The following is a 116,961-nucleotide window of genomic DNA, read 5'->3' as shown; positions in this document are numbered from 1 at the left end:
TTTTTTTCATGCCGAAAACCTGTTTACAACACCTCTTTGTAGATGGTTGTTTTGCTTGCAACTTAATTGGCTCATTTATGGGTGGACTTTTGTATTCACTTTTCAAATTTATTTTCATCGTGTGTTTTCCTTCATTTATATAAAATCATGTAATAAAATTCTATACAGTAAAATTACTCTGATACAGGTAACTATTTTCAAACGGCCTCATGAAGTAGCTATTCTTTTGTCGTCCAAAAGCTGCAGTATCATCCTAGTGAAATGAACCAGCCCTTGCAGAACCACATAAAGATATTTTTTATGGATAAAATCAACATGAAGGTATGTCAAAGTATCACTCCTCTCATAAGTGAAAATGGTTATGAAAACCGAGCTCAGCTGGTATTGGGAGTGGCAGTCTCCAATGCAAGCAAGATGTTTGTCATGAATAAAGAGCAGGAAAAGGATACCAGCTGTTGAGAGCAGAGTTACAGTACATACCCAGTGCTTTTCCACATTGTGGTAATACAGATGTTTCTGATCTGTTCTGCTTTGGTCAGTGAGGAGGTTTTTGCCTTTCTGAGAGGACAAGATGCAACTGAAGCTGTCCAACCACACTGCCATGCTACAGTCTGCAGCACTGCATTTTAACATCCAGCTAAGTTCAACTCACCAGGTTCTGACCTTGAAAACATTCTATCTATGATCATCCAAATAGGCTAACACATTCTATTTGCAGACAGATTTTGCAGCATGTGTGATGTCCCTTGCTCTGAGCTGCATGTGGCTGAACTGCCTAAGAAAAACCCCAGCTATTTCCACTCATGTTGTATTTCTCAGAGTGCCTTACCTAAAGTCTAAGAGAAATAGAGGGTTAGAATCCTTTGATGAATGCCAAACATACGTCTGAAGCATGTTTTTCAATTTCATGTTTTCCAAGAAAAACTTTGTTAAACAGCCATAAATCCTCTAACCTGGAAGTGGAAAGAATAAAGCTGATATGCAGGTGAAAATCAAGCATTTTTAGGGTTGGGTCTTTTGCTTGTTTTAGGAAGTTGTTTGTCCCTGTTCAATAGCATAATGGTCAAGGGACCAAAATCTGTTTAGGAGTAAAAGTAAAGGGCCAAACCACAACTTTAACTTTGATTTTGAATTTTTAAAAGTATTTTTCCCACCTCATTTTTTATTTAATCCAAAAAATTTTTAGATTAAAAAATCCCCCAAATATTCTGTGCTCTTAGATTCAATTTCCGTTGTTTCCTAAGATTTGTTTTTGTGGAAGAAAGAATACGATTTTCACAGAATGTATGACACTTTAACTGCAAAGTCTCATATGCAGCAATTTTCTACTGGTTCCCATTCTCATGACTTTTCTAAATGTACAGAGACAAAAGGTGTTCAGGAAGCACTTTGCTTGCTGCAAACTTGTCACAAGCTTGGGCCATCACATCTGCACCAAGGGTGCTGCATCATTTTGTCGATGAACTGCATTGCATAAAACAGGACATAAAACAGGATGGCTGCACTGACACAGCTGACTGCAGCTGGGAACTGATGCAGTCTCACTGTGGCAGACACGGCCCTCTACAGTATCTGTGCAACAACAGAAGTGACTAAAACAGCATAGAAGAGATGTAAATTATTCTATTTAAAAGGGTTCAAATACTTACTGTTGCCCTGTCTTTGTAGTACATGCCATACTGTAGCAAAACAGCCCCCCTATTCAGTATCTCAAATATATTTTTGTCCTGTCTTGTACACAGGCACTTTCACATGTGGTAGGAGTGACCAAACATGGACCTTAAAATGGATTTACTTGTATTTTAACAAAAAACAGCTTGTATAGTTAGTTTTCTGACAAGGGGTTTGGGTGTTAGTGAGAAGTAGTCTGTTGGAACTGCAAGCACATTAACGCTGATAGTTTTTTTTAATTTTTCTTTTTTCTGTGACTCTCTTTGTTAATTCAACTTTAAATTATTGGCAACCTCGCATCTGCAAGAGACACTTGAGAAACAGTGGGTTTGCTTGTGTGCTTGTGAAGCAACAAAGCCCAGCAGGTGGCAATATAAGCACTTCTGCTAATTTGAAATCGTTGACCTCTTGTAATCCAATAGCTTTATGATTTAGTCTTTCATAGGTCTGACTTGCATGGAAAACAAGCTTCAACACTGAAGGTGATTCTATTCACTAAAATAATGCAAATTCCTCGAGTCAGAGTCTGGCATTCTTTCCATTTCTGGATCCTTCTTGTGTCTTTGGAATTTACCAAGTACGGTTGCATTTGTCTCAGATTGAACAGTGTCTTGTAGCTATGACAGATTACATCTAGAAACACACCTCAGATATTTTATTTCTGTATGTTGAAAGAATGAGCTCTGACCAGAAATTTCTCCTAAAGTGCTGTTGTAAGCAGGTTTTACATATGAGTCAACATGAAGTACATATTCTCATATGGTTAAGGTTTCAAAAGGTTTCCTCTATCTGCAATTAATTAGCTTCCTTCAAAACCATGACCTCCTTCTGCAGTATGACTTCAAGATCATGTCTCCTGGTGGCTAACACTGATTTCCAGCTCTTCTTGTGCATGAATGTACTGTTTAAAGAGGAGTGAAATTACTTGAGATTGGACTAGAATGTTTTACTTCTAAAAAGACTCTAACACAGACTTTATGTGAAAAGGCATGCGAAGGGCACAAATGATATATTGGAAGATGTTTATAACCATAAACTACTCTCTTGAAGAGTGCTGATTATCTGTATAAGTGCAGAGAAGTATATTGAGAAAATGAGTTTTGGTGGACATCCAGTTCTCTTCCGGGCTTTTGGGGATTGATGTAACTGGAGAGTTCCCCAGGGTGAAGCTAAGAACCAAGAGTGCTGGAGAGCCACTAGGAACTCCACACAGACTGCTAAGGCATCTGACAGCCTCTAAGAAGAGTAATAGCTTGCACTAGCCCTGTGCCTTCTCTTCAGGCCTCTCTAAGTACCTTAAAACCAGCCCTCATTTCAGGCTTGGAGCCTTTGCCAGGCAAGGCTCGTTGCCACCACTCTGCAGCTGATGAAACTGATTGCTGGAGTGCAACATTACAGCTCAGCCCCGTTTTCCTCTGCCCACTCTAACCTCCAAGAAAGTGTTCACTCTAACCTGACGCAATGGTTTGCTAGGAACTTGAAGCTTGCTGGAAGCCTGATCTTCTGAACTGTAGCAGACAATGTAGAAGCTAAAATTAATACAAAATGTTGCAAACCAGTTCTAGAAGAAGTCAGATGCAGATAGACCAATATGACTGACTAAAATCTTCGTCATTTTCTGTAATGCTGATGAGAAACAGGTCTTTGCAAATGCATTCCCAGGCAGGGATTATGGAGAGCAGAACTGGTTGCTTCTGCTCATAGTAGTGCTGTTGCTTGAGAAATCTGTTGAGCAACCTGCTCAATCCCAAGTCTTTTATTCCTCATTAATATTTATCTAATACCTGCTACTCACACTTCTGTTACAGGTCCGGAGTGAAAGATGCACACACTACAGACCAGCAATGTGTGAAGGACCGTTCACTCCTGGCATTCCTCCTGACTCCCAGAGGCCCTGCTCAAGGAGGAATCCTTCAGTAACTTCTCACAGCACCATGTGCCAGGATTCTTACGCTGTATGAGAGCAATTCAGAGGATGCTATAAACACACTCACCTGACATGCTGCACAGTATTTTCTTCATATTTAGGAACTTAGCTTTCTGGTATATTGTTTGCACTTTTGGCTCTAATTATGTTTTTGGTTTTGTTTTCTATTTTACTCTTTTGTTTTCAAAAATAATAAAATAAGTAAATTTTTAAGAGGAAAAAATAAGGACATAAACCCTACAAAATATGCTCTCTCAGGCCCAGTCACAGTCCTAGTCACACACACTAGGGGCTCAGAGGAGATCACTGTCTGCCTTCTGAGCTGGCTGTACATCGAGAGGACTCATGATTTTTAAGTTTTTTCCCGGAGGCACCACCAGGAACCTCAGCAGGTTGCTTCTGCTGGCTGTGACAGGAGCTGAAGCACTGTCAGTGAGAGAGATGAGGACCATTTCCTCTCAAAGTCAGACTGTCTGACGGACTCCCACAAGGAGAGACCACAGTCTGACGAGCGAGTCTCAGCGCTGTGTCACAGTGCTGCTTGTGGTCTGTGACTCCCTAGCCTTGGGGCACAGCCTTCAGACACAGACCCATGTGGAAAAAAAGCACCAGGACTGAGGCACACCATCACCATCTGGGCTTGATGAAAACAACAACCCAGAGGCAAGGCCACCTGTCAGGCGCGGGGCTCTGGCACCCCCTCTCCCCAGGTATTGAGCATTGCATGGTGCCTCGTGCCCGGGAGGAGGCAACTTGCTTCATCCTGGGGAACGAGACGTGGGAGGTGGCTGGGAGCAGAAGCACATTTGGGAGTTGCTGGGTGGAACGTGGGAACAGTGAGCAGCTTCCAGCCCTTTCCCACATCACTGCTCCCTGCTGTGTGCCACCCACAGGCTGCACAGAGGAGCTCATTGGCTTAGTGGCAGCTTCCCATGCCCAGAATTGCCACCACGGTGTCACCCCCCTCACTGAGTAATGCACATGGTGACAGAAGTGATTTCCATTGCCTGATGGTCTCCCTGACAGCCCTGCCAGATGTCCACAGCCTGCTGCAGACCTGGCACACGTTGGAGAGTCACAGTGACCGGTCACAATGGACTGGATAACCATCTCTAAGAGATTTGGATTCCCAAGTTTTGAAAGATATTGAAGGATTGTAATGGTCCTTAGGTTACTTTTCCTACCAAGGGGAAGTACACATCGTGCTCATCAGTGGAGTGTCAAGAAGGCTCAAGTCTCCTGTTGCCCCAGCTACATTCGTTTAAAAACCTGGGTGTCAAAAATAAAAGACGTACTAGTCATGAAGGTGAAAAGGTGAGCCTTTTGGATTCTATCATTTTATTTTTTTAAAGCCCTTCTGTTTAATCTCTTTTTTTTCCCTCTCTCCTATTTAATTTATTGTCCATATATCTGACCAGGTCTATATTATCCTGCTTTAAGTTTCAGCAGATATACTTTACATGTTGCCAAATCTGGTGGGTTGAATTTCATTGTGTATGTCTGCATATGCCACAGACTCAAAATTTCTGTGGATCAGAAACTTGGTGGAATCGTATTTTGAAGAGGAAAAAAAAAGGAAAGAAACTGAAGCCTGAACTTCAGTCTTGTTTATATCAGAGAATGCAGTGAAATTGTTTTTGATTTCATGTGCATGTAATTGAGATCAGACTTTGGCTGAAGCCATGTATTTTGTCAAAGGCAGAAGACCACGGTCACCTTTGGGATATTGATTAATTATAACCACCAGGCTGTCTTTCCGGTGCAGGTGGTGCATTGTTATGTCATGTGTTTTTTCTCCCTGAGTATCTGACTTACTAGATCTGCAGACTTCCCAGCCTTTATGAAGTAACAAGGAAGAATTTAATGGTCAAAATCAGCAATGAGCCACAGAAGTCAAATCTAGACTGAATCACTGTAAGAGCTATGGCAGGGCTGGAAGGAATGGTTATAAGGTTTCATCTAATTACTTCGGAAAAGTAATGGGTTGAGGGAACGTGTTAGGCATCTGCCAATGCCTGCAGGTGCTCAGCACCCACCTAGGTAGGGCCCAGTGTGAGTACACACAAGTGTAAAAAGAAATTGGACTAGTTCCCACATGTGCATGTAGGATTACAGAGAACAGCAGGAATAGCATTTATAGAATCCTCCTGACCTTAAATTCACCTCATCCTTTTTCAGTACATAAACTACTGCAGATATCTGATGTGACATACTGCAGCTTGATGCAAGCCAGTACAAAAGTGCATTTAAAGAAGTACCTCCTCTTTAGCAACTGGGTAGAATCAAAGATGACCCAATTTCAGCTGTTTCTTCCATGCACTAAATATTTGCTTCTACAAGGTCTCAGTTCCTACTAGAAACACAGCACATTTTCTGCAGCAATGACAAAGAGAAAAGGCTTGTATTGTACAGAAGAGTACAGATTTTTATCCTGGTAATACAATACACCTACATACCTACAGGAAATCCCAAGCTGAGTATTGTTTTAAAGGGTGGTAAAAGCTACATTTAAAAGACAGCCTTCCTAATTTCTGCCCCACTTCCTTACTGATGAGAGGAGTGGAAGATGGGGTTCCTGTGGTGTATTAGAACAGGGTAGGGCAGTGAAGGTCCCCACAGATGCTGTTTCCTAGAATATAGACTCAGATTTCTTAAAATGCTGAGCATGTACAAAGAGAACCCCTGAACCTGGTTGTGGAGAAGACCATGCTAGATCCTGGATGATTACCTACATTGAAGAAGTAACTGCTAGATGGTATGTTAGCAGTGATTCGCAACAATCCCTCTGTATTCCCTTCCTCTGCAGTATCTCAGGACGCCAGGAGGAGCAGCTGCAGCTCCTGGAGGTGGATGTGGTAACCAACTCCACTTCTGAGATCCATCCCAGTTTTCAACAGCAAGAATGGCCAGCCTCTGTCTCGGTGCCAGGGCCTCCCATAGGGAGAGAATGTTTCCCTTGCTCACCAGGTCTCTGAAGAACTAACACCCTCCTTGATCTGCTGCATCCACCAGCACCTCAGTTCCAGCTGGGTTTCTTTCCTCACCAGGCTCTGCCAGGAACAATCTCCAGCAGTGACTCTCCGTGTGTTCTTGTGGTGGCCCAGCATGGGAACAGAGCCTTTAGGTCAGGCTGAGGGGTGGACACAAAAGAAAGGGCTATTAAATCTGAAAGTGATTTCATAAAAATGCATCCTTTTCCTCCAGAAGAATTAACTATACGTGACTTAATCAGTACAAAATACATTTGAAAACAAAACCTATCATCTAATGTGGAGAGGAATACTTCTAACTCAACTCATCAGAAGAATTTCTGAAGAAAATCACAGCTACAAATGTAAGGGGCAATGTCAGGGTTTTACAAGTGATAACCAGTTAAATATTTTGCAAAGGATCAAGTGAGAGGCAGACCGGATATTAAGAATCTGAATGATGGGTTAGCTTTTGCCAAACACTTGTCTTTTATCTTTGTTTATATCACAAGCTCTGAATTCCAATCTCTGTATCTATAAATTGTTCTAGGAACAATAATAAAAAAGCGCAAGTACTATGCATCACTTATGTAATGGATGCCTGACAAGTATATGGAAAAATTAACACTAAGTACTTTGAAATTCATGCAATTATTTTTTTCTGTTCTCTATAACAGGCCTGAAAAATATTTAAAATTTTTAGTTGTACAAATTTTTTAAAAATATTTATTTTTATTAGTTACCAAATATTTAAAGAGAAAAACAGCCAACTTCCAGAATTTATAGTTATATCTCTACAAACAAGCCAATATACAATAGTAGTGTGCCTCTGTGTGTCTGTGGAAAAAAATTAGGCAAAGAACAGGAAGAACTAAAGACTACTTCAGAAGTGATCTAAGGAGAAGAAATACATATGGAAGGCTTTTTTGTTTCAGCATGTCCAAGGCTGTTTGTTCTATAGCTAATTTACTGCATTTTCACAAAGTGTGAAATTAGTTCACAATTCTGAGTGCAATGCAAATGTGTCATTGTTTAAAAGTTGATTTAGAGTACCAGGAAACACCACAGGGATGGATTTTATCAAAAAACGGGCTGGGCGAACCTGGCAAGTTGAAAGGCATCCGTAGCCAAAAGATTATCATTCCCTGGTGGTTTCATTTTTACAATACCAGCTTCATTTTAGTTTTGCTCTGTTGGAACACGAGCCAAATGCCGTTGCTGGAAGAGGATACTCCGCTTTGGAAACGAGGACAAAATCTTGTGACAAGGAGCAGAAGACTGTTTGCTGCTGTCTGGAGCGCTGCAGAGGGTCTGATCTCAGCTCTATGCCATGCACAGCCATGGAGTGCTTCAGTTTCCAAGTGGGATGCTGCTACTTATCTTTCCCGGGATGCTGTTCCTCTGTCTCAGGCATACACTTCGATGAAGGGATTGCAGAAGCTCAGTTTACAGTGCCGCTGCTGTTAGTCACAAAGCATAACAAACTAAAGCCTAACTGCTTTCTGGTGCCACTGAAATGATCTTTTCCTTTCTTTAGGGCCTCGGATTTTATCTTTGCGTCTGCTGTGCCTTTGTGTAAATTTAGGTAAAGTCTTTGTAGCAAGAAGGTCCTAAAGCTAAAATCCTGACCCTGAAGCCTAAGCCAAAAAATTGCAATTGATTTTGGTGCAGGCAAAAGATTCTGGGACATTTACCTGACATAGTTCTTTAAATGAGTTGAAGTATATTAATTGATTATCGTCTGAATGGTAGAATATTCTGTCTTTTTATCAGAGAAGTAGCCATTATTTTCTCTGTGGCACAGAGTTGCAAAACAGTTTTGGCTCATTACACACGCAAAAAAAGTTATGATGTGTTAGCAATAAATGCTTAAGTGAAGCAACTCTAGATTTTCAAAACAATACCCATAATCTGGGTGGTTTTGAAAATTCTGCTTTTTCCTGTAGATCCAAATTTCTTAATATATCTTTTCAACCTCTTTAAAAATTGCTGTAGTTATCTGACCTCTAAAGACAATTTATTTAGATTGATGGATAGGTTGCTGTAATTTTTTTTAATCTAAGTGGATGATAAAAAGAAGTTAATAATTCATTCCTTTGAGCCATGATTTCAAATTTTAGCAGCATAAATTCACCTATACTTTTCACATCAAATCAAATCAAATTTCATGCTTTTTTCTTTATTAGAAAATGATGAGTTCCATTAATTATTCTCTGGCCTTTTATGCAAGACGTTTTTCAGTGCCTTTGATCATTCTTCATTTCTTCTCTTTATTGCCTAATGTATTTAATGTACATCAGTTTTCTCTCCTTCATGACAGAGGAATAAAACAACTGGTGATGCTGCACAGTTATAATCCCTTAAGTGCTTTGTAGGAAAACACAAAAAATGGAGTCACTGATGTGTGAAGTAAATGTAAAATACTGGTCTGTATAAAAATTGTTTTGTGGCACAATAAGATGGTTCAAAAAGAACATTCTTAAAAGGCAAAACAAGAAAAGAGGTGGTGAAAGATTATCTCATCATTCTCCTAGTGCACAAGTGCTCCACATAACTCATGCCAGCCTTTAAAATGGAGCTCTGATTTTATCCTTTTTATTGGGTTTTTTTATATTCCTATTTTGCCAGTGCATATAGGAACTGCTTTCATTAAAAGTTTGGAAAAGAAAAGATGCTTCTTCTTGTCTTCTTTTTATGCTTAAACAGTGTTTACACTGTCTTGGAATGTTTCTCCAAAGCATACTCGTTCCAATGGCACTAGGCCCTTCCCTCGGTGAAGTAGGCAAACTAAACAACATCATTTTTCTGGAAAGCAGCATCAACAAAAACAATACAAACATCATGTGGAAAGTACCCAATTTCACTCTTCAGTCCTCCTGACCGAATGTTCCCCCTGGTTTGAATTTGTGCCCACTGAGACCTCAGTTCTGCAGTCCTCTGCATGTGTTCCCACACCAGCAAACATCTCCATGGCAGAAGTCACAACATCCTTTTTCTCTATGTGTGGTATTGTTCACTTACACTAAAGTGTCACATTTTAAAAAATTTACAATGTATGAATAAAAGGTTTTGTAATTGCCACTAATGTCTGCATGTTGAAAACTTTCAATAAGAATGATATCAAAAATAATTCACAGAAATAAATTAAGGGTTTTTTCACCTTGACTTTGAAAGCAGTTCCAATACTGCTAGATGAGAATTTACATTATTGCTATGACCTCCATTAAGCTACAAAACGTAGGCAGCTACCTTTACCCCAGGTACTGGCTTCTCCTTGAGAAGCAATGCCATTTTCTGTGAACAGAATCTGGTTTACTGCATAAGACAGTAAAACCTGTCCTGCAGCTTCTGTCTATAAAAGTACAGACACAAAATACCTCTAAAGCTGCTATAGCTTATTAAAAAATTCTAGTTCAAAATAATAGTCAAGACTTGATAATCACAGCCTGTATACGCCTAAAATAAATAAAACTAAAAAGAGGACAAATATATATTGAGTTTTCTTGCAGTAAAACAAGCAAACAAAAACACCTTCATACTGGGCATTTAATATTTCAGAGCCTATTTCATGCTTAAAACCAAATCAGGGCATGCCAAAACTCACACTTGTCAGAAACAATGTACTTTCATTTTGGAGCACTTTTAAAAAATAATAAAACAGGAAAAGATATGACAGGCTGGGCAGGCTGACAGCAACCCTTTTTCATGGCAATTCAGTTATAAAAAAATACACCAAGACTTGCCAATTCCAGATTCAGTCACATTGCCTGCCTTTGGGGATGTTAACAGCCCCTTTAGTGTATTCCAGCCACCATGCAATCCAATACCTGGGAAGTCTGGAAATGGGCTTGTCAACTGTTTTGTTTTAAAGTCTTCCACTTTGTATAATGAACAAAATAGTTCTTGGAAGACACAAGTTTTTTCTCCCAAGAGAATGTCAAAGGCATTCATCGATACAAAGAGCATCTGCATCCTCCTCCACAAAAAAAAAAAAAAAAAAAGGCATTTCATGCAACATGAATAATCTCTCTTAGAAGTAGAGGAACTTTCTTGTTTGTCTAAACCTTCCTGAAGTGACCTGAAATTCAAATCTATTTGCAGCCTGAATAGTGTCGAGCTGAGCTTGTAAATCATTTCAGGATGAGCTCTATCATATTTGATGGAAAAGGATAGTACTGCTCACTTAATGCCACACCATTTAGATTGCCACACTGTAACCACTGATGAAATCTTCCAAGTTTGGCCTACTAGTCATTAACATCAGCAGGATGCTGGATGTTCATCAGCAGGGCAGCAAACGTTGGAAATGGGGAGTGAACAAAGGGTAGAAAAATACTTGGCTTTTTTTTGCCTTCTGATTTTGCATGAACTCAGACACAGTTGAAAATGTCTGTTTTTTCTTTTTAATTTTTATTACGAGATGTACACTGACCAGATAAAGTGGATGTTTAAAATATTAAGGTCTGACTTGTCTTTCACTTCCTGAGGCCAGTGCTTCAGTAGGTCTGACATAAGAGCCAGAACGTCAGCTTAGCGCTTCTTTCTCTCAACACAAAGGAAAATATTTAGGGTCCTGATTAAGGCCTGCCTGCCAGCCAGGCCCATCTGGGAGGCTGAATCACACCACAGTTCGTGGGACAGCTGAAGGCCCTGGTGACAGACACAGAGCACAGCACAGAGCTTCTGGGCAAGGCAGGAGCCAGCGCGTCAGAAAGAGCTGCGCGGTGCTGTTTTGCGGAGAAAAGAAGAAACCTCACAACTTTATAAAAGTTGCGAAACTCGGTATGTTTATTTACGCCGCCGGACACATGCGGAGAAAACTCTCCTCAAAAGGCACGTGTACCTCTGAGAACTTCAGGTCTCCTTTTATCCCCCTCTCAAATACATATGCATACAGTTTCACAATAGATTCATTCATACATATTCATTTTTATGGGTTTCATGTGACTTTTACCACTAGTTCCTTTTTATCAGAAAGAATTTCAAGGTCAGGCTGACTTGCCCTTACAGCAGTCCCTGTCTCTCTCTATCATCTTCTGCCTCCTCCCCTTTATCTCTGTCCTTCACTGAAGTAACTTCACTGAGCCTAGGCCTTGCAGTCTGGCTAAATAACTACGATTTCTAACCACAGGCTCAACTCAAAAATGTACATTTCACCTAAATTAAAATGGATTTCTATCCTGAAAAATTTTCACTTTGCTTCAGTGCATCCTGAGCCCTGATTGAGCTGGTGGGCCCAAGGAGCAGCTCCCACCCTTCCCTCCCTACCAGTAACAACAGCATCTGACAGAGCCAGAGAAGCCAGAACAAGTAATCCTTGTGGCCCCCTGTACCTCGTTTTGGGAAGTAAGGTATCTCAGGGCAAAGGAATGTCTCGGTGTACCAGCAGGAATTTGTTGCTGTTGTTGTGTGCTTCCCATACCATCTGATAAAAAGGGTAATTGATGTAGTTTTTCCTTAATTTTGAACACTGAATATACAGTAGAAAGAGACAACTCTTATTGTCCTTATTGTACACCTTCCAAAATCCAAAAGGATCAATTAAATCCATAGGAAGCAAACCCTCTGCCATTGACACTTGCCTGCAGTTTCTTTGAATCTGATACATTTGGATCTGACACATCTGTGGAGCCATTAACAGTGAGTGCCTTTTATGAGATTGCCTCTGATATTTTTATCATACTCCCCAGACATTATATCATGAGAGCACTCTCAGTGTGGGGCTCTGATACAGTATGACACGAAGTTTTTCCATAATGTAGCTGAAACTGTCACAAGAAATAGCTTAGCATGGGTGGTATGTGAGGGCATGCAGCTTGTGTGCTGGGGGAGTTGTTTAAAGTAGTGAAAAATATAATTTTGTAGTAAGAACCAAGGGACTTAGTCTGCATTTCTTTTATTGCTGCCAATGGCTGCTTCTTTTATCCAAAGAGATTAAAATATGCTCTTAAGTGCCTGCAAAGCCCTGGAATGTGTGGTTTACAGCAGTATTAAGAATTGACCTATAATTACAAATAGACATGGCACTAGTAATTTATTTGGTAAGCTTCTGAAAAGCTGACTGTTTCATTCCTTCTTATAGATTGAATTTAGGTTCTACAAAAGCAGGCAAAGCAGGAGGTCACGGTTTCCCCCCATGTTCCCTTTCTCCAGGAACTCAAACAAAGCATGTAATTTCTGCATGTAGTCTGGGTCTGAATGTTTTCTTTCCTTCAGAATCCATGGCACCAAAAAGCATCCATGGCTTTGAGTAACCCAAGCTGAAGATGGCCAGTTGTTTCTTATATGATACTCTAAGTGACAGGGGCTGTCCACTTTATAACCATGGTTTCTGCAGATAAAGCAGGAGGTCAAAAAGGAGACTTTACAGCAATTGGGAATAGCTTATGGACAGCACCTGGCTGTATAAACCCTATTGTAGAAAGCTTTGCCCCCTTTGCAAGCGTCAAAGTCCAGGCACGTGTTGCTTTCTCTGTGCCAAGTGAAAAGACTTTGGCAGGGACTAGTCAGCAGAAAATGGAGGCCTTTGTCTTTACAGTTCACTTGATATACTTGTTGTGTCACTCATGCAAGACTGAAATACACCCATCACCTATGACCAGAGGATCAGCCCTAAAAATATGGCTTAAAGAGTGAAACTGTGAATTCTGTCTTACATAGATGAACTAGCAACTGATTTTGTGGCTATTGTCCTAAGTCAGTTCTTCAACTTTTTAAAAGCAATCAGATTTTTGGTACTATACTGGACATTAGGAAATGAAATACACTGTTATATTCATCTTGTGCGTTGCCCTACTTATTTCAGCAATGACATGTTCTGAACTGAAATACCTGAAATTAAGTATTACAGCAATAGAAGAAAACTAAGCTAACAGTGCAGCCCTGTGTCAAGAAAGAATAATTTGAGAATTTCAGGTTTACGTATTAAATAAGAATTCTTAACATCACTCCTAAATAATGAAATTATTTCAGGATCAACATTTTGGAAAAAGTCAGCAATAGCTGGATCAGTTGCTTGCTCTTATGCTTTTCTGCCACTTCCTTCTTCATGGTCCTCATAATTAATGAAATTATATTAGCTGAAACTCTGACTCCTTCAAAATAAATTTGCTTTAAACATGAAAAAAATATCTTTAATGAATATTATGAACGGAAACACAGTAGTCAAACAGCATGATATGTTTTAAATATTGCTTGCTGTAAAGTAAGTGTTGTGATGCTGTACGCTAAAGAAGAATCTTCTAATGGTAGATGTCCCTAAAGCTTGCTGGGAGAGTGTCTTCCTTCACGGGTGCAAGTCCCACTGCCTGTTCCCACCTGGAAGTGACCTCAGTAGTGACAGTCAAATGCTGTAATTCAGTAGGACCTGCTGAGAGTTTTGCTGAAGTTTTGCTGAGTTTTGCTACACCAGGCCCACTGCAATGCCAAGGCATTGCACCTTCAGCCAGCCAAGAGCAGCCTCTCACACAGGCACGCTCTCAGAGTCACACTCAGAAACTGACCTCTCATTTTGCAGTTCTTTTGATATATTTAAGAAATTCCAACTTATTCCACCACAGATTTTTCCCATGTATGGTTTTTTAATGGGAAACTAACAGCAACAAAAAAGAGTTCAATTTGATGGTTATTTGTTATAAATAAATAATGGAGAGTATCCAACAGCAGCAGAAGACAAACTTCATAATCTTTTCTTCATGGATATAAAGGAGGTAGCATGACAATCTTTACAGGAAAAAAATCACATTAAATTTGCAGTTGTAAATGGGGAAGTAACACAAGAGATTTAACTTAAAAAGAAAACTTGTTGTCAAAGACTCCTAGAAGACAAAATATTTTGGTTCTGATATATGGAAAAGCTTTACTCATTCCAGTTACAGGCATTAAGCAGAGTGGTAGCAGAAAAAGAGAATAAATCTCCATGCCTCAGTTAAGACTTATTCCCCATGCCAGAGGGTAGCACAGAAACAGCAATGTGGATATTTTTATCTCCATACTGTCCAACTTTGATTCGAGTTCTTCTATAATGCATTTCTAATTTGGTATCTTTTCCTTCATTTTGCTCCCCATTTTGCCTGTGTCCTGCTTACTTTGGCTAGTTACCCCTTCAGTCTTCTCCACCATCCTGTGCACAGAGTCCATCTTCTCTAGTCAAAAATAATCTACTTGTTACTGCTTTGTCCATGGATTTCTCACTTTGAATCAAATTTCACCAAGAATATAGTGAAAGATATGAGTGACATTTTGGATAATGTTGCTGGATATTTATAATTTCAGAAAAGGTGAATGCAAAGGAGAGGTGAAATTTCCGTGGTATTTTCATGGTGGTTTTGTTTTCCTGAGGTAGACCAGTTTGCTGTGATTGTTACAGCTGACCGGAAAGTATGAAAATTCTGTGTTTGCAATCCCTGAGTGCACTGAGGCTATCAATGTTTCAGGAGGGAGCCTGGAAGAGCAAGTAAGTATCTTCCTTTTGCTGTTTGTAGTCACCCCCAGTAACAACATGTGCAATGCACTCAACCATTAGGGTCTCCAAATTTTCAGCTCATCATAGAGTGCAGGTGCTTGCATTTGTTCTTCTAATGTAAAAGCAAAAGCCATTGCAGTAAAGAGAAGATTGGTATGATGTATTGTCCTTTATTTACCACAAAAATTCCTTTTTAAAGCAAATGAATGTACTTGCGTGTTCAAACATGAGCTGATAGGTCTAACTCCTGCCCTACTTTTTAGACTGTTAATCTCCTTGACTGAAAATCTTACGTGATCAACTTTTCATGAATTAGACTTCAAGGATTATAACTGAGAAAAACACTGACTTATAAAGGTGTTCTTTCATGCATAAGGAGAAAGGTTTATCCAGCTTAATCCTCTCTTTGCACAGCTTCTACTATTACCATGGCATGGGTCCCTAATGCTTCTGTAGCTAAAAATCAGTCAGCATTTCTCCAACACTCATCTCATTGAACAGCACCCACCTATTCCTTTATGCCCTTTTAAATTTCATAAGGATATGTGTTTTAAATAATTTGCCTTGGCTAAACATGGCCCACAGGTATTTGTACCTCTAGTTGCGTGGGATTGTATGCCGCTTCATGTAGATGGAAAATATGCCCTAACGTCACAAACTTGAAAAAAATAAAACCAAAACCAAACCAACCACAAAACCAAAACCAAAGCCACACAAAAAAAAAACCAAACAAAAAACCCCCAGTGGTGATGAACTTATTTTTTGGTTTTTAATAATGACACATTGGTGGAATAAACATGTGTGTATTCCCATCAACTATCTGCATTTTTTTGTCACCAGCTGTCTGCATTTTTATGTCTTCCACATAATGTCCTCCATAAATTTAAAGGAAAATAAACAAGCCTAGGCTTATTCCACTCTGAAATAAAGCGCTGTTTTTAAGACTATCTGGATAGCAGAATTGAGAGACCTGATACTACCAGAGTAACCTGAAATCTAACCCCATTACTACAAACCTGAATGTATCTTATTGTAAACAGTGGCAAAAGCTTAATTTCAGAAGTATAGAACTTTATCAAATTAAACACCTTTTTTTTAGCAGGTTTTGCACACACTAAATCCCTCAAAAAGAGCAGCAGGGTCTGTTTCACAGGATATGCTAAAAGCAAGCATAGATTAAGGGCCAAATGAGTTGACTTTTGCAATATGGAAACATGACATCTTTCAAAATCCTGACCCCAGTGAAGCCAGTGGAAATTTTGGGTTTTTTTCTTTTCACTAGAGCCAGAATTACATACTGTGTTGCATCCTTCAACACTTCAACAAATTACTTTGAATCCTGTATGTCTTCTTAAAATATATTATATGAGAGAGAGAAGCCTGCTAAAAAGAATTATTTTAACTTAGTTAAGCCACTCCTCTTAATCATGGATTTACTGACAGTGTGCTGTTTACTCTGAAGAGCTATGTCAAAACAACAAAACAAAACAAGAACTAGCAACATAATATTACTAGTGAGAATTATTTGAGACATTGAATTGCTACTTTCCATTGTAGAAGTTGGAGCTGTTACTGTATGTTTCGCTCATCAAAAAAAATAAAAAAGAAAGAAAAGAAATCATTATTCCATTATCTTAAAGCACAAAAAATATTCCAACAGGGCAAAGTAAAACTCTCCAACTGGCACATGGCAGATGAAGAGAACTCAAAGAGGATATATCTTATTTCTGTATAACATTTTTCCTTAATAGTGAGGCCTCTGTCGCCAACCATAACTTTGACTACAAACCTTCATCCACTTAGCTAGTGGGAGAGTTTTTCAGTGTATCATGGTGTTCACAATATATGTAATACCTTCTGTGTTTCTGACTCCTTATTTTGGAAATCTAGTTTGACTCTAACTCTGATATACAGTGCTTTCTAATGAATGTGAATATCTACACATATAATGAATTTGTCTTGGCTCTCATTGATGGAGTAGTTGATGGAATAATTGAAGCTGGTTAGAAGTTAAATTAATTCTTCTGCAGGATGCCCACCAAACACACTATGCTTCCCTAGCACATTTAGTCTCAGCCATTCTGCAATCAGAATGAAGTAGAAACTCAGCTCTAAATGGCTTGTCTACGTTGTCATTTCTTGCCAGAGTGTTTGTGATTCTGACCATGATGGGAAATGCAGGATAAATACGGAGTGAAAACATGGAAAGGCAGGATTTCATAAATTATACATCAAAATGAAAGGAGTTAAAATAGGAGAAGGAGATACAAGATGAGTGACAAATAGATCATGTCTATTAGGAAAATTATCAGGGAAATCAGGTGTGGCAAATAAATTGTTGTTTCATTTCAACAGTAACTAGTTGGGTCAGATGAGGTTATTCTGCTCATTATCTTTTTCCTGATAATAGTCTTACAGAGGTGGTTTTTTAAAAGTTATTTATTCCACACAGGAGAATGACATAAACTAGAAAAAAAAGAAGAAAATAATGCATACAGAAGGGATATGTCAAGTCAAGGATACTAAATCTAAAATAGCAGCTGGCTGAGACAATGTTTGGCATGGAGAAGAACAATGCCAGAGATAGGAATCTCACTGCTGGGTCAGGATTATTTCATACTCAACTGCATGAACTATTTTACCATTTCCTTTAAGTCAATAAGGCATTGAAAAATCATCCATCAATGCAGGAACATCTGCTATTTCTATGCAATGTCACAGCAGACAATTGAGAGTAATCTGACACTGACAGCAGTTTTGGATTTTTGTGTAAAGAAACATGTGGAAAAATTCTTCTACTCGAGGTGAGGGGCAGCCTCACCTCAAGTGCTGGGGGCAGTTTTGGATGCCACAACACAAAAAAGACATTGAGCTGTTAGAGAGTGTCCAAAGGAGGCCAGGAGGAAGGTGAAGGGTTTTGGGGTGAAGCCGTGTGAGGAGGGGCTGAGGTCACTTGGTCTGCTCAGGCTGGAGAAGAGGAGACTGAGGGGAGGCCTCATTCCAGCACTGCAGTTCCCCCATGAGGGGAAGCAGGGGCAGGCACTGATCTTCTTCTCTGAGGTGACAGTGACAGGATTCAGGAGAATGGCATGAAACTCTGTAGGGGAGGTTTAGGTTGGATGTCAAGGAAATGTTCTTCACCCAGAGGGTGGCTGGGCACTGGAACAGGCTCCTGAGAGAAGTGGTCGCAGCACTAACCTGACAGAGTTTAAGAGGGTTTGGACAATGCTCTTAGGCACATGGTGTGGTTTTGGGGGTTATCCTGTGCAGGCCTAGCAGCTGAACTTGACTATCCTTATGGATTCCTTTCAACTTATGATACTCTATAATTCTGTGAATACATTTTATAATTACTCCATGTGGCCTGCAATTCCTTAAAGGAATTTCTGTTGCAGTTAACACTGCTCTGACCTATTTTCTCTCTGAATCTCCTGACTGTGTTCCCAACCCTCTTACATGCCATAATCAAATTCTCACCCCAAATCTTTTCTTAAATGTTTTGTATATTTCTCATTGTGCATTCCTTTTCCTGCTTTTAGAAATCCTTCCATTTCTTGTTTTAATTTGTGCTTGGAAAAAAATTATGAAGTCAGCCTGTAATCTTGACAGGTGCTGAGAGTGCAAATTCTACAGCTTTTCTTAAATTGTGTAGCTTCAAATGTAGATGCGGGGCTTTGGCACACATCAGTGTCAGATAACAATTGCTCTTGTTTTTGTCTATTTTATCCTTGAAGTTCACAAATCCTTTTTAGCTAAGTCGCAGTTACCTCCATGATCTTCAGTGCTCAAACTTCCACTTACATTTTATTTTTGCTGATATCATCCTTAAGTAAAAGAACTAACTTCACACCCTTAGGACCAGCTCTAAACTTTGCCTTTTCATGCTACACTATTTAAAACAGACACCCAAAACCAGCAGCTGGCAAAAAAAAAAAACCAAAAAAAACACCTTGGGATTTTTGCCTGGCCAGAAGACAGCCTGTTTTGGCTGATGGAGGGTGATCCATGACCCTGTGAGCCTTCAGGCTTCATTCATAACTGCAACATACCATACCTGGCCTGGGATAATCTCCCAAGGACTGAGGGATGTGATAGCCTATTGCTGTACAAATCCTGATAGTGTGATAGACACTAGTGATAGTGATAGATAGAGCATCTGACTGAGTAGGATTCTGGGTTAAACTCTAATTTTTGGTGCAGATTGTCTGAGATGTTCAGTTTGGTCTTGTCAATCACACAAAGCTGTGTGGGGGAAGGAGGGCTGAATAGCTTGGTCCTCATGTTGATCCAAGGCCAGCTCCCACACCATTTCAAGTGACCAAAAGGCATTTCTAAACTGTGCCAGCTGATTGTAGCTCTGGAGGAAACATCTGTCAGGTTGGCATATCGCAGTGCCAACCAATCATGCCAGCTTCCAGTTCTTGGACTGGGAGGACAAATTGTTTGTAAGGATCCACCTAGATGCTAATATAAGACTTCCTTGGAAATTAGGGAATGCTGTTCTAGCAGAATATAAGTTTCAAACCCCTTGGTAATCCTCTCATATTGCTAAGAGTGTAGAAGAAAGAGATTATATAATTTCACATCTTCATTTCCCAAGCTCTCAAGAGGCTAAGTATTCTGGATTTTTTTCTCATTATGCAGGCACACCACAATAACAACCAGTATCTAGAACAATGGAGTTGTCACAAAGTGCAGAGGCTGGTACTTGCATGGTGGCCCATGAGTGGGGAACATGCTGCCAACAGAGATTCAAATAAGTCTGTTTTCTTCTGGAGAAAAAAAAAATTGGAACCTGTTTCTTTGCCATTTCAAATAACAATAATATATCAAGGGAAAAGACACAAAAGAAAGAGGAGGAGAAACAGAAACAGCTGGAGAAAGAGAAAAATAACACTAGTGTAGTACACAATACTAGTAGGACAAATACAAAGAGAATAGGAATACCATGGAAGATGTGTTATCATTGGCTACTACTATCCTCCTTATGACATATTGGAAGGAAGAAAATAAAAGATCAGAGTTGGAATCTTCACGGGTGTAAATCAACATAATTCTTCTTTGCTTAGAAAAGTTATGACAATTTAGAACAGCTTTTATTTGGCTCATATTGTTTTTAGACTTTTTTTCTGGTTTTATTTTTGTAAATCACAGCAGTGATCACGGGACAGGGGATGGATGACATACGAACTGTGAATCCCATGGGGCATGACTGCTGTTTTGAGTTTTCAAAGTCTTTTGAATGCTTAATACAATGCTACTTGAATAACTAACAAAGTTTTCTTTGGCAAAAACCCTATTTGGTATAGAGCAACTAAATGATGCCTTCAAATGATAATTACCAAATTGTGGTATTGCTGGTTCATAATTGCATGTGTGAGTGTTGGGAGAGGGAAAAGTTGATTCTGTGTTGAGATGTTCTCTCCATGTGGGGAGAACTTGTATTCCAGGTTAAGAGAGTATCCTGAGTTTGGAGGGATTTAGTTTAGACTTCAGTTCTGCTTGTACTTTGAAAATATGCCCTCTTCCTCATGAAGAACAATATGTTGTTTCTTAATTAGGTTTTGGTCTATTTTACCCACAGTCTTTATCTTCTTGTCAAGGGTATTTACAAAGGGTATCATAGTCCAATATGCTTTTATAATTGTGATTCTTTTATGAATTATTTATTGCAGACAAATAATACTTAGTAGCAATGGCAGAGTAGTACAGAAAAAAGAATATAAATAGTTTTCTCTTTAGTTCCCAATACTTGAAATAGGTATCCGTTAGATATCAAAGATGGCAAAGAGATAGGTAATTACAACAGTGGAAGAAAACAACAGTGGGACAGAACACAGAAGAGCCAAAGGAAAATCCTGTCTGAAATAAGCTTGTTTGTAACTGCCTCCACACAAGGTAAGACAAGCAGGTTTTCCTGTGGTTCTGCCCTCTGCTCTACTCTGCTTTGGTGAGACTCCCTGGCTTGCTGCATCCAGCTCAGGGGTCCCCAGCACATCACCCTGTTGGAGTGAGTCCAGTGCAGGGCCACCAGAGGGATGCAGCACCTTTCCCACATGGGAAGGATGAGAGAATTGTGTTTGTTCAGCCTGAAGGGGAGAAGGCTTCAGGGGGACTGAACTGCAGAGCCTTCCCATACCTGAAGAGAGCCTAATGGAGAGGAATGTTTTCCAAGAACATGTATTGACAGGAGAAGGGATAATGGTTTCAGACTGAAAGAGAGCAGGTTTGTTTTAGGTATGAAGAAGAAACTCTTTGCTGTGAGGGTGATGAGGCACTGGAACAGGTTGCTCAAAGCAGTTGTGGATGCCCTGTCCCTGGAAATGCTCAAGACTGGGCTGGATGGTCCTGAGCAACATGGTCTAGTGGGAGGTGTCCCTGTCCATGGAAGAAACTAGAGGATCTTTGAGGTCCCTTCAAACCAGTCCATTCTATGATTCTGTGATTGTACAGAAATCAGCCTGAAACCTGATTTCTAAACCTTAAAGCACTCAGGTTAAGTCAGCTTCAAGATTAACAAGACACCTCCCCTTTTCCAGTAGGAATATATAGTAATATGTAAAAATCTTTAATTCTAAATGTTAATTATGGTAAAGGAAAGCAGAATTCTCCCATGTTTTTCTTTGTTCACAGAACTATTTCCAATCTTACAGATGGAAGCTCAGGCAGACAGGTGGTTTTAGTAAGCTCTAGTAAACACAGATTTGCCAAATAAGAAGTCATGTGAATGGAAATTTTTACTCCTTATGCGAACATTAATGTTCTGAAGCATCTTGTCAGCAACTGAGAAGGTGGAAACTCTCAACATCTGATCACAGCAAGAATCAGATGCTACAGGTGACATGGTCTTCTTCCAGGACAAAGCAATACCTTTACTAAAGGTAGCTGTATCCTTGTATTGATGCTCACACACAAGATGCCTGTACTCAACCATCTGTGTAAATGCCATATTTTTTTGCTGTCATCTCTCTCCATATGTTGAAACTCTGTTACTATTTTTACCCAAAATAGTGCCTTTGATAATGAAAAAAGTCTTCTGAGAGGTTAAGAAGGCATCACAATGAGAGTGGTCCATAATGGGAGTAGTGTGGCCACTGTTTGCACCTTTACTTTTTTAAGATCCAAAGCAGACCACTGTGTATTCTCATTTGTTGAGCTAACCCAGCAAATGAACCCTCTCTTCTAAGTGAGCTCAGAAGGACAAAGAACTGATGTTTACTTTCCAAGAAATAATTTCAGGGCTAGTTTTAGCGGTCACTGTGTCAAGTTCTTTTCATGCAGGTAGACATGCAGATAGATGTGTGCGTCTGTGTGCAGCTGCATGTCTGCACGCGCTGCCTGAGATTCAGTAAGACAAGAGAACAGGAAGCAGCCACCTCTCTTAACTGCTTAGAAACACTTTGTTTTCCTCTGGGTCCCCGAGTTCCCTCCACAGAGAATTATTGTAGAACTCTTCAATTCAGCAGAGAAGTAACAGGCCCCAATACACTGATCAACCCCCAAAGTTGAAGCTTTTCTGCCCTAAGTTTCTAATTTACCTTCCTTTTAGGCCTTTATTACAGTCAGCTGGTTTACAGACTGTTTTCTCTAGAGTGTTTTTTAATCATTATTTTAGCAATTACTTAAAGACTGTTTGAAATGTCTTGCTTTGATCTAACTCAGAAAACAGAATCTTCTGCCAAGGGATTGACAGTAAGCACAGATTTAAACTTTCTCAAAATAATGTTATTAATTGGGGCATCTTCAAAACAGTCAAATCAGTAGTGCTGTACTGGTTAAAGCTATAAAGTTTTTTATTAATTCACAGGGTTGCTGTGACCGGAATTCACTTCTGGCTCTTACAATAAGTTTATGGTGGTACAGATTTTGCTTGAGGCTCAAGTGAAACATAATATTTGGTCTTAATCCAAGTTAATGTGTTCCCCAGTCAGGATTTCCTCTAATGACTCATTCATACCCCTAATGAATTGAAAAGGATATGTGTAAATTGACATTGAACCTAAACTCCAAGGCTTTTGACTTTTTATCTTATCTCTGGATTGGCACCATACAACATCTTTATATTCTAATCACATTAAAAAACCAACTCTTTTTCCTTGTTTTTCTTGCCTAATGAGGTCACATCACAGAATGTGTGTGGAAGGGAGAAAACTGGAGTGTAATTCTGGACAGCCAACTCTACGTATTCCCAGTATAAAACAGTAGCCAAGTAATCCCACAAAGCTCTAATGCTGTAAGATAATGCAAAAACCGGTCGGGTTCAGCTGCTTTGTGGGATCTGCTTCTGTGCATGCTCTCATCCTCTGACGAGTGCAAATTCACCCACCCCTTAAACAGGAGCATTCCCCTAGCAAGTGATCTGACTTCAGCATGGGAGGGAGAAGGAGCTACACCAGGGCAGTTAAGGAGCGGACATGTAATCCCTTGCTACAAATTCTGTCTTGCCTTGTGGCAACCATATCCAAAGGTGGTCTTGGTACATGAAGCAGAGGAATAATGAAAGAAAAAAAAAAAGAGAAAGATTTATTATTATCTGTAATTTGTTGTGAGGTTCACACTTAGAAGCTTTCCAATTTTCCAAAATTAATTTTCAGAATGAAAATCTGTGATGTCAAATATTCAGAAATTCAAAGCTGTGGGCTTGTATTACTGTCAAAATATCAGGGAAGTTTTAAGAAATCCTTTTTAATCTGTCCAAAAAAATTTTGGAAGGGGGCTTGAAAACATACTGCAAATACACAGATGTTATGGTAAGAAAACCTATAAGAACGGACAGCTTCCTATTTATATTGGGCAAAGTCAGAATCTCAAAACTCAAACAAGCTGAATGAGAAGATGAACAAAACATACATAATTTAACAGTGAAGCTAATGATCTATTACAACAACATTTTTAGGAGTATAGTAATCAAGATTAGATCACTTTCTGAAAAACATTCTCTAGTTCAACCAGGAACTGTGGGGCTTTATGCCAGAAATCATACTGGCTGATTATGGTAATTGTCCCTGACCTTTTGATGCAGTAATGCCATGTACTAGCTTTCCAACCATACATACTATATTCAGTTTTTCTGCACAGCTGTGCCAAATGTGTGAGCAGGACCTTGGATGTCACATTGTGAAATTCTCTGTGTGATTTATCCAGCAGAATAGATCAAATAAATAAGCATTTAATAAAGCCCAGGCTTGAGTTTCCTCTCCGCCCACGATGCTGCCAACTAAATGGCCTCTTAAGATTAGAGAAAATACTTTCTGCCCAATCCCAGAAATAAAGCTATATGCACTGAAAGATGGTTTTAAACTAATTATTTCTGGTTTTGTAAGCCTCTCTCTTCTTATGGATGAGGAACCGATCTGCATTCTTTTCAAGGCAAACTCTTGCTTTCTGAATTCTGCTGATGTGAGATTGGCCCACTGTGGGCTAACAGATCAGGTTCAGGCATTACAAGCACTGAAAACAATGCAAAAACACAGCAAAAAACCAATTATTTTATTTTATAGCTATGTAGTCACAAAAATTTTCCTTCAGATGTAGCAGTTCCATGAATCTCAGATGGTCAACTTACTCATCAGCATATGTGCATATGTGTTTGTCATAATCAAGGTGAAACAGTAAGTCATTTCTTCTAGCAGTCTGTGAAATGTTGTCATCATTTTCTCAGCCTAAGACAATTGTGCCTATACCATTATTTGCTATATTCCTATATGCTTCTAAGAATTAAAATGGTTTTTCCAAATTGAGCAAAATATTTTATATATTTATGGCAGGGTATACTGAAGGTGGGAAAAATTAAGAATGATGCTTTTAGAAAGTTAGATGCAAGGCTGACTTGATCTGTGTCCTGTTTACATCCACTCAGAATCTGAAAGGTGAAGCTAGGAGCAATTCACCTGGTTTGGACTCACTCCTTTGAAATCAGTAGATAAATTTTGTCATGCGCCAAAAATGCTCTTACTGATTCTCAAAGCTAAATGTGTTTTTAATATTTTTAATTTTTTTTTTTTTAGAGAACATCTAAGTGCCCTGATGACTGCCTTGAATGACTGTGAGTCATCATGGTTCATAATCTGACTGAACTAAACCTTGTTCTTTGTTATTTCAGGAGATACTCTTACACTGTAATTGCTAGGTTTTGCTAATATGATACTGTTGGTGATGTTCCTTGGTTGAGATACTCTACATCAGCAGTCCTAGGTCACCATGTGGAAGTTCACAGGCTGCCTATGCATTCATTACATAAAGTCCCTAAGGTTACCCACTGTTAGAGTTACCTGTACAACACTGATTAGCCTTTACCAGCCTTAATGCTCAGGAAAAAATGGCAATATACTGTATGTTGCTGAGCTCATCTCTTCTAGGCTTCTGCTGCCTCCTTTCTGTTCCTGCCTACCTTTTGCTTCACAAGACTGCTGCACATATCCAGGAACAAATACAGAGACACCACCATTGGTCCTGCACAGGAATATAAAAATCTCCTGCAGGAAATGTCTCCATGGGCTTTGTGCCTTAAGTATAATGTGGTCGTGTCTTCATGAGCAGTGTCACCAAGAACCAACTTTTAAATCTCAAACTCATCTATTAGAAGAATTTCAGCAGGAATGGAAGGTTTTGTCTTGTGTTTATTAAAGTCAATGTATGTGATCAGTGACGGATGCTGTGATTGCTGCTAACTGCCATGGGCCCTTGCTGTGGGTCACAGATCAGTCTGTTGTCACGTGCACCCAGCCATTCTCTGCAGCTGACACAAATACTGGCCTTGGCTTCACCACGCAGGAATACTGAGGTTCAACAAGCCACTAAATGATCCTGCAGAGACGTACTAGAAAAACAACAGGTAACATATTTTTTAATCACTTTGCTCCATTTGGAACAGGATTATCAATGACAAGCTTTTTACTATTTCAGCAAATGTTTGTATCTGCACACACAGCAAGAAGAGAGATAACATTCTGTGATCTTATTTTAGACAAAAAATAATGATGGGGCCATATAGCTGGCAGTAAAAATCCATCTTGAAGTTCTTACAAGAACTGAAGCTGTGTATCATAATGTAAGGGCTTTTTACAGTCATATAGTCTAATCAGCACTTCTTATTTAAACACTATTTTCAGCAATGATTTCAGAAGTACATACACAAACAGGGTTATCAGTACTAATTGAGACACTAATATATAACATATACAAAGACACTTGGCAAGCTTTTATCTTACAAATTGTATTTGCATATGAATGGTGTTTATAGACTCTAAATTAAAATAAGATTTTTTTTGGTTTTGTTTTTTCATCAACACTGTTTGTCAGGCAGGTCATACTCCTATATGACATTGTGTTCTGGAGCTGACCTGCATTCCTTCCAAACCATTTAATTACACACAGCTGACCAACATTCCTGGATAAAACCACCTAATCAAGTGCATTACAAATCCCCCAAATGGTTACTAATCTCTATATATGTACAAGTGTGAAATGTGCAGTATCCAAATATCCTTTTCCTAAAAGTGAATTACATAAAAGCAGAAGACCTGTCCAAAGCACTCCTTTCTCCATGTTCAATATGCCCAGGTGGTTAAGATACTATTGCACCACATAGTTGTCTTTGCACATTAACACTAAAATCCATCACTCTAATTCATATTCAATTTGTTTTCTACACATCTTAAAAATGTAGTTTAAAAAGAAAGAAATATAACAGCTTTCCACTTCTGGGCAAATAGGTTAAATAAGCTGAAAATGCATAGCGCTGCAGCTCAAGTAATGTGTCATGGAGGGCTGTATTTCCTTTCATGTCCATGTTGCTGGGTTCAGATGACAAGCTTCTCAAGGTTGTTAGTCTGATGACTTTGTGTCAGGACTAAGCAGAACTAAAAGGAGGGGAGGAGGGGAGTTTGGGCACTTTCACTAGAAATCCCTACAGGAAGAACAGAGACGTACTTAGCTGGAGACTAGAGCATTTTCCCCATTTCCAGAGACAGTCGTCCAGAGCAGTGCTACGTGCTGACTGATGTAGGCAGGCTTGTGGTAGTGCTGAGCGCGCTCTGTGGGCAGTAGTTTTCCACAATGCCAAACGAGCATAAATTCACTTAAATTTTCTATATGCATCTCTCGGGCTTTTGCACTCCTCGCTCATCCAAGCAAATGAAATTTAAGATGCTCTGTGTTTGAAAGGTAAAAGCACACAAAAGCAGTGGAAGGTGGAAAGGTATATAAAGCGTTACACTTCAATACACAGGATGGAAAAGGTGCCTATGGAAAGTAAGAAGGAAACAAACAAGGCTAAATCACAAAGAGGAAAACCCAGCCGAAGGGTTCACTTTTCTGCTCTCCTCGTGCTGCCACCATGCCCGGGTGGCAGGGTGCTACCCGGGCTAACCTGCTTGTGCACCCACCACGCCTGCAGTGCCTGAGGGACAGCCGGCAGGTTTGTGCACCCACCACGCCTGCAGTGCCTGAGGGACAGCCGGCAGGTTTGTGCACCCACCACGCCTGCAGTGCCTGAGGGACAGCCGGCAGGTTTGTGCACCCACCACGCCTGCAGTGCCTGAGGGACAGCCGGCAGGTTTGTGCACCCATCACCCCCGCAGTGCCTGAGGGACAGCCGGCAGGTTTGTGCACCCATCACCCCCGCAGTGCCTGAGGGACAGCCAGCAGGTTTCTGCCCGGCTCACCAAGCACCTGCGGCGGCGGGGTCGGAGGCACCTTTAGCAGCCGTGTCTCAGAAAACGCTGGTTTCTTGCCGAGGCAGGAGGGACCAGCTCGACGGAAAGGCGTGCAAGGACGCCACCGCTTCTCACCTCGTGAACCGGTGTACAAGAGTGAAGCAGCGAGGCTCTCCAGGTTTTGCAGCAGATTAAAAAAAAAAAAAAAATCCACCCCAACCCCACGGAGTTTTATTTTAAACAGATGCGGGCGGATTGAACTCGGCATTTTCACGCTCGGGCTCTGCATTTCCATTATTTTTAGCGCAGCGGCGTACCACGCACTTCGCACTGGTCATGCTGGAGCAGCGTTTTCAGATGCCGCGGGCAATCGCTCCCGACGCGCGCGGTACCCGCGGGGCGGCGGTGGCGGAGGGGCAGCTCCGGGGGCAGCTCGGCGGCTGTGGGCCGGGCCGGGCCGGGCCGGGCCGGGCCCGCCGCCTCAGCCGCCTCAGCCGCCTCAGCCGCCTCAGCGCGGGGTCCCGCGCAGCCCCCGCGCCCCCGCCCCGCGCCGCCGGTCACGTGGCAGCGCCCCCCGCATTGTGACGCAGCAGGGCCGGGCGGAGCCGCCCCCTCCCCTCGCTCCCTCCGTCCCTCTCCCTCTCCTTCTCCTCCTCCCGCTCCTGCCGGCCGCTGCCCGGTGGCAGGGCAGGGGCGGAGGGCGGGGCGGCGGGAGCCGGGCCGCTGCCGGAGCGCTGCCTGCACCGGCGGGGAGTGGCGGGGGGCGGCAGCCGAGAGGCGGCACCTGGGTCCTTCCCCCGTCTCCATCACCCCGGCCGCCGTGGAACGGCCGCGGCCGAGCGGAGCGCAGGGGTGAGGTGAGCAGAGCGGAGCGGAGAGGAGCGGACGGGGGCTTTGTTGCCGTCGACAGCGCTGCCCCCGGAGCGGTGGGAGAGGGGGCGCGGAGCCGAGCCCGGGGTGTCCCGCGGGTGGCGCTGGAGGCGCTTCCCCCGCCGAGGCGTCCCCGGGGGCGCGGAGCGGGGCTGCCGGGCGGCGGGAGACGCGGGCGGCGGGCGGGAGCGGGGGGCGAGCTCGGCCCCGGCCCCCGCCAGCCCGCCCCGGGGAAGTGCTTTCCGCATGAAATCAGGGCTGAGCGCCTGAGGGGGGTTTCGCTGGGGCTGAGCACGTACGTGATGTCAGCCGCGCCAAGTGCCGCCGCGGAGCCCTGGTCGCGCAGTGACACTCGCCCCCGCCGCGGATCCGCCGCTGCTCTGCTCGGAGCCGGGCGTCCGGGCGGGCACCCCGCCGTCAGCGCCCTCCTCTCCCGCCGGGCAAGCCGAAATCTGGAAGAAAATCAAGTAGGAGTTGCATGTTTGTAACGGTGGGGAAACAAATGCAAAGTTGTCTGGTAGAAACATGCTCCAAGGCTTCTACTTGGGTCAGTCCAAAATCGTGTTTGTGCAGCAGCGGGGATCAAGCCTTTTTCCTACCCGCATCAATGAGTGCTTTATGTGAGCAGACGTATTTTATATAAAGAAGAGCTCGAGGATCAGGTTCCGATGGTACTGGATGTATAAAGAAGATGGTTGGCTTAAAGCCACATCTCTTACAGAGATATTAATCAGTCACAACTGGTCCTCGAAAAGTCCCCTCACCCCAAAACCCAGCAAAAAACTGCTAGTGCTTGTGTTTTCCATGGAAAATCTTAGCATCTTAGCCTCGTTTTATACCTCAGCATTCCACCAGCAAAAGGTAGCTGAAAAAAGTGTTTTAAAAAAATAATTCTGAAACAAATCACTTGACTGTTGAACCCTTTTCTAGTATTTAAATGGCTGAAGGAAGATATACAATCATACCACTGGGAAATCAAAATAATTTTATATTTTGTGCAAATAGCACTGATTCTGCAGCCAGAAATTATCTTGAATGGTGTGCATGCATTTAGCCTTTTTTAACATCCTGTAGCAGACTTTTAATGGTGTTCTGCCCTTACTGAATTTAGGAGTTATGTGCACTGCATGTGCTTCCAGCAAGCCATAAAAAGCATGACCTGTTGCCTTACTACCACCCATAAACATGAGATTCTTCACCCTAAAGTCCTCTGCAACTCGCTTATGTATGAGCTCATGATTGGTGAACTTGGTAAACCACTTCAGTCTTCAGACTGCTAAGCCTGCAAATATGCCGTGTGGAATACCAGAGCCATATTCTGAAGATTTGGCAGGTAAGCTGAAAAGCTGGTTCCAGGAGCAGGCTTGGAGAATTGCTCAAGAGGTAGTTCAAACACAATGAGAAGCACTTTTCATCTGAATGAAACAATTAGAATTTGACCTGCTCAGTAGTCAAAGAGACACTTGCCTCATCACTATATGCAATTTCTGAAAAGGCCTGTAATGAAAAGGCTCCCTTTGTAAGGGGTATGTGGTATAAAGCTTGACTTGTGCGGACTGGCCATTTTGCTTAATACAGTCACTTACAGTGTCTTATACTGGCAGTTCACTTACTTTTCAGGTGTTTGTGATTTCTGGTCTGTGTCATTGATTCAGTGGGCTGCAGAAAGCACATGTGTGACTTGCAGCTTGTAGAAGAAGTGAGTAAAAGAAAACCACATCAGAGTATTGGCCCAGTGTAGAGTTACCTCTAAATTCAAGGAGACTGGTTAAAAAAAATCTCCTTCTTTTTTGAGCAAGCAGTCCAGTGCAGGCTACTCAAAATGTGTCATTTTGGAACAAGGAACTGGAAAGGCTTTTGGGTAAGGAAGTTCTGTAGAAGATAGTAAGTTACATTAGCTAGAAGCTGCTTGTCTTAGTATCTTTCTGTAATGACAGCAACATGGAAAGTGAGTTTGTCATGAGTTCTTTGGGGCTAGCTTCCAAGTTTACAAAGAGCTGCATGTAAAATTAGACTGCTTGGACAAGGTGACTGAAGGTACCCTTGAAGATTCAGTCCCTTCACGGAGTACTGTGAATCAATGATAAGTCACTTTTTTCGTAATCGCAAAACCACGATCCCAAATATTAGGTATTTTGTAACTGTTTCTTGACTGGGCATCAACACAGCTTAAAAAACTGTGAAGTGTTCCTCTGCTTCCCAATTGTCCATTTCTCCTGGCAGCTGAAATCTGTTCCCATGTAGACTCCATAGGTGCAAGAAGTGTTCATGCCACACACACCTGAGGTGGAATACCACCTGCATTGGCACAGCTCTCTTTCTCACAGTGCTCTTCCAGGATGTCTCAGACCTGTACCTAATTCCCCGGCAGCTCTGTCCTTGGATATTTGTCTGATTAGAAGCAGGAAGGGGAAAGCATGACAGCCCCGCTGCAGTTGCTGCAGCTTCTCTCCTCTGAAATGGAGACACACAGTGCTGCCTCCACGTGCTGGATATGCCAGGAAGAAGGAGGGAGCAGACAGCCAGAGGCAGCCCCGTGGGGTGGCTCATCTGTCACAGACAGCAGCACAAAAGTCCTGTTGGCAGTGGTGCAGGGATGATGGTCCTTGTGACGTAGTATGGTGTCTTGAAGTACTGATGCTGCACCTCATGAGCACAAAGACAGTAGTTCAGCAGCCTTTGTGGGATGCAGCAAGTTATCTCCCTCATCTGGTGTTCAAATGCTTCAGCTGACTAGATGAGGTGTGTGGCAGAGCTTTATCTGCATCCTTGTCTGTGTCTGATTGTGTGCCTGAAGCTCCAGAGGCAGTCCATGAATCATGACTAAGGAGGCAGGGAACAATTATTTTTATTTCAATTTTAGAATAAAACTGCATCTCTTTGCAGGTAGATGTCACGAGGAGAATATTCTCATCCTTCCTTGTGCAGCCATGATAATTAAAATTAATGCTAAGTGAAATAAAGAAAAGTTTATATTTTTGTGCTAGTCTGTAAGTAATCTATTTGCCAGTGCTTTACTCTGTGTTACTTAGCAAATGCAGTGGTTTTTTACAGTTGAAATCTATATGATCACTGTCAAAATGAAAAATATGTTAGAAAAAGTTAAAAAACAGTGGATTTTGGAAGGGCAAATAGTAATTCTTTTCAGCTCTTGTCTGAATAGGACCATAACTAAACTAAACTGAAGGAAATGGTAATTGGCAAGAGGACTTGGAGTAGTGTTGTGTCCGAGCTCGCTGTTTTTCTGGCAGATCTGTTGTTTCTCGAAGGAGGTAGAAAAGATAGGCTTACATGAAGCAGGTGCATAGTAAACACAAGGGAATTTCTCTTTAAATGCAAATGTGGTTTTACAATAGATTTATTTGCACAGTGGAACCATTGGAAGCAAGAAGATAGAACATATGCATCCGATACTTTATTGATTTAAGTCCCTAAGAGAGTTCTAAACGGAGAGGGGGGAAATAATTAATTAATTTTTGTGGTAGAAATATTGTCTACTATTTACCTGTCTAAGGTGGAACTGTGATTTCATCTTCTACAATAAAGCACCAAGTGATTCAGAGGTCTGAAGGTCTTCAGAGTTATCAAAGAAAAGTACCATTCAGCCGCCACAATTTGGCAATTGGGGCAGTCCTTCATTAGGTATGTTTTCTTGTGTGTTAGGAATATTTACAAAAGCTTATTTTGAATATGAATATGGCTGATTTGCACTTCATAAATAATTACGGAGCAGCGCTTGAAAGTGTATTTTTTCTGGTTGAAACATAGCATTAGGTTTGTGAGGTTTACTGTAATCATTTCCTTTTTGGTTCAATTTCCTCCTCAGTTCTTGTTTGCAGTCAGACTGCTGGCATTATTTTTGTTTATACCAGATAAAAAAGCATTGTCTAACTTATCTTTTAAACTCAATGCAGTGTACTACATGACCTCTTTTTACATATAAATCCTCCCCCTTCTTCCCCCTTCTGTTTTATTGTTACAGAATCAATCTGGAGCTTTCCTTTTAAAATGAAATTCTAATCAGGAACTTAGCACTTCCCTTCAACCCCCCCTATTTTAACCAACTTGTTTACATCTGTGAGTAAAAATCAGGCTGTGCTGCATAGCTGTTTTGGAACAGGCTGCCCAGAGAGGTTGGGAAGTCTCCTTCCTGGACCAGCCTGGACATGATCTGTGCAGCCTGCTGTGGGTAAGCCTGCTTTATCAGGGGATTGGATTCAATGATCTCCAGAGTTCTCTTCCAACCCCTGCCATTCTGTGAATCTGTGATGTGCATGGCAGGGGCACGCATGAGATTGTGATTTGGAGCTGTGGCTCTCTGCAGGTTAGTCATCCATGTAGTTCTTTTGCAGGATCTTGCCATACTGACTGGCCTCTTTTTCTTACAGAATTAGGAAATTTATAATAAATTAATTATAATTAATAATTAATAAAATAATTTATAATAAATTAATACCTTTATTTATAGTACCTTTAATTAATACCTTTATTATAAAGGTATTTATAATAAATAAATACCTTTAACTGCTTGTATGTGCATGTACATTCCTCATGTTCTCTAACTAAAATTCAGATGTAAATATTCTGCCTTTTGTTTGCTATGCTGTCAGTTCCAGTTGAGTCACAGTAGTAAATTTATGAAGATCCCATGAGCTGCTTTTGAAAGGGCTCAAGATTTTAAATATTGAAGTTGTCAGCCTGTTGAGACACTTATTTGAATATTTGTAAAAGCTGTCTCCAAGATGCTTTTAAAAGCAAACAAAAAAAGGGCCAAACAAAATGAAGCAAAATATATCTCGGAAATATACTGCCCACAGAAGCAGAAGAGTGCTAGTAAGGTAAATAAGCTGTGTCATTTTCCTTGACCTACATTCTGCTGTGCTAAGTATAAATGTGCTCATTTCTCCTCTTGTTACATGGAGTCTTCAGTTATGTGTCCTAATTATGCTAATGTCTAGGATATTACCATTTTGTAAACTCATATGCTGAGGTCTGGATAAAGCACAATATTTTTGGTTGTTGCTAGGACATGGCCAAAAATTTACCTTGAGTTACAGAATGGAATCACCAGGAAGGTGAGTTACACTTACATCATTAATTATTTGCTTCTCATTAATGTTGAAACTCTGACAGGCTTGGTGCTGTGACCACTTCCCTGGTTGAAGAACCTTCACCCTCTGTGTGAAGAACTTTTTCCTTATATCCGGTCTAAACTTCCCCCTAACACAACTTCAGGCCATTTCCTTGGGCCCTGTCCCTGTCACCACAGAGATCAGTGCCTGCCCCTCCTCTTCCCCTCACGAGGAAGCTGCACCTGCAGTGAGGTCTCCCCTCAGCCTCCTCTTCTCCAGCCTGAACAGACCAAGGGACCTCAGCCACTCCTCACCCAACTTCACTCCAAGGTCCTTCATCATCCTCCTGGCCTCCTTTGGACACTCTCTAACGGCTCAATGTCTTTTTTGTGTTGTGACACCCAAAATTGCCCCCAGCACTGGAGGTGAGGCCGCCCCAGAGCGGAGCAGAGAGGGACAATCCCTTCCCTTGCCGGTCTGGTGCTGCTGTGCCTGATGCACCCCAGGATGTGGGGTGTTGCTCTTTTGTTGACAGGAACTGAGAGCAATTCTTACAAATTCACATTTATAAGGCAGAGGAATTCTTCCATGTGCTTGATGCACCCCAGGATATGGTTGGGTCTTTTGACTGCCAGAGCATGCTGTTGACTCATGGTCAACTTGCTCTTGATCCAAACCACCAGATCCTCTTCCATGGGACCTTTCATTCCTTCTCCAGCCTCTCAGTCTGTCCTTACAGCCAGGAGTGCCCTGTCCCAGGTGCAGAACATGGCTCTTGCCCTTGTTATGCTTCATATGGATGGTGATTGCCCAGCCTTATAATTTGTCAAGGTGTTTGCAGGGCATCTCTTCAATGGAGTCAGTAGCTTCTCCCAGTTTAGTGGAATCTGCTGGAATGGCGCTGCCTGGTGACTGGAGGTTTTGCTGTGTTTGAGTGCTGGGATGCTCAGGTCCAGACAACTAATTGGAGCACAACTGTGCATGTGCCCAGGGTTTCCACAAAGAGACAGGCAGCAGAATGTTTATCCCTGCACCCAAAACTTTATGTATTTTACTAGCTTGCTTCTTCCCATGGTAAATTGGCCTGTATGTAATCCCTGCTGCTGTGATCCAATTCCTCCCAGGTCTTCAATTGTCTGAGTCAACATTAGTTCTTGTGTGTCTTTATACTCTCCTGGTAAGGCAGCAAAATATGCTGAAAAACTGCATTCCTTCTTAACTTGTGGTTGTGATTTAGCAAAATGCACACAAAATCTCCTCAGAGTGAATCATTCACTGTGCAGTCAGTTTAAGAGCACGCGTGGATCCCTTTGGTCACTTGCTGGACAAAAGATAGTAAGCCGTCCTTGAGAGGATGTCTTGGTTTGTTTTTTGTAGCCAGTAGAGGCTAGAGCCAGTGGAGTACAAGTAGTGTTGCTGCTGTGCAGTGAACCGCTGTTGGAGGAGAGGAGGCCTGAATTTGAAGGATTTTATCAGCTCTGAGTTTCTGCATCACAGTAAATTCTGCCCTTGTTGGCAGCACTAATAGATAAAGGCATTGGTGTCTTGATGTTCTTCTGAAATTACTGTCTTTGAATCCGTAGATAGCTAATGTGCCTGCTTGAGTTAAGGGTTCAGAATCCAGCGCTGGCACTGCTTTGGAATGGAGAGGAGTGAGTGCTGTTTACATGTCACAAGGCTTCTCCCAGCTGCCTGTAGAGTGTATGGTGTCTCTTCTGTAGACAGCAAAGGTGGATGAATTGCTGTCCTTGAAGGTTCAGGTTAATCTGGCCTGACGCTGTAAATCCCCACAGGAGAGGCCAGCCAACACATGATAAGGAGTATTAAGGGAAGTTCTCCACTATTCCAGCTAATGGAATTTAGCAAAATGGACACTCTCTCCAGCATATGTTCCTCATCAGGTCCCATATGCTTTACAGTATGCTTCCAGGCTTTTCTTTTTGCAAATGCAGTTTTTAGATGAACATATCTACAGTAGCACTATTTCTGGATGTGTCTACACTGCTATCAAGTAGTGTGATTGTGGGACATGCAGACAGCTCTGTAATTGCTTTGATCTGTATGTGATGTGAAGACATGCCAGCCTAGACTTAAGAGAGGGCTTTCCAAGCCTTCTGGACAGATTATTAAACCATGCTGAAGTCTGCTTTCATCTGTCTCCTCTGCTGTTTTTAACTGTCCTCTAGATTTGCACTCTTGTGGATGTTCCTACACGTGCTGACATAAACTCAGGACTGCATGCCCACTTCATGCCTCCTGCAGCATCGCTGGGGGGTGCTCTGCATCTGGGTGTGTATCCCTTATTCTTTGTACTGAGATAGTCTGCTTTTCTGTGGAGTTTAACTGACTGTCTCACTATTTAATTCCCCTCTGTAAGGAATTATAGAAAGGGCAGAAGAGTGTCAGAGAGACTTCTGGCAAATTTCCACTCCAAAAATTAATTTTATAGTCCCTATTCCAAATTTGATTGTTAAGTTCAGCCTTAAAGAACCAGGCCATCCAGGCCATACATTTTTGCAAGTGTTAAAATCCAGATGAGAGACCAGGTTAAAGGAGCTATGTTAAAAAGTGAGCATTTTAAAATGTTCTGTATCCAAACATTGAATCTAGAGCACAATTATGGAGGGGGAAAAAAGTGGAATTACATAAATGATAGGAAATATCAGTAATAACAGTAAGGTCACTATAATATATAAAACACAATCCAACTCTGTTAAAAGGATTTGGAATTATTTTAAAGAGAAGGACTGTATATGTTTTTTCAGCATTTCAAGGAAGATCCTTGCACTGATAGGAATTTCTTGTTTTGGTTTGTGGAGATTTTATTGTTGGCTGGGGATTTTTTTTTTTTTTTTTAGTTTATGTAGTGAGGGTTATTTTTGGTTTGTCAGATTAATTGTTAAGGTACTCCATCTGCTTGAAAATGAAGTCAGTGAACCTTCTTATGAAGGCACTATATTGTGTGAGTAAAGTTTGACTACAGATATAGTTGCACATCAGATTTTAGTAACTTTTTAATGCAGAAATTGATTTTCTTTCTGCATTAAAAACCAACCAACCAACCAACGAACCAAAAAAAAAAACCCCAAAAACCTGATCTGTATCTAAGGATATAGTCTGAAAACATCTGTCAAGTGTCTAATTCTTGCACTGTGCATTTTCCGTGCTATTTAACAAAGATAAGGGAGAAAATGTGGTTTAAAAATTAGAACATAAAAGGATTCGTTAGTGCAATTTTTTTTTTTTCATGCCAAAGAAATATTTCACATAAAATCAGTACTGTCAGACAAAGAGGAATACAAAGTAGACTCTCGTTTGTTACTGTGACATGAGATATGCTGTAGAGGAGTAAGGTGAAAGTGAGCTTTTCAGCCTGGTCGAATGCTACAGCTTACTTGTCTGCCAAGAAAATATTTTGTTTCTAGACAAATGGTTAAACTGAAATAAATAAAATATTTTTATCTTTCATCAAACAATTCTTTAAAAGAAGTATTTCTTACTCCTGTCCTTGACACCTTTCTGAGGAAGAAGAACAGCCTTAGTTCACTGGATGCTGCACAAGAATGCGAGCTAAGCCTGGTTTCTGCCTCATGCGGTCTTGAATAAATTTATCTAATTCTTTTCACTTATGAGAAGAAAATATAGTGAAGAACTGCAAATTGACAGTAACAGCATCTTTTTGTAATATGGCAATCAAACAGTGCCTAATATTTTTGTTATGAAAAGAATAATTATTTATGTTAAATAACTCCAGCACCTTCAAACTGTGAAGTTCAAAGTGTGGGACAGAGAATGGGACATGCACCTCTTCTCTGGGCAACCCATTCCAGTGCCTCACCAGTCCCACTAATTAGGATTTGTTCCTAATACCGACACTAAATTGGCTGGTTTTTAGTTTGAAACTATTGCCTCCGGTTTTATTTCCACAAATCATGTTACAAAGTGCCTCTCTAACTTTGCTGTAGGCCTTCTTCAATGAGGTTTCCTCAGAGCTTTCTCCAAGCTGAACAATCCCAATTCTCTCAGGAGACATGTTCTATCCCTTTTATCATCTTCATGGCCCCCTTCTGGGCTTGATACAGAAGGTCCATGTCCTTCCTGTGGTGGGACCCCAGAGCTGGACGCTGCAATGGGGTCTCAGCAGAGCAGAGCAGAGCAGAGGGGCAGAATCCCCTCCCTCCCCTGCTGCCCACCCTGCTGTGGCTGCAGCCCAGGACACGTCTGGCTGTGTGGGCTGGGAGTGCCCATGGCTGGGTCATGTCCAGCCTCTCACCCACCAGCACCCCCAAGTCCTTCTCCTTGGGGCTGCTTTCAATCCCTTCATTCTCCAGCCTGGATTGATACTGGGAATTGCCCCAATCCAGGTGCAGTACCTTATTGGACCTCATCTCGAGCCCATGTGCCCTCATCTTGAGCCCGTCCAGGTCCCTTTGGATGAAACCCCACCCTTCAGGAGTGCCAGCTGCACAGTCAGCCTGATGTCATCCTCAGCCTTGCTGAGAAAACAGTTTGTCACGGTGGCCAAGAGCTGGCACATGTTTCTCAGAGGTGGTGGAGTCTCTCTCCATCCTTGGAGATACTCGACAGCCACATGGATGCAGTCCTGGGCAGCAGGCTCTAGCTGAGGCATGGGCAAGGCTTTGAACTGGGTGATCTCCAGAACTCCTTTCCATCCTCCTCTGTTTTGTGGTTCTGTGAAGCACTGTGAAAAGAAGAAACATTGTTATAATTAATACACACAAGGCTACAGGGAATGGCCTGTGTGTCTGGCTCAGTGATAGTGGCTTTGCGCGCAGCTAAGCACAACCCAAAACACGGCAGGGCTGTAGCCAGGAAAGATGTGTGCTTTCTTATCTGGGTTCCGTTTATTGAGCCTTTTGGTGTCGGGTATATGGGGTAAGTGAACTGCAGTGAGAGCCACCTACCACTTTTGGCAGGGATCAGTACAGTCTGGGGATGTGGACAGACGCACAGGAACACCTGTGTGCTCCCATGCATCTTTCTGGCCTTTCTGCTGTAGTTTTTGTGGCTTCCTGTAAGCCCCTTTGTTTCCAGCCTCTGGATGGGGATAATAATGCTTTCTATCCTGTAATACTGTAAGACTGTGAATGAATTGAGGAGTGTTTGTGAAACACTTGGGCATTACTGATGAGTATCCATAAAAAAAGCTACAAGGATATCTTCTGCTTGCTATAGGGCTATGGCCGTCTAAGATTTTAAATAAATTTAGACTTGTTAAATGCTGGATGGGAGAACACAGGAAATGAAAATGCACACCTGATATTTCTGAGTAGTTTGGGTGTGCTCTGTGTAAGACTGATCACCTTTTGCAAAGCATTGAAGTGAGACCCTTCAGTTAGTCCCTTCATCAAAATCAGTACAAGCAAGAAATGTCCTCATGCCTAAATTTTGTAACATTGTGGGTTTTGATGTAGTGAGGTTCATTTCTTTAACAAAGTTTCTTTTTTTTTCCCTTTTTTTTTTTTTTCAAAATTTCAGCTTAAAATAATAGTACTACTTCTAAATGGCATTTCTGCCACCTCATCCCGCTGTTTATTGCAGCACTTAATAGCTGCACAGCTGAACAGTAGTGCTGGTTGTATCTGCTGCCCATAACATTTTAAACAAATAATATTGGATAGCAGTATTCTACATAGAATAGCATTATATAGCTGCCGAGCTGCAGTTGCAGTCTATATCTCAAATGAGAAAATAATGACAGTTTCAGAAGACAGCATTCTGGTTTCAGGGGCATAGATGTCTCTCAGGAATAATTTAGTTGTTTTTCACTGAATATTCCAGTTTCCACCAAACTATAATGGAAATAAAAGGTTCATTTCTGACAGTCCTTAAATTTACAGTCGTTTGCACTGTTTAATTTTTAAGAAGTTTTGCAAATAACATCATAGTCTATGTCTATGGAATAAAGTATGAAAAAATCTACAGTTTCTCTACTGTCCTAATTTTAATTTTATCAAAATGAAAATATTTGCATAGATGTTAGTGGTCAAGTGTCATTTCTAAGTCAGAGGAAAGCTGATATTTGCAGCAGAAATGATAATATTTTTTAAAATTATTTTCAATGCTTTTTGCTTTAAAAGTAAATATAGTAAAAGTAAAATCTGTAATACATGCATATAGTATTTGTCAAATTTATTTTTTTCATCGTGTAGTGTCAATGAAAATGGGTTGGTCTGAGTGACAAGGAACGTGAGTTCTGAGTTTTTTTGAGTTCAAAGTTTGTTTGTTTGAGTATGAGGTTTGGTTCTATTGGTCCATGGGCACCATGTGCACAGATATATGCAATGTGTGACATGCCCTGCATAAGGCTGGCTCACATCCCAAATTGAAGTGTAATGCTGGTTACCCACTGCTGCCTCTCATCCCTGACTGCTAATGGAATTCACCTCGTGTCAATGGAAAATTCAGCTTTGGAATTTGGAGTATCAAAATTTGCTAGAGTGTAGCTCTTAGATGTTCTTTTCAGTTTCAGGGCATAAAGGATATAGCGGTGGAATTGACAGCCCAAAAATAAAAAAGGAGAGAATAAAAAAGGGTGTAGTTGGAAGACTGGAACCACAGGAAAGTGGTTGCAGAGAAAACAGGCCTCCCACAAGAGAGCAGGACAGTGCAGAGGCTTCACACAAATGATGGATACACTTGGCATATTCTGACCCTGGAAGCAGAGAATCTACTTACGTAGGAGTTTTCTCTTGACTTTATAATTAAAGCTCACATGAAGCAAAAAATCATCATGGGACTGAATGCAGGATTTTGGCAGGGAAATGTAAATAAGACAAGTTCTAAATTTCTAACTTCAAGTACAGAATTTGAATGTTGCAAACTTAAGAGTAGTGTTTGGCATTAATTCTTTTCCAAGATATTTCTAGAAATAATTTAGCAGGCCGCTATGGGGCTACAAGGTGTTGAAATTCGACTGGACTATTATTGAATTTAGGTTGAGTAATTTAAGTGGAACAAAGAAAGATTCAAGGAAGTGTCTGAAAAATTCCTTTTACTCATATGTGTAAAAATAATAATAATTAAAACAACCTCAAACCCTAACATGACCTAACAGATGCTTTCAACATTGAAAGTATGTTAAACAAAGATATTTTCAAGTGCTTGGTTTTATTGAAACAACACTTATAAATTAAATGTGTTCTTCAGCAAAAAGAAAATGCAGCATAGGAAGATTTATGGGGATGATGTACTGATTAAATTGGTTCCATATTTTTCTACAATCAGTACCTAAAGAAGATAAGGTGAATAAGGATGCAGAGTACTAAGGAGAGAAACTAAAGTCAGGATTTGTGTAACAAAACTTAAGTATCAAATAATATAATTTATTTTAAATTATTGTACTGAGCAAAAACTTATGAAGGATTGCTGCCCCAGTGCTACTGCACCCAGTGCTGCTGCCACTAATTCAGAGAAAGAAGAGAAACCTCAGTTTATGGTTTAAAACAAGAGTGCAGTGAGTCACATCTGCTTTATTAAAGATGTTGACACAGAATCCTCCACTTCCCCCTAAACCAAGGCATGATTTGGAAAGGCTGAGCTCTGCTATGCTTGATTTCATCGTAACATAAGTGCTGGAGCCTACATTAGCAGTGGTAGTTGCCATAAGCCCTGCGTTGCTCTGTCTTACTTTGGGGCCAAGTATCTGGTTCCTTGTGGATGTGGTTACTAGGGTGTATTATTTTTGGATTTTTACATAAGAACTAGGCTACCAAAAGAAGGCATATTTTTTATTTCTGTAGTTCATGAACTCACAACAGCCCTGCAGATGTTCGATATTCATTGCCTTTGCCAAAATACTAGAAGCTGTGAGTGCTTTGACAGTACTTTTCAAATTGTACCTGGAGTAAAAAGTTGTTAAATCAAAATATCATGGATATTTTTATGTATCAGTTTCTTCTCGAGTTGATTTGGAACTATATTGACCCATTAATTTCTTGAATGTTCTACTTAATTCTCCTCAAATGCACATATCCAAAGTCTTGCTCAAGTAAGTATGAGGGCAGTGTACACACACATTTTCTTCTATGCTGTTTATTTACTTTAACATGTAAAAAGCAGTTACAGTATTGTAGTAAATGTCAGTAAAGTATTGTGCTGCTTTGAGTGGTTCTAGGTGATGCTTGTGCTTTACGCTTTCTGCCACCATTTAGGATATATGGTTGAATTTTCATTTTTTCTGTGTATTTCCATGCAGGACATGTTGTGGTTGATGTCTTGAGAAGTGGCATATGGTGTGTTACAAAGCCTGATAGGGATTGTAGAGATGCAGAGCAAGACATTATCAGTATTCACATAGTTAATTCCTTCTTATTTGACGATGTTACTGAAAGTTAGTTACAGGTCTGTGTTTTTTGTGTGCATGTTAGCAGTGTACTGGTTGTGTAAATTACCTCAGGATGCAGGTCAGCTGATTTCCCAGTCCTTGTTTAGCAGCTGCCTCCTGAATTTAAGGGCATAAGCAGGCTTTATTGTGGAATGCACTGTATTTGTCAGTAATATTCTTTGAAATAATGAAGAGAGCTGCAAATAATCTTGACATGAAGTAACACAGCATTTTATGTCTCTCAGTGTTCCAAGTGACCATGGCTTGATCCATTTAAGTCTTTGGTTCAGTCTCAAATCTAGGTTTAATGAAGGATTTACAGAAATGCTGAGCAGCACTTGTACTTTCACATGATTGATGCAGTGTTCTATATATATTTTACAGTTCTGCATTGTAAAATATTTGATGTTTAAGTATAAAAAACAGATGAAAACCTATAGCTTTAGTATTATGTATGCAGAGATGGAAATATACACATACATACTCTCTGTACTTGTGATTGTTGAACTTCTGCATATTAAAATGTATTATTCATTTCTGCCAACAGTCGTGAGTCAGTGGAAAATAATGGGCGCAATCATTTGAAAAATGCGCATTCACTATTTGCTTGTATTCATCTCAAAGTTCAGACTGCAGATGTGTAACCATTCATTTTACTGTTCTCAGTGATGCGTGTAAGCCTCCTGAGGATTCACATTTATGAACTTCCTGCATTGGCATTGGCAGAACAGAGAGGTAACATGAAATAAAATTTATTTCTGCCATAGGATTTAGTGATATAAGAGGCAGTTATTAAAAAGAATCAACACTCAACCTGATTTTGTTAGTTCAGCTGCTGAATTTCCACTAGTAAAGTAATAAATTCAATTTGCAGTGGACTTTTCCCAGTAATTGCAAACATTGTATGTACATTTTCTCCAGGGAGTCACACTTTGGAATAGTAGTGGGGTTTTTTTCCTGAAATTTTGCAGGAAGTAGAGAAAAAAGATGAATGTCTTTTAAGATTAGTTTGTAAAGAAAGTTTTTCTGGTCAGATTTCACTTTTAAAATGACTGAAGAACAGATTTGTTAAATTCCTGATGTTCTGCTCAATCATAACTTTCTATGGAAAATTATGTCATACATAATCTCCAGATCTATATGTGAATGTATTATTTTAACCTGGGTTTGGTGTTAGCATTGAATTACCAGTACTCAAAACAAATGTATTTCAAGACTCTTTGGCTAGTTCTGCTTAAGAAAATATTTTTAAAGCTCAGAGGAAGTACAATGAACTAGTTACTAGCTGCACAATTTATACTTGAGCCTTTGTACATTCAGTGCTACAAAATATATCAATGGCAAGTTTCCCAGTGTTGTGTATGTTCTGTTTTATTACTGGTTGCTCCAGATTCTGCTTTTGGTCTAATTTAACGTTATTCCTGGCTTGATAATATATGTAATTTTTTCCCTTTGTTTCAGTTGCTTTTGTTTTGGTTTAGTCTACTCATTGATATGATATCCTTTATGGTTTTCACCATCCAGAAGCAAAGGAAAAAGCCCTTTCATAGACCCTGACAGAATTGCATTTTACATGTTGCTGAGATCTTGCAGTTTCAGAGGTGGTGTTGATTATGGGGTAGTACAGTGTGATAAATCATAAATTCAATCTTTCTTATGGAACCTCCATAAGAAAATATTGCACTATCAATTCATTGCTGTAATATTGGCTCCTGAAACAGTTTGGAGTTCAAATTTAGAAAGAAAAAAAGCCTTTTTTTCCTTATTTTATTGATATTTTAAAACATGTTAAGGCTCATGGTTGTGATGGGGAAGAAAGCAAAACCAATATTTTAATTACAAGTGTAGGATAATAAAATGTTCCCTAAGTGTATTTTAGATCTCCAACTGCAACATGGAAAATACAAGTTTCACCAGGACCAACATAAATAAATATTATTTTCCCATAAATGGAGTGGTTTAAACCAGTCAGATCCTTGAAAAATTGCAGCCCTTGCAAAATATTTTAAAAATATTTATAGTTAGAATTTTCAAGACATGAGCTTGCAGAATGGCAAAGTAATACATAAAGTGCTTTAAGAGAGATGGCTTTCATAAAATTAAGAAAGTAAAAAAATCTCCAATGGTGGTATGTACATCATTGTAATTCTGCAGAGCAAATGAAGTAATTCTCTTTCTTGCTTTGTAAACTAAATCTAGTGTACATTAAAAAAAGAGTTAGTAATAATTGTTTTGCATCCCTCAAACCCTTTGGCATACTTTAAGGTTCCCTGTCGAGGTTGATGGAAGTGGTGATGGTTAGGAGTCAGCACAGCTGCTTATAGAACTTCTACATCATTCACTGGTGAAAGTGGAAGGGTAATCAGTGTTTGCTCTTTTCTAGGCTCAAAGGGAGCTTTTCAAATATCTGAGTTTAAAAGTACGTATATGTTACAAGTTCACTTAAGTTCATTTTTGGAGACTGGCTGTTGCAGCAACTCTGGATTTCAGGTGGGTGATGAATCTTTTACATTAAGAGCAATTCCTGCCTTCTTCTGAAGTATAAATCTGAATTTTAAGTTCTGTAGTAGATTAGGTAGAGTGGGATATTCTGTAGAATTGCTTGTTATATTCAGTCATGGTTTCTATATGTACAGAAGCATGCCGCAGTGTATTTTCTGTGCCAGTGAGACTCCCAGCTGATTCTGAGAGATCTTACTTATACCTGGCTTTCCTTAAGGAAAGAGCCACTCTCCTCAGCATTAAAGGATTAAGCATTTCTTGCTTGAAAGGTCCTGCTAGGGCTTTAAAGAATTTGTACAAGCATTAACTAACTCAAAGGCAAAAGGAAAGTGCTGTGATCTTGCAGGGAAGAATGTAGCTTCCTAAGTATTTTGGTGATAGCCTCTTTGGATCTATCAGTTAAGGGAGAGATTAGTGTCTTTATCGCTTGGAGCTCTACAGATGTGCCTGATCTCTTGTGGAAACTCTTTCATAAGCTGCTTAGTAGTTTCTTTGTGTGACTCTCCAGCACTTTATGGCTCTGCATGCATTTCTGCAAATCCTCAAAGAACGGCACTGCTACAAAACTCAGTTTTGCTGGTCTGCATTTGTGACAGTGCTGGATCTGTGAGTGTTTGAACAGCCCAAGAGGGTGAAATTCTTCATTAATGGTCAGAACTTTGAGAACTTGGCTCTGAGGGCTGGAAACAGTTGGATTCAGGATTTCAGATGGATTGGACTCTGACAGCTGTAGACAATGTACTCTTTTCTTTGCCCAGCATGGTTCTGCTGGATTTGTAAGGCATCATCTCTTATCTCCTAAGAGCATTTGTGAAAGTAACAACTGACTTTTGAATAGCAAGACTATACTTTTTCAAAGACAGATTTGCTAGATGACAAGCAGCATAAGATCATATTCATCAGTAGCAGCTAACTGCTTAACTGACCTAGCTATCCAAAGTTCCTTTTCAGACTGTATGGCTATGATAAATATCAGTGAATCATCTGTGTAATTGAAACACCATATGAACATCCTGGACCACATAAAGTTCATAATTTTGTCAGTATTCCAAAATTCAATTTCTGGGATTGGCAACACTTTCTTCTGTGTAGTAGGATATACAAAGCAGGAAATCCTTGTTCCTCTTTCTCACCGGATGTAATGCCCCTTTACCTTGCAACAAGTGAATGGAAAGGAGTGGAGCTTTTTAAAAGGAATAATCTTTTAAACAGTTGCAACTGGCACTGATTTGCTCTAAGTAGTGTTAAAGCTGTTTTCCCTTCCCGAAACTGGGAGAGATCCTAACTGGTTGCTTGTTTCAGTGTATATGTGCATGAAAAAGAGACAGTAAAAGTACTCCTCTGTTGGGAAAAAAATGGAATAAGAGTCTTATAACACTGCCTAGCCAACTGCATTTATTCCCAGTGAAGCGACTACACTTGTACCTTGGTCACATGCCAAGACTAGTGATTTGTTTTATAGATGCTGAAAGTTATGTTCATAAAACTACAAATTTTATTTGTAGTTTTAAATAGTGTAATATAGTAATCCACAAGCACAATCTTTCCTATGACAATATTGTTTACTGGAAAACTAAACATTCTAACATTGATTCTTAGTTGTTTGCGTAGATTTTTGAACCAAGTCTAGCCAATCAGTGTTTCTGCTTACTTCTTAGTTGCAGACAACTAAATACTTGTCATGCTAAGCTGCTGTTTGACGAATATAGTCAATTTGGGATGGGGGGTGTTTCTTCTATTCCCACTTTTTATTTTTTTACATCCTCCTAGAACTAGGAGTAGAAATGTTGGTTGGCATAATTTTTGAGTGAAAAAACAAGAGAGTGTGGTATTTCACCATACGTTCTTTCAAATCCCTGTCAATAGATTGTGCTAAATATAACAGCTGCTCTTGGTGGGCCGAAGAGTCATGACTAGAATGAATTTGTGAGTGTAGTTCAGGCCATCACAGTGGAGGTGAAGGACTTGAGAGGGTCTGGAAATGAGGATGATAGTTCAGTGGTGAAAGATCAGTTCTTCACTATGTATGATAAGCAGTTTGGGTGTACAGCTTATCTGTTTTAAATTGCTGACCTTCCCAGAGGTCATCCTAAGCTATATGTTTGTTTCACTTGCGAAAGCCAGCAGCTAGAAACCAGAATGGGGTATTAGTTAATATAAACAGAGATCAGAATTACCTGGTTTTGGCATGCTTTTCTTGTTGCTGTGGACAGAAGTGTAGTTGATGTGTATCAAAAATGAGGCTACCACAGAGGAAAAAGCTTAATTTCAAATCAGTGTGTCTCTGTTACTCCCTACTGGTTTATTGCAGGGGCCTGTCTGATCATCTTTAGCCATTAAACATCGTAATTCACTCTTTATAGCTGAATACATGTTTTTGTAGGTTTGCAAATGACTACAGGTTTAGTGAAGTTTGAGTAGGACATATAAAAGAAAGCAAAATATGTTTTAATTTGCATTGACTGTGTAAAAAGTACATAAAATTTCTTTTAACAGTTGTGATAGGCTCATCCTTATAATGTCTTCAGGGGTTTGGATACATTTGTAATTTTGAGGTCATTGCCCCATTTTTCCATTAATTTGCAGCTAAATTTTGTTCATTCAGCTTCATATGCTTTAAAATGAGGCTCTAATTAAACTGTTTCAGTAAGCTGCAAACATTTCCTGTTATCCAACTCTGCTTTTTCCTACCGTTGTCAGCCGTGTCCATGTATTCTGAGGTTTTTCCAGACAACAAGGCTGCTTTTTGGCTCCTTCATTTCCTTTCCATGTGTCATTGATTAAGAGTGACACCCACAGAAGTAGCTAGAGTACTCTATGCAGAGTGCTTAAAACCTTGGGCTTTAAAGAGTAACATGTAACACGGGGGAGGGGAAAGGGAGAGGAGTCTGAATAGTTTCTGGAGAGTAGAGTCCTGGATGGAAAGTAGCATAAGTGCAAATGAAAAGTTTTCCTGTTTATTTTAGTAATTTATAGTGTGGAGTCAAAACCAAGAGATAGATTTAAACTTTAGTGGTAGAACATTTGTGGTCTGGTTTCCAACTGTAGTAGCAAGTCATTGTGGCCAACTAACATCCAGAAAGTTAAAAATACTAGTGCAGTATTTTTGCATGTGGTAAAGGAAAGCACAGTAGTTTAAAAATTAATCTTACCATCTGTGATATTTCAGTGTGGAGGACATTGGTTGTAAGTTTCTGTATGTTCATTAAAGGTCTGACTTTCTTCTTTCCCTCCTGCATTTTCTGCAGCTATTTCTACAAATGCAGCCTAAGTGTGAGCATAATTCTGGTAAATCAGAATAGAGGGGTTGTAAATCCACTTTTTATAGATTCAGTAAATTACACAGATCAGAAGTGTACCACCCCCTTTCTTATCCATGCTGTCTTTTGAACACATAATTTCAAGTTGCACAAATTGTGAAGGTCAGTTTTGTTCCAGTGAGAAGAAGACAATGAGGCATGACTGTTCATCTGTCTGGTAAACAATTCCTGAAAAAACAGCTGTTGAAAAAGAAGATGAGACAACAAACACAGTAGTCCTGGCAGACTTCTCATTGCTACTGATTCTGGTTTTGATAAAAATAGATAATTACAGTAGGTGATACTGGATCACAGAGCTTTTCAGAAAGACTAATTGCTAGGTTTCTGATTTGGAATATCAAAGAAACTATATTTAAAATAAAAAGCCCCAAATACTTCTTGAATTTTTCTCTGGTTTCACTGAGAATTTTTCCATGTCTATAATGTGGTCTCATTTTCTCTAACTGAATTGTCTTGTTTGATGCAAGAGGGCAAAAACTCAGTTAAGAAGTAGTGAAGAAAAAGTAGTTGAAAAAACCATTCTTGTTTTTTTTAGATTGTGAAGAGTGATCTACATTTTTCAAATGGTGAAGTTTATTAAAATTTTCATCAATGTTAGTGTTCCTGATCCAGAAATTTGTGACTTTTATATGTCCCTAATGGCTTATAGATATTTAGCTGAATGACAATTAGTAAGGGAGCTGTATTGGTCTGTTTGTGTTCTTTTTGACATATCAGTCAATAGTAATAAAAAAAAAAAAAAGAAAACTAAAAAAGTGAGCTCAATTTCAAAACCTCTTAGCAACCATATAAAAAATAACTACTGTATTGATTTTCAAAACCTCTTAGCAACCACATAAAAAATAGCAACTGTATTGATTTCTCTGATTATTGCCCTGGAAGAATGGTTGGAGCTTAGTGGTACAAACGTAATGAAATGCATTTATCAATAGTTGGTGTGTTGGATAGGCTGCATAAGAAGCCGACAGTAAGACACTGTCAATAGGAGGTCTAGTTGTAAACTTTCACAGCCTCTTTTACAGATTCATGGTAGTGCAGAAACCATGAAAATAGGAGAGAAAATAAATATTACTGAATACCTGTTGCAAGAGGTAGACATTTGGAAGGAAAAGCAAGAGCAATGTCCTCTTCATTAATCTTGCAAGTTCCTTAAAAGGATGTGAAGCACAGTCTGCTCTACATATGTTGTAGATTTTATGTAAGAGACTTTGTGAGAAATATTTTCAGAGCCTGCTGGGATATAGTCAGGATTATGGCAATTTCCCATAAGAACATGTGTTTACCAGCTACAGCTTCCTTCTGAAACACTATTAAAGAATTGCTTTCATGAAGGGTTGCATATTTTTCTGTTTGAACAGGCAGAACAAACAGGATATCTTGGTCATAATGAGTAGCATAATGAAATTATAAGTACAGTCTAATTGCAGCTTGTTTATGTCATGATTATGCAAACAATTCTTTTGATAGGTATTTCTGTTTCTGCATATGCTAAAAAGCCTTTAAACAGCATTATCTCTTTTTTGTTCTTATCTCTGCTAAATACTTCAGTATATAAAAAGGACATGAGAATGAAAAAGCGTTGAAACCCTGCCAAGCTGAAAAAATGCAAAATTAGTCCTCATTTCTGCATTGGATTTAGTTCTCAGTGTTGGGTATCTTACATTACTTGTGTTATGATAGCCTGTGTTTGAAGTATAAATTTTCTATTACTGAGTTTCACACACATTTACAAACTAGCAAAATAATAGAAAATAAATGTTTAGAGGAAGCATTTAGTCATTGTTAGTATAAAAGCCACCAATACTGTTCCCTACATAACCTCAGAGACCTGCTTGAAATAATTGCATGGGTACAGCCCTGGAAAGAAGAGTTGGAAAGCACTTGTTGATCATAGAATTGTAGAAAGGTCTGGGCTGGGAGGGACCTTAAGGAATATGGGCCGTGGTGGGATACACCCCAGAATAATGAGGGAACTGGGAAAAGAACTTGCCAAATCACTCTCAGTCATTTAACAGCAGTCCTGTTTTAGTGGAGAAGTTCCAGCTGACTGGAAATTAGCAAATATAGTGCCCACTTGCAAGATAATCCAGAGAACTATAGCCCTGTCAGCCTGTCATGGGTGGGAGTAGGAGCTTCAGATGAAGTTTATTAGAGAAGCTGTCCCATTGAGACATGAGGTGCAGAAAGGACCTTCTAGGTTTCTAAACTCCTCATAAGAGGGGCCTGAGTGCAGCTGAATCCAGCCTTAGCCCCAGTCTTTTGTCAACAGTTTAAATAATTTTGTCTCACAGAATTAAAGGTGGCACATCAGATGTATATGTATAAAATGTATTACTTAAGATGACAAATAATCAGACAAAATATCTTAATCAGAATCACTTAGTATGCAGTATAAAATCTAAAACTTCTAGTAGCATATAGTATAAGATAGGATACCACACTATATCAAAGGAATTATATTAAAAGTAGCAAAAAGAAACAATTATTAAGTAGAGATTGATGTAACTCACCATAGCAAGGCTTGTGGGCAGATCTCTTTCAGCCTCAAGGAGTATCTTTGAAGGGGCATTCCCACTTTAGAGGAGGAAACTTCATACATACTGCAAGAAGGAATATGTTAGAAGAACCTAACCACAGGAGAGTGGACTGGACTTTTATAGTATCAAGTGATTGATTGCCAGTCACATGTCTCTAGCTGCCTCAGTAATCAGGATGTTGAGTTTAGTGAATCAGACTGGTTTTAGCATAATTCAATACCAAAAGCAGCACATGATTCCCCGTCTCAATGCACTACTGAGAGCCTTGCAAAAAGGATATTGTCCAGTGGCTGAACCAGATTCCAGGGCAGAGCATCCTGCTTCACATCGCATCCTTGGTCCTGGGTAAGGTCATGGAAGAGATCCTCCTGAGTGCTCTTGCATGGCACATGCAGGACAAGCAGGCAATCAAGCCCAGCCAGCATGGAGTTAAGAAATGAAGCTCCTGCTTGGCCAACCTGATTCACCTTCTATGACAAAGTTGAAGGGAAAGCTGTCGTCTATCGGGACTTCAGTAAAGCGTTCTCCATCTCCCACAATATCCTCCTAGGAAAGCTGGCTTGGATGGGTGTATTCTCCAATGACTAAAAAACAGGCTGGATGGTTGGGCCCCAAGAGCTGTGGTGAATGGAGCAAATCCAGTTGTCGCTTTGTCCCTAGCAGTGTTCCCCAGAGCTCAGTTTTAGGGCCAGTCCTGTTTTACATCTTTATTGATGGTCTGGATGTGAGGATTGAGGGTATTCTCAGTGAATTTGCAGATGGCACCAAGTTGTGTGGGTGTTGATCTGCTGGAGGCTAGGAAAGCTCTGCAGGGAGACCTGAACAGGCTTGATCGGTGGGGTTGCTGGATGTTCAGCTGCAACCCCAATGCCAGATTCTGCATTGGGGTTGCAATAATCCCCTGCAGAACCACAGGCTTGGGCAGAAGAGTCTTGAAAGCTGCTCAGCAGAAGGGGACCTTGGGTGCTGTTTGATCAGCCAGGCTCATCTCCTGTGCTCAGCAGTGATGAGGCCACACCTGGAGTTCAGTTCTGGGCCCCTCACTCTAAAAAAGACATGGAGGTGCTGGAGCACATCCAGTGACAGGCAGTGAGGGTCTTGGAAGGTGAAAGGAAAACATGTCTTAAGAGGAACTCCTGAGAGAGATGGATTTGTTTAGTCTTGAGGAGAGAGGGAAACCTCATGGGTCTCTACAACTCTCTGGAGGTTGTGGTGAGGTGGGCCTGGTCTGTTCCCATGCCTCCAGTGACAGGACCAGAGGAAATGGCCTTAAACTGAGACAAAGGAGTTTTAGCTTAGATATTGGAAATTTCTTTCCTTGTTAGCAGGGTCAGGCATTGGGATAAGTTGCCCGGGGACGTGGTGCAGTCGTCATCTCTGGAGGTGTTTAAGAGGGATCTGGATTAGGCACTGGATCATGTGGTTTAGTGCTTTAGGAATTACTGTAGTGGTGCTATGTTGATGGTCGTACTTAAAGATCTTAAAGGTCTCTTCCACCTTGATGGTTTTCTACCCCTGGTGATGGGAAGGGACAGCTTTCACTACCTGAGAGTCTTCCCATACAACTAGGCCTTGAGCATTCCAGGGATGAGACATCCACCACTTCTTTTCTCAACCTGTCCTAGTGCTTCACCACCCTCACATTAAAGAATTTCTTCCTAATATCTAATCTAAACGTACCCTCTTTCAGTTTGAAATCATTGCTCTTCTCCTGTCACTTACTTAGTAATAGTTCTTCTCCATCATTCTTGTAGGCTCCCTTCAGGAACTAGAAGGCCACAATAAGGTAATCCCTAAGCCTTCTCTCTTCCAGGCTGAGATAGAGTGAAGAAGAGTGAGGCTCTACTCCGTGAAGACTTCTGCAGTGCACACTGACAGAACAAGAGGCCATTGGCACCAAGTGAAGCGCATGAAATTCCATCTAAACATAAGGAAATGCTTTTTCACTGTGAGGCTGGTCACACACTGGATCAGGTTGCCCAGGGAAATTTTGGAGTGTCCATTCTTAGAGATATTCAGAAACCAGATTGGTTGAAGTCCTGGATTTAAACCTTGTGTGAGCAGAGGGGCTTGAACTAAATGAACTCAGGCAAACCCTTTCAGCCTTTTTCATGCTGCTGTTTTGGGTGATAATATTGACCTATCTGCTGGCTATTTTTGAGCATATATAAAGCTATTAAAAATGTCTTTGCTAATTTTTAAATTTTTTTCTTTGAGAAAATTACTTTTCTCTTTTATAAAAATTGATTTTTGTTGATGGAAAATAATTTTTAATTGAGTTTTTGCTGTTACAGTTTTTTCTTGTAAATGCAGTGTTTACCTCAAGTGTCCTTTTTGACATTACAAGAACATTTCATTTGAGAAGTAAATTATATTTCATGGAGATGATGCTGGTCTTTTTTGTGGGAAGTGGCCATTTCATACATGAATGATAAGAATTTCACACTTTAAGTAGATTGCTTTATTTGCAACTATTTCTTATGCGTCTGGGTGACAGATTTTTAAATTTACAAGTAGTTAATTTCAAATGGACATTATTATTTTTCTTGTAATAAAGATTTGAGAATTATTTTCTGTGCTAAGCAGAAACACTTTGTTATTTTAGAGTCATGCTGAGTCTTCCCATGCTAGAGTCTTCCCATCAAACAAAAATGTTTGATGGGAAGACTGAACAAATCTAATTTGAAAATAAATAGTACCTGAAGATAGCATGACAATAAATACATATTCACAGGGCAGTATAAAGGAAGAAGCAGAAGTTCATTACCATTTAAAGACCATTTTAAAACAAATGAAGGGAGCAGCCCTCAAGCCCAAGTAGGGTCAGTGGCTGGCAGGAAGTAGTACTCCACATCTTAGGTGTCATGAAAGCAGCAGTAGAAATAAGTAGAACTACAGGCTGTTTTCCATGTTTGACTAGTTTAATGGCCATTAACAAAAAAAAAAAATGGCTAAGAATGAATAGTGCGTTGTTTCATTTAATCTCCCCTCACAGGTAGAGCCTCTTTTTTAATATGGAAAATTACTAAAAAAGAAATAGCATTAATAGTTAAAGTTACTCTGTGCTCCCTGTGTGCAAATATAACAGCGTGTCGCGGTGAAGAGGAGAGGGTGGTGCTGCAGCACACTCAGCAGGAGCTGTACCTCTCTGTGTGGTACCTGAATAAAGCAATGCTTTTCCTACTGGCATCAGCTGACAACCGGAAAGTGGCAAAGCCAGACCTGATCCCATTTCCAGTGCAAAAGTTAAGACATTAGAAATTGAAGTAAATCCCACCACCTGCTTTTCTTACAGTTTGTCTGGGACTACATCCGAGGCAGCAGCTGTGTGTTCCATTCCAAACACAGGGTGTCCAGTGTGGTCACTGTTCCACTGGAGATCACTACCAACATTGGTATTGTAGAACCAAGTTATGATAATGGAGTAGCATTTATTCTTGCTCTGTCTTCTACTGAGGTTTTTGCCCTGTCTTTCTCTGCTTTTACACATATATGTGCATACCTTATTTACAAAGGGTTTGATCTGGATTTGATCTGCATGTCAGTAAATCCTAAAGCATATAGAAGGAGTTAGCTGGTCTGAAATAGCTGAAACAGTTGCCATGTAAGCAAGATTGCAATGAGATAAGCATATTAATTTTGCATGACTGTGGGATATTTCATATTAAGAACAAAGAACCACGTAGTACTTCAAAGGGAATAAAACCATAAATTAATCAACTACAGCCAATTAAATATTCTTGAACAGATCAGTTGACCTCTTATTTGTTTTGATCCTGTCATCAAAGTTAAGCAGACAGTATGTTAGCTTTTTTACAGTACTTGAATCATATGCTGTGGCAGTTTGGAAATAAAAGCTATTAATTTTCAACTCCTAAGGTTTCTCTTTCAAGGCTAAGTGAAATAAACAACTTTATTTTTCTAAGCCTCACTCCAAAATGCTCAAGTGCATATTTCTGGCTGAATGCTTGGAGTCCCCATTTCTTTATGCTTGAATATAGAAGGAATATAAAACTATTGAGTGGGAAGAATGTTTTTTTAATAAGAAATCTGAGGTGGTTTGCAGTGAGCAGATGCCTTTCTAGTTGGGTTACAGTAAAAACAACTCTTCAATTTGTCAGATCACTCAGTAGCCTGACTATTAGTTTCTTCTTGCTATGTTGCTGCGTTATTTTGGAAATGAGGGGGTGGAATCACTCTCTTTTAATACTCATGTAATGGGTGTTGATGAGACAACTAAATGGACCAGAATTTAAAAAGCCAGGAGATGCTTCCAGCAGCCAGATAGACACTCCTTGCGCTAAGGTGGGTAGTGTCTTAGACACAGATATCAATGGCAAAGCTTGCTTGTATGTTACTGCAGCTCAGATGTCATCCTTAGGATAATACTTGCAGGAAGTTATCTGAAGTATTAGTCAGTGTGCTAAAAAAGCACCCAAAAGCATGAGGAACTCTATCTTAATAAGCATGCTTTATCTTCACTCTGTGTATGCTGACGCACATCTTACAGATGTCAGTCTTTGTAGAAGTTAAATATGTTTGATGTTAAAATGCCTGGAGTTGTGATGAATTTTCCATTCATTTCACGGAAGTAGAAGAGTAGGTGATCCATATATTATTACCTACTTCCACATGACTTTTCAAAATCATAGAATCATAGGGATTTTGAAAGGTCATCTAGTCTAAATCCCTTGCAATAAGCAGGGACATCTTCAACCAGAGCTATATTTTCTACCAGATCGATATTTTCAACCAGGTCTGTATTTATTGAGAGCCCAGTCCAACCTGACCTTGAATGTTGGCAGGAGTAGTTGGCAGATGACAAGTTGTCAACTTGTTCCAGTGTTTCACCACCCACATTGAAAAAAAAATTATTCCCTATTCTAGTTTAACCATCTATTATGGTTTATTCTATATCTATAGTCCCTACTAAAAACGTGTACCCATCTTTCTTGTAAGCCCCCTCTGAAGTATTGAAAAGCTGCAGTGAGGTCTCCTTGGACCTTCTCTTCTTCAGATTGAACACCCCTGACTCTCTCAGCCTTTTCTTGTATGAAAGTTTTCCCCTCCTTCTAGTTGTTTTTGTGGACCTCCCGTAGACCCTCTCCAACGGGTCCTTTCCTGTCCTGAGGATCCTAGAGCTGGTCACACTATTTGAGCTGAAATCTCATGAGAGCAGAGTAGAGGGGCAGAATCTCCTGCCTTGACCTGGTGGTCACTCTGCTTTTGGTTTGGACATGTTTGTCTTTCTGGGCTGCAGAAATTGTGCAAACTGTGTATCTCTCTTCAGGCTCCGTGGGATTGAATAATAGAATCATAGAAGTGTAGAAAATCCCAAGTCAGTACATAAGCGTGAGAATCATCAAAATCCAGCTCCAGGCCTTGCAGAGGACTGCTCCAAAAATTGTAACCTGTATCTGAGAGCACTGTCCTGTGACCGTGTTCACAGGGTCTTAGGATGAGGGAAGAGACGAGGATTTGACTCCATGTTTCAGAAGGCTTGATTTTTTATTTTATGATATATATTATATTAAAACTGTACTAAAATAATAGAAGAAAAGATTTCATCAGAAGGCTAGCTAAGAATAGAAAAAGAAAGAATGATAACAAAGGCTTGTGGCTCGGACTCTGTCTGAGCCAGCTGACTGTGATTGGCCATTAATTAGAAAAAACTGCATGAGACCAATCACAGATGCACCTGTTGCATTCCACAGCAGCAGATAACCACTGTTTATCTTGTTCCTGAGGTCTCTCAGCTTCTCAGGAGGAAAAATCCTAAGGAAAGGATTTTTCATAAAAGATGTCTGTGACACTGTCCAAACATTTCTTGAGCTGTCTCAGGCTTGGTGGTGTGACCATTTCTCTGGGGAGCCTGTTCAGTTCCTAACCACCCTCTGGTTGAAAAACCTTTTCCTGATAGTGAACCTAAACCTCCCCTGGAGGAGTTTCATGCCATTCTCTCAAGTCCTGTCACTGGTCACCTCAGAGAAGAGATTAGTGCCTTCCCTTGCTTCCCCTCACAGGGAAACTGCAGAACTGGAATGAGGTCTTCCCTCAGTCTCCTCTTCTCCAGCCTGAACAGACCAAGTGACCTCAGCTGCACCTCCTATGGCTTCCTGTCAAGGCCCTTGACCATCTTCATACCTCTCCTTTGAATGTTTTCCAATAGCTTTAGATCCTTCTTATATTGTAGTGCCTAAAAGTGCGCACAGGCCTCAAGGTGAGGTTGCCCCAGTGCAGAGCAGGGTGGGACAGTCCTGCCCTTTTTATGCAACCAATATGGAAGAACACGTGTTCTCAAGGTCTGGGTATGTATGTCCAGGAGAAGTTCAGCTACATCTGGCCAGGAGTAAATACATTTGTTCTTATCTCAAACCAGTCCTCTGCTGGCCTCATTAGGAACAGAACTGGGCTTAGTGTTTGGGACTTTTCAGGGCTGTAGATGGATTGTTTCTGTATGTCTGAAATACAGAATTTTTCTGAAGTAAAATTTTGCAAACGGCATCTTTTGGTCTTGGAAAATTTGCTGACTTCTGTCTTCCTGTTCTGTCTGTGTAGCTTGTGCACTGATAGTACTTGAGTGGTGATTAAAAGCAGTGCTTTTATTTTGACTTGCCTTAGAGGTATCATACTATTAGGAATTTCTGTTGTGAACTTTTAAACTCAGGACTATTCCCGAATAAATGTGATAAGGGATTAGGTAATCTTAGTTGCAGAATACATTCCTTCACTGAACTAATCACATAATTTTTCAGCTTCGCTGTTACTTCTTTTTTTTTTCCAGTAAATTGTTATTTAAAATTCATCTTAACTCTTTAAGATCTCCTACCACTCCTATTGAGCCTTCCCTTTATATTTTTATGTTTAAGATCTGACTTGATACGTAATTCTAATGACAAGTTGTAGAAAAAATATTACCTTGTATAATCAGAAAAAATACTTCAGGAAATCTAGGAGGTAACAGAAATGGTTGCAAATGCAATTCAGAGTACATTACGTTATCACGTATCAGAGTACATTACGTTATCACGAACCCTTATATGACTTTAAAATACCGACGTAGTCTAACCATGTATCATGTTTCCATTTTATTTGAATGCATGAAGTTAAAGTAGTATGCTTGCAAAGGAAATCAGTCTCCATTTCAGCTTCATTGCCACTCATTATATTTCTAAAATCACTGCTTAAAAATTTATTTATTATATCCATGTAATTTCCCCTTTAGAGATGATGGAGATAATAGAAGTATGAGTTGGAAGCTGGGGTCTTCTAAGAGTGCATGTATGTACAGTGTTAAATTTAAACATTTACTCATACCTGAATGATCATGGTAGTTCCCTTCCAACTAAACTATTCTTTTCTATTCTGATGAAACTGTATGCTTCCTGTGTATTTGATGTTTTCATGTGTTTGATGACTTTGGCATTTATCAACTGCAAAGGCACTGTCTGTATTTAGTGAATAAAATATTGCATGTTGTCTACAAAGCTTCAAATGTGCCCTCTTTCAGGGCCCACTCCAGTGTATTTGCATTATGTTTATATTTAGCTGGATTACTCTTGCACCACAAAGCTCTGTTAATGGACAAGGACACCAGCTACGGGACAAGCCAGACGAATGTAGAGTGACCATGCGATCCCTGTCTCAAAGAACATGTAATCTTTAATAGGAGACGACACACAGCCAGGTACCAGGGAGCATAGGAAAGGGTGGGATAGCTAGGGAGGTGGTGGTGTAGGCCAGAGCAGCTAAGCTTTCTTGCCTTGATTCAGCAGTCCTGTTCTCACATCCCCCAGCTGTGGCAGTGCTCATGGCCTTACTCTTCTGCTTTCTGCACATTGTGTATTAAGTAGAGGTGGAAGGCCAAATTAATTTTTTGGTAGAACTTGCGTGTTACAGTAGAATATGAGGATGGAGGAACTGAATTCAGTTTTAGGCATTTCCTAGTGATGACGTCCCTTCCTCAACAGTAGATTTTAATTGTGTGCTGGCCTTTTCATTGCATGCTGAATAGATGTAACATAATGTAATGTTACACTGTTTTGTTTGTTTCAAAGTGAAAAAATTTGGGGTTATGATCTTGGTATTTCTTAATGGTAGGGAACAAAAGTCAGATGCTTACCATATTTCAAGCATTAGTTGAAACGCATAGTGTGTGCTTAAATTAAAGATGTAGTGTCTTTCATTTCAGCCCACAGATTTTGTTCATCTGGAGCTACTATAGCTCCTGATGCTTAGGAAACGACCATATGTTATTTTGTTATCTTAGACCTATAATTGAAAAATGTAACCTTATCCCCTAATTAAAAAGTAACTGTCGTGGCATTCTGGCATTTAAAGCCTAAATCTTTAATATTAACTGTGCTAAAGGAAACTTAGAAGTATTTTACATCTGATACGCTTTATATTTGATTGAAAGTTTAAGTAAATCCCCAAATATTTTGGTAAAGTAGTTCTGACTTGTGGAAAGTAAAATCCCATGTGGCATTTAGCAGGATTTTTCTTTGACTTACAACTGAAATAAAGATTTCATTGACAGCAGATCTTTTATTGTTATTTGTTCTTCGTTTTTATGTATCCATAAATAATTAAAATTTTGTATTTTCAATTACCTGTTTCATTTTGGCTCAGTAAAGGACATTTTCCCTGTGCTCCCTCTTGGATTTAGCCTTTCACATGCTGCACTGAGGCTGTTTTTGTCTGAAAGGGTCAGTTTGCTCTGAATTCACAATAGGCTTGTGGCAAAGGCTTCTCTACAAATCAGTTGTGCTATTTTGTTCCACAGTTTTGCATTGAGCAGTCATAGCAAGAGCCTGAACCTGATGTTTGCACATATCCTTCCTCCTGTGTCAGTCTCCTCCTTCACTCAGTTAATTGCCTGACAGCAGATGCTCACCTGTAGGGCCTTGTTCTTGCCTACCAGCACTAGCGTGGGCTATGTGATGGGGCTGATCTGACTCTTAAAGCATTCCTGCCATGCCTGCATTGAGTCTGCTTCATCCTCAAAAGGCACACCAGGCCCTAGGGATTGCTGTGACTGTTTGTTTGAGACTCCATGGAGAGAAAAATCCAAGGCTTGATCTACCTTGGAAACTAAATCTGTGAACAACTGTAAACATTATATCTTGGCAATATGTACCATCAACCCAGAGTGGGTTTTTAGTGTTTGTTGTAGGAGTTGAGGGTTTCGTTCGCTGCATCTAATACTTCATTGCTACTACTATTAGTAATATTAGTATTATTCTAGAAATTGCTCTTTTTGTCCCTTTTTTCCTAATTCATCTGATTGTACTGAATGTTAGCTACAGGATTTGTGCTCAGGTGTCTAGTTTTAGCTGGGAAGAAAAACAGCAGAGGAAATCTGTTCTATAAAAACAGTATTTGAAAAGGAGAAGGATGAGTTTGGTTCCAAATACTAGTACTATCTGTTGCAATGCAACATATGCAATGTGTTATTGTACTGATAATCCTGGTATTTCCCCATTTCTTTCTAGTAGTTTTTAGCTTGATTTCTCCTGGTGAACTGGATCACAAAATTGTAACAAGGTGCTTTTTTCGCCAAGTACATATGGGTGATGTTTATGTGGTTTTCTTCTTTTAATTGTGAATTCCGAGAGCCAACCGAATTTCATTAACCTGTATAAAACATACATGTGTGTGCATATGTCACTCTGCAAGTCAAATTGCCAGAAAGGAAATGCCCTTTTTGGGGTTAAAATTTTGTGGAATATTAAATTACTAGCTTCCAAAATACAGCTAGGAACATTTATAGGTTAAATGTCAGACATTTCTGCTGACAAGCTAGAGACAGTCATCTGTCCTGCTTTGATGTTGGTACTGGAAGCACATTATTTATTCATCTCATGTCAGCCACTGCTAGCAGCTGTAATTTTTGTTGCAGTTATTTCTACCTTGAATTTGAGCAGTTGTGCTTATGATCCTTCTGTGAATCTTACTCAGATTCTTTCTGCTTCTTGTGTTGTGCTGGATTCAGCCATCACAAAGCTCTCACAATAGTCACAGTTCTGAGTACCATCCTTACCATATGGTTTAGATTATGCATGGTGGAGTTTTACTGTGTTGTGTCCAAAAAGTACACCTTTTGCGCAAAACTCCAACTATAGTCATGAGAAATCTTACTTAGTCATAATAATTGAATTGAGATGCTGTTCAATTTTACTTTGTTAAGAAAAAAATGAAAATCTTGTAGCAAAGTGAATTAATTAATCTCTTGCCCTTTGTTTTCATATAACTGAATACTATTTTCAGAAAGCTTTCCATAGAGAAAATGTCTTTGTTTTGGTTATTAACTTCCTCTTCAGCCTTTGCATGTTTCATAGTCTTTAAGTTTTGAAGAAAGAAGATAACATTTTGGGGAAGTATTGATGCAGGACTGTGGACTGACTTCATGGGTTCTGTACATCACTAGGTGGAATGAAGTCTTTTTGTCAGCTGTGCATGGATGCAGCTAATTTCTTTGCTTCAATGGCTTCTTCCAATTTGGAATGAAAAAATAAGTTTGAAAGGTTGAGACCTTTCTGCTCTAAATCTCGACATATGTGGTAACCAGGAATAATAGTTATATTACTAAAGCTGTGGAGTTTTTCTTAACTGGAGTTTTTAATTAATCATTTTTAAAGTGACTACTTAATTTTACTTTTAAAAAAATATTTCAAAATTGTATTTAAAAAATTGTAATTTAATTTTAACTGAATGACTTCAGTCTTAGTAGAAAATAAAAACTCTGGATCACTTCTTGATTCTTCCTTACATGACATGTTTAAAGTAGCTTTATTTATCTCTTCTGTTGACTTTTAAATATAGTGGGTGGGCAGTTTTTAATCCATTTAATTCCGGTGAAAAACAGAAACTCATTGGAGCTTTGGTTTGATTTCAGACTATTTCTCTGTTATATGGCCCATATATGTTTTCAACCCTCAAACTTATGTTTTAATGCTCATTCCTTCTTCATACATTTTTCAACTTATGTAGTAACACAGTCCTTTCACTTGTGTAGGACAGTACATACAGAATCATGTGAATATTCTGAGTTGGAAGAGGACCAAAAAAGGATCATAGAAGCCAGCTTTCTACACAGAAAGCCCCAAGAATCACACCGTGTGTCTGAGCACATTGTCCAAATAAACCTTGAACTCTGTCAGGCTTGGTGCTGTGACCACTTACCTGGGAAGCCTGTTCCGGTGCCCAGCCACCCTCTGGTAGCTGGCATATAGAATTAACATTTGTCAAATACATTTGGCATAGACAGTCAGCCTTTGTCTTGCTTCAAAAACTAATAATAATTTGGTTTGAGCTGGTGTCAATAGTCACAGCGATAAAGACCCTGCTCCAGCATGGACTTTCTGTGGGATCACAGCCTCCTTTGGGCTTCCAGCTGCTCTGACTTGGGGACTTCCACAGGCTCCTCTGTGGGCTGCAGGCACACAGCTGCCCTGCCATGGCCTTCATCACAGGCTACAGGGGAATTCCAGCTCTGGCACCTGCACCACCTTGTCCCACTCCTTCATTGACCTTGGTGTCTGCAGGTTGCTCTCATATTCTTCCTCCCCTCACCTGGCTGCTGTTGCACAGTGACTTTTTCCCTCTCCTAAAACTGTTGTCCCAGAGGTGCCCCCGCTGTCAGGCTCGGGTCTGTTCAGCAGTGGAACTGTCTTGGAGTGCTCTGTCTGGAACCAGCTCTGTCAGACACAGCAGAAACTTGTAGCATCTTCTCTCAGAAGCCAACCCTGTAACTCTCCCACTACCAAAACTTTGCCTTGCCAATCACTGCAATACATTACCAGTGCACAATTTAGCTGAAATGTCTATGAAATACATAAATCTTTAAAAAATATACCGACGCTTTGTGTTTCTGTAAAGGAAAATCTGAAGTGCAGAAATTTGTAGACTTGAATGTGTCATGCCTTTTTACAATAGCTATTTCCTTTCATTGTCAGGCTTTTGCCTGATTTTACTGGGTCCCTCTGAGCATAAACTTAACATTTGGGAATGTGCAAAATAAAAAGCTTCTGATCAGTTTCACAATAGAGATACTTTGGTTTTACCCTTTTGTAGCCTTTTCCCACTGCTTCACTCAAGTCTAACAGTCACAGTGAGAGAAAATTGTAGGCAGTTGAGGTTGTTCTTACATACTGCTGTCCTCCACAGTGTCACCACACAGTTGCTTGGAGAGTAGAAGTGAGAAAAACCTTGGGTTGAGATCAAGACATTTTAGTAGGGAAGGGCAAAAGGTGTGCATGCAAGCAGAGCAACAAAAGGAATTCATTTGCCATTTTACGTGAGCAGGCTAGCCGTCTCCAGGAGAGCAGGGCCCTATCATGCATATTGCTGACCTGGAAGACACAAACTCAATCACTCCAAACACCCTCCTTTTCCTTTCCTCCAGCTTTCTATGCAGATCATGATGTCATCTGCTGTGGAATATCTCATTGAGTTTGTTGGGATCATCTGTCCTGGCTGTCCCAACTCCTTTAGCATCCTCAGCCTGCTCACAGGTGGGGAGGGATAAGGAGCAGAAATGTCTTTAGCTCTGTGTAAGCCCTGCTCAGCAGTAATGAAAGCATCCCTGAATTATCAACTCTGTTTCCAGCACAAGTCCCAATCCCAGCCCCATATTATCTGCTGTGAAGAAATTAACTCCACCCCAGCCAAAACTGGAACATTCACTTAATGAGAAAATGATGCTGATAGAGCTTCAGTGAGAAACAAAAATTTGCTTTTCTGTCTGTTTTAGGATATTACTGGAGTTTTGCCTACTGGTTCTCTTTCTAATAACTTCTCAAGAACAGGTGTATTAAGGTCAGCTTTGTGCTTGGATCGTGTGTTATTAGGGAGATAAATTAGTGAGGTTTTGTCTGACACTTACAGAAAAGCTTTTTTTTTCAGACCCCATATCCATATTTTTAAATGCATGTGGAAGTTGCACACAGTGATTTTATTTAGGCCTACATCGCTGATTTCATTATTCATAAACATATTTCTTGGTAGTTGTCATAGGAATAAACTGGGTTTGTGTCTTTTTTTATTCCTTAGGGTGTTTCCTTTGCTATGTACAAGTACTGGGGGATTTAATTTTCTCCTATAATAATACTTAATCCTTATGTGATGACTCACATTATTGAAAAATGCATTGTGCTTTTGTTTTACAGCTTCTTTAAAATACCTTCCTTTTCTACTTTTACTTCTGTGGCACTTGTCTGTAGTGATAACACACACCTTCATTGTTGTTAGCATTGACAATGAGGGGTTTATTGTCTTTGGTCTTCTGACTGTTGAAGCTTCAATTTATTCAGATCTAATATTGACTTTTCCAGACAAATTTCTTGCTTTGCAAGAGAATTTGCTCTTCTTTTCCTCTTGCTGTAAGAAAATGGTTAATGCCCCTGATAATTAGTGCACGTGATATAATTCTGGTATTGAATTTGTTGATGTGCACTCAGAGCCTGAGGGGTGGTAAACCATTAATCAGTAAAGCACTGGCTGTGTTGTGTGTTAGTCTGCTTGTAAGCAGAGATAAGGTGTGATAGGACTTTGCTGTCTGTGCACAGCAGGAATCTCAGGCTTTTTCTGCCATCTTGGGAAGAGGAAAACTACAGTAACAGGAGTTGCTGTAAGTAAATGTCTTATTCTCATGAGAAGGCACGTCATTAACACAGCTGTGGTTGCAAGGCCATGAGGGTGTTCAACAGCTTAGGTATTTATACCTGTATGGAACTTCTGGAGGGACTGAGTGATGCTGAACTAAATATTTTTTACTTCTACTTCAAGTAGCGCTTAGCTGCTCTCCCAGAAAATTGGAATGTCTGTTTTGCTGTATGCAGAATAGAGGTGGCAAATTGTATTTATCTTCTAAGATTAAATTAGCACTTTATTAGTACTTTACTATTCAAGTTAAATGTTTCAGTATTGTAGCAACTATATGAAAACTCTTTTGTGTAATTTTGGCTCTCTAAAGACAACACATTTCTCTTTTCTTAATTAGGCCTTTACTAATGTGCTGACTCACCCAAAATGTCCATAAGAGAATAATGGAAGCTCCTGAATACCTTGATTTGGATGAAATAGATTTTAGTGATGATATATCGGTAAGTACACATCTTATTTTATTTGTTCAAGTTGAGACAACCTTAGATATCTCAGTCCTAATATAAAAAGCAATACTCTTGTCATAAGCTGCACTTCTTTCTACTTCATTTAAGGGAATGTTTAGACAGGTTGAATCTAGGATAAAAATCATATGTTTTGTAGAGGAAATCTCTCTAATAAACTTGGAATGAAAACTTGATTCCTCTTCTTCAGGCAGTAAAAATTAATAGTAGACAAAATTAATAAATTAGTTTCATTTCTGGCTTGCTTCTCTCCTGTTTTGTCCTGAATGAGCTATAAGTGCTGTAGTGCTAGCCTTAGACACCAACATTTTAAGTTTACTTTTTTAAATTAAATGTATTTCAGTTGTAGAAAACCTGTTTCTCTCACCTTTGCCTTTTTCATGCAGAGCCATTTCCCAGGACAGCTTGATTTTATCAATAGGTGTGATGTGGTAGCGCACAGAAAAAGATAGAAAGACTTCTAGGGATTCATAGGCAGCAGTGATCCTTAGTGTCACAAATAAATCAGCCTAATAACAAACAAAAATACTTCCTACATTTTTAGTGTTTTTATAGGAGGCACTTGTACTGTATATTTCTCTATTGCTCATAACACTACTCCTACTGCCAGTGTTTCTGCTTTTTTGCAATGGAGTTGTTCATATGTTCAATGTTTGATGAAAAATATACTTGTATACATAAATTAAATCTCCTGTAAGAGATTTTATTAATTCAATTTTCAGATTAAAGTATGCCACCATCTCCTCCCATGTTTCATAGTTTTCTAGGTTTTTTTCACAAAGGTCCTGGTTTTCCCGTTAGCATTTGAGACTCCTGATTCATTTTAAAACATTCCAGATGTTTTATGCACTGACAAATTCCTTTTGAAGAGAATTTTTTTTCTACCTATTGTACTGTTGAATTTTTATTAGAGCAGAATATGGCAAATGCCCAAAATATTACAAGACAATAAGCCAATCTTGAGTGAATACCTTATTATGGGCAACTTTCTTTATATTACTGTTATATGCCAGATTATGTCCTGGTATCTGTTTCTATACTCAGTTTAGTAAAACTGTAAAACATAATAGATGTAACCTTTCCATGTCTATCCCGTTGTGGCTGTTGCTGCATACTGGTGGGTTAGGTTACTCACTGCTGAACAGCTCAGGCTGGCTGCTTTCATAGGCTGTTCTTTCAGGGGATGCTGAACATTAAATTAAAAATCGTCACAAGTGATTGAGGTAGCAGTTTTACTCCCTGCTTTAACAAGTAAGAGGACAAAGGATTTGTTGCCAGAACCCAGATCAACAAGACAATTCATGGTTACTCTAGTGCTCTGTTCATATCTCATCATACACAGTTTAGAAATACCTGACCTTCACCTTTTATCATTCGCCTGCTCTGGTAAGAGCAGCTGCATAGCATCTGTATTAGCAAATTATATTATTCATGTTAGCCCTGTGGTTCTAATCCAGTGCAGAAAAGTGACAAATAATAATGGCAGCAAGAAGGCTGTTAAAATGATGCACTTACAAATGTACCTCATTTAGAAAGCCACTGTTTGTAGTCCAGACCCTTGTCATCCATTTCAGCAAAATTGACCAAAATGTAATAATCAAAAAAAAAGATAGACAGAAAGACAGGAATTTGATTTAAAAGGCAAATATATGAGTAAGTAAGGGAAAGGGGGTGGGGGAAGTGTGTTTGGGTTCTTACTTTATTTTAGTTTGTTTTGTTTGGTTTTGGTTGGTTGGTTTTTTGTTTGTTTTTTTGTGGTTTTTTGTTGGTTTGTAGGTTTGTTTTTATGTTACATATGTACATGACAAAAGGAAACTACATTTCTCCAACTGGAATCCTAGAATGGTTTTGGTTGGAAGAGGGATTGGAAGGTCATTGAGTTCCAATCTCCCTGTCATAGGTAGGGATACCTTCCACTAGATCAGGTTGTTCCAAGGCTCGTTGTGATGGGTTGGCATTGATTGGTCATCAGGTGCTCACCAAGTCACTCTGTCAATCCTACTCCATCAAGAAACTTGTGGTTTAGGGAGAGGGACACCACTCACCAATTAATGTAATTGGAAAAAAAGACTCTTCTTGGTGATACTGATTTATTGCCAATCCAAAAGCACAGGATGATGAGAAACAAGGACAAACCTAAAAGCACCTTTTCCCCTCTCCTCCCTCTCCACAGTCTCAACTTCACTCCTGAGTGCTTTGCTTTGCCACCTGGTAAGCACAGGGGGATGGGGGACGATGGGGTTTGCATTCTGGTACTAGTTTGAAGGCAAACCAGTGGGAGATCCCGAGTCAGAAGTACAATTTAATAGGAAAATTAAAGTAAATGCAATATTACAAAAACACTGACACTGACAGAGTCTGAATGCGACCTGACACCCTGTGCATCAGGGTGTTGGTAGCATCTGATTAAATGGTGGCTGCAGTCCTCTTGAAGGGATAGATGTAGTTCTGTGAAGCAGTAATCCTGTAGAAGGGCTTGATCTTCCTGCAAAAATCCAGTGGTGGTTGTGGAGGTCTTGTCCTCTGGGAATTCAGTGGATAAAGCTGCCTGTTATGTTCCAAACTTCCAATCATATCCAGGTAGGAATCCTTGGATCCTCCTGCTGGGCGGAGCATCTCACAATGGAGGATGTAATTTTATCAGTCTTGCAGTGAGATTCAATGGCCCATTGGCAGAAGATATCCCCGGGAGTTATCAGGGACGAGTCAGGAAGTAGATAAGGAGCACTGCCCTACCTGGTTTTAACAGCTTATGAAGGTGGTGATAGAATACATACTTTTGGGTGCATCTTCCATTGTAACCTAAGACAGGTTATCAGAGAATGTCTCTGCTGTTCCCTCCTCATCCTCTTCATGCTTGCACCAGCGTGGGGTCCCACCCACGGAAGGCAGTCCTCTGTGAACTTCCCCAGTGAATTCTTCCCAAGGACCAGCATTCTTCATGGACTGCACCAGCATGCATCCTTTCCATGAGACAGAATCCTTCAGGAGCAGACTGCTCCAGCATGGGTCTCACAAAGGGTCACAGTTCCTGCTAGAAAACCTGCTCCAATGTGGTCTCCTCTCCACAAGTGTTAGTTCCTGCCTGTTAGGACCCTGTTCCAGCGCTGTCTTTCTGCAAGCTGCAGGTTTCTTCAGGGCACTCCATACACTCCAGTGTGAGGTCCTAGTGGGCTGAAGGCTGGGTGTCTGTGATATGTGCTCCACTATGGTATTCTCTTGTGACTGCAGGGGAATGTCTGCCACAGCATCTGGAGCTCTGCCTTCCCCTACTTCTTCACTGACCTTGGTATTTCACATTTTATTGTTTCTCTCTCCCAGCTGCTTTTATGCAGTAGTTTTTACCCTTTCTTAAGTCTGTTATCCCAGAGGTGCTACCAACATTTCTGATGGGCTCAGCTTTTGCCAGCAGCCACTCCTACATGGAGGCAGCCTCTGGTGTTAGTTTACTGCATAAACCACATACAATCATGTGTTGTGAGCATCCACAACTTCTCTGGGCAGCCTGTTGCAGTGTCTCACTACCCTCATTGTAAAAAATGTCCCTGTTGTATTCAATCTAAATTGATGTATTCTCATTTGCCCCGTGTCCTGTCACTACAGGCCCTGGAAAACAATCTGCATTTTTCTTATAAGCCTCCTGTATGTATTGGAAGGCCATAAGAAAGGCTTCCTGCAGCCACCTGTTCTCCAGGATGAAGAATCCAAACTCTCTCTCAGCCTTACTTCACAGAAGAGGATGGCCCAGGCCGCTGGCTATTTTCATGATCTTTTTCTGGACACACTGAACATGTCCATGTCATTTTTGTCCCAGTGGAGACAGTACTTCAGGTGGATTCTCCCAAGAATGAAGTCTGTGGGAGGATTGTCTCCCTTGCTCTGCTGGCCAGACTTTTTGTGCAGCCCAGGATATGACCGATTTTCTAGTCTGCAAGTGAGCTTTTCCAGTTTATGTCAAATTGTTTATCCTCCAGTATGCCAAGTCCTTCTCTGCAGGGCTGCTCTCAATATCGAAGTCTGTGTGGATACTGGGCATAGCTCTGACACATAGATGCAGGATCTTGACATTGTTGAACTTTATGGTGTTCACGTGAGCCCACACCACAACCTGTCCCAAGGTCCCTCTGGATGGCATTCCATCCCTCCAGCAAATTAACCACTCAGATTGGTGTCATGGGGAAACTTGCGCCTGATCCCATCATCTATGTCCTTGACAAAGATATTAAATGCTTCTGGTTGCAGTATGCATCCTTGAGGGACACCACTCATTGCTGAGTTTCACTTGGAGACTGACCTGCTGATTGTAACTCATTGGACGTGGCCAATCCCTTGTCCATCTATCCGTCAAACTCATGTCTCTCCAAATTAGAGGCAAGGAAGTTGTGCTTGGATACCGTGTGCCAAAGGCATTGCAGAAGCTGAGGCTCTCTCTGTAGCTCTGTCACTCCATTGCAGGAGGCCACTATCTTGGTCAGGCACAATTTTCCCTTTGTGAAGCCACGCTGGCTGTCTCTAATCACCTCTCTGCCATCCATATGTTTCAGTATAAGTTTCAGGAGGATCTGTTCCATGCTTTTACTGGGCGCTGAGGCATGGCTGACCTACTAGTAGTTCCTGGGGGTCTTCTTTTCATCCTTTTTAAAGGAGAATGTGGTATCACTTTTATCCAGTCATTGGAGACTGACTGCTATGACTGTTAATATATTATTTGGCATGGCTTAGCAGCTACATCTACCAACTCCATCAGGGTCCTGGAATGTAAATGTGGTGCTCATTTTATAAACTAAGATGGTTCCATTCCTGATGTAAATGGTATAGTATATTTGACTGTAATTGAGACAGCAGAATGGGTTTCTGGGGCTCTTGTTTATGTTAAACAAAAGTAATAATCTGTGTGCAATAACATTAAGCAACCCAGCTAAATATTTTAATTTATTTCTTCATTAATAACTGCCTACAGAAAGGAAAGGAGAAATAAAAGACCTTTAGATTGCATTATCTGAAGGTTTCCTAACCCTTTGGTTGGAATGCAGGATTTATATTGCACTGGCAAATTGAGGAAATTGAAGCAATTTTATTTTTTGGTTTACAGAAATAGTACAAGATAACCTCATCATAACCAGAGTTTCTCATGCTAAGATACTTGTAAACAGTTAGAGATTGAGTGTATAGGTAATTGCTCTAATAATTTTCTCTGCTCTGTATGAATGAAAGTCAGGCTCAGTGGTGCCAGTGTGAGATTGCTCCTGTTTTAAAGGTTTGTGAAATGAAAGTGCAGTAATTGAGTTTAGATCTAAGCAAACAGCTGTTGAATCATGAGAAATTTTGGGACAGCTTAAAAAACTTCTTGTGAATCTCCTTGCCTGGCAGGGAAGACGCAGATATGTGTCTTCCTATGTGTGGTCAGGAGTGTGCCCAAGGTACCAGCCTCCCATTTACTCAGCAGAGGGCCCCTCCTGAGCCTGCTGCACCCTTGCTGGGCCACAGGAAGAGCTGGATCGCCCCTCAGGCTCACACACATCCCCCAGTCCTGCTGGGCTCAGTGTGCAGGGTCCTGCATCGCTGTGCAGGCACAATCATTAGCTGCAGCATTGATTCATTTACCATCCAGCTGGAGCTCTCTCTTACATCTCTCTTTTCTTCCTGTATCCCATTTCAGAATGAAGCAAAATGCAGATGTCCACTGGGTGGAAGTGTTAGTTTCAGACAGACATTTTGTACCCCTAAATGTGTTAGTAGTGTCTATATAGGTCCCCTTTTAAGCTAAAGGGAAGAATAACATATCAAGTGTCTCTATAAAATGCACAACACGTGGCACAAATAACCTAACTAGTGCTCCAAAGATGTTCATCACAGCTGTAAGAAAGACACTTAGTTTGAGGAGGTGATATTTCCCACATGCGCCATGCCAGTCTAATCTCTTTCCTTCTCTGTTTTTTGTTTGGAAGCTGCTTAAATTGACACTATTATTGAGAAAAATCTTCCTGCAACATCAGGCCAAATATTGTTCCTTTACTTTTTCTCAATATATCTTGCTATTCCCAAATAAATGTCTCAGAAATACAATGACATTGCACAGTTAAATGATTAAGAAGATGCATTGTAAATTCACTAATTTAATAGGTTTTTAATATCAATGAGACTTTTTTCCCACTATCACAAATAAACTGAAATGACACTATTTACTTGGACACACTTGAGAAAAGCTGCTGTAATGGAGGAAGGTGTCTCTTTACAGTACCAAAATGAAAACAGAACTCTGCATTTAGGATCAGGACAGAGTCAGGCAGTCAGTAAATTATTTGAGTTCTGATACTGAAAACAGTTGGGCGTAGTCCTTCATGCCTTGGGGTGTCATGGTTGTGACAATGTGGTCTGAGGGTCACACTATGCATACAGCTTTGCACTTTAACTCCATTTAGGATACAGCAGAATGTGGAAAAGTAACTTTTGATTCTTAATTTACTTGGGGCTTTTACTATTTTCTGTAATATTTCTCTGCTACTACTCATGATCAGTTATTTCTTCTTTCTGATACTTCTGGAACATAAGTGCATGTGCTAGTGGTGGACAAGTGGCACAGAGCAGAACAGCCCTATTAAAGATATTTTTTTTCTTATGTGTTTTGTTTAAAATTCATTGCATTAAAATCTGAAAACCATGTGAAATTTGAAAGGTTAATCTTGTCATTAATTCAGATTCTGTAGTGCAGTGTTACATAATGAACAAATGTATTGTATTATTAGGGAAGTTCCATTTTTCCTTGAATTACCAGTGTCTGTTGGAAAAATATCTGGGACTATCTTGCATTTGGATGGAATGCTTGCTACTGCTTCTTGTCTCATTTGCTGTTGATACTGCTCTTCCATCCTACAAAGTTCTTTAGAGGCTTATTAGAATTCACTATTTCGGCAGGCCTTAAATGCTGAAAGGGAACTCAGACCTCAAACAGTGGTCAAAAATTCCATAACATATGTTATCTTAGGAACAAGCTCTTAGTTTGTTACTGAATGTCACCATCAGCCACACCAGACTTTAATTAACTACCAAAGATCACAGTAAGCATTGGCTGAGGAAGTAACAGGATGTGCTCAGCTCTTACATTGTCAGTTGTGCCCTTGGGCATGGCCCTCAGCTCTGGCTGAAGTGGCTACTCCAGTGGTGAAAGTGACAAGTGGTGTTTAATTTTACATGCAAAAAAATATTGAAATTATTAAATGAAGAGTTGAAAGTAATTAATTTTAAATGCAGTTGAATAAGTATTGAGTCTTAAATTCTGTTCCAAGGAAGGGTTGCAGTCTCAACTTCTTTTGATGTCCTGTTTAACCTTGAAATTTGCAGTTGAAGAAAAGCTAGAAGACATTACTGATTATTAGAACTGGAACTTAAATATGTGAGAAATCAATTGTTTTTATGGTTGGGAAAGGTCCTCTTGAAAAAGTAATTTTATATTTTTCGCTGACCAAAAGCTGGTTCTTTACATGTTAACCACAAAATATAGAAGGCAGAAATGTAAATTTGCAGAAGTATCTTTGAGAACAGAGGTAAGTGGGAGGAAATCTGTTAATGAAATCAAACCAATATTATAAAAATGAGTAACAAATTTATAAACATTCAATAGATTTTTGGTGGTGGGATTACTAACTGAATACATTTTGGAGCAATGCTGAAATGGAAAAAAACCCCTGGTTTTCCAAGAAAGAGCAGGAAAAAGACAAAAAGAAAGACGGCTTTCTGTTTTTGAAGTTGTCTGACAAAATACACAGCAATAGAATACAAAAGGCCTCTTTCTAATTGAATTACAAACTGTGTAATAGTTTAAACTGCAACAGCTGGTCTTATGAAGCTACCATATTCCTTGGAGACATGCTCCTTGGATTTTTTTGAGAATCTTACTAGACCAGTTCAACATTGCATTCTAAGTCTTTGTGCTGAAATAGCAAGATGTAGAGCTTAACAGCTCAGGCTTTATTAAACAATGACTAAAGTGAAGGATAGCACATGGTGTTTGTCCATGTATTAATTTGTCTTTCGTAGCATCCTTCTCACTGTCTCAGCTCTGCTCTTTTTTGCTTTAGGCTGTCATATCCTGAAACAGTCAGAGCCTTATAGACAGCCCCTTGTTTAGTGGGGCTTGGAATTACTGGGTAGCTCTGGAGTGCTGCTACACATTTTAATTAATAAATTCAGTGTTGATCCTGGGAATACTTACGAGGGTTTCTTCTTGTGGTTGAGGTTTCTCAATACATCCCTGAATTAGGTCGGCAAGGGAAAAAGTAGGGCCTGGGAGGTTTTCTAGGCTTAATGAAGTAACTACAATCATTTGAGTAACAGTTTTAAACTTGCACCAGAAAAGTACATTACTCTACAGTTGGTCACATGAGCTTGAATTTAGATTATTTTGAATGAGATTGCCAGCTGTGCTTTAGAAACATGTCAAACACCAAATGACTAACTGTCAGCAAAACCCAAGACAATGTATCACTATTTCTTTTTTTTGTGTGGAAAGTTTATATGGTTTCATATATAGTTGTTTTGCTTCATTGGTCAACAGCACACCAACTAAAATGTCTGTTTCTTTGAAAACATATGGTGTTTATGTATTCTTAGAAAAATTTCAGTTGTGCTAATCCTAAATGGTTTTTTTTCTATTAAAGTTTCCAAAATACTGTTTTATAGGGTCTTTTTTAGTATAAGCAAGGTAATTGATATTTCTTTCGCAAACATAATGATTTTCATTTGTTTAAATGGAGATTCCTGTAACATTTAAGCATTTGATTAAGAAAGACTTGCTATAAAGCAACTACATATCAGAATGTATGGTTTTATAACTCTGGATTCTATGTGTTTCTAAAGGTATTCCACAAGCATATAAACTAAAAAATTCTGTTTAGTAAAATACCTATGCACCTCTGGGTTTTTTATTTTCCATTTTTGAAGGTTAATGTGGAGAATAACATGTTGATTCATATTAGATGTGTTTTATTTTATAAATATTTTATTTTTATCAAAATAATAGTACAAGTTTGCTTTAATAAAGCCCAGGTTAGTGAAATGAGCCTGTTGTCGGATATATTTGTGTACACATCCCCCTCTCTGGAATAAAATCTCTGCAGTGCAGATATTCTGCATCCCTTTTACATATCAGTTTGTGACAGCTTGAATTGTAATTTTTGAGCATGGTAATTGTTGCATTGCAAAACCATAAAGGTGCGCAGGTGGGCAAAGTGAGGCCCTTGAAGCCTGCATGTGGTCTGATCTCCGATGTATCTCACACTGTGTTTGTGCCTTGAGCAGTGGTGACGTGCAGGAAGGAGAAATCTGAGGTGAGGAGATGCTTTGCTCTGGCTTTGAAAGTCTGTTTTGTATGTCTCTGGGTGGGAAACAAAAGCAGGTGCCTTTTGCTTTTCTCATGCAACCTAAGACCATCAGACTACCAGAAGCAGCCTTGGTTTGTAGATTTAGTTAGCGTCCATGACATTTGAATCTCTTGGAAATCTTACTTTTTGTCTTTTTTTAATTATTACCTCTATACATTTTGTTCTCCTTTTTTACAGTATTCTGTAACTTCTCTCAAGACCATCCCAGAATTATGTAGAAGGTGTGATTCACAAAATGAAGACAGAGCAGGTATGATGCCCATTTTTGTCCACCCATACTATTCTAGGCTTTGTTTTAATCCTGTACGGTTTGGCAACAATAACTTCTTGGCAGTGTCCTGTTGTTTTGTTTTTTCTCATTTATGTACAGTGTTCTGGAAACATGAGTTTCTTTTTTTTCAACAGATGTTAGTTCATTAGAAGGAAAGAAAGTTCCAAAAAAGGATTTGGCTGTATACAGATAAATGTAGGGCTTCATCTCAGCAGCTCCAAACCACAGTATGTGCAACAATTTACTTGAAAACCCGAGAAACCATTGGTGACAAGACGTAATAATGTAGGCGCCAATGAAAAAATGTTGGATACATTTACTACTCATATGGCCACAACCAGTCTGAGGGATGATGTTTTGCCAGAGTCTGAAACTGTATCAAGGATGCTACATGATAGAATCTACTCTAAGGCATACTGTAATAGTTAAGATTAAAGCAGAGTTTTTTAGTTTAATAGTGTAAACTAAATGAAGAATCATGGCATATAGATGAGAACCAGCTGGAGACCTTCCCCCTGCCCCCTGACAAAAAGTGCATTCAGCGTTGTTTTTCACTCTGTAAATCAGATTAATCCGCTTTTATTTTTCTCTTCCTGATGGAGGAGAAATGAATTGGTAAGAGAAGTATTTTTGTTGAGCTATGAAAAGTTTATTGTGCCTTTTTGATCTTTTAATTGAACTTTTGTTAATGTTGTTTCATCAAGTACTTTTATAACAGAAGCAGGAGATCTGGAATTGATGGGATGATGGGATGATACAAGGACTTAAGAACCATGCTATATTTCAGCAACTTTTATTTCTATATTTTCTTTCAGGCTTTTTAAAATTTCTACTGTGTTTAACTTAAGTGAAAACTTTCTGATTGCTACTTCTTCTAACAGACTTATTAGAGGCCAGGTCACCACATGCCACTGTCCTTGGCAATAAAGAGAAGCAAACCTCTCCTTACAATACTTACTTGCATATTACTTTCACAATACTTACTTGCCTACACAGGGCACAGCAGTGGTTGCACACACACTATTACTTGTTGCAAGCAAGAGCAGGGCAGAAGTGTAATGGGTGAAGACTCCTGATGCACTCCCCTCAAATTACCCTATCTCCTTCTACCCCAGTCTCACCCCATCGTCCTCTCCATCCTCCTTTGCATATTCCCCTCTTCCTTCCCATCCTACCCCTTTACACCCTTGTATCCTTCCCCTACCCCTGTCTCATCCCTGTCCCTTTTCTTCTGCCTTCTTTCTTCCTTCTTGCTGGTACTTCCCCCCTTGCTCATCCCTTGCTCATCCTGACACCTTCCCCCTTTCTTCCAATTCCTTCCCACTTCTCCTTTCTTACCCATTCTTACTCCAATCTCCCTGTTTTCCTGTTGTCACACCATTGCTCCACACTATTCTTCTCCCACTCTTCTCTCATTCCTCCTGCCTCTTTCTCTCCCCCTTCCTTGTTTTCATCTACTTCTTCCCCCTTCTGATTATCCTTCTTCCCTGCCATACGCCAGAGCATTTAATCCCTCATTGCTCCCCACATGCTCCCACTATTCTGTCTCATATTCCTCCTCCCATTCTTCTTTCTGCATTTAAAATTAAGGTTGTAGTCATAAAGTGAAATGTAATCCAATAATAAGGATGAAATATTGGTTAGGAGCTCTTCCTTTAGATTGTGGGATGCTGGCAGCATCCCGTGTATCTCTCTTGTTCCGTGGTTGCCTCTGCAGATGGACATTTTTTGATTATGATTTTGATTAAATCACCATCTATTCCCTTAAAAAGGGGTTGACAGAAGCAAATACATTGCTGGAAGACAGTAGTAGTTCTAGGGGGCTACAGTAGTAGCTCTGTTAATTACAGATTGGTTAAAAGTATAGAGTAAAAAAGAGGTCTTTTGCACTGATAGTAGTATTGGCAAAGTGGAAACAGGACTAAAAGCTGGGTTTTCTTGCTAGTCAACACTTATTTTGGTGAATGGGAGATAGTACTGAAATATTTTTATTTTTATTCTATTTACTGAGTAATAATACAGTGCTGAACAGGAGTGTATCACTTAACATGTCTGTACAGATTTGAGTATCTCAAGTGTCTTGAAATATCAACATAGCTGGATTAGTCAACAATATATAAGGCTCCATTTGATAACTTTTCACAGTTGCATTTGACACAGTCTTTTGCCTTCCCTGTACTGTAGATCATTTAAATAATGATGCCAAAGTATTGATGATGTGTGCTATTTTTAATGAAAATGGATTATATAATAAATCTTTCATACTTTAGCATGAAGCATTCATAGTAATTTATGAATGTAACAGCATTCCACTGTTAATTCAAGTAGTTACAAATAGAAAAACTCAGAGGTTTTACAAAGTGCTGATTTAGCTTTTTACCTCTTACTGACTCCTGCTTACTTAGAGGTTGCATTTCTCCTTTAAAACAGAGAGGACTATGAAAGTAGCTGTCCAATAATTCTTTTTTCAGAAGAACTAAAAGTTAAGCAAATGTTAACCATAGATAAGACATGTCAGAATCTAAAAAACAATTGTCTGTCATCTTTCTCTTAGGAAAATATTTAGTTTACTAATACAGTTAAGAAAAAATTGTGGAGAAAGTAAGATTCGAATTTATACTTGAAAAAAAAAATATATATGTATATATACATATATATATAGGCAACAATTTTCACCAGCGGGATTGTTGGAACAGATATAAACCAGACCCATTTCTTATTATGGAATTACATTTCTTAACTATATGGCTAATAATATGGAAGTGTTACTATTCATTGTTTGCAGATAAGTTTGGTAAATAGCCCTGTCATTCCGATTTTCTTTCCCTCTTTCATGTAAACACTGAATAATAAGTTAGTAACATATGAAAGTATTTGGTTACATTGTTTTCAAATTACTCCAAGCGCTTTTAATCCTAGGCAAGTACTGTGTTTAGAAGTCATTGCGTCTTCTCTAGTATTTCACATAATTCCTTCAGCAGGCATTTTGGGTTTTTTTATTATTTCTGATGGCCTGTAAGTTTTGCTCAGATTACTTGTTCTTTTGGAAAGGGAGGTGTTAGAAAGTTTTCCCAATGTGTAGTTTTTCCTCCTTGAAATGCCACCATTGCCTCCGTTTATTGGAAAGCACTGGCAGGTGGAGGTATTGTTGGGAAGGTCCTGTTCCTGCTTCACTCTTTTGCAAGATGTGCACGACAGCCATGAAGCAGCAGAGTCTCCATCCTGTCTCAGAATTAAAGAATCACAGAATATTCTGAGTTGGAGGGTGCCCACAAGGATCATCGAAGTCCAACTCCTGGCCCTGTACAGGACAGGGGCCTGTACACCCCCAGAGTCACCCCATGTGCCTGAGAGCATTGCCCAAACAGTTCTTGAGCTCTCTCGGGTTAGTGCTGTGACCACTGCCCTGGGGAGCTGTTCCAGTGCCCAACACCCTCTGGTGAAGAACTTTCACTGACATCCAACCTAAACCTCCCCTACAGAGTTTCATGCCACTCTCCTGAATCCTGTCACTGTCACCTCAGAGAAGAAGATCAGTGCCTGCCCCTGCTTCCCCTCATGGGGGAACTGCAGAGCTGGAATGAGGCCTCCCCTCAGTCTCCTCTTCTCCAGCCTGAGCAGACCAAGTGACCTCAGCCCCTCCTCACACGGTTTCACCCCAAAACCCTTCACCATGCTTGTTACCCTCCTTTGGACCCTCTCTAACAGCTCAATGTCTTTTCTGTGTTGTGGCACCCAGAACTGCCCCTGGTGAGGCTGCCCCAGAGCAGAGCAGAGCAGAGCAGGACAATCCCCTCCCTTGGGGAATTGTCCCTTGCATCAGGCACTGCTGACCATGCTGTTCCTGATGCTCCCCAGGACACGAGGCCCTCCTGGCTGCCAGGGCACTGCTGGCCCATGATCAGCTTGCCATTGACCAACACCCCCAGGTCTGTTTCCATGGCTCTGCTCTCCAGCCTCTCATTCACATTCTCATCCAGTCTGTCCATTCATCCAGGGTTTCCCCATCTGAGGAGCAGAATGCATCGCTTTCCTTTCTTAAGCGTCATACAGTTGGTGATTGCCCAGGCCTCTGACCTGTCGAGGTGTCTCTGCAGGGCCTCTCTGTCTTCAGAGAGAGTAACCAGCTACCCCTAATTTTGCATCATCTGCCAACTTCTTTGGTATTCCTTCAAGTCGTGCATCCCAGTCCCTTAAGACTTCTCAGAGTCCTTCTTGGATTTAGGGAATTCTGACTCAGGAAAGTTCCAAGGGATCCTGGACCCAGGATATGTGTCAGTATCCCCAGATTACAAGGAAAGAGATACAGTATTGGCAAAAAATTGCAGGGAAAATCATGGTTTATCCACAATAAAGTGATTAAGGGTAATTGTTTTTTCTACAATTGTGCATCAAGATAATGATCTTTTAGGTAGCATAATAACCACTAAGGTGGACATTATCTCAGCTGTTTAGAGCAAGGTGCTAATTAACTCCAAGACTGTCGGTTTAAACCCTGTACAGGCCATTCACTTAAGAACTGGACTCAATGATCCATGTGGATCCCTTCCAACTCAGAGTATTCTGTGATTCTCTAATTTTTTTATCTTCAAAGATAAAAATTAAAGGGTGTGGTTTAGAAATGGACCAAGCTAGCACATTTTTCCTGAAATGAAGTGTTAGCCAGAGTGCCCGTTGATTTCCAGCATTGTTTGATATAGACTGATGAACTGAAACAGAAATCAGTCCTTTATGCTTTTGTTACTAAGCATAAAATTGGTTGTATTCTTTCTGGGCAAATTTTCTAAGGACACTTGAAAAAATGGTTCAAGACAACAGTGTTAAACAAGCTTCACTGAACCATGTCATTGTTGAAGTATATTCTGTCATCTGTGATGGCTTTCAGCTGTCATTAAATGGCTGTTTCAAATGAAGGCAATATACTACTCTAGATCTTTATTCACTGATTGTTAAAAACAAATTCACTTTTAATGCCCAGCAGTTATCCTTCTGCACTGCTTGATTCATTCCCAAAGAAACTGCCATTTGAAAAATTATTCAAAATATTAATGTTCTAATTGAGAAAAACAAATCAATGGGCAGAAAATTTCTGTCTCAAGTTCTTGGTAGTTATTAGTTGTATGAGAAAATAAGTAAAATTTGATTTGGAAGCAGTGTTAAAAACCATCAATTTTACAGACTTGTATTCTATATTCTATATTTGAGACTATACTCTCCAAATATCTCCTAGGTAAATATGTCTGAAACAATAAAATACTGATTGGATCATTCCTTGGTAGAATACTGAAGAATTTTCTTAGTAAAAAACAATTGTGCTAGCTACATACAAGTTATTTTCCTACCAAATTTTTGCGTCCTCCCTCTTCTTTTTTTTCACACATTGTATGCCAGAATGACCTCTTCTGATTTTTCATTAGAACTTTGTTTGCTATCTTCCTTTTACGTCCATAGATCACTCTATACAAGAGTAGAGCAAATTTATTTATTTCAAAATTTTTTTTGCTTTTCCTTTATTATCTATTCAAGAATGACAGCTTTTGTGTTATTCTTCCTCAAGCCAAGATAAGAAAAAAATCTTCATTCACAGAGATACAAATTGTTTGAATTTCCTGGAAAAGATGCACTGTTATTTAAAAGCACTAATTATTTACCCTGTATACTTTTCATTTTTTCTTTAGAGTGACTTGAAATTCCACTTAAATGGGAGCAAACACTCTCCAATTTTTTCTTGTTCTTTAATTGAGGTTCTCATGCTATAAGAGTTTATGTTAAAGAACTCCAGTATGTATTCCTGGTACAGGTTATTGATATATTAAAACTGTAAAACAGTGCCACCTTCAGTCAAAATGAATTCAGTTAAATATGAATTTTGTGATATTAATAAAGGATTAAATAGATCCTTGGATCTGGCTCTGATTATCCGCTGATTTGTAAGAGACACCTGTTCCTTTATCACTTGGAGCCCACATTGGTGATTACAAAAATGAGTTTTTGGAAAGTTTTCCTAGTGTAGTCAACACATCAGCACCTGTATACAAAGTCAGAATCACAATGCTTTATCTTACCTGAATTAATGTGGTCTTATTTGATTCAAGTCTCTGCTGAAGGCATATCAGAAGGAAGAAGCTCAGGCATTTCTTTCAGATGACAGTAAATCTCCAAATATGAAACTTTGTGTAGATATGCTGCAGGTCCCCTCCTAATACTGCATGAGAATTATGTTGAAATACTGCATTTTAAAAAGTATGAGCAGTTGTCAATGCTATTCACAAGCTTTCTTAAAGTAAAACATGATACTGATATTTTCGTTATACTCAGGACAATTTAGAGGCATTTTGGTGTTTGCCATTAGACTGTAAGTATCACAGAAACCGCCTGTCACAAGTGTAGAGTTTCATCTGTAAAGGAGGTTACCTTGATGATTGGAGAAAACTCAGTTACCCTGTTGTTCTACAGATGCTTGTATACCAGATACTCTGCCTCTCACCATGCTCTAGATACAGAGGTGATTGAAAAACACTCTGAAGTCAACAGATGCTTCCTACTGGAAACATGTTATAAGGATCAATTTTGATTCCTGAAAGTAGAATCAGGTGGGGATTAAATTGAAATATTAGTTGCTTCCTAGTTGCCCCCTTTTCTGCTTATTTGTCCCCCAGTAGTTCTAGAACATATGTAAGTAAATAAATATATAAGAAAACCTATAAATAAGGCTGCAGGCCTCTGGACTCTTTTGTGTTTTGCCTTCCTCAAAAAAAAAAGAAAAATAGAGCATGATGTATGGTGAGGAACTACATCTGCAAATTTGGCCCTTGCAGGTTTTTGCCAGATAAAGTTTTTTTTTTTGTGACAAAGAAATACTTTGACACCTCAGGTCTATCAGGCAGCTAACACTTCTTTACCAACACGAAAGAAGTCTGCAGTTTCTTTTTGCCTCAGTAATACAATAGTAGAATTATCCAAGTCTCTTATATTAATGAGTAAAAGTTTGGGAAATAATTTTGACACAAAGTTGGGGGAAAAAGATTTTCATCACTTTTTAGGAGTATACCAGAATTATTTGTCAGATTCTGGAATCAAACTAGCTGCTCCACATTCTAGCCCCCTGCCTTAAACTCAGGCCGTCTTTTACAGTTGTTTATAAAACAATCAAACAGTATTTATTTGACCCAGACTTTTAATGGCCCCAGTCTGAGTTCATAAGTATGGAGAGATGAGCAAGAGGCTTTTCCTCTGGAGCAGCTGTTTAAGACCACTCAGCATAACTCCTGCTGTGCTGATGCTTTCGGAGCTATAGGCAACACTTGCTTTTGCTTCTTTGGGGAACAAGAATCTGAAAGCAGAAAGAAAGAGATTGAAGCCATGTCCCAGTCCACTCCAGGCTATGGCTGCAGTGTCATGGAGAGGGAAATCATGCCCTAACTCACTAAGGACTGATGCAGCTCCCAAGGAGTAAATGGCACAAAGAAATACTGTGTCTGCTAGTCTGACTTGCTTTTGTCCCTTCAGCTATATGGTTAAATGCTATGTTCTAATCCTTTATTAAAAACAGTGGAAATTCATCATCTCAGTTAAGTGAAGAGGATGATTTTAAGTCAGTAAAAATATTGCTGACTGGTTTTGGTATTCCAGTTTAGTTCTTTTTGCCTGGCACAGCAGTGTTTGTAAGGAGATGTGGATAAAAAATACAATGAAAAATGGAAGTACCTTACTGTGCTCTAACTTTAATGAAAGAAAGGAGAAGTACATGACTTCACAATTATCTGAGGCAGATTTGTAACAAACATCACTGCTTCTTCTCAGTGCCTGATTTTACAGTTTGGTCACCAGTGGTTTATGTAAATGCATGTTATTAAAGTAAAAAGTGGAGAAAGTGAAGCAACAAAATAAATGTAAACTTAAATAAAGTGACGACAAACAAAATGCTGATGCCTTTTCCTCTGTCTAGACCCCTGTGTTGAAAGCAGTGTTTTCATAAAACTCAGACAGAATTCATTTCCATACTGAGTGCTTAATAGTTCCTGTCAGAACAAAACAGCTGGGAAACATATGGTATCCATTTCCCAGTATCACTTGGAAAAAATTTCTCATGTAAATAAAACCAACATAAAAGTGTAGGCCTTTGAACCTAGAATCTTATACAATACATAAATAAGTCAGTACAGTGCGTTCTTTGTATTGGCCCACTAAGTTACATGCCTTTTGATTATTATTATTTTTATTTCTTCTTCAGAAATGTTTTCTTAAGCACTTCCAAAAGTATTAATGTAATTTTCAGACATCCATAACTACTAAGCCATACTAATCTTTTGCTTCAGATATTAATGTTGCACTGAAAGTGTATATATCTGTTTCCTTAGGAAGGTGTTCATGGCAAATTGTGTGTTTTGACCACAAATTAGATCCCACTGATATGCAGTTAGCACATGTTATAAATCTGCTTTGTTTAAACAGTATTCTTGACTTTCAGACTGCATTAACTCTTAGTGTACATTGAAAGGGGTGTTGTAACTGCCTAAATGCTTTTGTGGTTTTAGTGCTCTCCCTTAACAAAATACCAAGAGATAGAAAACTATTTGCCAGAATTCCACTTACTATGAAGATCATCAATATTACCAGATGGGACTATTTCTGAAAGAGTACAAATTCAGTAGGATTGAGTTCACATTCAGTAGAATTAAGAGTTCAGTTGACTTGAGCTCCTTCCCTTCTTGCAAGTCAGATTCACTGCTCAAACTATCCTGCAGTGCACTGAAATAATTGCCTGGAAGGTCCGGAGCTATAGATATGGATGTGCATGTGGGTGTGAGTGTACACAGGTTATAGATATAAGGGATGGAAAGTTTGACAGAGAAGCCAACATAGAGAGGAGAAGTTCAGAAGGAATATCACATCTCAATAAGTAGGCTTAATTTTTAGATCAGAGAATCACAGAATTGTTTAGGTTGGCTAGAGCAGGTTAAGCGAGGTCTGTGTCCAGTTGAACTCTATCTCTAATGATGGAGATTTCAAAAATCTCTGGGCAACTATGCCAGCATTTGACCAGCCACACAATTTAAAAAGTGTTTTCTTGTGCTCAGACAGAATTTCTTATATTTCACTTGGTGCTGGCTGCCTCTTGTCCTGTCATGGAAAAGAGCCTTGTTACCTCTTCTTAATGATGAGATTCCTTCTGACCCTCTCCTTCCCCAAGCTGAACAGTCCCTGCTCTCAGTTGATGTTCATGAGTTTCTAGTTCTTGTAAGAAAAATACATCTTCCAGAGGAAACAGGCCTTAAATACTGAGTTGTTGTTATTGGTGCTAAAACAAATCCACTAAAAAGCTTTGCTGACTCTTTTGTTGCCCTTCAGAAAATCATCCTACTCTTATGATGCCTCTCAGTGCAGAGCAGAGTACAAACTAACATAGTTGGACCAGACCCCTGCAAATGCCACTAGGCTATTGCTCACAGAATGGGTCAGGTTGGAAGGGACCACAGCAGGTCATGGGGTCCAATCTCCCTGCTCAAGCAGAGCCATCCCAGGGCATGTGGCACAGGATTGTGTCCAGGTAGTTCTTGAATATCTACAGTGAAGGAGACTCCAGAACCTCTCTGGGTAACCAGTTCCAGTACTCAGTCACCTGCACAGTAAAGGAGCTGTTCCTCGAGTTTGGGTGGCACTTCTGTGCCTCAGTGTGTGCCCATTGCCTCTCCTGCTCTTGCTGGGCACCGCTGAGCAGAGCCTGGTCCCTCCTCGTGAAGCCCTCCCTTCAGATACTCATAGACATTGATGAGGTCCTGCTCCAGTTGTCTCTTCTCAAGGCTGAACAGGCACAGCTCCCTCAGCCTTTCCTGGTAAGAGAGATGGTCCTGTCCCTTACTAACAGGGACAGCCTGGACCCACTCCAGGAGCTCCATATCTCTCTTGTACTGAGGAGCCCAGAACGGGACACAGCACTGCAGATGTGGCCTCATCAGGGCCAAGTAAAGGGTGAGGAACACTTCTAGATCATTGCTGGCAATACTTTTCCTGATGCACCCCAGAATGCCATTGGCCTTCTTGGGTACCAGCCCACATCGTTGGCTCACGGACAACTTATTTTCTTGGTTAGAACTTGATTAGAACTAATTATTTGTAATTATTACATTATATATCCTTGAGAAAAGTTTTTTTTAGGAATGTAAAATTCTTCAGTTTTGATAGAGTTGCCATTAAATCTGTTTAGATATGAATCTGGCATGTTATCATATAATTCTTGTTTCTGGTATTTGGCCAGGTGTCTTTAAAAGCATGCTATCATGTCACGTATCAGGTAGCACTCACTGCTAAATCAAATTCCTTTATTTCTCTAGTTTCCAGCAGCAGCTGGAACTGTGGGGTCTCAACTCTTCTTGGAAATGCACAGAAACCAACAGGAATTGCAGATGTGTGCAATAAATTCAGACCAGTGAAGAGGGTTTCTCCATTAAAGCACCAGCCAGAAAGCTCTGAGAACAATGAAAGTGACGACCAGAAGAACCAGAAGGGAGAATACCAGAAAGGCAGTGATTCTCAGTCTGCACCTCCAAATGATGACCAGAGTCCAGGAGAAGGAGAGAGCCTTAAAAGCAAAGGCACTGAGCCTGCTGTTCTGCTTGGGGAGCTGGAGCACTATGACCTGGATATGGATGAAATTTTGGATGTGCCTTATATTAAATCAAGTCAGCAACCTGTTCCTTTTACAAAGGTAGCTCCTGAGAAAAAACTTTTAAGTGTGTGTTCAACTGTGAATGGTCTAAGTGTCAAGACCTGTCCTGCAGGGAGCACAGAGAGCTCGCCTGCTGGCGGGACGCAGTTCTGTGTGCTGTCTCCTGTGAAAGGCACTCAGCTGAGAAAAACGCAGCCCATTGTCCTTGATCAGCACAAGCATTCAGCAGAAGAATTAGAGCTTTCCCAGCCTTTAGTTAAATGTGGCTCAGCCCATGAATCTGAAGCCCAAGGCAAGGGCTTCTTCAGCAGGACACTTGCTGATCCTCTTGGTCACAAAGCTGAGAAGACCATGCCGAACTGCCACCGGAGGACTTTCCACCTGCAGGCAGCAGTGGCAGAAAGCAAGCAGCTAGAGGAGCTGAGTATGAACTGGAGCAGTGCAGGGGGGCCTGAAGAGAGGAGTGAAGAGGTGAAAAAAATTAAGAGCATCTTAAACATTGTAAAGGAAGGCCAAATATCTTTACTGGTAAGTATCATCTTTTTCGTAACAAACATAGAATAAAAGTGATCTATGATGTGGTTTACTAGGCTAGCTAAGCTGATGTTCACATTTTGAATCACTGCCCTTTTTATCTTGCAGACTCGTTACTCCTTAGAAATTAAGCTTATGGGGTTCCAAATTGAAAGTATTAATATTTGAATAAAATATGTAGCAAAACCAAGATACAAGGTTTATGTATGCATGGCCAAGATTGCTGTTTTATGCAGTACACTGAAATTATAAAGAAGGCAGACATTTTAACTAATAGGATCATTTAAATATCAAATTTAAATCCTAACTGAGTTTTGCCTTTCACATTTGTGGGTCACTTTGCTCAGTTACTGCTGGTTTGCCAGTATTGTTATGTAGAAGTTGATGACGGGAACAGAGAGGCTTCTGTTGTATTCTGATTATTATTCAGGAGTGTTTATGCTGTCTTGTTGCAGCAGCATTCTCAGGGAGGAGCTTTCTGTAAAGCCTTGTTGGCCTCTGACCCATATGAAGGCTTTTTTAGTAAATTCTAGCACTGTGATCAGGCATTGTCAATGATGGTTTCCAAAGTAACTGGCTGCAACTTAGCACAATGATGCAGAGCATGTGATCTCCACATGGAACAGCTGGTGAAGGCACAGTGTATGTATAAAAACTGTTTTTGTTAGATTTTTGTTTAGCTTCTCTGTTTAGCAGTCTAACTCAAGCACAAAGGCATGCCATTAACATAGAAACAAGGACAAAGGAAAATATTCAAAACTAGACAGAGGCAGAAGAGAATATTAGATTACTCATTAAGATATAAAAGCAAGGTAAATTTGTCCCAAAATAGAAACTGGGGGGAAAAAAGAGGACATCATAGGTAAGAAAAAATATTTTTTTTCCAAAGTGGTTGAAACCTCTTCATGAAGTACACTCATGGAACAACACTCTGGCAAGACTGCATAACTCTAGGAACTTTGTTATTGCTACTTCTTGACTCTGTCTTCAATCATCTGTTTTTCTTTTGGAGTTTCTCAATCCAATTATTTTGTCTTTAAATTAGAATTGGGCAGAAATAGTGTATTACATCACAGTGGTGTTGAACTTTGAGTAAATATCTCAACAGTTTTTTTCATGGAAAAAAGCTATCACACAAAAGTCTTTTGTCATGTGCTTTAATTATGTTTTAAATGGTGCTTAGCATAAGCTGTCTCTTTTGTGATGAACAAAATTAATCAGGAATGTCTTTCAGAAGTCGTGAATATTTTCTCTTCAATTATGTATCAATATAATGCCAAAAAAATTTAAAAGGAGAGAAAACTCAAAATAGACAGAAATTATTAGTATATGGGTATTTTTGCAGTTACCTTATTGACTAGACTAGTGCAAAGAATTGAAGGTCTTGCACTGTTGCATGACATTTACATGAAAAGGAGAGAAACTTCACAATTAATCAACCCACTAAACATCCCACTTCTGTCCTTATGGTAATAGTACCCAGGTTCTGTACAGTGAAGTGAAAAGCTCTGGATTTTTACTTGTAAAAGAGCATGCCTATTGGGAAACCTCCTTGTGTTTGGCTTGTGTCTGGGGCTGTGAGGATAAATGTATCTTTTTATCCCTAGTTGTAACTAACATAGGGCTTTTTTTAACAGCCACATTTAGCAGCAGATAATCTGGATAAGATCCATGATGAATGTGACAACAATCTGTTGCATGTAGCAGCATCAAAGGGACATGCAGAATGCCTGCAGCATCTCACTTCTTTGATGGGTGAAGACTGTTTGAACGAACGAAACATTGAGCAGCTAACTCCAGCTGGGCTAGCAATAAAGGTAACAGGCCCTTTCTCTACTGTAAGTGACATAAAGGTCGTTTAGTTTCCTCCTGTGATGGCAGTAAGAAATGCATCCAGCAGGATGTTATTTTTCAGGCTTTATAAGTGAGGGGAAAAAAACCCTGTTAGCTGGTACTGTATAAGCAAAATAAAATGGATTACTACACAAGATGTAATATCCACTGTATAATAGTGACAGCTCTTACATTGTTATTGCATATGCATTAATTTTTAAATCAGTCTACTGAATCTAGAGACTATTTGTTATATTTCAAGCAGCTTTCACTTAACTTGGATTCACTTGTTTCTTTAGGGAGCATAACAGTTTCTTGTTTTTTTACAAGTACAGGTATAATCTTGTAAGACAAGTGTGAGAGCAAGTTTACAAAGCATAAAAGCACCTTGAGGTGAAAATTCCCGGTTGTCCAAAGCAGTTGATGATTTAACCTTAATGGTTCTGGTTCTTTAGTGAGAGTGAATGGTTAAATGTCATTCCTTTTATCCTCTAAATACCTTAGGGACAAAGAAGGGAAGGGGTGAAACATAATACAAGAGTTTCTGTTTCTTTGAGGGGGTTTATTGTTACTTGCTTCCTGGGAAAGGTTTGGAATCTGAGAAGACTGATGGATTCCAACCTGTAGTTTTGCATATTTAAAGCATCATTTCAGTGACCTAGGGCCCTAGTGCAGATGTCAGGGTTGGGTTTTTTTATTTTTCTGGGCCAAGCTATATGATTAGAAAATTAAACTGATCCTAGTTGTGCTAATGAAATGCTCTGAAATCTTGGCCTGTATCAAACTGTATATTTATGGTCTGCCAGTTTAAAGTCACAGAAGATTTTTGCAATTTTTCTTTCTTGTTTATTCAAGGTAGGTATATAATATGTTTGTAAGCCAGTAAGTTCTGATACTTATTGCTTTTGTGGAAAAGAGGTGCACACCCCACTCAGTAAAAGATTACGGGAGTTACAGTGGTATAAAGGAAGAGCAAGAAAAATTAATATCATTGTACCGGTTTTGAAGACCACTCTGGAAGTAAGAATAAAGAACCACAAGGTTTAGTTAAGCCAAATGACTTAAAGGCTCTTATAGAACTTTGCAATGACCCAGGACATGTCCAGTTATGTAAGTCATCATTAAAAATACTTGTGCTGGGGCACCCTCACTTGCAGGAAGAACTCCAACACATTCATACTCTTTTCTGTGAATGACAAAGAGTGTTCAAGTATTATTGGAAGTAAAGGAACCAATTGTTAAACAAGCCTGCCTTTCTGCAGAAAAAGACAAAAGGTGTTATTGGCTTATTCTTTAAATTCTTAAACAAACTGGAAAGTTCTAATAATTCTGATAAACTTTTTGCTCTCTAGTAGATGTGTTTAGAATGGAAACAGCTAGACTTTAGAATGGAATCTAGACTTTTTTTTTTTTTTGCTTATTTAGAATGGTCAGCTGGAGTGTGTTCGGTGGATGGTGAGCGAAACAGAAGCTATTGCAGAGCTCAGTTGCTCGAAAGACCACCCAAGCCTTATTCATTATGCAGGTTGCTATGGCCAGGTATGACTTTCTTTTTCTTCTTCAAATAGATTACTTAGATGCTTGTACAAGAATTTGAATTAAAGTGTGTATGTCATTTTGTGGCTTTTAATTAAGGTGTTCTGAATTAGTTGAAGTATAGCAAAATCTTTCCTAACTTAACCTGCATAATTTTTTCAGCATTTTCCCCTGTAAAGTTGTTTGTTTGTTTGTTTGTTTGTTTGTTTGTTGTTTGGGTTTTGTTTTTTGGTTGTTTGGGTTTTGTTTTATAAGGTTTGAATAATGGCAGGGAGAAGATTAGCTGGCATATTAGGTCAACCAGTAAATCCTAAAAATGTCTACAGAAATTAGCTGTTGTCTAGAGGACTCATAGGATACATCAGAAGAGCAACAAAATTTTGCAATTCAAGAATTCATTGTATTGGCAGTGAAGTATGGTGAAACTTGAACATCATCTGTCTAGCTTTAGCCACTTTAGTTGAAAACTACATACAAAAGTAGGTAGTAGATTCTGTAGATTCACAGAATATTCTGATTTGGAAGGTACCCACAAGGATCATCTAGTCCAGCTCTTAAATAAATGGCCCATATAGGGCTTGATCCCATAAGCTTGCTGTTATTAGTACCATGCTCTAACCAGCTGAGCTAATTGTAAATCAGTCCTGTTTCACATCTAACTTGTCTATTAATATTACAGTGAGACAGCACAGAAGGACAGCATTCTAGTGCTTTGCTTATATCCGAAGGAACATATATTCTGCTTACTTACACTACATTCTCTTCCCACAATGTCTGTTTTCTCCTAAGTAGATCTTGCAATAACCCATCTTCAAGGGACCTTCTCCAGGATCTACTGTGAAAGAAATAGTGATCTGTTATTCTTCTCTAACCTCTTTGGCAGATGGATCGTTTTATCCCACAGTTTCTTTGACAGACATTTAAGATAAATCATGGAATCACAGAATCATAGTCTGGTTTGGGTTGGGACCTTAAAGATTGTCCAGTTCCAATTCCCCAGACATTGGTGCAGACACCAAACCTTTCTGATTTTGCGCTAATGCTTTTTACTCTTCTTAAGAGACAACAAACAAAATATAACCACTAAGAAAATCAGTCTTTGCTGTGTGTGGTTGTCTCATTAAATGTTATAGAATTATTGTGGCATATTTCTGCTGCTAACTGCTTCTGTTCAAGCATGAATTTACTGCAAGGGTAGGGAAGGAGAGGAGGCAGGTTTGGACAGTTATGGAGCTGGGAGTCTACTTTTTCTCCTGCTGTTTCCATAGGCACAGAAATGCCCTTGTTTTCATGTTGTGCAAAGATCTCCTTTTTTCTGCACTTTCCTACTATACAGATGTTACCGGTGTCAGACAGGACCCTGCTGGATATATGGATTGCTGGTGCTAGCATGCTTGCTGTAAACTCAGCACTGAGGATAGAGAATATGTGAGCCCGATCAGAACTGGAATAGAGAAAAGAGTGCTTTCTACTAGGAAGAAAAAGTTTGGAAGAGAAAGTTGCATGTGAACTTAAATTCATATCTTCACTTGATTAATCTGATTTTGTCCTCATCTCTAAAGATATTTATATAAACTAAAGCCAATGAAGTTTTGGAGTTTTTTCAGTGAGCTATGCTATCTACTGCCAGAAACAGATCTGGCACACTTTATCCAGATTCTTTTCAAAGCAGAACGGAAGCTCTACCACTTAAGAAACACCAGCCACAGTCAGCCACCCATGAAATTTGAAAAGGTGATATATAAATTGCTGCCAAATTTTCTTAGTTAACTGAATGCCAAGCAAAGTTCATATGTAATGCCGCTTATCTTTTTTTTTACAATCCATAAACAACCTTCAAATGTGAGGGAATATTGAGGCTGAAGGGGTGCCAGACTATCTTACCCAACTGTGTTAAGAAAAAAAAATACCTTTGAGAAATTTAAATGCTTACTTGGCACTGTCCTGGAAGCTTTAATTTATTTTACCATTACTTACATGAGAGATAATCCGTGTAAACACTGGTCTTGGCAGAATTACAAGAGTAATATTTTTACAAGGAAGACCTGTTATTGAATCCTTACTAAGAGAGTCAGTCCATCCATTGTTTCTCCAGGCATTAGACATGCACGCCATGTTTTTCTTCAAGAATTATAATTTAGAATGGGCAGCAGAAGGGAGTTCATAGCAAAGTTCCTATGTTAAAGGTCATCAACCTACAGTCATGGCCTGCCTCCAAGGACATGTCAACAACATTTTATTTTTCCAGTGGGAGAGGGGAACGCATAAATTAATCTGATTGAAGAGAACAAAAGCTCAAAGTCAACCTGTAGCCTGGTGAGCATAGCTCCTAGCAAGGGTTTCTTTAAGCATGATATTATGCAAGAGAAACCGTGATGGCTGGCAGGCCTTTTCACACTGGGCATGAGTCATGAGTACAGGGCTGCTAGCTGTGTCTGACCCGGTTCAGCAGTCACAGGAAGGTGGTGGTGCAGTCCTGGACACACATAGTCCTAGTCCTGACTTAGAGCTTCATGGGGCTGGCATGTGTTTCTGTTAGGGATGTTGTGGTAATATGGACTGCTCAGGTGTGTGCAGAGGGTGGGGAATGTCAAGGATTTGTGGTTTCTGAACTCTGGAGAATCTAGGGAGACTTTGGGCAACCAGCCTGAAGCATGCCGGTGATCTAGAGGGGATCCTGTGCATGGCTTGATGGTGATACAGTTCTGGAGAGCACAGTGGGAAGGAGTGTGTGACATTCAGATATGCAGATAGCTAACAAAACACCTGTGTTTTACACCTCAGGATATTTGCCTTCCTGTCTAATGTCATTATTACAAAGGCAATGTGTTGTTTTCACGCACTCCTACTCCTCTGCTGTGAAGGGATACTGGGAAGGCCAGCTTATTTAATTAATATCAAGTGATGGGTCTAGGATTAGCTGTAGAGTCAGTACTCTTCAGCATGCTAACCCTTCCCTTTGTAGGCCATGTAGGCCATGTAATCATTTAAGTGGTCCATGTTAGTTGTGCATCTGATGGAACCAAAGTCAGCAACCTGTCCCAAGTTTTCCTGAAATCTCCTTGTAGAGAGATTTGAATTATTGTAGGTCTAGAATATGCCAGGGAGGTATTAATAACTGCTAGAGCATAAGCATGATAGGATTTAAAAAAACCAGATATACTGAATAATTTATCAGTATTTATCAGTTCCTATTACTTCACAAAAAATGTGATTATTTTTCATTGCCTTCATCTGATGAATTTTCTTTCCATCTTTCCCTTGGTTCTGAATAAATTGAAGACTATAAATCTATTCGTGAAAACATTTTTCCTTTAAATATGTATTATGAGTGTTAATAAACTGAAATGTGGCTAATTTTGATATATGATGGTTTTGTTTTGTTTTTTCCCTAGTTTTAAGTGAAAAAAATACTTGTTTTCTTGGTTTTTTTGATCAAGGATAAATTTGTTGAAACACAAACTGTTTGAGTAGAACTATGATGTTGTGCCTGTGATCACTTAGTGCACAGGTAGTCCTAAGTACAGATGATTGAATAGGGCTACCCAGCCACTTGATTTCCTCATTGATAAGATAAATGACTAGAAAGCATCATTTGCTCCATGCTGATTGTGATCATAAAATTACAGAAAGTGCTTAACATTCTGGTCCCTAATATGTTCCAAAGAAATATATGATTTCAAAGCTATAGTTGTCTTCCAATTCTGCAGATAAGTTTTGCTAAAATATTTTTCTTTTAATTATCAAAACATAGGGGCAATTCATAGGAGTACTATAATCCTTCTTACTTGCTGGCCAACACCACTGGCATTTTGAGAAATGCTCAAAAGTGTTTTTAAAGGGATATGTGATCTGTAGTCATCTCTCCATGCTGGCTGTCAGCTGTGTTGGGCATTCAGCCAAGGAGAAGTCAAATTACCTATGCCTTCACCCTGTAGTAAGAATAAAACTGCTGCTAAAGTGAAGATATGAAGAAGATAAGCATCATACAGAGTAGCCCTCTGAAGCAGTAAGCAGAGACCCAGGCACATGAATGGGCAGAATCATCCTGGAGTAGCTCTAGAAGGGTCCTCTTCTTTTCATTGAGATTAAAATTTCTGTAGTACTTTTACACAAAAAATGCAGGTTTATATTCAACCTTTTTAGACTTTTCTTTCTTAGTTTTTATTCTTTCTCTTTTCTACTAATTACTGGTCACAGTCCTATATGTGCTTTCAGTACTTTTTTATTTCGGTCTACTTTAGTTTTCCATATTTCTAATTTTGAGTGATTATGTATTTATGTGTCACTGAAGCTACTGAGGTGCTGCAGGTAAAGTCTATGGATCAGCTTTTGCCTCACTAGAATCCACAAAGCCCCCTTGAACTGAAGCTCTGAGCTAGTATAACATGATAGGTATCAACACAAGGTATTAAAAAATACACATTTAAATAGAAAAGTTTTATGCTATGAAGTAATTTAGTCTTTTCACCTTTTCAGATAGAAAAACTGGGAAAGCAGCTGTAGTCAGCTTTCATGGGCCCCACTTTTCTATACAATCTATAGATTTATTCTAGATTTTCAATATGTATCATATTCATTATGACAAAATGAAATTTAATCTGGAGTGGCATTGGAAGTTCCTAGAGAGATATTTTTTTTCCAAATAAACTCCCTGGGAAAATAAGAAGTCAAAAAGCTTAGTGCACATATGTAACTCTCAATTGTTAGAAAAGAATACCCAAATAAGTGTACACTGCATCTACATACACACACAAAAAAAGGTGATGTTGAAAAAAAAGCTTCTGCTTCAGTTTTGGCTTCCAGACCTTCAGTGACAAGTTTTTGCAGTCCAAGTCTCCCCCTCCTTCCCAACATGCGGGGCATACAAATGGTCCATGGGTCAATGTATTGAGATCTTAGGGTAGCTCTATTTTCTGGTTGTAGTTGTGTTGCTTTGTCTTTAGCACAACCACACAGAGATGGGGAATGATTATAGATTTGAAGAATCTAACTGCTCAGCTCTGTCATCTGAGCATAATCCTATTTTGATTTTCCAGAGAGGCTTTTGTGAAGTCTGACCAAATTTCTCAACCTGATTTTCAGCTGTATGTATGTGTTATTCTTCTTCAGGTTTCATCACCAACCCAGAGGCTCACACAATCTTCATGTACAATTTCTCAGAATGTGTTACAGTACTCGTATTTTTCCTGTTATTTCTTTTTATAAAATAAAGAATTTCAGCTTTTTTCCTTGGGGGGAAAAAAGAAACCCAAAACCCCCAAAAAGACAAACCAGAGTTCCGTGATGCACTAAGCCTACAAAGTTAAGAAAGACTGAAAACAAGGAATTATTGGATAGTATTAGTAATAGATGACAGCACCAGTATTCCTTTTCATTATTTCTTATCTTTTGTGACATTTCTTTGCCCTTAGGAGAAAATCCTTCTGTGGCTTCTTCAGTTTATGCAAGAGCAAGGGATTTCGCTGGATGAAGTTGACCAGGATGGAAATACTGCTGTTCACATAGCTGCTCAACATGGCTATCTGGGATGCATACAGGTAGAGTGATAACTGTAGCAGAAACCTCTAAACTTTAAGCTTGAATGACAAAAAAATATTAGAAATCTAAGTGGGAAAAATTATTGATACATTAAAATATATCTGAAGGAAGAACTTTAAACCAGTAGGAGTCATACTGAAGTATGAGAAATATGTAGGGAAAAGTAATATGAAGAAGAAATATGTAAGAAAAAAGTAGGAGAAATACTGAAAATCTCTGGGTTTTGATTCAATTCTCGGGTATGCTGTTGTAAGCCTAAACTAACTTGTATTGCAAGATGAAAGCGTGATTATATTGTTTACATATAAGCAGCTAGTGTGTATGTTTTTGTTACAAAAGGGCAGCCAGTGCAGATATGCATGCTTTTCTCATTACTCTGATATTTTCCTTCTGTTTCTTTTTCCATTAAAAAAGGATCTTTGTAGCTATTCAGCTCAGGGGAAGTATAAAATATAGGTTTGTTGAACAATTTACACTTGAATAAACCATCCTTCTCAGACTTATCCTGGAATGAATCTGTGCTATATAATGAAGAGTGATGCTGACTTCTAACTAAGTTTCAGTAAATCATGTTGGCCACTGAAAACAATATAGTTCTGTTTACAGAGGTGCTAAAAATGGTAATTTGTCCAGCTGAGAAGGCTTACACATCTACAGTACTTACAGGAGCCAGAATAAACCAGTTTGGATACCTTCATCCAATACCTGTGTTCGGTGCAGATGTACCAAAAAATGGAGTTGAACTGGATGGCTGGTCACAGAGTCATAGAACCATTGGACCATTAAGGCTGGAAAAGACTGCAAAGATCATCAAGTCTGGCCAAACTAGCACCACCATCATATTCACCATTAGAGCATGTCTTCAAATGCCACATCGACACCATTTTTTTTGTCCACTTCCAGGGACAATGACTCCACCACTTCAATGGTCAGTCTGTTCCAGTGCTTAACAACCCTTTCTGTGAAATTTTTTTTCCTAATAACTGTTCTAAACTTCTCCTGGCACAACTTGATGCTACTTCCTCTCTTCCTGTTAACTTTTACCTGCGAGAAGAGGCCAATTCCTACATGTCTACAATCTCTCATCAGGTGATTGTAGAGAGCAATGTCCCTCCTCAGTGTCCTTATCTTCAGGCTAAACAACTCAGCTCCCTCAGCCTCACTGGACTTTTGTCCCACACCCTTTCCCAGCTCTGCTGCCCTTCTCTGGATTTGCTCCAGCACCTCAATGTCTTTTTTGTTGTGAGGGGCCCAGAACTTGTCACAGGGCTTGAGGTGTGGCTTCACCAGTGCCACTACAGGGCTATAGTCTCTGCCCTGGTCCTGCTGGCCACACTATGGACACAGGCCAGGATGCTCTGGGCCTTCAAGTGCAGTTGAATCTCATCCAGTTGGCATCAGCCCTTCAATCCAGTCTGTGCAGATCCCTCTGCAGAGCTTTCCTGCCCTCCAGCAGATCAACACTCCTCCCCAGCTTGATGTATCTGTGAATTTACTGATGATGCACTTGATCCCCTTGTCCATGTTGTTGATTACATTAAACAGGACTGGCCCCAACCCTGAGCCCTGGGGAACACCACCACTGACCAGCCACAATGTGGAGGTAAATACACTCACCACTGCTCTCAGAGCTCTGCTATCCAGCCAGTTTTTCTCTCAGTGAACACCATAGGCAGCCAGAGTCTCCAGGAGAATACTGTGGGAAACCATATCAAAGGCTTTGTTAAAATCCAGGTAAACACATCCACCTTTTCCTCATCCATTAGGCAGATCACTTTGTCATAGAATGAGGTCAGGTTGGTCAAGCAGAACCTGCCTTTCATAAACCCAGGCTGTAGGTGAGATCCCCTGGTTGTCCTGTACTAGTTGCATGAGGATGGTCAAGATGATCTGCTCTATGAACTTACCTGGCACTGAGATCAGGCTGTTCTTCCCTGAATCCTTCCTTCTTCAAGCCCTTGTTATACATGGGTGCCAAGTTTGGCAGCTTCCAGTCACTGGAACCTCCCTGGTTGATCAACACTTCTGGTAAATTATTGAAGGTGAAACAACTAACGTGTTAATTGCAGATGTATCCTCTGTCCATCAAATTTGCTAGAACCATTAGTCACAGGGGTACATTTCAGTGTTTGTGTTGTCGGCACTTTGAACAAAAGCTTTTTGGAGAAGAAATAATAATAAAATTATTCCAGGAAATTGCAGAGAGATATTTGATAAATAAAAAAGTCATTGCAGAAGAACAGATAAATAATCTCTTGGCAGAAAGACAAGAAATAAAAATTAAAGTTATTTAGTCAAGTTAGGGAGGAAAACATGTCTAAGAAGGAGCAGTAATTCTCCAAGGACTCAGATATGTGTCAGTAAACATGTTATTCCTGCAACCACACATGAACCAATCCACTCTTCAGGCCACTGCAAATACAGAACATTTGTATTACTCCAACCCTAAAAGAAATAGGAGAGTTAATTTTCATTAGCTAACCTCCCCAGAGAGCTAAGGATATTTGTGCACACTGTTATGTTGGATCTACAGCTGCAGAGCTGCTGCAGCTGCTATTATTATTACTATTACTCTTGCTATTGCTATTGCTATTGCTATTATGATTACGATTACTATTACTGCAGTCTATTTATATATTTGGTCATCCAGAAGACATATTCTGTAAAAGCCAGTTTGAGGGTATCACATAATAAAAAAAGAAAAACAGGTTGAGCTGAGTGAATAGACTTGAAAAGAAGACAATCATATAGATTTGGAGGACATGACCATCTCTGCATTTTCTTGCTGAGGGAACATGTCTTTTTTCTTAAAGACTTGAGGAATGGGTCCTGTAAAAACTTATATAAATAGAATAAAATAAACAAACCATCACATCCATTCTGAATCTGGTGGGTTTACTATTGTATTGTAGCCAATTGCTATGATCAGTTTGAAAAAATGGATAGAAGAAATGTTTATGATTTGTTGGTGAGGGGCACTGTTGTGGTTGAGGGTGTGCTTAGGGTTCCTATGGAGTGTGTGTTTAAGGTTGCTATCTCAACAGTGCCTCATCAAGATGTGCAGTGCATTTGAAGGAGAAATGGGTATGGATGACTTTGAACAGAGTGGTGACATCTGCAGGCTGTTTTCATGGATAAAACTAAACAAAGAAGAGACTAGCCGTGCTTTCCCTGTTAAGAACAAACCTTAATAAATGGCTTAGAATTTTAAAGATTATTTTATTTTAGGTAAATAGGCAATTCAACAAGTGCTTTTTGTTGAAGTGAGGCCATGAGAAATAAGTTATGAAAATATCTAGTGGTGATAAAAATATGCAATGTCAGTAATATCACTTCACTAACACCTCACAGTCTTAAGTGTAGTTGATATTTTGGGCTGTGAAACAAAATAAGCTCTGTGCCCAGTAAGCTTGCAGTCTAATTTAAAATAATGTACTGTGAATAATCTGGTAAGAAGAAAGAAGTGATAAAGCAGAGAAATTATAGGCAGCAGCGTAAAAAATGAAGAATCACGGGCTGTCAGTGATTCCCTGGCCCGCTTACTCACTGTGTTTATGAGCATATGATATTCCTATTATGTTTCAAACTATATGATTACTTTCTGCAAGGTCATAACTCTCCTTTGTTTTCTTTCTTGACAAATTAAGCCCAGCCTATTGATATGGGATGCAGTGCAAGAGTTTGTAACTTTCCTTTCTGTATGGTTTTAGCAGATCAGACAGACCACCCATTCCACTTCTCTCCCAGCAGATGCCAAGGTCTCTGTTTCTGCTGTTTGTGGTCAGCCAAGTCACTCCAGCCCTCAGTGGTTTGCCAGCTCTGCTTGGATAAGTCAACCAAGAGCTCAGCCATGCAATTCCTCTTCTGCATGTGTATGCATAAAGTTAATGATGCTGTAGTTTCTGGCTATACGGGATCACGGGTTTTCCTAGGGGGTGGTATCAATGCGAATCAAAGCATTGCTGAGAATATTTAGGTCCTATTTTACCTACTCCATCAATGCAAATAGTTCCTAATTCTGATTATCACAAACAGATCATAAAGAGGGAAGACTTGGTCTCAAATCTTGCTTCAGTTATTGAATGTCTTGAAGTCAGCCAGACAGACCTTTTTTGCACATAGAACACTCTTTATTCTAGTCTCAGAATAACTCAAATGTCATGCTTACAACCTGGATAGTTCTCCAGCAGCAAGCTAAGGTTCTCTACTGTTGCCATGAGTAACACAGGGATATACATCAGATTATTTTTCTTTTCAGATTAAAAGCTGACTCATATTTCAGTATGTCTTCAAAAGAAAATAGTGACTGACCAAGCAAGTGCAAAGCAAAGAGATTCTCTCAGCATTAAAAAGCCACAGTGACCTAACCTCCCCACCAAAAAAATTCCAACTAGGTTGATATAGTCATTGTACAGTTCTTTATGTGCAATAAGAAATTTGTGTCTATCTGACCTAAAGTATCTGCCCTGTCTTTCATATCTAAGCATTACTTAGTTAAGGAGTCAGGACACTGAGACTTCCCTAAGGAGTGTTTAAATCATAGGGATTCTGCTGTGGTAGAAAATGGACAATTAAACAACAAAAGGAGTCAGCAAATACTGTAGCAAAGACATTACGAAAATGAGATTCTAAGGGTGTGTTACAGTACCTTGCAGTGTGGAGATCCTAAGAAAAGACCTGGTAAGCTATGTAAGCTATTACAGTTCATCACTACCCACTATAAACTGGCTAGCAATGTGTTCATTCTGCTGCTGTGCTGGACCCAGATGCCATCTAGAACAGTTGTCCTGTGTCTTCTTTTCTAGGTCTGCCATGTGTAAAGTTATCACAATGTTCTGTAATGCATAGATAGGTGCATCTGCAAAAGTTTGTTACTGTGGTGCAGGAGAGAATCAATAGGTGGCCAAACAAAAGTCCTCTGTTTTTATTTGGTAGTCCCACTCACCTGTATGAATGCTACAAGTACATTAATGATGAAATGAATGAACATGAAATGAATGAACAGAAAAAAAATTAATTTAGTCGAACTTCGAGGGGAGAGGAAGAACATATAAAATATAGTCTCTTTATAGCTCTTTGGAACTGCAGCTCTCACTCTTCTATGTTACTGTTGCACCTGAGTGGTAGATTTTATTGGTATGTGGTTTGAATTCAAGCTGCAAACAGATTTGTCAGTGACTGAAATTTAAAAATTACTGGCTTAGACTAATGTTTTTCAGACATTTTATTCAGGGGTGTTTTTTGTCCAACCATTCTTGTGCTGATCAGAAGTCACAGCCGAGATTTACACTTACAAATGTCACTGTTCCCTTTTATGTTTTTACAGACATTGGTTGAATATGGAGCAAATGTCACCATGCAAAACCACGTGGGAGAGAAACCCTCTCAAAGTGCTGAGCGACATGGGCACACCATGTGTTCCCGCTACTTAGTTGTTGTGGAGACGTGTATGTCACTGGCCTCTCAGGTTGTCAAGCTGACTAAGCAGCTGAAGGAGTAAGTGTTTCATTGTTAGCAAGAGGGGTTATCTCAAAACAATACTCTAATTCACCTTCAGTTTATTAGCAGTGTCTATTTTCTTCTTCTTATATGTGACATTTTAAAGGTGGATTTCTATCTTATTTCTCCACTCTTTCCTGCTCTCGAGTATTTGTCCCTTCGCCTTTAGCACCTTAGTTTTTCAGCTGTTCTTTTTGTGGCAGTTTGCTGTGGACATACATAAAAAGAGTGGAAGCTAAAAAGGGTATGTATGAAGAAATCCAGTCCCTTTTCCCTTTGCATATCTGGCAATCACATCATTACAGATCATCGTTTCTGCTCATATAGAATGCTTTTATCTACAGGTTACAGTGCTCGGTGTTGATGTTGGGAGGAATAGTAGAGACAATAAATGCAAGGAATTTATTTTTGGTCTTGGAAAGTCGCCAAAACTTACAATAGCTACTCAGGAAATATCTTCTGTTCTGTATTTCTTCATATGAACTGGTTTTAATATTTTGGTATGGTTTTTAGTAAATATTCTGTAAAGAGCCTATTATTTTGAAACACAAACAATTGTAGTTGCTTGATTTAATTGTGGATACAGTTACTGTGGCTTAACATGTCAGTACCCTCATAAGACTCTTAGAAACCATCAGCACTGATGTGACATTGTTCCAGCACAGATATGTGATCAAGATGTCAGCTATCACAGTCCATGAAAATGACTTCTAATAACCCCGTGTTTCAAGGAGATCATATAATTCTGTGGTGATAAATGTGTAGCTAATTGCATTGGGTATGAATTACAATACTCTGGTAGCAGGGGAGCTGCAGCGTGGCCTCAGTGAGAATGAGTGAGAGTTTTCCCTTTGATTGACAGAACTCTCTGAAACAGACCCACTGCAGGACACAGCTAAGCCCCACCAGTCATAAACATACCTAAAAAGGAGCAGAAAATGCCAGAGAGATGAAGGAAACAAAAGAGTGACAATCAGAGGGAGCAGCAAGGCCAGAGGAGCTGGAGGTGCACCGAAGTGCAGAAGGCATACCCCCACGTGGTCCCTGGAGTACCTGTGCCAGAACAGGTACATCCCCTGAAAGGATGTACCTGTTCTTGAAAGAAAGGTACAGTGAAAGGGCTGCAGCCCACGGACGAGCCCAGAGCCAGCGATATCCTGGTTGGAATGCAACCTGTCAGAGACCTACACTAGAGAACAGGAAAGGGTGGGAGGAAAGGAGTAACAGAGAGGAAATGCTGCACATCAACCGTGACCTGTGCTGCATGTTGGCTTGCTGAAAGGACGGGGGGTAACCTGCAGCAGTGACAAGAGGGCAAGAGTGACAAGAGTCTGGAGTGAAGCCTGGGATTGGTGAAGAGGAGCTAGATGTGCAGGTGAACCTAGGAGAGAAGTTGAGCTTGGAAAAGGGGAGGATAGATGTTTTAAATGTCTTCCTTCTTTGTTTCCCAATACCTGAACCAGTAGTGAAATATTTATGCTAATAAACCATGAATTAAGTTAAATCCCCCATGCTGAATCTCTTTTGTCCATGACAGTAACAGGGAAGTGAACTTTGTCTTTATGTTTACATTTTCCCTTTGCAATATTTTCATGCTATTACATTTATACTGTCAAAAATGCAAACACTGAACTGAGGATCATTATAATATTTACCATTTCCATCATTTTGTAGCCTGACAATGTCCCCAGGATATGTCAATGTACCTGGTTGCACTTGGTCCATTTGCTGAAAAATACTATCATCTGACATAAAGGCAAAAAATAAACATAAGGCATTTCTCTAGAAGACAGAATTAGCAGCTGACTCCTGTCATGAGCAATATGATGAAATATTTCCTCCATAATTCAGTAGGAAAAAAAACCCACACAGACACACACATACCAGGAAGTAGAGGTGGCAGCCACAGAATACCCATGTCTGTTCTTACCCAGTACTGGATAAAAGTTTTGCCTCTCGTTTGGAAAGAAAGGAGTTGTTATGTGAGTCAACAGGCTGCTTACTCCCACAGAAATACTCTAGTTGTGACTTTCATGACAAAAACATTAATACTTTACCAAGTATCCCTGTTGTCTTACAGACTGCATCCCTAGGAAGTAATTGAAATTATTCTTATCTGGGTCCTGAGGAGTTTCTCTGCTTGTTTCAGCTGGAGTTAAATCTCCTTCCCTTAAGAAGCCTAGTTTTCAGGCTTCAGATTAGTTTCAGAAAGTGCAGCAGCAGCCTTTTCTCCCTCTTCTACAGAGATATGTCTCTTGTGGAACCCTGTTGCAGTTTACTGAGGCAGTGAAATAATCTATTTTCTGCTTGAAGGAGCAGCTTCTGCATGACTATTTGGGCTGCAGGCCTTAGGCCACAGGAGGTTTTGATAAATGCAATGGACCGTGTTCAGCGGCTCATGCTCAGGAGCCAGAAGGGATGATGGAACACACTTGCGCTGTTTTGCCATTGTCATCCTTCTGAAAAATTCAAGGATAGGACGAAGTGCATCCATGGAGCACCTTGTCAAGGGTGTCTTACTCATAGCAGGATAATTCACTGTCTGCAACCCCTCTGAAGATCCTGAAAGAAGTTAAGAATATCCTGAAGACATTAGATGTCAACAGATGGGAGTCAAGGTTGCTTTCTCATTCTTTGAAATGTGCGTAACATAGCTGTTACATAGGAATAGCTGCAACCTGGGCAGGTAGGCTGGCTTTCCTGGATTTTCACCAGCACTTCTCCCAGGGTTAATGAAAACACTGCTCTAGAGACAGCAGAGGTACGACTGTATCATTATGGATTACCTGAAGGGTCAAAACACTGAGGGCTGTGTTTCCCAGCCTTCCTTCAGCTTCCATAAGCATGAGCTGATCATGCAATCTTCTTGTTTTTGAGTGCTTTATTGATGAAATAAAGGAGCCTCATCTGGTAATACTATTTCCCCAACCTATGAAAGGTTCTTGATATTCTTCTTGATATATCTTCTTGATATTCTGCTAGAAGAGAAACAGTGCAGAAACTCTCTTAGACAAGAGCTAAAGACCTAAATCTTCAAAGGTTTTTACCCAAAGAAAGATATATCAGCTTCCATTCTCTTGTTATGAGTTCTTCCAGTCATCAGACAACAAAGAGGAGTTCTAGGGAGAAGTTATTCCAAACCATCATACTGTTTGGAGCCATTTATTAACAGAAGACTTAAAATGAAAACAGTAACATCATTTTTTTTTCCAGTTTTCACTTCTTTCAGCTCTTTGAACCAAAGCAGCTCAGATGACAAATTCAGAGGAATATAGAAAAATATTCTGAGCTGAGTCTAATTCTCCATTCAGGGGCAAAAGCCTTTATATTTTTGGAAGAAGGAAATAAGTGGAAATTACAAATATTCCATCAGATCTTCACAAGAGGATTTGCTGAGGGTTTCCCCTAAAAGGGAAATAACCAGGCAATTCTTTCCATAGGTAGAAAGGAAAGTGGCTCACAAAGACCTAGTGTTGCTGGCTTCAAAATGCAAGCTTTGCTTTAAATCTCTTGCTAATTACATACTTTTTTCAATCCAGTATCACTTTCTGAGCTAAACACAATACTTAGGACAGTCACAAAAGTTTCCTATAGAGGCTCTACAAAGTAATTTGCTTTCATTTTACTTTCTGATGTCTTCACAGGTCTTACAATATTAGTTATTCTCTCACTGATTTCACCTGCCCAAAAAAATCGTAGTTGCAATGTAGAAAATTCCTACTTGCAGTATATCTTATATTATTTGGGCTTTCCTGGTCTGAAGACCATGTCAAAATTAATGACATAAAGTGAGTGCTTCTATGGACTTCTTTTGCAATGCTGCCTGAAAATGGACCTGCATTTCCAGATGGTACTCTCCTACATTTATGGACCTGGATGGGCAAGTCAATTAATGAGTGAAACACCCACAGATTCTTCTAATATGCTGTCAAGCCAAAGATCAAAGCAAATCATGAGTCAAAAGATGACATTGAGAAGATAATTTAATATTCTCTATTGTAGGCACTTTTCTGTGTTGTATGAAAGCAATCTATTATTTCTGGAACATCTTAGGAGCAGCTGTAAAAATAACTGAATAAAAAATTTCCATAGTAGTACGGTAAAGTGTGTGCAAGTTGGTGTGGTTTTTCATTGCATGGGTTTTTTTCTGGGGTAAAAGCCCTGTAAGTACAACCTCTAAGATCATGGTATATAGACATACAGTAAGAAACCCAATATAAACTTTGAAATGTTCATCTCTTTTTCACTTAGTTAAGCCATTTTGTGTTCTGCTTTGTAGCATAGTCATTCCTGTGTTATTTGTAAAAAAAACAAAAAACCTAAAAACTGAGAAATAAAAAGAAATTAAAAACATGCTATGAGAAATACTCTTGCAGAGCCCAGTGCCTCAGCCTATTCCTTCTGCAGTTACTGAGCTCTCTGATTCCATAAGGACCTATCTGGGGTCCCCAGATGTCTAACTTGACACTGAAGAATCCTTACATGTTACTCACTGGGAGCATTGGCTAAGCTAAGATCCCCAGAATGTGGCCATCAATTATAATAAAATGAGTATATCCTCTTACCTCTGAAGCTACACTGATCTTGTCTCCTAAATCAGTCTGGCTTTATTACTCTGCACTATTGCTATTCCAAAAAGTTGTGATCTTGTTTCCATTGTTATCTTGGAATATATATGTGCATGTTATTTATCTTTAGGGATAGTGCTGGCCAGAAGTGTGGGTGTCTGTGACTTATGTACTAACTAGTTAGACTGTGAAAATGGAGTAAACTTAAACTCTTTTAGCACAATAATGTGTTAAAGGGGAATGAGCGTTACCTCAAGAGGTAGACGTCATAGATCTCCACTGAAACTAAAAACATAAAAAACTGTTAGCTGCATTATTTAGAGAAAGAAATTGAAGGAATGATAAAAGGAAAAGAAAGATGAATTGCATCACAACCTAAAAAGAATTTCACTGGCTCTTATTGGAGAGTATCTGGCAGTCTGCAATATAAGCTAATGTTGACAGATGGTAGAAGTAATTTTAAAATAGTCTAAGGAAGTGTGTAGGCCAGAGGAAGAAAGATGGAAAATTAAAGGAACAAAGGATCTACATAAAGCCTGGCTGTGTTGTAAAATACAAGGCAGTATGTCAAGATCACACCTTTATTTCTATTTCACTTTTCAAATTCACTATGATATATTAAAAGTAAAACAAATTTTTTTTCTGCCAGCCCTGTAAGTACAACCTCTAAAAAGTGATCTGGATTCTTTCTGGCCTTGACATGGCCAGTTATAAGAACTGCGTTTGGAACACAGCTAAATCTTTTGCTGATGGCATGTGAGCTAGGAAAGTCTCCAGCTGATTCGTAGAGAACTGCCTTAATTCTCCAAATACAACAAGAATAAAAGTACTAAAAACATAGACAGCAACAGAAGCAGAGCCTGGGGGAACATGATAAAAAGTAATTTTCCCATGGTTATTTGGTCAGGACCAGGGAATAAAAACCTCCCAATCTCTAATTTTCTATAAGTTTTCAAATAATTCTCTCTGTGCAGTGTTTAGATGCATTGTAAATTACAGATCACTAAACAGATGTTACCTGTGGTGGTCAACAAAAAGGGGTATTCTGATGTAAGAATGGAATGTCTGAATTGCATGGAAGCAGGAAAAAGATGATCTTTTTGTGCAAATTAATCTGCCATTCTTGTACTTGAGGGTTTGTAGGTTGTAATGCTCAACTGAGACCACCCAAGGAAAATAGGTATGTTGCAGGACAAACAGATGTGATTACAGGTGACAAATGGAAAATGGAGTTTGTGTGGATATCACTCTCATTAACAATTTTTAGGTACTATTGCAATTTTTTAAGTGCTGTCTCTAAAGTGTAGAGCACTGAAAAACAGTGTAGATCAGAACACCACACTGAAAGTGATACACTTGGGTAGGTACAGTACAGGGATAAGGTGGATGCAGAGCCCAGGCAGGACCTTTGAAAAGGTTGCATGACAAGCAGATGTGGTACGAACATCAAACAGCCAACTCCATCCTGCAGCTGTAGTTTGGACCAATCCTTTCCAGTGGGCAGAAATGTGTCTCTGAGCTCATTTGCAAATAGAAAGGGAGAGAGCAGTTTCCTGAGCTGTTGCTCAGATGATGAAGGCCATCCACTGAAGGTACAAAGTGACTGCTTAATCTGTGTGCGATATTCTTTTCCGTGAACAAGTAAGAAACAAATGTCCTAAGTTTACCATATTTTTGTCTCTGTGAGTCAGCTTAAATTCACTGGTGCTTATAATCATACACTTGTCCTTATATGGAGTATAATAATTGGATCTGACAAATAAGTTTTTCTCAGTTATTCTTTTACAGTGATCACAAAACGTCAGCAGAAATTCAGACAGAAGCACAAACTCTCTATGTTCTTATTTACAAGTTCTCTATTTATTATATAAAGTACAGGTGAAGGGGACTTCTTTCTTTAATTCAAAGGGTAGTACCAGTTTTCCTGTAACTTACTTATGCAAGTTAGTCAGTTTTACAATTTGAGGTAAACAGTCTTACATTTTCTTGCAGGCAGACTGTGGAACGTGTGACATTACAGAACCAGCTCCAGCAGCTTTTAGAAGCCCAGCGGTCAGAGGGCAAGTCACTGCCCACATCCCCAAGGTAAGGTGACTGGAACTGTACTGCAGCCTGGATTTGCACATTTTCATAATATACCAGTTATCAGGAGAAGCTGTGATCTGGCTAAATAGTAGATGTGTTCTGTAAAGAAAATGTAGGGCTACCTGGTGGACTTGAAGCTGAGCTAGAGTTTGACAGTAAGTAATGCTGAATATTGGAATATTGGAAATTTCTGAGTATGAACTAAATAGTCCTTGCTTTTCAATAGAGAGAAAGCCAATTTTACAGTGGAATGTAATATGTTTTGAATTAGATGAACAGCAGAAGATCCTGGAAACTCTAGGGAAGATGTAAAGGTTGATGTTTTGTTCATAGATTACTTTTAGCAGTAAGTTATAAAATGTTACCAAAAAACCGTGCTTTCTTATTAATATGGTTCCCTATACTCATTAAATATTTGACCTGCTCTAGATTGTATAAAAAGTCAAATCTCTGGAAGCTATTGTTTACGTATGCTGTCAGAAGTCACAGAAAGAAACACAAGTTTCAGACATTGAAGAGGGAGACCGAGGACTGGGTCTCTCTGACAGTGAGAGATCTGCATGGAAGCAGATGAAGCAAGCATGACCTCACTCTCACAGCAGGCTGAAGATGATTTTGAAAGAAATAAAGTAACTCACATGCAAATAGAGCTTGGTTTATCCTTATTTTTTAATCTGTTTTCCTCTCTGGAAGCCATATACAGTGCTTTCCCTATGTCAGCGTTGTTAGGGGGCTGCATGTATGTGAAAATGTAAAGCTGGCATAAAAGCTTCTGCAGCCATTGACAATCAGAGCTGTGGTCATCAAGTATGAACTTGTAGAGTCAATGACTGCTTTTTTTCAATTCTCACAGAATCCTGAGCATTTTCCTGTACAAGTGCTCCATGGCCCTGAATTTCGTGTGTCACTATTTCAGACAAAGTGCAAACAATTGCAGTTGTAGATAACAAAGACTTTAGGATTGGAGATGCATTTGTGTAAAGGAACTTCAGCTAGGAAAGGGCTGTAAGCTCCGAACTCCTGCTGAAGTAGAAAACTACACTGGAAAAAGGGGGGGTTGCCTTTTTTTAGGAATCTTTGTCTTCCCTGTGTGCCAGCTCAACAGGGACAATGGGACCCAAAGCTGTTTTCCTGCTCATTTGGTTTCTGTGATTTTTGCTGCCTGATCTTTCCAAGTGGTCTCTCATCTGAGTTCTGGTGTGCACCAAGACTGTTTTACTTTCAGTACCAGATAAGATCAGGTGAAAGCAAATCCCTCATAATTCATTATTCCTGTAAAAGGATAGGCTTCAACTTCATTTTGGTTAAGTAACCAAGTCTGAAAATTACACTCTATTTATTTTATTTCATACTTGGTTACTACTTTTCCTTCTAGTTGGAACTCACTTATAGATATTTTCATCATCCAAGGAGGCAGTAGCAGATCTAAGAGAACATATCCCTTTTATTAGGAATGTGCACTGTAGATAAATGCATGTTCTTCAGAGTGCTTAGGTTGCCTCAAGAAAAAAAAAAGGCATAAAATTAATTGAAAATTTGGTGTTTAGTATAGGCATGTGAATTTTTTACGCTGTGAGAACTACGGACTCATCAGAGCAGGAGGTGCTTACCAACCTCACAAGAACCTAAATTTTGTCACCTTGTCCTTGCTTAGAGGAAAAGTGGTTTAAAGTAAGAATGTGAAGTGTTATGAGCTCTAGCATATGTCATGGGAAAAGAAAAGGTCTCTGTAATTTACATTCTTCACAAATCAGGCATTGTTGAAATTGCTGTTTCTTTCTGTAAAAGAGTTGGAGTTCTAAATTTAATTTATTATTCTATTAGTATGAAATACATTCGTGTCACCTTTCTCTTGCTTTTCAATATTTCATATCTGAAAAGGTTCTCAATGCAAATTGCTCTGATTTTTTATGAGGTCTTGTATGGTTGTTATTATTAATACCAGATGCAGCTTAGATTTATGAAATCAATGCTATGCAGAGAGGTGGTACTTGAACAGGACCTAAAATAAGTTAGTTTTGTATTATGATGTGACTTGAATAGTAGACATTTGGCCTTGTGGAGATTTTTTTGCATGTCAGCTCTCACAAATAGGAGTCCTTTCTCTAGAGTTTTCCTCATAAAGTCATATTTGATGCTTGAATAGCCATTCTAAGTTTTGATTTTAAGGAGGATTGGTTTTTGGTTTTTTTTTTTTTCTGTGAGAGAAAATGAAGGCACTCAAACTCTACATAGGAGTAAAAACAGTATTACATCCTTCTCTATGGAATCTTTGCTGTGGCATCACAGTAATGAATTCCATATGAGTAGCAATGAAAAGGATAAGTAACAATAAACTGAGACAGACACATATATTGGAAATGCCACTTTCACAGTTTAGATATGCCTTAATTTTGCTGTGACATTTCCTCTTTTTTTCTTTAAGCTTGCCATCATCTCCTGCTTCTGGCAAACCCCAGTGGAAACCATCTGAAGCGGATGAATTGTCTCCCCCAAAAAGTAAATTGAACACCCAAGATGGGATTCAGATTCTTGGCAGCTTGGGAACGAGCACATCTACTCGTGCTCGAGCTAAGATAAAAGATGAGGACTCCGATAAAATCTTGCGCCAGTTGCTGGGGAAGGAAATCTCTGAAAATGTCTGTATGCAGGAAAAGCTGACTTTGGAATTTCAGGATGCTCATGCATCCTCCAAGAACGTGAAGAAGATTCTGCCAGAGAAAAGGGAGTTGAAGTTAGCCCGACTGAGGCAGCTGATGCAGCGGTCTCTCAGTGAGTCTGATACAGATTCAGCTAATTCTGAGGACCACAAGAACACCCCTGTGAAAAGAACTGACAAACCAAGGCCTCAGCCTATAGTGGAGAGTGTTGAGAGCGCGGAGAGTTTGAACATGATGCTGAAGAAGCACACTTCCACAGCAGGACGGCGCTTCCCTTTTGGCATCAGAGTCTCTAAGTCTGTGGACGGCCACAGTCCTTCCCCCACTTCGGAGAGCAGCGATGTGGATAACGAAGCCCCATATCAGTCTGGTACCGTCCCTCAGAACCAGTTCTGTGCAGACAGCTCTCCATCCAGCACTGACAGTGCTACTGCCCAGAAGGTTGCCACCAGCCCAAAGAGTGCTCTCAAGTCTCCATCCTCAAAGCGCAGGACCTCTCAAAATTTGAAACTTCGAGTAACTTTTGAGGAGCCTGTGGTGCAGGTGGAGCTAGCAGAATCAGAACTGAACGAGGAAAAGGATAAAGACCGGAGCAAAGGAGTTGTGCGGGCTCCAGCCAGCTCTGGGGAGCATGCAGGGGACCAGCTGAAAAGGCCTTTTGGAGCCTTTCGCTCCATAATGGAGACACTGAGTGGCAACCAAAATAACAACAACAACTGTCAAACAGCAAACCTCATCAAAACCTCCTCAACGCTGCCTTTTACCTCACTAGGAAGGAAGACAACAGAAAGCAAGGGAAATCCAGCAGTTGTCTCAAAAGGAAGAAACAAGCCAGTGAGTACACTGAAAGAAGGAGGGGCCTTTTTTTTCCTTGTCTCATTAAGTAATGCATAAGTGTGACAGCTTCTTCGTTCTGGCTTTCTATTGCAAAACAATACGCACAAACTTTATTGTATTTGACCTACAGAAAGCCCATCCACTTTTGTTTTGAAAGAATTTTCCAAGGAGTGGCAAATATTGCTTCTGTATAGAGTCTGTGCTCTTAGGGCACATGATTCCCATAATCTATGTTGAAAGCTTTCCACAGAGATGTGATTCACGTGGAAATGATGTTTGGTGCTGCAGTGAGTGACAAAACATACAGTGAGAATGCCAGTCTTGAAACCATGCATTTTCTTAGGAGTAAATAACTGAAGGACTAGTCCTGTCCAGTAAAGACTGATGAGGCCAACCAAATAAAAATAACAGGAAATATTGCAGAAATGGTCCTTCATGCTTCTGTGGGAGCTACAGCCAACCCTAAGTGGTGAAGCTGTCGGCAGCAAGTCTTCCTTGGCCACCTTCTGCTCATAGCACAGAGTCTTCTTGTGTCAGAGCTTATGGCTGGCCTGTCAGAAAACATGCTGTGTTCAGATCTTTCCCTCTCTACAGTGAACAGAGTCCCTTTTCTGGGAACCTAAGGGAAAGAGGGATGTGTGCACTTTAAAGACTGGTCCTCTTGTTTAAAAGATAGGAGAAAATACTTGGAGCAAATGCATCTTTCAAGGTTTTAGGTCATAGGTTGAACTCAATGATCTCAAAGGTCTTTTCCAACCTAGTTACTTCTGTGATTCTGTGATTTTGTACTGAATAGAGGAGACAGATGTAGGAAATACTGTGGGTGCAGTATGTTTGTGGAGTGAAGTGCAAGCATCTGGAGATACAATAGAGATGAGTGAGAGGGAATTGTAGATGACTTAATCTGCTGTGGAAGACAGGCAGGGAGGGAAGCAGTAGATGGAAAGACATGAGGCGAAACAATAATTTCAAAATAAAAAAAAACATGAAGCAGGCTAATAGGAGGAGAGGCAGCAGTAGTGAATTATATACTGTAACAAGAATGACAAGTTAATGGGAGAAAAATACAGGAAAATCTTAGGCAAAGAAGAGGCAAAAGAAAGAATGGAAAGAGAGAACTGGGAAATAGTAAATAGTCCATATTAGTGGGTGCTATTAGACCATTAATAGTTATTGCTATTGCAAACTGAAATGAAATTAAATGAAAAAATGAAAAATTCTAAGGAGACCTAAAGGGCTAAGTAAAAGTGGGACTGCATTTCTTAGTCTACTTAGAATGACAATATGAGCTACTGATTTGAGTCTTTAAAGACATGCACCATCTCGTTGAACAGCCAGTTTAACAAAGTAGTTTTACCACACAATGCCTTTTTTTTTAAATGGGAGATTCAGATTTCATAGTGACAGGAGAAAAGACTATCTGTTTTCAAAGATGTTCTGATAGGTTGCAGGTCCATGAGCATTTTTTGTAGTTCCCTAAGAAATTTGAAGGATTGTATGAGGTAATTGTAACAGTATTGATGCTTGCAGTATAAAATGCTTGTTCTGTGAAGAGACCATGTTTGCATTTTACTGCTGCCAGCATCAGAACCGTGGAAAGAATAAATTTGCATACCAACCCAAAGAACCACAGCACGCATCTCAAAGAGGTAACAAATTCAGGTGCAAAAAGAAATCTGTTTAAATGTTACTGTGGCTATCTGACTGCATGTTTTAGTTGATTTCCATGTTATGCATGTGGGAAGCGCTGTGCATGCTCTTAATTGTTATGATGTTGTACTTCTTTAGGATCCTTACTTCAGCTACACCAGTCTTTCTTCTAGCACGTTGAATGAAGAGCTGTGTAACAATGCTTGGTATGTGCTTTTGCCTGGTAATGTTTAGCATCTCTGCTGCCTTCTTTTCTCAAATTGTATGTGTTTTTTAACATTGTAACTGAAGCACTCAAACTGATTGATTCACAAGAGGGGAAGTAGATGAACATCTAAATTCCTAGAAAAGCAAAAATTTATGATGGATTTCTGCTGATGTCACAGTTGAACTGGCTACAGGATTTCAGTTCCAAGCAAGTACAGAAAGTATTCATGCTCATAAATCCACTAGGGTATATAGCAGGCTTTGGCTGAGCGTTCTGCCTCTGTTGAATAAAAGTCAAGTACCAGATGAGAATGGAAATTAAATTTCCTCTCATGAGAAGAGCAAAAAGACCACAGTTCATCTCTAAAGAGAGTACAGAGAACATGAAGCAGAATGCTTTACTGTAAGAATAAGTGCTCTTCTGTTTTCACACATTTTCCTTACTTTTCCTTAGACCTTGAAGTTAAATCTGTTTTTTAACTCTTTTTAATATCAGATTAACTCTGACTGTATTCAAATTCCTTAATTTAGTCCTGTTCCCTCAAGATTATTCAGACAGATGGAAACCAGTCCCTCAATTACATAAAGATATGTTGGAAAAAACAACAGTTGATAAAATGTTTATTTTATAAGCAAATGCTCTCTAAAAATGACCTGCCATTTGCATTTAACTCTTAACACTCACAAATTCCTTTTTTCTTTTTCTGTTAAACTGAGATGTAAAGTTAGTTTGAAATTAGTTATTCTGCTGTTCAAGACCCTAAGTTTCCTAACTTTCAAGTTAGTGTTTTCTAAATATCTAATATATGAAGGAAGGGGGGTCCATTCACTAGTTTTCTATTGCCAGGACCTTCCCATACTTAAAAACTCCGTTTCTGTAATGGAAATGTGAGTCTTGTTCAGAAGCCATTGGCACAGCATATGTGAAACCAGAAACTGTAAGATTTCCAAGAGGTTTCATTCTCTTCTGAAAACAAAGAGGGAAACTTTTGTGCAGAAAACTGGATAGCAGCCGTCTGAGGGAGCATCAGTGTGAAGCTTCCAGTCAAAACATCCAGCTGCCTGTAGAGGAGTACAAAATGATTAATCTCATTCTTATGTTAGAGCCATCTCCTAGGTGTAGGCAGTTGTAATTTGTCACTTGCCTTGCGTGCTGCTCTTGTGAGAGTGGCAGTATGGCATTTTCCCAGAAATGAGGGACGGGAATGCCTGGCTGCCACTGCAGGGCTGTGGATCCCTTGCTGGGAGAGTGATGGCTGGGCACGAGCTCCTGGCCATCCCTCCAGGCACTGCTGGTGCAGGCACCGTGTCCTAAAGCCCCCATTACCACAGGCACTTGGAGAACCAGAGTGGGAAGCAAGGAGCAGAGTGCGCGACTGGCGCAGCTGGAGGAGGTGTTACAGTGCCCACAAATCAGGAGGTGGGCAAACTGTGTGCCCAAGTCTGTGCATGAGTTTGCCAAACATCACAAAAAAATGGGAGTTGTATTTTGCTTTTCAGAAATCAGGACACAGACCAAAGGTTCTCAGAACTTCTAAGTTAGCCTTTGTCATGACCTATGGCATATGTTGTGATTTTTGAATAGCAAAATGGGTGCCTGTCATTTGTCAGCTACATGATGCCCAGTAGTTGTGACATTTAAATCTTACAAGAACATCACCATTGTATGCATTACAACCTCTTGGACACTTTGAATTTTCCCTGGATAGTCTGGGGACACTACATAATTAGCATTTCAGAACTATTTTGAAAAAAATAAAGAACTTTTTTGGAAAACAGGACAGTCTTTGGTGGTTAAAAACTTTACAGATTTTTACATTGGGAAGTTGTATTTCTAAGCACTGTCCCAAGCCCATTGTCACACTACACCCTTATAATAGGGGATTTCATTAGCATTTTCTGAAATCTGACGTCATTATACAAAATCTGCTTTCAGTGAGATTGCATTCCTGCCAGCTAGTTTCCAGCAGTTTTTCTTCAGCTTCTGTTCTTTTCATTTGTTTTTTTATTTTTGTTTTCATTCAAAATACCCCCATTAAGGGTTTGTAGTTTACTTTTCAAGTTAGTCACAGCTTAATAGTAGAAGACTCTGCTAAATTTTTTAGTGGCCTATTTAAATTTGATACACTCTATTTTTCTTAAAGCCTTGAAGGAAATTTTGGATGTGCAAGATGGTTTGGGATATTTTTTCCTCTTTTGGAAGGATGACTTTTGCATATTACAACTCCAAGCAAATATTTGTAGTCTTTTTCCATCTTACCTGTATGCAAATGAACAGTTCCTTCCCACACTTTGAGTCATCTGAGATCTGCATTACATTAAAATAAACAGTAACTCACCATATCAATATAAAACCCTGTACATAGGTACAGCTATGAACAGCAAAAACTGCTTCCTACTTGGGGGCACTCGGCAGAATCCATCATCATGTCTGTCTGATAGTAAAATAGGCATGCTTCTACAATAGCAAGTGGGTCTAACCTAATACATATCCCACTGCTAGGCCTAATATGTGTAAATTACAATTTCAAATATATTCTTCAGAAAAAGAATGCTTATCTCTGTGTCCAACAAAATAGTAACCATTACCTAATTACTAACCAGTAGCTAGTAACTATACTAGTAGAGTGTAACATGAATGTGAAAGTAACTTTGTCACAGAAGATTTACATTTGTTCTCTGGTGAACGGTTGTGATCACGTGTCACTGCTTGTTGCATGAGAGGATGTATTAGTGGGCATATGGGCACTAGAATCTGTTAGAAATTTAATTAGAAATTTGGTTACTAGCTAGCAATATTAGTGATACATTTTTTCCAGTTGTAAAAAGCATATCTGTTCAGTCTTGTTGCCTAGAGACATCTGCATTAGCCAAAAATTTTCTTTGAGGTCACACTGCAACTGTGGAGTTGCCAAAGGGCTCTTTGGTGGGCCTAGTGAGCCTCTACATGGGGAGCTCACCCACAGGGCTTTCAACCCTGCAAGCCTGGCCCAGGGCAGCAGGTTAGTCTTAGCCTTATAAAGCATCCTTCAGTAAAGATACACAGGTAATGCTATGATAACAGCAATGCACCTGAAATGCCAACATTGTAGGTACAGCAAAGAGTTAAGCTCCTCTTTTATCTCCTCAGGCTCAGTTCTGCAAAATCTGTCTGGTCTGGCTCAGTTCTGTGCGTTTTGATCTTGCCTTGGGTATGTGACAGCTGTAATTTAGATGAATAAAGAGGGGTTTAAAATAGAATGATCCCTCATGCATTTCTTATTAGGACCCAAAACCATGAGGTCAGCTTCTTAAACCCTGAAGTAACCACCAGGTTAACTAACCATGCTAAGTGTAGGTTTATTGGGAATATTTGATTCTTTGTGATGGTTGTAGATTGAAATAAAGCTGTTCTAGCTTACAGGAGTCAGGCTTATGAGTTAAAGGGCAAACTCCTTCATGCACGCTCTTGGTCTCACTCTAGTGTCTGTCCTTTGCAGCATTGTAGGAGTTCTGCTCTTCAGTACTAATAACTAAAAGTGAGGCTCTTAGCAGGTTTGAAAATTGCTGTGGATTAGATGCGTAGTGAACAATCAGTTAGAAGGGTTAATTGAAGAGAAGGTGAACATACTGGGAATTCAGAGCAAGAGCATATGAAAGGAAGTGAAGAAAATGAGTGCTACAGATATGTTGTGCTTAATTTTTCTACTCTAATTGGCAAGCTTCATTCAAATCTCCTATACAATAGATAGAGAGGTTCATTTCTCTCTGATGATATTAACTGTGATAAGATAATCCTGTTACAGGCAGAGTCAGAAACCAATAGGATATGTCTAATGTTGATTGTAGTGGATCCTTCCATCACTGTGATACTTTCCTCTAAAGTACAAGGAAATTTTTTTTTATATTCTTTGCATTATTACCAGAACATGACAACAGCACACCAATTAGTGCTGTGACTTAAAAAGCTTCTCATCATCCCATTGGTTTTCAGGTTTGATTTCAGAATGAAGTTATAACTCAGAAAAAATCCACAATATTAAGAAGTATTATGTTTAGCATGTGTCTAGAAAATGAGCCCAGAGAGAAAGATTAATTCAGATTTGAATACATACAAGTGGAACAAAACAGGGTAAATAAACAAACACATTGCCAACCCCTTTATATTTTTAATGTTACCACTGAGTAATATTCTCTGGTTTTTCTCCAGGCATGATGACATCAACAGGAAAATCCAGAAATCCGACAGTCAAAAGAGTATTGAAGAGCCAGAGCTGCAGGAATTCTTCCTCTAAAACATGTCATGATGTCTCACTTTGTTTGAAATACCTGAAATATAGCCTTTTGAAACACTTATATGAGACATAGCCCTCACCAGCAAAACAGCAGCTGTTAGGATGCCTTAATTTGTATCAGTTATACCATATACAAACCTTTTTTATGATATATGTGTATATGTAACTTGTTTGTAAGCTGTGCTGTGTAAAGGCATGGGTGAGCAGAAGTAACAATTTGAAAATTGTTATGACACTTGCAAACTCCAAAATGTTTGTTAGGCCACGGAACACGTTTTGTACTTTGTGTCTTGCATGGATATATTGTCATATATCTTTATTTCCCTTTGTCAACAGCATATACTGTCAAAGTTTCATCCAGGACTCTGCCTGAGCAGCTCCTCAGTGAGATCAAGGCAAAAGCATTGATTGTTTTTTTAGTATGTTTTGTCTGTTGTTATTTCTATTTTTTGTAAAAAGGAAATAAAGATGGTGTTAATAGGATACTCTGAGTGCAGATATTCCTGTAATTCATTTCCTCTTTTGAGCTGTAAGATTTTTTTATTCTTTTTGATGTTCATTTGATAATTAGACAACATCTAGTTTCTGGATTTCAGTCAATTAGTTGTGTCAAAAGTTGTTTTAATATTTAGTAGTCCTTTATCAGCTTTAAAACATGTAGAAATTTTTTTTAAAAACGGTGTAAATGCAGTTTTAAATTACCAATTACTGCTACTTGTCAAGCACTGGCAGTGTGCTCAGCTTTGCTGAGCTGTTACTGCATAATCTGCTGAAACTCTAATCCACATTCTCTCAAAGCTGTCATGATCCCTTTATTGAATGTTCTTTTAACTTTTCAGAGAAAATGAATTTATTCACTTTGTTTCTGGTAAACTATGAGTACGTTCTTCAAATGCATCCTACAGCACAACATCCAAAAGCAGACTACTAGGCAATCTTTACTTGTCACATTT

General features: G+C 39.6%; 1 protein-coding gene across 3 annotated transcripts; it reads left to right on the top strand.

Annotated features, from left to right (window-relative positions):
* The first annotated feature begins 28,450 nt into the window (after window positions 1-28,450).
* On the top strand, window positions 28,451-116,491 carry SNCAIP (synuclein alpha interacting protein). Of its 3 annotated transcripts, none has more exons than XM_063179790.1 (12): window positions 28,451-28,544; window positions 64,338-64,440; window positions 74,022-74,094; window positions 84,450-85,312; window positions 86,956-87,135; window positions 88,577-88,690; window positions 94,102-94,227; window positions 99,555-99,724; window positions 106,288-106,380; window positions 108,806-109,874; window positions 111,666-111,733; window positions 115,924-116,491. In XM_063179790.1, exons 2-12 carry the CDS (start codon window positions 64,384-64,386, stop codon window positions 116,006-116,008), a joined length of 2,898 nt encoding a protein of 965 aa, XP_063035860.1. In that variant the 5' UTR covers window positions 28,451-28,544; window positions 64,338-64,383; the 3' UTR covers window positions 116,009-116,491. The 3 variants fall into 3 exon arrangements, with proteins under 3 accessions (XP_063035860.1, XP_063035859.1, XP_063035861.1); XM_063179789.1 differs by lacking the exon at window positions 111,666-111,733 and adding an exon at window positions 111,460-111,526; XM_063179791.1 differs by lacking the exon at window positions 111,666-111,733 and having other exon boundaries at window positions 115,924-116,094.
* Window positions 116,492-116,961: the final 470 nt, after the last annotated feature.

This window comes from Melospiza melodia, chromosome Z, assembly GCF_035770615.1.
Source record: "Melospiza melodia melodia isolate bMelMel2 chromosome Z, bMelMel2.pri, whole genome shotgun sequence".
Taxonomy (NCBI): Eukaryota; Metazoa; Chordata; class Aves; order Passeriformes; family Passerellidae; genus Melospiza; species Melospiza melodia.
This window is presented reverse-complemented; position numbering and strand designations above follow the sequence as displayed.

What these genes read in the sequence shown, in the direction of transcription:
- SNCAIP (XM_063179789.1), top strand. Translation starts at nt 64,384, where the DNA reads ATGGAAGCTCCTGAATACCTTGATTTGGATGAAATAGATTTTAGTGAT. An exon ending in CAGCTGGGCTAGCAATAAAG is followed by an intron (nt 87,136 to 88,576) that starts GTAACAGGCCCT and finishes TTGCTTATTTAG; the next exon opens with AATGGTCAGCTGGAGTGTGT. An exon ending in ACAGCACGCATCTCAAAGAG is followed by an intron (nt 111,527 to 115,923) that starts GTAACAAATTCA and finishes GTTTTTCTCCAG; the next exon opens with GCATGATGACATCAACAGGA.